Source organism: Neolamprologus multifasciatus, chromosome 20, assembly GCF_963576455.1.
Source record: "Neolamprologus multifasciatus chromosome 20, fNeoMul1.2, whole genome shotgun sequence".
NCBI lineage: Eukaryota > Metazoa > Chordata > Actinopteri > Cichliformes > Cichlidae > Neolamprologus > Neolamprologus multifasciatus.
In genome coordinates, this window is record NC_140458.1 from 23,897,863 (window position 1) to 24,026,769 (window position 128,907).

Below are 128,907 nucleotides of genomic sequence, written 5' to 3' on the forward strand. Positions count from 1 at the left end.
TCGAGGGGGCGGTGTCGCAGCAATTTTTCACACCAGTCTATTAATTAATGAAAGACCAAGACAGACTTTTAATTCATTTGAAAGCCTGATGCTTAACATTGTCCACCCCAGCTGTGAAACTCAGAAACCAGTCTTACTTGTTATCATCTATCGTCCACCTGGGCCTTACACAGAGTTTCTGTCTGATTTCTCAGACTTTATATCTGATTTAGTTCTGAGCTCAGATAAAATACTTATTGTGGGTGATTTTAACATCCATGTAGATGCTAAAAATGACAGCCTCAACATGGCATTTAATCTGTTGTTAGACTCAATTGGTTTCTCTCAAAATGTAAAAGATCCCACCCACCACTTTAATCACACTCTAGATCTTGTTTTAACATATGGCATAGAAACTGAACATTTAACAGTGTTTCCTGAAAACCCTCTCCTGTCTGATCATTTCTTGATAACATTTACATTTACAATAATTGATTACGCAGCAGTGGAGAGTGGACTTTATCAAAGTAGATGTCTTTCTGAAAGCGCTGTAACTAAGTTTAAGAATATAATCCAGCCACTGTTATCATCGTCAATGCCCTGTACCAACATAGAGCAGAGCAGCTATCTGAACGTTACCCCAACAGAGGTCGATTATCTTGTTAATAATTTCACCTCCTCACTACGTACGACTCTGGATACTGTAGCTCCAGTGAAAACTAAGGTCTCTAATCAGAAGTACCTGACCCCGTGATATAATTCTCAAACACGTACCCTAAAGCAGATGACTCGTAATCTGGAGAGGAAATGGCGTGTCACAAATTTAGAGGATCATCACTTAGCCTGGAGAAATAGTTTGTTGCTTTATAAGAAGGCCCTCCGCAAAGCCAGAACAGCTTACTACTCATCACTGATTGAAGAAAATAAGAACAACCCCAGGTTTCTCTTCAGCACTGTAGCCAGGCTGACAAAAAGTCAGAGCTCTTTTGAGCCAACCATCCCTTTAACGTTAACTAGTGATGACTTTATGAACTTCTTCACAAATAAAATTTTTATCATTAGAGAAAAAATTACCAATAATCATCCCACAGATGTAACATTATCTACAGCTACTCTTAGTACCATTGATGTTAAGTTAGACTCTTTTTCTCCAATCGATCTTTCTGAGTTAACTTCAATAATTACTTCCTCCAAACCATCAACGTGTCTTTTAGACCCCATTCCTACAAAACTCCTCAAAGAAGTCCTGCCATTGATTAATTCTTCGATCTTATATATGATCAACCTATCTCTAATAATCGGCTATGTTCCACAGGCCTTCAAGGTGGCTGCAGTTAAACCTTTACTCAAAAAGCCATCTCTAGACCCAGCAGTCTTAGCTAATTATAGGCTGATCTCCAACCTTCCTTTCATATCAAAAATCCTTGAAAGAGTAGTTGTCAAACAGCTAACAGATCATCTGCAGAGGAATGGTTTATTTGAAGAGTTTCAGTCAGGTTTCAGAGCTCATCACAGCACAGAAACAGCTTTAGTGAAGGTTACAAATGATCTTCTTATGGCCTCTGACAGTGGACTCATCTCTGTGCTTGTCCTTCTTGACCTTAGTGCAGCATTCGATACTGTTGACCATAATATCCTATTAGAGCGATTAGAACATGCTGTAAGTATTACAGGTATTGCACTGCAGTGGTTTGTATCATATCTATCTAATAGACTCCAATTTGTGCATGTAAATGGAGAGTCCTCTTCACACACTGAGGTTAATTATGGAGTTCCACAGGGTTCAGTGCTAGGACCAATTCTGTTTACATTATACATGCTTCCCCTAGGCAGCATCATTAGAAGACATAGCATACATTTTCACTGCTATGCAGATGACACCCAGCTCTATCTGTCCATGAAGCCAGATAACACACACCAATTAGTTAAACTGCAGGAATGTCTTAAAGACATAAAGACCTGGATGGCCACTAACTTTCTGCTTCTTAACTCAGATAAAACTGAGGTCATTGTACTCGGTGCTGAAAAGCTTAGAAATATGGTATCTAAGCAGATTCTTACTCTGGATGGCATTACCTTGGCCTCCAGTAACACTGTGAGGAACCTTGGAGTCATTTTTGACCAGGATATGTCCTTCAACGCACATATTAAACAAATATGTAAGACTGCGTTCTTCCATTTGCGCAACAGCTCTAAAATTAGAAATATCCTGTCTCAGAGTGACGCTGAAAAACTAGTTCATGCATTTATTACTTCCAGGCTGGACTACTGCAATTCATTATTATCAGGATGTCCAAAAAACTCACTGAAAAGCCTTCAGCTAATCCAAAATGCTGCAGCAAGAGTACTGACAGGGACTAGAAAGAGAGAGCATATTTCTCCTGTTTTGGCTTCCCTTCATTGGCTTCCTGTTAAATCCAGAATTGAATTCAAAATCCTGCTCCTCACATACAAGGTCTTAAATAATCAGGCCCCATCTTATCTTAATGACCTTGTGGTACCATATCACCCTATTAGAGCACTTCGCTCTCGCTCTGCAGGCCTACTTGTTGTTCCTAGAGTATTTAAAAGTAGAATGGGAGGGAGAGCCTTCAGTTTTCAGGCCCCTCTTCTGTGGAACCAGCTTCCAGTTTGGATTCGGGAGACAGACACTATCTTTACTTTTAAGATTAGGCTTAAAACTTTCCTTTTTGCTAAAGCATATAGTTAGGGCTGGACCAGGTGACCCTGAATCCTCCCTTAGTTATGCTGCAATAGATGTAGGCTGCCGGGGGATTCCCATGATGCATTGAGTTTTTCCTTTCCAGTCACCTTTCTCTCTATGTATTAACAGACCTCTCTGTGTTGAATCATATCTGTTATTAACCTCTGTCTCTCTTCCACAGCATGTCTTTTATCCTGTCTTCCTTCTCTCACCCCAACCGGTCGCAGCAGATGGCCGCCCCTCCCTGAGCCTGGTTCTGCCGGAGGTTTCTTCCTGTTAAAAGGGAGTTTTTCCTTCCCACTGTCGCCAAAGTGCTTGCTCATAGGGGGTCATATGATTGTTGGGTTTTTCTCTGTATCTATGAAGCGCCTTGAGGCGACTTTTGTTGTGATTTGGCGCTATATAAATAAAATTGAATGAATTAAAGAATGGTATTTGCATAGCGTTTTTCTAGTCCCTAAGGACCCCAAAGCGCTTTACACATTCAGTCATCCACACACACATTCACACACTGGTGATGGCAAGCTACATTGTAGCCACAGCTGCCCTGGGGTGCACTGACAGAGGCGAGGCTGCCTGACACTGGCGCCACCGGACCCTCTGACCACCACTAGTACGGGTGAAGTGTCTTGCCCAAGGACACAACGACCGAGACTGTCCGAGCCGGGGCTCGAACCGGCAACCTTCCTATTACAAGACGAACTGCCAACTCTTGAGCCACAATCGCCCCGTCCAAATTTGTGTCCAAATTACACATGTGTGCTGTCACTGTGGCAACAAATCTGCCATGCACTTGTTCATACACTTCTAATTAGCTGTATCCAGCATTTAATTTCCTGATGACATCATGTTGAAAGATTTGTCTCTCAGGAAACTTTGTTAGTATTCACAAATCCAGATTGAAATGTGCCACATAAAACGGCCAGCACAAGGACAGAGTGTATTCAGCCCAAGATTCAGATTCAGAGCTCTCCATGAACATCTGCTAAGAAGAGACTAATAAATGCCTATATGCTTTTATATGTTGGGGTACTAAAAATCTAAGGAACCCAGAATAAGCTATTGATGAAGTGCTTTAGTGGAGTGCTATACTGCAGTTCCCACTCAGGGTCAGGGACGAGTTCCTGCCCCAAGTTGAAGAATTGTTCATGAGTGATGGGAGAAGGGAGCGGGAGATCGACAGACGGATTGGTGCTGCAGTGATGCGGACGCTGTGCCGGTCTGTTGTGGTGAAGAGAGAGCTGAGTGTAAAAGCGAAGCTCTCAATTTACTGGTCAATCTACGTCCCTACGCTCACCTATAGTCATGAGCTGTGGGTAGTGACAGAACGAACAAGATACAAGCAAATACAAGTGCAATGGTGGCTGGCCTCTCCCTTAGAGATAGGGTGAGAAGTTCGGCCAGCTGGGAGGGGCTCAGAGTAGAACTGCTCATCCTCCACATCAAAAGGAGAGAGTTAAGGTGGTTCGGGCATCTGACAAGGATGCCTCCTGGGTGAGGTGATCTAGGCATGTTCCACCGGGAGGAGGCCCCGGGGCAGACCTAGGACACGCTGGAGAGATTATATCTCTCGGCTGCCCTGGGAACGCCTGGGTGTTTCCCCGGACAAGCTGGAGGAGGTGGCTGGGGAGAGGGAGATCTGCTTGGGCTGCTGCCCCTGCGATCCGGCCCCGGATAAGCGGAAGAACATGGCTGGATGGAGTGCTTTACCAAAAAAATAAGCTTTTTAGACAATGAAAAGTGAGCAGTGACAACAAGTGAAAAGAATAAAACGAGAGGTATTAGGCTACTACTTCTCAAAAAAAAAAAAAAAACACTTTGAAAGCACATCATATGTCAGTGAGTAAAGAAATCATGCTGGATATCTATACTGATATGGACTAGGCAATGTGTTATGAACAAAAGTATGCTACATGGTTTAATGAAAATGAAAGGGCTGAAGTGAAAAAATGATGCAGCAGGCTAGTCCATTTCACTGCAGCAACTAAAAATGGTACTCATTAGCTTGCATAGCCCCCACGTGTTTGCGTGCATGCCTGACAACATCAGGGTATGCTCCTAATCATAATGTTCAGGGCGATCTTCTCCCAGATGAGCTCCTGGACAGTTTGAGTGCAACCTGACGATGTCAGGTGGACTGAAACATGATGTCCCAGAGGTGTTCTGCTGGATGTACATCAGGTGAGCGTGGAGGTCAGTCAATGGTATCAATCCTTTATCTTTCAGGAACTGCGAGCATACTCTTGCCAAATGAGGCCAGTAGTCACACTGAACACGGCAAAATGCAAAGCTGGTGAAAAAGCAGTGAGAAAAGATAAGGAGGGATAAAATGTCAGTGTCTTCCAACTGTAACATCATTTCTGTTTTGATGACAGGGTCTTTGTTGCCCCTCCAGTGCACCTGTTGTTAATTTTATTAAGGTGTTAATGTATGCTAAAGCATTTTGATACAGTGTTTTATGACGGAATTAGAATAATTCAGACTTATGAGTAGTTTTTGGGACGTACCTAGCTAAGTAGAGTAAACTGAAAGTGAAGTATAGCTACCATTAGCTTTGTAAAAGCTAACTAGATACGGGGTGCTTGTATAGTTCTTTGGCAACATCAGATCTAACGTTTTTAGGAAGTTCATAGAATTTTGTTAGCAGTTAAGCTCTCAGTTGCATGTGATAGGCTAACCTTTTAAAACAGTGCAGTCCATTCTTTGCAGTCTTCCAAATGTGTGCCTAGAATGAAGAAATTGTGATCAGCTGATTAAAGAACAGAATGAACCTCATCGTTAAGAGTCCACAGTCTGCGTCAACAGCTATATTTCAGTGTATTTAACAGCTTGTTGTTATGGCCTAAAGTGAATATAAATAAACCCTAGTTTTATCCAAACATCAGTGTGTACATGATGCTGCCAGAGATGTATACAAGCTTCACAGAGGCTGTGTAGATAGTTCATTCTGTCCACCTCATTAAAACAGTTTATAACAGACACTGACAGATGAAGCATACTCAAAATTACTGAATCAACATTAAAATTGATACCTTGAAAATCCTCATTAACAATGGCTGTGGAAGCCTTTCTAAAATAACAGGAAGCTCTTTTTTTGCAAAATCACAAGTATAAATAAAATAGCACATGGTCACCATAATGTCAACAATTACCAATTTAGGACAACTAACAGCTGTGTTACCCCGAGTATTCATAAACCACAGTTGCAAGCAGCTGCACATGGACAGGCTGATGTGCGTTTGTGTATTTTTAGACGCAACGCAAGATCATGTGTGCAATGGACATCTGGGTATGACGTGAACATTTGATTAAGCCCATTAAAGTGACACATGGCTATAATTTGTGTTTACACTGGCAACACCTGTGTGGGTGTGGGTGATTTTAACTGAGACCCCAAATTATGAAGTGATATTTTGAGGCTCACAACCTTCTTTTTTTTAAAAAAATAGTTTTTGCCACCACGGAACAGTTTAGGATGGTAGTTAAAAAATTTTCCCAGATGGATTTTTAATTAGATTTTGATGTTGATTGTGGTTTCAGAGTGTGTAACACTCAAAAGCTGAGGAAGGATTTATTTATTTCCAGATGAGTGGCCCATGAACATCTGTTCATTAGCATTATAACCTCCGTAAGGTTCAAATACTTAAAGTGACAGATGCAAAACCGCCTGTCATAACTTTATAAAAGTGCATTTACAGATTATATCATGTAATCTGTACATCTATTATTTGAATATTATCCATCAGATATTTGTTCACATGCTCAGCACCTGTCCACACTGTGACTGGATTTAAATTTGCTGGATAAATTGCCAAGAGAGTGCACAAAAGGAGTTGCAGACCTGCATTCATTGCTAAATGTCAAAAGAGTGGCAACATATGTGACTGTTTGCAGATTTGCTGTCCAAGACCCTCTATTGGACGGCTATGTTTCTGCCAAAAAGGAAGTAGGTAGAGGTAGGATAAGGAGTAAGAAAGCCCACCTTTGAAAGATGAGCAGTATTGGGTGTAATGCATTTCAAACTAAAGTACAAACTGCATTCACCTCAGAAACAGCTGCATTGTACAGCTAACATAAGTTAAGCTCTTTGCTAGCATCTGCGCAGACAGCATGCTAACACAAAGCTAGCCAAGAACTCAAAATGATAATGAAGTTCAGTGAATGCAGACCGAGATCATTTTGAAGCCTCTTTGCGCTGGTTTTCATCTTCATCTTCGTGTTGTCGATTTTGTGTTGTAACTTAAAAGCTTAAAGAAAGATCACATGTGTGTCCTCATTAGGATATGTATTTGTGTTGATGTGTAAAATGGTAGCCTACGGTTTATGTGTAATGCATTACTTTTTTTGAGTAATGAACACGTGAAGATCACACTGAAGATTAGTCATAGAGGAATGGGTCACATTTGCTCTTTTCTTATTTGCATACATTTTTATTTTTACTCAGTAGCAAAAAAAAACACGTCTTTCAAAGTTTGAACGATCTTTGGTTTTTGGTAAGAATCCACCCTCTAACAAAAATAACTGCAACATCGAAGATCTTCTTGGTTACTACAGTGAAAGTTCTTACTCATCACACTGCCACAAAAGTATTGGCATTATGCAACAGCTGATGTTGTATTTTGTTGTTTCCTTGCTTATCAATGTAATTGCAAGGGAGGCATCAGAGAGAACAGAGTCGCTCGTTCAGCCATATAACACCTGTGAGACACACTGTAGTGGTTCCTATGCTCAGATGCATTTACATTTATACTTGGCATGGGGTTTCCTTTGTCTAGATAAGTTATTCAAACACAAAAAGTTTGTGACAAAATGTGTAAATGAGATCTGAGTGACCATTGAGGGGACAATTGCAGTTGATAGACTTATAATAATATATAGTAATAAAACCATATATGTACTTTCACATTTCAGAACACTGTGTAGTGAGTTTGAATAATATTAGAAATAATTCTAACACATTAGAGTTACAGTCAATCCCACTCCCACTGCCCACAATCCTGTCTCTTTTCTAAACACTTCTCTCGAGCTTGATGGAAAAGTCAAGACAAATGAAATGTGACTGTGAAGTCAAAGGAAAAAAAGAAAACAAAAATCTGCTCAGAAAATTTGACTGCTCATGCACTAGGCTACATAATTATGCCGCGGCAGGTGTTCTTGATGTGGCTCGAGAGCGGTGAACCTAAAAGCACCGCTCAGATACTTCACCCGGTGCACACTGCGGTGTTTTATGCAGGTCATAAAGACGGTAACCTGGTGAGAAATGTGACTTCATTACCAACATCGGAATTACCGGTCACAAACCAACTCTCATGCTCATTGCTCATCCTGCCATTTAATATGATTTTATGAAAGCAATTGTTACATGTATGAAAAATAAATAAGCAAGTGTTAGGTTTAGAAATCTTCCACCATATGCTTACAAGTCATCCAAGTTTCAGTAAAACCTAGACACTGTACGCTATTCAAACACTACAATGCTGTGTTATGTTGAATGCAAACACTCTGATCTGTTTATAAGTGTATGCTTATAATAACTTAGAAATCTCTACAGAACTTGCTGAACAAATGCTGGCGTGGTTGTGCTTGGGTCTTGTTTACTCGATACAGGCTGTGAATGTTAAATGCTGCTCATGTGAGGAGTTTTGGGACGGCACGATCTCCTGTTGTTCATAGAACGATGCTCCTGTGTATGTCCAGACTAAAGGAGGAAGAAGGAAGCCCCAACGAGTATTTAAAGCATTCAGAGAATTTGATGGACTCCCACACTTAAAAAAATTTGTTGTTGGATGAACACAATTTAATCATGGCACCTTTTCCACGTGATTTAACCAAGTACAATAACCCATTTTTGACCATGTCAAACCAACACATTTGGCATTTGGTGGTTTAATGTAATCAGATTATGTTGGATCAACATATTATACTTGCATTGACTTGAAGTGATTTATTTAAGTATGTAGAGTGAAATTTGTTTTAATTCATTCTACACAAGTTAAAAACTTTAGGAAAATGCAATGAAATCTTGTTGTTTGAACAACTACTTAGTTAATCATGGCAATTACTGCTAGTCATGCTTAATGAACCAATATGGGGGTTGATGATTTTGGTTGAGACAAACAACCATTTGCACTTACATTCATGGGTAATTTAGAAACACCAATTAATCCAACTCTAATTACACACTGCAAACCAGCCAGATTGTGGATTTGAACCCAGGCCCTTCTTGCTGTGAGGTAACAGCACTAACCATCACACCGCCAAGCTGTCAATCCAGGCTTACCAAAAGTAGGAAAGCTATGATTACAAGGCTTGATGCAGAATTTTCTGTACATTTTTGTCCTTGACAGGTTAAACCACAATAAATAGCGATAGCATTAGGGATGGGTACCGGTATCCGGTGCCATGATGGCACCGGTTCTGACATAAACGGTAGTAACCAGACCGAAAAGCAGCGCACATTTCGGTGCTTTATTTCGGTGCTTTTTTTTCCTGAGATGTGATACACTTTGAATTCTAGCCAATCATTTTACGTTTCCGGGGATAGTAGGCGGGTCCAGGTACGTACGTTCTTTTAGAGCAGAGCTACAGATTAAAAATGCCCAAGGCGAAGCGGTCAAAAGTCTTGCTGTACTTCACAGCAAAAGATGCAAACTCAGCAGCCTGCAACAAGTGCTTTAAGGTGATACTGTGGAAAGGAGGTAACACCTGAAATCCGATGAAACACCTGGCGACGCATGGCGTTTTTTTTAAAAGCCGAAAAATGCGCCGTATTTGATAGCTTGCTGCGAGACCTCACACCGAGCGCATCTACTGCAGGTGTGGTGCCTGTTATCGGACGAAGAGTTAGCAACATCCCCCAAAAAGCTGAAGAGTAGAGTCCTGGCCCCTAGCCCTGCCAGTGTAGCAGAAATGATGAGGATGATGATGGCAGCAGCAGCCGTTCTTCTCTGCGTGAGTAGCTTAAATTTGTTCGTGTATAATTTACGTTGAGTAGGCTAACCACGTTATTACATTAATGTATGTAAGGTGAACTAGCAAACACCATCATAGCTACATGCGGCTGTCTTCTTGTTTGATGGCAGATACTCCCTTCACCCTGGCCAAAAAGGCAAAAATGACCAAATAAAAAGTGGGAAACAGTTAAACATGAGAGGTTTTTGGATAAAGTTTTTGTTTTTTCCATTGTTAAAGCACTGCTTCCAGCCAAGAGTGATACCATATATGCCCTATAGCTGCAGAAAAGGCTAACATTGTTATCTTTTTACTAAAAAAACAGCTGAACATGAGAGGTTTTTGGACCAATTTTGTGTTCTCCATTCTTTAAGCACCGGTTCGAGCACCGTTTAAGCACCGGCACCGTTTCAAAAGTACCGGTTTGGCACCGGTATCAGATAAAACCTAAACGATACCCATCCCTAGATAGCATACACGTGGTGTGGGTGTAGTTGTCTGCCTCTTAAAACTCCAGTGATTTTCCTGCAGTTTGACATCTAATGTGATCTTGCGAATTTCGTGAGTCCAGGCAACTAACCACTCTTACAAGATTGTATCATGTCATCTCAACAAGAACAAATTACGTTTCTGAATTTCATACAGATGCTACATGATTTAATTAGGTTCACCATAGAAACATGAAATTATTTAGTTCAAATAACAAGTTTGAATCTTATACATGTAATAACCACCCAATTTCATTTTTTTGAGTGCATCGTGGATGCCACTCAGACACTTCTGGGTCATTACACTGTTAATCCTGCATGTTTCCAACCCTCATGCTGCAAGTTTGTAACCCAAGCTTTCTGTTACACATTTGTCGTATCAAGTACTCAAATCAGGAGAACTTTGATGTTATCGTCAGGGGTTATTTTCTCAAATGTGGCAAAACTCCTGCAGAACCGTTAAACTGTAGATGCTTAACTGTTTTCACAGACTGAGCGGCACTTCTCATGACTCGACTGTTAGCGTGACATGTGAAAATTGGTTGACTGTCCCTCTAATGGTGACTATCTACTATATCCCTTGCAACCACAGTGGCTATGGTCAGACGGATGTGCTTCTAAAAGTATAATGTGGCCAGAATGATAGAAATAGGGTTACTTTCTAGTATATTTCTCAGCCAGAAGACAAATAGAGCAGAATAAAAATATTTTTCTTGTGTCACTGTAACTTCAGTGCGGAAACAAATCTCCTTCATCAGACTGTTCACTTCTGACACAGCTGAAATGAACCCTGTCCAAACCACAGCCGTCTTTCTGAGATGTAATATCCCTGGTATATATTTAGCTACTATTTGCACACTGCCAACTCTCTACTTGACATTCATGATGGAGCCAGATGCGGCTGATAGATTTGTGATATCCGAAAGCAGAACCCCGAGGATGTGGAGATGGATGGACGGAGGAAGGAGGTGAAGGGGGAACACAATGGGTTTGGGAGAAGGGGAAGACGGAGGCTCTCTCGAGACTGTGAGGGAAGGGGGGGATTTGTGTGTGTGTGTGTGTGTGTGTGTGTTGGTGGGGAGGGGGATTTTCCTTCACCTCTCCATCTCCCATCCTCTCATTCTCATTGCAGCCTTGCTCTTTCTGTCCCTCCTCCTTGATTTAACACGTAGCTTTCCTTATCTCTAAGACACACACAAACACACACACATAAATACACATACACATCTGCACACACACACACAGATGAGGTTTTGTCTGGAGGAGGCAGCAATGTGAGTAAGAGCAACAGCTGCAGGGATTAGAGACAAGGGAGGGAAAAGGAAGAAGGAGTGGGAGTGGGACTGTGTGCGTGTGTGTGTGTAGAGTCTGGACAAGAGAAAATGTTGCAAAGTAAGGTGTGTGTGAATTTATAAGTGTGTGTGTGCAAGGGAAAATACAAAAAAGTGGTTGTGGGCGAGAAAGACAACAGAAAAGAGAACGAACAAAATTGTGAGTTAATTCAAATATGTGTGTGTGTGTGTATGTGTGTGTGAGTGTGTGTTAGCAGCTCCACCACAGACCCTGTACATCTCACAGATCTATAGCAAGCACCTATATAATGGTTTGTTTTAGCTGGGGGGGTTGTGGTTTAGTGAGCGGGAGATGTGTATGTATGTGTGAAAGCATGTACTTTGTTGCTGGAAACACCTGTAATTTCACTCAGCCAAACATCAACAATGTCGCAGCACAGAGATGTAATCAGCTCTCGTCTGCGGCAGCTCACTTCTCTCTGCAGAAGTTTGTGTTTGTCAGGAGAACGTCAGAAAAAAAAAGAAAGAAAAACCTGGGTGTGATGAGAATACAGAACAGCTGGTATTTTGCCAAAAATCACAAATAAACATCTGGAGTGTGGATTTCTGCCATTAGACGATTATCTGTTTTTAATCATAACTGCGAGGGGAGTGGGTATAACGGCTACAAATGTTACTCAGCGGACGTTTGCATGTTTAATGAGTCTGATACAGAGTGCGACGATTTCTTGAATTTAGTGAAACTGGAGCTTTTGTTTGGTTATGTTCACCTAAAGTCACCAAAAGGTCCACTGAGTAAGTAGTTCATATGATTAGATAGGATTCCTTACTGAGAGGTGAAACTGGTTCTTGTAGTCTTGAAGTTATCGGAGAAAAATGCGATTCCATGAAAACTGGACAAACACAAGTCGGACGAATAAATGAAATTGCTCAAAATCTGTTAAAAGTGTCTAATTTTCCACAACCTAAGATGTTTGTTTTATTTGGCCTTCTTTTATTCAACTCTAAAGCTATTTTGTTTAATACCACAAAGACAAGCATCACTTTGAAACTCCCCTAATGAGTGAGCTAATTATTAGCTCTAAGTGAAATTTTTACATGTTTGCAATCTGCTTATGTCTTGCTTTTCATTATTTTAAGCTTTCTGTTGGATTACTTCTTCTTCAGCTCAGTGTGGTGGGGTCTTTCTGTGTGGAGTGAGCGTATTCTCTCTGTTCCTGTGTGGGTTTCCCTTCAGGCTCTCGGGTTTCCTCCCACAGTCCAGAAACATGCATGTCAGACTAATAGATTATTCTAAAACGAGCATAGGTAAATGTGAGAAAACAACCACAAAGGCCATTTTCACAAGCTATGATAAGGTCCTATCTGTGTAGAAGTTAAGTGGCTTCTCTCGGTGCATGGAAAACATGACGTCGTGTCGCCACCAAAGATAACGCCAGCACAAAATATTGACTCTTGTTTTGAGCTTCTAGTGCTGACAATCAGGTGCCTGATTAGCAGCACCTCGGAGCATGGAGCCTGCTACAGCAATCAACTGGTGTTTGCTACAAGTATGGCATGTTCACTGATCTGGATAGGGCCAGTGCCATAGGGTGACTTCAAGCTGGTGTTCTGCAAAACCCAGCTGCAGCATATCCTGGTCTGAGCCTTCATACCATCTCCAAATTGAAGACCAACTTTTAACATAACAGGGGATGTCAGAGACAGGCCATGAAGTGGGAGTCCCAAGAAGTTGAGATCCACAAGATGACCGTTTCATCACTCTGTCAGCACCTAGGAACCATAGACTGCAGTCAATGTTTGCAGAATGATAAGGCCAACGGCTCTTTGCCCAGACAATCCACAACAGACTAGATGCAGCCAATGACTGGTCGGTCCCAAAGGGTTGCCAGGAGGCCTGCCATAGCTGCCTCTCATTGTCAGGCCCGTTTGCGCTGGAACCTGAACATGTAGAGAAACATTGTGTTCAGTGATGCGTCCAGATTCCGTCTATGGTAGTTGGATCGTAGGGTCAAAGTGTGGAGAAAACACTGAGCATGCTATGCTGATTGCTGCACCAATAGGGTAGCAGCTCTCGGTGGAGACAGTTTTAATGGTACGGGGCAGCAGTGGAAAAGACTTGTCATCACTGGAAGCATTACTGGAAGAGATTCTGCAACCATTGGCAATTTCATATCTCCACAGCCTGGGAACAAACTCGGTCTTCAAACATGAAAATGCTCACCCCCACAGAGTGAGAGGGATTATCAGAGACTACCTCCAGACTTTGGGATGGCCTGCCTGCAGTTTTGACCTCAACCCCATTGAACACTTGTAGGATCAGCTTGGGTGTGCTGTTTGTGCCAGAGCGACAACCACACTCATTGTGATGAATTCTGATCCACATATTACAACAGATGCCCCTGATTGTCAAATAAATAAACTGTTAAATCTTCAAACTTCAATCATCCAAACCAACAAATGTTGAACAAGAATCAACAGCAGAATAAGCTGTTAAGCATTAGCAGAGAAGATCTGGGAAGTTTTTCATGGGCACAACTCACATACTCAACTCTGCTGCTCAACCCACAAATGCATTTTCCTTACAAATGTGAAAAATCTGATAGATCACATAGAAATATGATATGTGCCTCTCACCTCATTCACACTAGAGTAAAAATAGGACAGCAGCCTTCTTGTGATTAGGAAAAAATTGTGGTTGCTTGGTGATTGCATATTATTTGGGGACAGATGACACACAGCTGGTCACCCAGAGGTTGAGCATGCAACACTTGACCATTGTTGATCCAGGCTATTGCACAGGTTGCCTGTCTCCAAGCAATCATGGTCCCGCCTGGATTCACTGCAGTCACTCTTAGACAAAGTGGTTAAGGTTTGCAAATGAATTCTGTGCAATTTATGCATGCAGACAACAATCAATCAATCTGAGTCAGTCTGCGTCAGTGAGTGTAACTCTGCAATCTAGTTGCTGTAAGGAACTCGACTCACCTGGTTGCCAGCTGGTTGTATTCTGGTTATACTGCTATATAAAAGCAGAGTTCCATTGAACCTATGCCATTTCGCAGTTAAATGGTCATATTGTAGCAACACGTTGCAGACGGCAACAGATTTGCAATTTTCACCAGTTTATTAGAGTTAATAGCTGAATTATCACAAACAAATTGCATGTATTTGTCATCTGGGACCTAATTTAATCACAAACTGATTAGACTGAGTCCATTTTATTGTTGTTTTATTCCTGTCTTGATGCACCAAAGTAGTTTTGAAGATGGCAACTGACTAATGGTTGAAGCCCCGTCTCCATATTTAAAGCAACCATTTCAAAGGCAACAAAATGGCAAGTTCATTGCACAAGGTTGCAATATTTTTGGTTGTACTGCAGTCTATTTTTTTCTCTAGTTTGACTGCAGCATTGCTGACTAAAGAGAAACACTTGGGATTTTAGCAAGAGTCTAACTGTATCCCACCTGTTCTAAAAATACTAATGAAACTACAATCATGAATTTAGCTCTTCTAACTTTAAATATGGTGACAGCTAGAAGGGCAGTTATACTTTACCACATCTTACCAGTTACCCCAACTTTTGCCTTGTACCACTGTATTAGGTCAGTTTTCAAACCTGCCCATTCCTAAAATGTGGGCCCAGTCCCAAAAGACACTACACCAGAACCTTCACAGCAGTATCATAATGGGAGTTAGTGGAAAAGATATATCAGAGAAAATGTCCTCGTCCAAGGACATTATGCATTATTTGAAATATTTAAACACAGCGTATAAAGTACTGTGTTTAGGCCTGGTAGGGTTTCATTTGCAAACAGACAAACTGTGATGATAACATACCCCCTGTGTCATCCCTGTGCAGTACCATAAAAGTATCTGTCCTGAGGTAGATTTCAAATAAAACACAGAGCTTACTTCCTGTTCTTGTGATAACACACTCAAAGTGCAGACAGACAAGACCCCGTGCAACACAAACAAGAACAAGACCTCCATCACCGCAAACAAGCAGACCAGTGGGGAGAAGGTGCTTTGACACACTGATGGAAGCGAAAAACCATGAGTGAAAGTCTAGTTTATTTAGATGAAAATATGCACAATTTTTCCTGCGACCATCATTACGTGTTGCTCTGGGACTGTTTAGCTTGGGGGAACAGCTCAGTGAGGGAGTCATCAAAACAGGAAGTGCTTTATGTAGCTGAAACATTCCATTTTTAACTCTCACACAGGCTAGCTAAAACAAATAACACAGTCAGACCCAACAGACCCAGGAGATGACAGGCTGGGGTTAGTGTATTTAAAGTACATAAATGTGTGGCTTCTACAGTGTGTGTGTATGTGTGTTCTGTCCAGCAAGTACGTTTTAGTATGTGTGAAGCTGTTGTGCACATTCTTGCATGGGCTTGCAGGTGTGCATGTGAGTTCATGTGTGTTTGTGTGTGCATACCAGCCTCCCTCCTGGCCCTGCAGAGGCCCTCGGGTCTTCTGAAGTCATTTCCTCTTTGATGGGGGACCTTGACTCGTTGCCTGTACACACATATAATAACAGTGCCCTAGACAAAGGTGGAGTCTAGGACTTCAGTCTTCTAAAATGATCCATACGATGCAGTTAGATCAACAATAAAATTAATGTAGAGTAGAAACAACTATAATAACTATCCTAAACAAAAACCGCCACATCTGTCCAGTACTTCCAGTAGTCTAACAGCAGTAGCACACTTATTAAAAATAATGCAAGTTCTTAAAAAGGTTAGTTAAAGAATTGACTCTACTCTGCTTTAAAACCTCCTAAGACCTGAACTCTTTCATGGCATGCATTTTTAATTTCTCTTTGCTATTTGGGCTGATTGGGACCTGATGAATGTAAAAACAAAGAATTAACAGATTTTTTTTTCCTGTTTTTTTTTTTCTGAGACAAATGAGAGACACATATGAGGACATTCGTTTCAAATTTCGATAGAACATGGAACATATCCACATATTTGGACACCAGGTCCTAGGAGGTTAAGAATGCTAATAATAGTTAAAGTAGTACTGTTAAATTTAGGTAAGTTAACTTTGGGTTCTAGCTTGATTGCCAGGAAAAACCCAGCAAGTCATGACAAGGTGACAGAATTTACCTTTTTATAGCTCCCAGCAACAATGCTCACCGAAATGGTATTAACCAGCTGAAAAAGCCCTTTGTGCAACACACACACACACAAACACACACACTGTCCAGTTAAAAGGGTTAGCTTAGTTAGCCTAGCATAAACACTGTAAAAAGTAGAAAAAGCTAACCTGGCTACACTCAAAATTTAGCACGCTAAATTCTTAGTTAGTTAGTTCTTTACTTCATTCATTTACTTCATTACTTCATTCTTACAGTTTTATTTATTTATTTACACAGTATTATATTCACTCTGTCACTACAGAGTTAGTTTTTTATTTTAACCAAGCTAGCTTTTAGCCACTGTTTGCAGTGTTAATATTATAATTAGCTTGCCTTCTTCTTCACACAGCTACATGTTTAACAACGTGACTCTTCCTTCACTGTGAAAATAAAGGGATACACATTAATTACATAACTGTAATACATACAGTGTTCACGTCTACATTTCAGTTGTATGTTCCCCAAATATCCGATGCACAAGCTGATTTTTCTTCTTCTCTTCTCTGGCCAATAAAGAAATGATCGTGCTATAAATATAATAAAGTTACAAATAAATGGTAAATGGCCTGTATTTTTATAGCGCTTTACTAGTCCCCAAGGACCCCAAAGCGCTTTACACATTCAGTCATCCACCCATTCACACACACATTCACACACTGGTGATGCAAGCTACATTGCAGCCACAGCCACCCTGGGGCGCACTGACAGAGGCGAGGCTTTCGGACACTGGCGCCACCGGGCCCTCTGACTATTCAAGCTTCTCATGGATTGCTCTAACTCTCAATTCAATCCAGCTTATGTGATTCACTATTCTCCTGGTTTCTGGGTCCAATAACTACTGGAGTCTTCACACAAATCTCAGCTGCATTCTGGATATGATTTTTTCCTGCACACATATGTGGATGTACTGTGTAACCCCTACTATTAGGAGGTTTTATGTGAACCATTCACTCTGTGTGCAGTATAAAATAGTCTGTGTGTCTGTTTATATTTATGGATGTGCAGATGCTTCTTATTAGTCGCAGTGACAGCAGACTACTGAGACCCAGCCACTCCCAAGTGACCAGCTGAGTGATGGTGATGACTGAGCTGTGGTCAGCGGTGACGTAGACATAAAGCCGCGTGCTTCTGTGGCTTAAACTTTCTTTTTCTTATTTTTTTAACCTATGGGCATAGTCAGATTAGTTACTTTTGCATCCTTCTCTGGTGTTTTCACATATGAACTACAGTTTGAACGTCTTCGTTAGTTGACCATATCTCCACTTTGCATCATACTGCCATTTGCTGATGCAACAAAAACTGATAACCATATCCCCTTTCTGTTTCCACTTAAATTTCTGGTCACAATTTTTACTGACTACACTTAATTATTATCACTAACCCGTCATCCATAACCATATCCCTAACACTAACTAATGTACTCCAAAATAATATACAGTCATGTGAGAGAAGAGCTTTCACAGCACTTTATGCAGTCCTGGGAAAAATTAAACATATCCGTACTGCTTCCACACAAATTCTGAGGATGCTGATTAATTGATGATCAGCAAAAGCAAAAGTAGACATTATTGCACTTTTCTGATCTGGAGCCCTTTGGTTTGTGTGTTAACTCAGTGCTAAAATCTCCCTAGAAGTGGATGCACCAGCAAATTTGTTCGTTCTCAGAAAGCATGTTAGATCAGAAAAAGACAAGTATGACTAGTCTCAAAAGGGTTTGAAAGGGCTGCCAGGAGAACATGAGAGTTCAGACACAATGTCATTTTACAAATGGGAGAAAATTGGAGATGTTTGGCTATAATGCACTGCACAAACACCTCATACTGAGTCCAGCACGGTGGTGGAGGGGTGATGATTTTGGCTTGTTTTCTAGCCACAAGCTCTTGGTACCTTGCAGTCACTTTAGTCGACCATGTAGTTCTAGAGTCAGATGTGAGACCATCTGCCAACAGCTAAAGTTGGGGCCAAACTGGACCATGATCATGCAACAAGACAAAAATCAGGATTACAGCAGCAAAACTACAACAGCATGACTGAAAAAGGAAATAATCCAGGTGCTGCATGGGCCCAGTCACAGTCCAGACCTCAATCTGATTGAAATACTGATGTGGGACCTGAAGAGGACTGCACATAAATGATTCCCACACAGCTCAATGACCCAAAGCAACCTTGCAAATAATAGTGGGCCAAAAAGTCACTGATAAAGTTACTTCAAGTTACTACTGCTAAAGGTGATTCTGAGCTACTTAATCATGTGGTGTACTTAGTTTGACTGCACAGAATCCTTATAAAGCCTTTGACTGTATCCAGAAGTTAAACCAACACCCTTGATGATATTTAGACTCAACAACTGCAAAAAAAAAAAAAAAAAAAGAACCAACAGTAATAGAAATGTGGGGGGGGGGAAAAACTCCCAACTTTATCATCTGAGTAAGAATATGAGTCAGATATAATCATTGCTGGAGCATTGCTTTGTCATCATGCACACGTTTAACAGCTTTTAAAAAGAGCCCCATCCTTAGTAGTGAAACCCTGTTCAGTTTTAGGTTGGAAGACACAGACATTATATGGATAGCAGTTGTTAAATGAACACCAGTAAGAGCAACCCAGAGATTGTAAAGGTTTCCTGCAGAGTAGCTATAGCCAAAAACAAACAAAAAAACCATGGGTGAACAAAACAATTTGCTCGCCCACTATCCCCCTTGGTGCAATCCGAGCGGGTCGCCCACCCTGCAGAAAAACGATTTCCATGAATGTAGCAGTAGTAGCAGAAGTAGTAGTAGATCACCATAGCAGACAGCATGTTGAACACAGGTCAAACCAAGAAGTCAGAGCGGAGGAGGGTTTTTTTTCCTATCCCAGAATTCCTTACAACCCACACGCACATCCTACAATGACAGCCATCGAGTTCAGCTGCGAGAAAATAAAAAGCATGAAGGAAAGAGTTTTTGAAAGTGATGACAGAGATTAATGGCCTCTTTGGGGTAGCTTTACATAGGAGAGGTGGCGGGACAGCAAAGGAGTCAGAATGATTTGCTCCACCGGCGTTTATATAATTGTGATGTTTTGGTGCTAATTGCTCCAGGAAATTACAGTCAGATTAAAAATGGACAGCAGCGGATAGCAGTGGTGCTTTTCTATTGTGTCTAAAACAAGACCCAGTTTGTCATTTTCAACATTCGCTGCAGAATGGGAAAAAAGATATTTAAAAAAGAAAAAAACAAAGAAAGAAAGAAAGAAAAAAAGAATTATGATCTTTGCCATCTTCTTGTGAGGGGAGGTGGGGGACCCTCGGGAGGCTCTCACTAATCTTTAATTCCATTTCCCCAAAAAAGACGTTCCTATTTTTACACGCGCCTCGATGATCCCCAGAGGGAAAGCACCCGCTCTGGGCTGTTTGGTTTTCCCGCAGATATGTCGTCCCTCAAGAAAACCCAAAATAAACATGCGGAAAACCACGAGGATAAATTTGGCTGCTTGTGCGGAAAAGCTTGGAGTCTCCGTGATTGCGCTCTCACATGCTTCTTTAAGGAAAGAACAAGGAGACAGATAGCTGAGAGGCAGAGGCGGAGATGAGAGGAACAAACATAAAAATGGAGAAAAGCTGGGAACACATGGAAATGGGTGACATATAAAGGGTGGGGGCTGATGGGGGAATGTGGGGGATAAAAGTTTGTCTCGGAAGACTTTACTGTGGACTGAGCACTGGAAAAGTATACACCTTTCAAACTAATCCCACGGATGAGATGCGTCCTGAACAGGATAACCCTGAGGTTTATTATTATTGAAATATATGACCAAGCAGAACACATAAAAATAAAATCAATCTTTCACTAAAATTAACAAGAAAGAAGAGAAAAAGAAAGGTTACCTCATGTCACTGGAAGATTTCCATCCCCCATTTCTGGAAAACAAGAAGAAAAACATGTAAGTCATCAGATTCAACTAAAAATAGGCATTCCTGTTGTGTACTTTGGAATTCCTGTTTATATGACCTCTGATCTGCACCATATCTGCCTTTGATAGGAAATAAGCCTCGTGCTCTACCAAAGGGACACGAATACCACACTGTTGGGATGGTCGACAGGAAAGAGTCTCTGGAGGGGCGAGTTTCGATGGTGTGAGAGTTTAAAGATGAAAAAATGCTCAGCTGGAGGAAAATAATGAGGTCTGCATTTGGTAAGTAAAAAAAGATGTTTACTGTATGCACTGAATCCATCCATCTGTCTGCTCCACCCAAGGCTTGAACTTTTCTTTCTGAACAAACAGAGCTTCTCGTAGCACGTTTCAAACAGCGAAGAGGAGAGTTAAATACCTTTAAATGGATCTTTACGCCAGCTTTGAACGCGGTCTGTCTGTAGTCTTGATGGGGAACATTTTTTGTGTGCAGATGATTTATTTTTTAAACAGGAAAAATTAGTCTTGACATTTTCAGTACAAAAAAAATGCATCCAGTCTAGTTTGACATCGAGGTTGGAAAGATCAAATTTGCATAGATGGGAGGATCTGATAATCACTCACACTGTTTACTCTTCTTATTGGTATAAAAGCTGCTCTGCTCTCCTGTTTCCAGACCAACACGTCAACACCGTCTGACTTTTCAGTCAACTTTGACTCCAACAACTCCAAATTCAAACAACTGAAGCAAGTCCAAGTTCACGTCACGGAACATTCACCACAAAATTTTAAGAAGCAAGAAGAAGAAGAGGAAGAAGAACATTTGTCTGGTCTTATCAGCTTAGACCCCGAGACCCATAATTCAATCAAAATGTGAAGCAAAACAGCCATAAAGAGATAGAAAACAATCATAATGACAAATGAATTGACCTAAATAAATAAATAAATCATCAAAAGTAGGTACTAAACTACAAAATTGTGAACTTCATAGACGCACCCTAAACATGCTACATGCAGGGCATTGTTTCACAAAGTACCCTTGTGAGAACTCAGTGGAGTTTTACACCATCAGAGTGATAAGGTTCTATAAAAGGTCAATTTGAGAGTTTAGATTTAAGATTTAGGTTCGATTTTGTAAAATTTCATGTTGTTGTCATTGCTTTAAAAAAAATGATGCAAACTCTCTTCCTTAGAAAAAGTACAGTTCACTAACTTTTGTTTCCTTAGTTCGTAGGGGTCGTGTTCATTATGAGTGGAGAGCACTTGGAGTAACTTGATTTTTCTGAGTGAGCAATATTAAATGAATGAGTTCAGCTGTCCAGGTTTCTGGACTCCACATTAACGTCTGCGTTTTGATCACTGCCAGGTGGGATTTTTGGAGTTTAATTTAGGTTGGGGATTTTAACCTCAGTGCCTCTTTTTGGAGACACACTCAAGGAGCCATTCCAAGACCTGCAGGTCAGCTGCCCCCAGCCCTGGACAGCAATACATTTGAAAAATTGATCAAGTTATCAAGGTATACAAAGATGTTGTATTTTTCTTTCTTTCTTTTTTAATTAGGTAAGGGTATGTTAGGTTAACTGGGTCCATTAACTTGGAACTTACTGTTATTTGTGATGTGAGGAGAATGGAAACACAGCCAACATCACTGCTTAAAATCTGGGAATTCAGAAAAAAGACATGGTTTATGACCAGAGATGGGCAGTAACGCGTTACTTGTAACGCGTTACTGTAATCCGATTACTTTTTTCAAGTAACGAGTAAAGTAAGGGATTACTATTGCAAAAACGGTAATTAGATTACCGTTACTTTCCCGTAGGAACGCTGCGTTACTGCGTTACTAAAACCGTGATTTTCTTGCTAGAATGTCTCATGACAGTGACGTAAGCGAGTGCGACGTTTGTGACAACAGCTGTGTGCAAATCAACAATGGATCATATATCGAGTGCGGGAGAGAGTATGAGCGTGCAGCGTTTAAAGCGTGGAAGTACTGACCTTATTTTGAGTTTGATTCCGTAAAAAGTGACAAAAACATTAGTGTCCGCTGTGCGTGGGAAGAAAACTTCTTTTTACAGCGAAAAAAACCCTAAACTTCCAAGCAAGCACCGAGTAGCTACGACGTAATGAGAAACTCACAGAGAAACTGCGGTATCCTTCCACTGACCGCTGCGGCACACCTGCACCAGGATAAACCTCCGCCTACCCCACTCCTGCTTTACAGGTGAAAATAGAGCAAAAGGACCGCTAGTCTTTGACTTTATTTATTTTCTGCTGTGTTTTACTTGCATCTGAAAGAGTGAGTGTAAACACAATATATATATATATATATATATATATATATATATATATATATATATATATATATATATTTTATGTGCTGGAATGTGCAGAAAATAGGTTTAAATGTTAAACTAATTTCTTCCAGTCAGAGAATGGTGCATATAATTAAAATTTTGCTTCATGCATAAAATTAAAAGATTAAAACTAACAAAACAAGTTTTAAAAAGAGACTTTTCCATTTGATTACATTTTGTATGATGGATTATGTAGGAAAAGTAGAATTGGGCTGAAAGATCTATCGCTTTATCACCTATTCAGGTTGTAAATCATGTTTTTAAAAAGTAACTAAGTAACTAAGTAACTAAGTAATTAATTACTTTTGAAAATAAGTAATCAGTAAAGTAACGGGATTACTTTTTTGGGGAAGTAATCAGTAATTAATTACTGATTACTTTTTTCAAGTAACTTGACCAACACTGTTTATGACTGAGCTGACCTGTTGTTCCCCATATCCCATAATAACATCTCCACCTGCTGCTGGGTGTCACTTTGTTTTTCTTTTTTTTAATAGTTTTGCTTTACTTCTAAGTAGTTTTGCCTTCTTGTGTTACCATGGTTATTTTGACTTTTTACCCCTTCCAGAGTCTGGTCAGGATTTTGTTTCCATACGTGTCAGATTTATTTAAACCAAGTGGTGAGTCGCTTTGGTTTCATTGTTATTCGGAGGAGGAGGAGGAGGCGTAGAGGGAGAGAAGGACGAGGAAGAGAAGAAGAGGAGTGTCTGGGGTTTGGTCCTAGTCCCTTGTGGTAATATTTAATAACAAACATTAAAAATACCACAGAAATCCTTCACCACATTCCCACGCTCTGGCTGGCCAGAACATACACGCACATAAGCGTGCAACCACACGCGCACACATGTACCCCGCATACATACCAACAGTGACTTTTCTGCCTCTGGATGTACTTATTAACATACCCGTGCAATATAAAATGAATTCATATTCATATACGTGCACGCACGCATCTGCAGACACACAAACTACAGCGCGCACATGATTATCACGACCTGCAGTTGACATTAAACTGCATGTGTGAGTGTTAAACACAGCTATACAAAAAGCCAACACATAAACTAAGCGTGCAACACACTGGTTAATGTCAGAGTCGGTAAACACACAGAGGACAGGGACAGAGGACTGTCCCAGAAGTGGGAAATAACAACAGCGATACAACAAAATGTTTTAAAAATGATATCTCCAACCCACCCACACACACTGTTAAATATCCCACACATTATAAAGTGTGCGCAGAAGAGGTTTCACCCCCGTTTTCCTGTGCTCCACGCTCCACAACCTCATCACTGATTATCACCCATTAAACTACTATTAGATCTGTTATTATTAGTGCTGCTCTGATGCTAGTGTGTGTGTATGTGTGTGTGTGTTCATCATGTCGCCAGTGGCTTTCTGACCTCGTCTCGAGGTTTTGGTGATCCCAGCCAGAGATTCCTTTCCATCCCTCCCTCCCCTCCGTGTTTCACATGTGCGTCAGCAGCGTTACCGCAGCCTCTTTCTGTAACCCCGAGATCCTTCTCGTTTTAAACACCCCACCCTCTTGTTTTCACCCAACACATCTCTTTCTCTCCCTGCTTCCTCTTTCTTATATTTAGTTAAATTATTTTTTCATTCCCCCTCTCCAAAAAAAAAAGAAAGAAAGAAAGAAAGAAAAAGGGGGGGGGGGAGCCAGCCCTCAAAACTTTGTTTCACATTTGCAACACTTGGCTAAAACTCTTCCTCAGACCAACATGCAGTGGATGACAGATCCAGTCTGCAGCTTTATCATGAAATCGAAACATGCAGCCACGGTGAGCGTGAGGAAGAACACCCCCCCACACACGTGCTAACACCTGCTGCTCTCTGGCAGCAGCACCATGCTCTCCCGTGTTTTTAATGCACCTTAGAACAACACGCAGCAACACTACACATGAGCGAGAGGAGGGAGGTTTGGGGTCTTCACACACCCCTGTTCTCTGCTGGCCATCGGGGCAGGGGGGCTGGAAGGAGGTGTTGGCCGTCTGATTGGGATCTGGGATGCGGGGCCTCCATGCTGCTGCGGAGCCTGGGGCGGTCTGCTTGCCTCTACCCCGGGGGAAAGGGTAACATCTCCTGGGTCTAGGTGCCGTTTCCCCCTCCAGGGGCGAGGGTACCTGGACCTGGGATATAGAGTTTGTTTGGGGAGTGTGATTGTGTGTACAGTGTCCATGTATGTCTATCACTATGTTGGGTGAGTGCTGAGTATTTGTATATGTGTGCATGAGGGTGGGAATGCATGTTTGTGTCTGTGTGTGCCTGTTTGTCTGTGTCTATATGTCAGGTCGGGTCTTACACTCCACCTCTCTGGGAACTCCCAGGCCCTCCAAAGGCCTATCTCCCCTCACCACACTCCCTGTCGGTAACTGGTGCCCTCAGGGGTCGGTGCATTGGTGGTTCTTGGTGCCTGTTGCTCGGTCAGGCCTCTTCCGGGGCAAAAGGGGCCCTCGGGCCTCGGGCCTCTGGGCCTGCAGCTCGGTTCACTCTGGCACAGATCCGGCGGGCACGCCACTACAGCCCCCTCTGGCTTCTGCTCCGTGGCTACTGGGTGACCCCTCATCTGGGGCTCTCCTTAGCTCTTCCCAGGAGGGTGGCACGGATGCCCCTCCGGTGGTCCTCCTTGGGCTCTCGCACTCTGGGGCCTCTGGATGTCTGGAGCCTGGATCTCCTCCATGCCTGCTTCATGCCCTGGGGGACAGGGCTATGGCTCTCTACATCTTCTAGCATACCATTACATGGGGAAACCTTTTGAATACAAGCGCGCTGATCCACACAGGTGTGCACACGGGTGTTCACTGTTCATAGACATAAACTACACCTTTATTGGCTACTATTTCCAAGCACATTGTGCGCTGTCAGTCCTGCTTGCTACACAACAACATTCAATATTTAGTATTTACTGCTGTTTACACTTAGCTAGATTAATGTGATGGTGTTGTGTTTAGTATGTTGCTCTGTTTTGTTGTTTTTTTTGCTTGTTTTCTCTCCTTTTTCTCTCAACAGGTGATCCAGGAGATTTTTTTTTCTTCTTTCTCTTTTTAAGTGCCCTGTCTCACTGTCCCTCTTCCCTTCTGTTTTTCTTTTCCTTCATCTTTCTTTCTCCCTTTCCTATCCCTCAGTCATGTCTGTCCCGTCTGTAACAACTGAAAATAAAATAAAATAAATAATAACAATAAAGGTCGATCAAATGGACCAATAATAGGCCGTGATGATCCATTTGGCAAAGTAAATCCATTGGGTATCCTTGTTGGTCTTCAGACAACAATTCTGATGGCTAAAGAACCAAATGGGACAGGCAAAAAAAAAGAACACCCCCCACACAAAAACCGCCAGTGCTTTCAACTCAAAGTGGGATTTTTCCCTGTTCACTGTATACTATGCGAAGTCAAGTGATCAAAATGGGAAATAGGTGCAGTGATTTATTGAATTGTGCAAACATACAGGGAAATACAGTTCAGTATAGATGTTAAAAACAGAATTTACACAAATCAAATGAGGTTGAACGTCAGTATTTGGTATGACCCCCTTTATTCTTCCTGTAATACAGGGATGGAGGAACTCCAGGCCTCAAGGGCCGGTGTCCTGCAGGTTTTAGATCTCACTCTGGGTCAACACACCTGAATCAAATGATTAGTTCATTACCAGGCCTCTGGAGAACTTCAAGGCATGTTGAGGAGGTCATATAGCCATTTGAATCAGCTGTGTTGGATCAAGGACACATCTAAAACCTGCAGGACATGAGCACTGGAGGCCTGGAGTTGGACACCCCTGCTGTAATGTCTTTAAGTAGTCTGCAGGAATAGTTCTCCAGGCTTCTTGAAGGCCAATCAAAGTTCAAAGGCCAATCCATGACTGATATTGTTCTGTTGTGTGTTTCTCTATCCTGGTAAGCTTTTACTGCAATATCAGCATGTGGGCTGCTTCCCCAAAGCATGACAAGACCAGTGTAATAACTTTATTGATAAGCTGTCATGGAGCTCAGCCTTGCTCGAGATGGAGGAAAGTTGAAGACATCTAATGAGAAATGTCAGTGAAAGATTCACCAGGATAGGAGAGGCTGCTGAGGCTGTTTGGCCGAACAGAAAAGTACCGCAGTGCAATGGCAGGAGATGTCTTTGAAGCTGTTTAGTAGACGGCCAGGAGTAGCATATATAAAGGAATTACACCAAGGATTGAGTGTAACCCCAGAAAGGAGGAGCACAGATCATTGTAAATATGAATCCTGAAGTATCTGTCACATAGGTATGATGAAAATCATTTGAGAAGTGCCAGTTGATATAAAGGAACCTGCATAATCTGTTGAGAGGAATGACCCAATCAGTGGTGTAGTTTCATCTAGAGAAACCCATGATATGTTTTTGCATCAGGCAGCTATTAACAAAGAGTCTGTTTAAAATGGACTCTTTGGTAAGTTGTATCTTCAGTGTAGACGGAACACTATTTCATCACTTAAAATCAGCGTGAAGTGGCTTAACGAATGAAAAGCGTCCCTTGGAAAATGATCAGGTACAAGGACGGAACTGAAAGTGAATGAAAAAGAAGCCAATGTCCGAATGAAAACATTCAGAAAGCCTCAAGAACTATCACTCAAGACCACTTTAAAAATGACAAGCAAGTCCAAGCAAGTCCTTGGAAGGAAGACATAAAGAAATCTTATGTTTGCAAGAATAAAGGTTTTCGCTGCTCAGTTGCTTCTGCTGCCCTCAAGTAGCTACAAATCAAATCAGATGACAGGAGCAAATCCAGCTTTGCTATACTTTTCACAGAACCTTAAAGACGCACAAAGTCTTTCATTTTAACTCGTCTTCCTCTCAAGCCACAACTTCGCTCAGGTAAAGGGATAGTACAGGGAAAATAAAGGACTTGCTAACTATAAACTAATTAAACTCTTCTTATTTTGCTCACTTACTGAAATGAACCAGCTGGTTAAAACTGTAAAAGCAGCATGAGGAACGAAATCTTTAGAGCTCACACACCTGGGCGGTGGTGGTGTGTTAAATTTAAAATTTAAAAGTGCAAGGTCATGCAAATTAGGGGCCTGAGAAACTGTGAGAAACATGAGGCGTAAATATAAAAGTCATAATAAGGCTCGACCTCTTGTGCATTTGTCTGCTGCGACAGCTGTGAATGTCGGAGATTTGGCCAGAGAAACAAGAATCTTATTCACTAAAACACTCCTCCTCCTCTGGGAAAAGCTGCACAGCACGGCACAATGGGGATGTGAAAATGAGACATGTAAGAAATACTGGAGGTGACTCCCTTCTGGGGCTGGACAGATAAATGGAGCCAATATTTTCTTTTTTTTTTTTTTTGCTTTGTGGGTTTTTTTAAAAGTTTTTTTCATATAAATATATCTATATATATATAGATATATATATATGATCCATGATTTGCAGCCAGTGATTTCTAATATATATCCTTTCTTATTGTCAACACGAAAACACACTGAATTTCCATTTTGTGTGTATGGACAGTCTGACTTAGTGCTTTTACTGCTTTTGAACTCTACTTCAAATGATTAAAACCATCTGTGGAGGACTCCCTGTGTGCTCAGTGACAAGCTGCTTTATTATGATGAATGTAATTTATTTTAAGTTAGTTCTACACACACCAACTCAGAGCCACAAATAACAATCCGTATAATCTGCTTTGCAAAAGACCCCCCGACAAAAAAAAACAAAAAACAAAAGACTCGCCAGTTTTAAACAAGTTCTACTTTTTTTTTTTTTTGAGTACTGATTCATTGCAGTATTACAACATTCTCTGACATTCCAGTAAAGAGCATCTGGACACGTCACCATGTGCAGGATGTGACTAACGAAGCTCAGCAGGGATACCAATAACACAGTGTGTGTGTATGTTCATGTCATGGCATGTCTCTCTGTGTATCATGACTCTTTCCCAACACGGCTATGTGCAGCAATTATGCAGGAATGTGACTGTAGAAACACTTGAGACGCCTGGCTTCTCAGACTCATCCATAAACTGCAGCTCTCTTCACATGAGCCATGAAAGCCGGCGAGATAATAGTCAATCAACACACTACAGAGTGAGCTATTAGCATCTGGTTAGCGGTCCAGCAGAGAACTTAATATGGGAGAAGCCATTATTATGAAAACCGCAACGAGCGCAAACATGGTGGAAGCATTCGTGGCGGCTTCGCTGTGAGTTTATTTCAAGGCTGAGAACACAATCATTCAGCCACTTGGAGCTGTGTCATTAACATAAACAAAGACAAATACCAGATTAAGCAGACAGCTGTCATAAAAAAAGCCTTTCCTAATTTTTGTCACGAGAGTGATTCAGTTTAAAGAGCTTAGCTTTTAGGATCTCAACTGCTCAGCCAGCAGTTGTTCTCATTAGAGGTGGGTGGATCGAGCCAAAAATAATATCAGTGCCAATACTGGTACTGGTATTGGATCAATACTAGCGTGATAGGATCAGTGTTGTGTTTCTAGCCTCTATGCTCAGTTTTCAGTGGGAGAAACATTTTGTCACTCATCCAAGTGACTTCTTCAGTCTCAGCTGACTCCAGGTTTCCCCAACGTTATAAAGAGTAGGGCTGTGAGGTCAGTTTTTGGATCATTAATATGCCAGTTGACAAGACCATTGATCATCAACTACTGATTGACCAAAGCCCAGTGATCGGTGGCCTTGAGTACCATTCACAGAGAGTTGGGGAATGGCTGCAAAGATGGTGAAAGAGCTCCTCAATTCAGACCAGTGTTCCTCCCTGTCCAGCATGTGTACATCCTCATCAGTGAAGAAGTGTCCACTGGTTTGGTGTGATTGCAGAGTCCTGGCCTGACCGGTTAGCTCTTCTCCATCGTCCATCTACTTCGCCAGAGGTTGTTTGGTTTTCCCGATGTAGAAATCATGGCAATCCTCCTGGCACTTAACAGCGTACACTATATTACTCTGCCAAAAACTGGTCCACTCAATCCTTGGGGTGGACCAGTTTTTGACGCAGCGTGTTTTGGGGTTTAAAAGCCAGAGAAATGCGGTGTTTAGAAAAAATGTGTCTCAGCTGTTCAGATACTCCTGAAAGGCACTATTAAAAATGTCTGAACCTTTTTTGTGTTGACTGTTACGTCTATTTCATCTATAGTCCATAGCACATAAACAACAGAAGTTGACCCAAAGTGCTTTAGAGATAGCGGCACATTTACATTCCAGTTTCAAGATAAATAAAAAGCTCAAAAGGTGTGTTTTGATGTATTCATTTTTCTGGAAAATCTAAGTGATGAAGATTTAATTTTCAATAAAATGTGTTCAGATTTTGCAAATTCATGATGATTAATCTAATAAATCATGACACACTGCTCTCCCCTACATAAGCTGCCTTTATAGGTTAAAAGTATCGGTACTGGTATCGGTAATATTGGCCCAGCATTTACTTGGAATCAGACTGCTATCAAAATGTGCGGTATCGCACAGCACTGCTCGTCGTTCCCGGAGGGTCACATGGAATGAGACTGTCCTAATGAGGTCTGGATGACTGTCATCACAGGCAGGCCAAAGCATCCTGCCATCCTTTGCCTCCTGCTCACGCTCACCTTGGTCGTGCAGAGGCTGGCAATAAACTAAAGCATTTGTTTCATCGTGGTTGGGTGGAGTTTGTCACAAGAGGGGCGAATACGTTTGTGATCAAAGAGAAACTTAAAATGAGCCTCCCGGCTCTCGCTGAGTGGGAAGCCCTATCTATCTTGTTCCTTACATCTACTGCCCTTCTTCCTTTCATCGTGTCACAGCTGCTGTCTTATCATTAGATAAGGCAATCCGTCAGGGAGAGAAGTGAACGTAACACAGATCAGTCACGAGGAATGGCGCTGTGCAGATGAAAGTCTAGCACGGAAAAAATGAAAGTGGTCATTTTTGGGGACAGCAGCAATTAGGTCACCACTCTGAGGTGACAGAGACATGTAACTGTACTTGATTAAAAAAAAAATCATGCGCATCTTTAATGCACGTTAAGAAAATGGGAGGCAGCTTCTCACTGCGGCTGTCACTAATCAAGATGTAGGTGAAGATTTGAAAGTGTCCAAAAGCTGAAAGGAAAATGGAAGAAAAAGTAGCTGAAACACATTAAATTTAATGATCCTTTGACTTTATCGGAGACGTGAAATCGGAATATTGTTTTATATTCGGTATGATTATTTCCACATACCGAATGACCCACTTCGATGAGTCTATCAGCCGCTCAGGACTACAGCAGCATCTTTGCGCCCTCTACCGGCCAAAGAAGTGTACAGCCATGTCGTAACAAATGTCCCACACTGTTCTTTGTTTAGTAGCTGAATTTTCTGGCTTTATTAAGTAAATTAAATACAATTATTTTAATTAATTCACTTATTTCTCCCAACATCAAGCGGAGGATAAAATGACAGAATATCAACAAACTTCACTCATGGAAAAAAATATTGCTCATTAAATAGTTCCATATTTCTCAATGAGCAGTGGACACAGAAGAGTTTTGCAAGCTTGTTTGTCGGTTTATTTCACTTTGAGTACAAGTGACTGTAATTAACTGGGTTATTAAAAATAAATGGAAAGTCTGGGGGCCTCTGGTGATTATAGTAAAATCAGTTAACTTAAAAGAAACTTGCATATGTACCTTAAAGTATCACCCCATACATGTTCTCTGATGACATGCAGGGACTAATTTGTGCCTTTAAAAAAACAAAAAACAAATAGCATTTTAACTTTGCAGGTTTTTTTTCACAATGATGGAAAAATCTAATTGAGTTAAAATGAATTTGAATTATGCTGTTCCAAATTTTTAAAAATGTGAAAACTGATATATTTCTAGGAAAAAAATATTTTTCATTTATCAGCATTAAGTTAGAAATAAGCGTTTTCTTCTACAGCACGACACAAAGAAGCAAGGACACGAGGGCTGTTTTGCGTCACTATGTACAGCTGTTTTATTTGTGTGATTTCCCCAAAACATCATCAGTATTTTACTAAATACAATGCATTTAATCAAAGTACAATGGATCAACTTCAAAGAGAAGAGCAAATAGAAAAGAGCAAAAAACAAAATAAAAGGTGGTGATTCGTACCACACAGAGACATTAGTTCATGTATGTATAACACTATCTGTCTTTACGTAAGGCTATTGATGGTGCCATCAACAGCAGCGCCCTGGCAACTGTGTATTCTGAAAAAGACAAATTTCTGCTCAAAGCACTGAGATCTGCTGAGTTTTACTGCATGGTGGTGTGCATGTGTGAAAGCAAAAGTACTTATTTTGGGACTCTGGTGAGATCAATTATTATTTAAACTTTTATTTTTATTCTACACAAAATACACAGACCTACATAATTCAAGTTCAAATTTTATTCGCCACATGCAGTGGCAGGTTGCCCGGCAGTGGAATGATCATTATCTACTGGAAACCCTTTAAAAAGAGTTTTAATCGAGCCAAATTAGATTTTAAAAAATTAAATCAGACTCCAAAATGTTTTTTTTCTTGCTTGTTTTTCTGTTTGCTTTAACTCTAAAGTGTCGTCTGAAAGGGGAATAAATAAAGTATCACAACTAGCTGAAACACTGACATAGCACACCCTGTGGAGGATGCGCACCTTCCACATGCACATCGTAAAACCGATTGTGGAAATAAAGGGAGGGTTGGGGAGGGCTACTCGATAAAACTCAACTGTCCTCTACAGAACATGGTGTATTCTGGTTAAAACCCCTGATATTGTCCCAAAATAAGGCTGTGGGTTCTAGGCACACCAAGGTACAACTGAGCTGAGAAATATGTGCATTTATGTTTCTTTTCTCTCTTATTTTTAAAGACATGAAACTTTCTATACGGATGAATGAAAAACCTACTCACTTCTAAGCACCTGGCTAGCCCAGGTCTTACTATGGAGATTACAGGTTTTAAAAAAAATAAAACTTGATGACTAATTTAAAAAAAAAATGTTTTTAAACATATGTTTTGCAGAGCATTTGGAGACAAAAACACAAGTGCATCATTGGCAAAAAACTGCTGGTGAGGGAAAAGAAGTGGGCACAAGTGTGCGTGTGTTTGAATGTGTGTCATGTGTTCACTGTCTTTTTACAGTCAGTTACAAATGGGTGCATGTTGACCTTTGAGTGCAGCTTTTTCAGTGTGTGTGTGTCTGTGTGTGTCTGTGTAAGCGCATATTGAAAGAGGTAGCAAAGAAATGCAACAGATGACAATCTGTTTAGAGTGAAATCCATCTGTTAGACAACAGAAAAGCTGGCTTTCTATCTGTCCGCTCTCCTTAGGTTCAAACACAGGCAACATATGAATCCGAGTCACAGCCTGTTGTTCAGAATACAGCTCGTTTAAGTGTAAACTAAGACTAATCCTCCTAATAATGGTTTTAAGGACACTATATGACGTCAATCAGGAGGCAAATTGAATGAAGCATCTGCCAAAGGGTTTCCATCAGCAACAGATGAGGGTACTAAATGAACCTTAGAAAACCAAAAGCACATGCTGTGAGCTGAAACATGACCCATTAATTTCTAGAATGCCACAGTGAAGTCTCGCTAAGTCATTCATATCATATATTTCTAAAGGCCTGCTTTAATTTGAAAGCTAAGTGAGAGCAGCACATAGGTGAAGCATTCAGAGTTAGAAGAAGGCAGAAGTGCTGGGCTGGTGCAGGTGCGTGATACTTTGATGCAAAAGAACCCAAAACTGTTACTGTATCTAAAATAGGATCCCAATGTTGTAAACCCTTATCAGACAACTGAAGGGCACTAGAGAAAAAGAAAACACACGCGCACACAAACACACACAGACAGTAACGGGAAAACAAAGCTGTCCGAGGGTCACTGTCGTGGGTTTCATTTTTTTACATTTCGAATGTTAGGGGGAAAACAAAGTTGTCAAAGTCGAACTACATTTGTCATTATCTGAGCTGAAGCTGACAACATTTACGTAAGTTTGACTGAGAGGTTTCTGATTGTGTGGGATGAATTCATCAACAACAGTGGGTCAGTAGAGACAAACATCTGTTAGCGTATTATTTTGATTAACTGATGAGCAGACTCAAGTGGGACCAGCTTCCTCTTGTTTCGCAGAGCTCAGATTCTTTTGGTTTGTTTGCAAAGTTTGCACTTAGGTTCTCTGGCTTTATGTTACTTTCATACAACAAGCCATGAGACTCGATTCCTGACTGCTCATAATGAACCATCTCTATTTTGACATGCAATCAATTAGCCTCATGAAACTCAAGCTTGTCAAGTATATTTTGATTTAAAATCACTCATTTGTATTTTGTCCCTGCTTTGTCTTTGATTAACTGCTCTCAACTTTACCTTTTATGCCTTCTGTGACTGTTGTTTAAATGAATTGTTGGGGCAGCGTGATGCTTGCTTTCTTGCAATGGTATAAATGAGATTCATACCACTCTCATGTCTGTATGCCTAATATAAAGCTACATCCTGGAGACAGTTACCTTAAAGTGGACCTGTGATGCTTATTTCTAGCCCCATATTTTTATTGTTGGACTGTACTGAGTAGTTGGCATGATTCAAGGATAAAAAAGAACATCCCTTATTTTAGCTTATACTTGTCCTTGGTGAAGCGCCACAGTTCATCCTGTTCAAAACATTCCTTTCCTCTAAGGGAACCCTCCCCCTAAGTTAACTTTCTTCTGATTGGTTGCCCCTCATACACACACATAGTGTGTACAGCAACTAGGTGAAGCTTACACCAAGACCAAAGGCATCATACAGATCTAGGAGTAAATAAAAACAGAGTTGAGGTTTTGGCTCACAGTGATTACTTGTACATAAGCCATTCATTATTTGAAGCTTCGGCCATATTTAATATGAGTAGCTTCCATCATAAGTGTATATATATAAATGATACCAAGCCCCACCCCCCAAACAAATAGGGAAAACATAATAGGTCCACTTTAACAGCAACGTTTGTATAGGTAGAGGTAAAATATGGAGCTTATATAACATCTTGTTACAGAAACAAAGTCACCGTTTAATATTTGCACTCAGCCAAAGTGGTATCAATCAAAAGTCTAACTTGCTTCATGAAAGCAAGAAAATGAACTTCCATAAATGTTAAACTTGTCACTATTATTTTGCTGAGTTTATGACACATCTCTCTTCAGAATTTTTATAAACTGTTTTTAGGTCCCGCACACCTCGCAGTAGAACCTGACTGATAGGGGATATTCAAGGTCGATTCTAAAATCGAGTGGTATGAAAATCCAATAATCCAAAATATCGGCTGATTATCTTTTTTTTGTATGCACGATACATACAACTTTCCTGAACATTTGTTATGTGTAGTTATTTATTTACTAGGGGTGCAACAATACTCGTATCGATATTGAACCATTCGATATAGTGCTTTCGGTTCGGTACACATGTGTATCGAACAATACAAAATTTATTTGACAGACTTTTCTTCTGACGATGCTGTCTGTGTTGAGCGCTCAGTGGATCTGCACTTGACAGTGCAGCCTAGGCGGAGTAGTCGAACGCAGATTCACTGAGCGCAGGGCAAGCTAGCGAGACAGAAGTTAAGCTCTCCTTGCAACATGGCAAATTGAACCTCCCCCACCCTCATTCAGATCTGGCGTTTGGAACTATCTTGGTTTTCATGTGAAGCATGACCCTGATGGTAAGCGTGTCATGGACTAAAGTAAAACAGTATGTTGGATGTGCCACGCAATGCTCAATTGGTGGGAACTAGTGCGTTAGCGCAGTTAGCTTGTTAACGTGTTGACCCCGTCCAGCCCCACGCACGGGGCGATCCGCGGTAACTCGTTAACGGAGATTTGCTGCGTTATGGCGTTAATGTCATTTTAACGAGATTAACGCTGACAGCACTAGTGGGAACACAACGAATATCACCGCACATTTAGTGGAAGCAGACAAAAACAACAAGCATGCATGCTACACACTTTACCCGAGTCATTTAGACAGCCGTTAGCACATGATTCTCCTTATGGGGACCTGATATGTTTAATATGCTGCTGAGAGTATTACCCCAGAAGAAGCGTATAGTATAGCTTTTATTTTGGAAAAATGTATTTCTCTGTAATAAACTCTTTTCCAAAGATGAGTGATTTCTCGATCAGATAGATTTATTTATTTTTTATTTTGTTGTTTCAGCAACATTTAAAAACTGTACTTTTGAGTTAAAATATATATTTATAATTTTAATGAATGACAAATTAAAAAGGCATGAACATTTTTTTGTATCGAAGAAATATTGAACCGTGACACCAAAGTATCGAACCGAACCTCGAATTTTGTGTATCGTTGCACCCCTATTATTTACTTGTTCACCTTCTATCCAGCTCACCTCAGATCATCTGCTTGTTGTTTGTGCCAAGTGCCCTCTGGTGGAAAAACTATGTAATATCACTGTTCGCAACATGGCTGAAGGGTGTTTCTTCTGTCTCTTCTTTTCATTTCTATTTTCAATTAAAAATCAGATAACAAAAAATAGCAAATATAGTCCAATAATATCGCCTTGCCAATAAATCAGTCAGGCTCTACCTCTCAGTCATTTTTATACGATGCTTCTTCCACTTCAGTCTACAAAACTTCACCTATCGAGTCAGCTGTTCTGCTTGGTAAAGGGGACTTTGTAAAGTTACTGTTTCATCAAAATTATGTCTGTTCCACCAATAGGTTGCTCATTTAGATATTTACCTAAACAAATGGGGTTTTTTTTCTCTCTGGGTAAAACAATAATAATAATTATAATACTTTAAAAAACATAAATCTGCTCTTTGAGACACATAAAAAGAATCCAAAAGAATTCTGGCACTTTCTGCTGCTCTGAATGTAGCCTCACTTTCATGCATCATTTTTAACATGCATCTACACACTTAGGTGAGAAAGTGGAGCTAAAGAGGCCTCGGATTTGAGTGAGTTTAAAATTTTATATAGAAATTTGAAGTAAAAAAAAAAAAAAAAATAGATATCATCCAGCATTTTTTTTTAAAAAGAGATAAAAAGGAATATACTGTACATATACACCAAAAAACTTCTAAATTAGTGTTAACGTAAAAATGGATGTTTTATATTAAGCACAATCATGCTGCGACAAAAATATATATATTTATAAATTTATGTGCAGAAGAGAGAGGTAGTATGTTTGGCTAAACGCACTGCTAAAGTTTAGCGGTGCGTCGTCCGTTTACAGAGACAGAGAGATGACAAAGTCCGAAGAAAAAAGAGAGCAAAGCAGAGATGACAGCAAGTGAGTAAAGAGAAAAAAAACAAGAGAGTGTGAAAGTTAACATTGAGAAACATTGGGATCCACTGGCCTACTCACAACAGGATTCTATCTAACAACCTTTTTACAACAATTGGCAACTAGTTTCCTGTATATCTTATGAACACTGCAAAGGTTGCTGAGGAGAGAGTTGTAGTGTGTGTGTTTGTATTGGTGTGTGCTGAGTACATCTGTGGTATGAGTTTATGTTTGGTTCCCTTGAAGGCTATTGTGAAAAGTTGTCCTGTACATTACTGAGGTATCTGTTAAATGTTTCCAGCTGAGTGAGGTTGCTGTAAGTAAGGCTACTGAGGTGGAGCTGCTGACCTGGGTTGAAGGGAGGAGGGGTAATGGTGCGAGAGACTTGTGCATTGTTTGGATTCTTTTGAACGCTAACAGCCTCTAGCATCAGCTACAACTATTAGGTTAAAATGTATAAGCCAGATGTTTCATGTTTAACCCTAAATATATACATTAATAATGGCAAGTAAGGCTTCTCCAGAGAGGAGTCAGCATCCAGCAGCAGCATAGCAAAGTTAAATAGGGAATCCTTACAAGTGAGCAGACTCTCGCACCATCACCCTCTCCTTCATTTCTTTTGAAACAGATGATGTAGATGTAAATGTAAAAAGTCTGTCAACAACTGTTCTTTAGCAAATGACAATTAATTTAAAACAAAACAAAACAAATCTGAATTTAAACAGCTGCGATGCGAGACGCAGAGCAGTGACAAAGGTAACATCCCGCTTTGGATTTTAACAGGCGACGTATCAGTCAGTCAGTGTCACAGTGTGTCACTAAGTCTGCACATCTGTGGCAATTATCTTTTTAAAAAATCTTTTTATCTCCTTTAATCCTCTATACAGATTCTACACAGTCTTCTAGAGGTCCACTCCAAAGGTTTCCTGGGTCGAGCCGGACAGAGGAGCCATTCTCGGTTGTCATCTCCACATTTCAGCGACCTGTACAATTCCACAGCAGTTGTGGCACCTAAAACTTACACTCCCATCAGCCCTTGGTGCACCACAGTTTTCCAAAGTAGAGCTTGACTCGCTGCTGAGTTAAAGCTATGAAGAGTAATCCTGCTGTAACTGGTTATTGCAGAACAAGAGGTGGTTAGATGGTTGATGAAAAAAGAGGCACGCCCATGCTGTAGCTGCAACAGTTTGCGTTGGCTAAGTCCTGTGAAAGTCAGTTGAGGCAGTGTTAGTTTATCACATGAGGGTTTGAAGAAGGAGATGTTTTTGTTTTTCTATACAGAGTTGGGGACTGCCTCTCCGTTCACAAAGAAATGATCCAGCTCCAGGAGGAAAACAGCGACACTGACTTCTTTCCTTCCATTAACAAAAATCAGTGTCAGTGTTCCTTCCCTTCCCCGTATGTGAGGATGAAGCCACTATGTGAGTTAAGAAAAAGCTTTTCCATCTTCACTCACTTGATATCAGGGGGGAAAAAAGGGAAGAAGAAGCTTGTTCTTGGAAAACGGCTCCAGGAGTCCGCTTTGCTCATCTTTGCTTCACTAAAACGACACTGCAGCGCAGCAAGCCAAGCGCCAGCAAGACGGCAAACTCTGACACGCAATACAAGTGACAGTCTTGAAAGGAACAAAATTAAATCAGTAAATAAAATCAGATGTTCACCAAAATGAAAAGATTATGAATATACTGTATAATTGTCAAAAGCTTATCGATCGACTTTAGAAGGAGAGAGAAAAAGACATACATCCATAAGCCTGAAATGGACAGAGAAGACATTTACTAGTGAGAAGTTACTGAGCTGTTGGGCACGTTTCAAAGGCCGCCAGTGTGTTAGGATGCTTACACCAACTGTGTGTATACTGTGTAGATGGAATGCTCAAAAACAAATGCCACTGGGAATGTTTAATCATATGAAGTGTTTGTAATTATAAGACATATTTTTTCCAAGTCTCATTGATGTTTGTCCACTATTTGGGACTATATTGGCCAATTCAGTATGAATTTATTTAGCTGTGGTGGTGTTTTACTCATATAAAACAGGTACATTTCTTTCCACTTAATGTCAAAAAGAAAAAAAGCCAGCAGTCTTCTCCGGTTCTCCCTGAAACAGCTCAGCAACCTGTCCAGAACTGCCACTTCTGTCCATTCTAGCAGAATAAAAAATAAGAGTTCAACTCCTAATTGCATATAGCAGAGCATCTCGCCATTAACAAGTGAATTCTCTTCCTATATTATCCTACGTTAAATTCTAAATATGTACAGAATTAGCAAGTGGTATTTACAAAGTTTGTCCACAAGGGGGTGGTCCAGGTCTGCATGAGGGTGAGCAAACACTGTGTCAACAGAAATGTGATGTATGATATGTAGTGATGTTGAAAATTAACATTCTAAACCTCGCTTATGTGGCTGGTGTTGAAATGATACAAATGTGATAAAAAGATATGAGGCTTGAGTTTATCTTTCGTACAAAAAAAGAAAATCTTTCTCGTGCGTTGTATCGCGACTCTGCTACTAAGAGCATCTTCAGGATTTCATTCACAACATTAAACTACTGTATATTGCTACTGTTCTGACTTTGGGGGAAAAAAACAACCAGACAAACTAAAGCTAAGGCAGATATTTTCACACCAATGAGTCTGCATTTGAAATGTATTAATTATGACCTCTAATGTAATTTCTTTGATCAGATAAGCTTAGAAAACAAAGTCTCGCATTAACTATTATTTCAAAAAGTTCATCTTTTAGCTTCCTCCTGCTGTTATTTAGTATGATTAGAAATCACAGTGATACCTAGAGCTTCAAAAACAATCTCGGTCTCATGATTGTACGCTTACGCCGCACACATCGTAAACACCAAGTACACAATATCATCAGACAAACTTTTCCCTGAGGCAACAGCTGGTAGCTGGTTTCTCTCCAACTACGCAGCTCTGTCTTAGCAGCAATCTAACCAGCTGAACAAATACTTTTGGATAGTCACTATCCACGCAACATGAAGTTGTGTTTGCGTATGTCACTCTACAAACTTCACAGGTCCAAAATGCTTCCCTACACTAGACCCTCAGTCAGAGCCTGTACACCCCCCCCCCCCCCCCCCCCCCAGTGGTCCATCAATATTCTCCCTCTCTGTACACGTATCTCGCAAATAAAAGGACTCCTCACACGCTTCTCAGTGCGTGTGTGTGTAATTGCCTTTTGAAATGTGGCATACACACACACATGCACGCACACGCGCGCGCACACACACACACACACACAACAGAGGAGAGGCCTTCAAATCCTCTACATAGTACAATAGTCAGAACTATTTGCTTCCATGGAAGCAACCATGTTTTCCTATATATGTCAGCTTATACGTATGATTTATATTTATATAGATTTATACATACATTCTTTTTTACTGTATTCCTTTTTGTCTAGTGAAAAAGGAATTCCATCATCCATAGCACCTCCCTCCATTTATCCAACCTCGTTTCCTCCTTCCTTCCCACCATTCCCATCCTGACGCTTTCCTACTTAAATGTCCTTCTTCAGTCTATTACACTATCTGAGACTACATGCACAGATTCACAGGGAAACACGCCTGCTCCACTCTCACTTTGTATTTCTATGAGATTACTGTAAGCTTGCCGATGGCTTCTGTTATTTAATATATTTGGATGTCTTTGCTTTTGAAAACTGTAAACCAACAAGAGTTAATAGCTATCTAAACCAAGTTTATCACCCAGCATGGGTAATGAAAGTAAATCTGTGCATTTGCTCCTGTGTATTGTGGCAATGGTGTGAACATGGAGCAATGTTACAAAGAGGATGAGACATTTGTGTCCATCCAACTGTCTCCACTGCAGGAAAAGTGGAAGGAATCTAGTAGTTTTTGAGGAAAGGCCATCATGATAAAGGGGTGATTTTTGGAGTTTGGGGATGGAGAGAGGACCAGGATGTCAATGAGTCTGGATATCTCTGTGATGTAATGAAATCTGATTCTGTACAGTGTTTGCAAATCCAGAAGCAAAAATAAAATCTGATTATCCAAGTGCAACAGAAAGCAAGAACCTGTTTAGTGTGTTTCATTTTTGTAAATCCAGAGGTCCAGTTGTCTGAGTCTTGTAGCTTGAGGTTAGGAGGATGAAGAGATGATGAAGAGGTGAAGATTACTGTCTACCTGTCAGAATATCCATCTTTCTCCCACATGCCCAGGTTTTTATGAGGGCAGTGGCGTTCTTGGGGAAAAGGCAGCAGGGGTTGGTTACTCATCCTCTGTGTTACGAGCGTGTAAATGCATCCACGCAGGCCTCCTCCACCGCTATGACACCTCGCTGCCAAACACTTCCAGCACCAGCGGGGTCAGCTGCATGCTGTGCTCGGGCTGGAAGGAGAGCGAGCGGTACTGCTTGGAGTGCTCCTCGTTCAGGCTGCGCAGGTCAGCCAGCTTCTGGATCATCTTGGCGTAGAGCAGACGTCCACCTGGGTGGTTGACTCGGATGTAGGCCTGCAGCACTTCGGACAGGTCGTCCTGGAGCTGCTCGATGCGGGCATGGTCTTGGACACCGGGACGATCTGACATGGGAGAACAAAGAGGGTGGAGGGAGTGGAGAGTATAGCCCATCGTGAGCAAGGTCACACAACAAACGAGGTGGGGACGTGGACGGAAAGGCAGAATCAGATAGAAGCACAGAGAAAATTAAAGAGGGAGCAGCAGGGTGAGATTGGAGACGGGAGGTGTAGGTGGATGGAACGAGAAAGAAAACATATTTCAAAACATTTAATTGTTTTGTTTTTGAAAATACGGAATTCAAATGTTAAGTAGTAATGCTACCAGCCTACAGACATGTAGGCTGTTAATAAAAAGTTTGTTATCTGTTATCTTCACTCTGCAATATCCTCCCTGCACTCAGCAGAGACAGCTGACGCACAGACGCTCTTACTGTCTCTTCAAGAAAAATGCATCAGCTGTCTAGTGTGCATTTCAAATTGAACCATAAACAGTTTTTTCATAGATTGTACAACAATGTTGCTGCTCTAACAGAAAACATTTACCTGCTTTGTATAAAATGTTGTGCAAAAGTTTTGAGCCATTCCTCACATTTTCTTGTAAGTTTGATAGTTAACCCAATCATAATGACCTATCAAGCATTCAAGCATAAAAAAGGCCTACATAATTCTAGCACCAACAAAGTGATTCATCAGAAGATATTATCCATCAACCCAGTATCACGGCAAAACATGTAACAGACACGCCGGTACATCGAGTCCATTTCACACTTTGCCTCTTAAAAACATGAAATGGACAGACATGCAGAAGCTGCATCACCAGCAGGGGGACTCAATATATTTAAAGCAAAGAAGTAAGTAAAGAACAAAAAATGTTCACTTGAATGAAGTGCACTTCAAGGTCCTTAATCATCAGAAACGATTATATAGGAAATTAAAAAAAAAAAATAGGAAAGAAAGCTTGCCTTGAGACTTCAGGCTGTGTTTAAGAATAAAAGTTTTCATACCAAATACTGACCTTCAAGTTTTCTGTGTGTGTTTGCAGATGTTTTAAAAGAATTACTCCACCTAGTTCCTAACGAGGGTTGTCTTAAAACTTTTGCACAGTATTGTATATGAGCAGGTTTATAAAAAGAACACTGTCTGCTATCAGTTAGTGTCTGAGACGTGTAAGGGCCATGGTGATGGGATGTTTTGGGTCTTGATCACGTCTGCCACTGTTAGTCTTTCTTATTACTGGATAAATATATTTTGAACCTTTTTCTTTTCTGTGCTTAGAAATCTGCACCACAGAGTTTGTACTGTAACTAAAGATGTTTTTATTGGATTACTTTCAACATAATAGCAACAGAGAGCAAGGACAGAACTAATGATTTTTTTTCCCTCCCTCAAAGAATTTAATTTCTAACTGCGGCTACTTTCTAAGTGCTGTTGCTTTGATACAAACAGTGTGTCCCTGAGGCTCCCGGGTCTCAAGGAAAACAAAACAAACTGTTTTTGAAATGGTGTACATTCTGTTCAAAAGACCCTGCTGCTTGACAGATTCTTTCTGTGATTCAGGGATTTGATACTCCTAATGTTCATTCACTGGTTCAAACTTGTCATTTACAGCGTGCAAACTTCTGCTTCCCACGCTGTGTTGTAACCTCATGCTTTAATGTACTGAACAGCACATTTGGTCTTCCAGGAAAAGCTTTTTCTTGTGTTACTGGCAGCACACGACTATAGGAGGAATCTAGGTCGGAAAGAGAATGCGACACACACCCTGCGCCATGCTCTTCACACTTTGATGATACGGTGTTGTTAGTAGTGAAACGAACCACTAACCATCTCTAATCTCTATTCTCAATCTTTAAAGCATGGCTCAGCTGGAAATACTCCAAGACAATGAAGGCACGGACGAACACACAAACAGCAGCGGCAGTACCTGGGGAGAGCAGGCAGATGGCCATCAGCAGCACGTGCTCCTCCTCGTGCAGGTTGAGTTTCTTCAGACCGACTTGGAATTTCACCAGCGGCTCCAACAGCTCCAGAGTGTGACCCGCTGTGAAGGATGACACACACTCACTGTTAGTACATTGTGCTTATGAATGAAAACACACCCGGTCTCCATGTGTATTTCTACTTTGCGGACAGAGAACATCGCTACCTGCCCTTCATGTACGAGTGAATAAGCACAGAGTGTGCTCTTGTGGCTGAAAATACCTGAAATCGAAACCTCACAGTAATGTGCAAGTGTGCGTAAAAAGCCGAGTGTGGGGATCCTTGTAAGACTGTTATATAAACTGGGAGAAAAATAATCGCAGCTGTGTCACCAGCTTCAACAATTAACACTCTATACCTGGGAGTGTGTAAAGCTATTATTCACCAATGCCTCCAGAGCAGTGACTCAAGAAGAGGAGTCCATGTTTTGAGAGTATATATAACAGATAAGCATGGTCTCTTACACGCTCTGTACATGCTTCTTTATACAAAGTAAATACATAAACATGAAATGCAGTCACCGATGCTTTAGTTCTACTGTGCAGCTTCTACATGAATGAGAGGAAACCAACCCTTTGTCACATCGGTGATGCAATACTTAAAGTCAGGTCCTCCACAGCTCCAGGACATGTCTTCCAGACTGAATGACTGGTTTGAACGCAGCATGATGATCTCAATGGCACTTGACTTTAAAAGAGCGATCTGGTCCTCTGCTGTCAGGTCTCTGTACAACACACACAATTACAGATAAAAGCATGAGTCACACTACACTGTTTCAGTCAGGCACAAACACTGTCAAATCAGTGAATCTGGACCTGGGACAGAAGAAGAAGGTTTTCTTTGGTTTACTTTACTTTTTGAAGCTCTGGGAGAAATAGTGCCTTCATAATGCATTAACCATATAAAGTTATACATGTATAACTTCATGAATAACCCATACAAGACCAAATAAAATAATAATAGATTATCATAAATTGTGAATTAATCATGGGTAAATATATTTAAAATACAGTTTTAACTGTAAAGTGTTTTGTTAAAAACCAAAAAGCCAAAGAAACAAATAGTGCATGTAGTAAGTTTGTAAATGGGTCAGATTGTGTCAGATTGTGTACTGTTATATAGCGGTACACGTGCACGGTAACAAACACTGGCTGCAAACAAACCTTACATTTTAATTGATGCAAATTAAGCGTGACAATAAAAAACCCAAAACCTTCTCGTTCCCAGAATACACATGACCCTGTTCCATCTGACGACTTCCACTTAACCACCTATATACACAAATGACTGTACGTCTGTGAGGTAGAGAGATAGTAGAACAAGAAATAAAACAATGTATTTAACAGGTACTTTAGCAACAGAGATCTTTGCAAACAGAAGTAAAAGTATGTGCATCTGCATTCACTGATGCAAGCAGATGCAAATGTAAGAGAACCACAGTTCACAAAAGTGAAGAAAGTTTGCTTGAAATTCTTGCAAATTTAATTTTAAAAATAAAAATATAACATGGATATACTGTAACGAGTCCATAAAAAACATATCAGAAACTTAGTTAATGGCATTGAGAATAAGATTGCTAGAATATTAGTGGCTTTATGGTATGAGATGTCTAGCAATCAGAGCCCTTCTGAGCCCAGCAATTTTCCTGCTTATCTCTAATTGGATCAGATTAAGCAGTCTGCTTTGTCTCTAAGACATTTCAATTACATTCACAACAAAGTATTCAAATTATATGTTCAGTCAGATTACTGAATAATCTGCCAATCACTTTATTGCTCTCATGTCTATGGAAATGTGTGGAAAATTGAAATCTATGTGGGAAAAAAGAAACTGAAAATGTTCTTTAGAATCTTCCAGAGCCAAATAAGCAGATTCAGTTAATCCGTACATATTGGAAGTTAGAATGGCCCAATGTTTAGCATTTATGTTTATGTTTTGTTAGTGAATCAAATGATTAATCTACCAAAATAGCTGATCAGCTATTTCATCAGTGCATTGGGAACCACGTAAACCCAAATAAAGCTCACATTATATAGTGTTTAGCAACTGTTGGTAAATTATTGCAAATTAGATGAATCCATCTTTTTAAAAATATTAGTTACAAAAATAACAAAATGCTTTGATGTACTTTCTTGGCAAATCTCATTAGAGGCTTTAATTGGTACCTGAAGCCTGGGATCATCTTGGCAAAGCCTATAACCTTCTGAATGCTGTAGGACACCAGGTCAGCCAGGTGGGGCAGCATGGAAAGTTTTGTGTCCTCTTCACTGGAGTCTGGACTACTTGCGCCATCTTGGTACATCATTAACAGGTTGCTGAAGTTCATTTTGGTGTCCACTGACTCTGCTCAAGGAGGGGATTAGGAGACAAGTTGATAAAGGAGGAAGGGGGGAAAAGGGAACAGGGCGGGGAAGGAAGGGAGGGATTACAAGAAAACATTTAGAACAGACAGAAATAGCAAAGAGCAAATTACCGGTTACACAGTGGAGATGGCAAGTGAGTTTACCTTGAACCGATGAGTTTAAATAATAAATGCGCCAAAGACTTTTAAGTAATTTAATGAAAGGTATTAAGTGTATTCTGTTTGGCCGATATGGCAAAGGAGCAACAAATTCTAAAAAAGATTGACACACAGCAGCTCAAGATCAGTACAATCACTACAGCTTCACTGTGGAGCATCAGTGATTCAGTATATGACTAACAGTGGGCACAAGCACCCCTCATATTTCTTGTAACTGCAAATATGAGTATTCCTTTATTGGGTCTGTTTGTTTTCCACAGTGGGTATGATCCAGGAGCTCACTGACAATGCAGCTGGTGTGATACAATCGCAAAATGGAGCTTAGTTATTATTATTTTTAATCAACAGATCTCTTCACAGCTGGGTCCTTGTGTCCTAACCCTGATTGATAAAACACACAAGAGAAGAGGGACCCTTTATTGTCTCACCAGGTGAGTGGTTGAATGAGTCAGACGAGGCATCAGAGAGTGAGTGAAGAGAGGCAGCTCTGCTGGCACTGCGTGTAACCGGGCCTTCGCGTACCGGGGGCTGCAAACACACACGTAAACACAAGCATTAACATCACCCAGTGCTGCTGGGCTTGTTTTCATGGGCTCCAAAAGTCCAAGTAATCACAACACACCACAGGTCTGTGCCACAAGAGCAGGAACTGCTGGAATTGTTCTTTTTCTATTTGAGGTTTTACTCAGAATAGCAGTCGCAATAATAAAGTAATAAAGCTTCACATAATAGAATTAGAAATGTCAGGTTTGCTGCACAGTGTGAAAGAACACCGTGTTCTGAAAATGTCCTGTATGTACTGGGGTTACCAAAAAAACAAAGAACAAGCAAAAACAGCCCCTGCCTCACCAGCAGCTGATGTAATTGCATCACTGAAGAACACTGATGAATTTCAATAAAGCCCGCGTTTCAACAACAGTGAACTATTAAACAGCTAACCTGGTCGGCACACATGGCACAACACTGTTAGTGACTTTTTAACGGTGATGAGTAGCTCTATTTTTGTATATAAAACAATGACATTACCAAAAAGTAGCAAAATCATGTTCTCAAATTCTCATTACTCATTCAAAAATGTTTGCTTCATTGTTACTTATAATTATTTTCTGTGAAAAATATGCATAAGTGGAAACTGTGATTAAAGTATGTCACCTCACATATACATGTCCAGCTCAAGTCAGTGTAATTGTGTAAGAGTTAACGCTCAGTAATAATGAATGGGGCTCTTGCTGTGGTGTTAACACATTGTGCAAAAGCACTGCAGCACCCTCACACCAGTTCCTGATGTTTTACTGCAGACAAATTTAATCTAATCATATTCATTAGGCACAAAGTAAAAGACAGATCTGATTCCATGCTTTCATCCTGTGTGTACCAGGTCATGACACACGACACCTGGTACACCCATAGTCATTTGGAAAACAAAATGAATTTGCTCCACTAATCATAAAGTGAGCTGTCACTGTCCCAGTAGGGCCTGCTGTGGTTTTACCCTGTATGGCCGTGGGTAAGGTGCTAGCCTTTTTGTACAGCTGACTCTACTCAGCAATTAAGACCAGAGAATAGAGAGCGCTAGTGCAGGGGTGTTAAACATAAGGCCTCCGGACCAGAGTCAGCCCAGCAAAGACTCCAGTCAGACCCACTGGAAGGCTGGAAAACGTGAAAGAGGGGCATACATTTTTGGACTTTTAACTGTACTTTTATAAGTTTTACAGTTTCTCCTCCCCCATGGCCGTGCATGCTAAATCAATGGAACTAAGTAGTACATAAACAATTACATGACAGAAATGTTTCTGTCTTTAACCATCTATAGAAATATAGAAACTTTATGTTCTAGAAATACAGGAGACTCTGGGCAGTGAGCTATTTTTTTCTGTAATTTTGCACATTTTTCATGTCGAAACCTGAGACATGCAGTTAAAATTGCACATCTCAGTGATTTCATGTGTAGTTAAACATCTTTGCACTGAAAGAGAGGAGATTTTCCCTTATCCCATCTTAAGGTCAAACTGGGCTTTATGTGGCCCATGACGCCAGAGTGCCAGAGAGGCTTTTGTTATGTTTTTTTCTTTTGAAGGCGATAGCAGCTTGTCCATCTCTTTAAGTTTAATTATTCATTTTTTTAAAACTTTAACAATTTTCCTTCCATGTCTCTTTTTTACACTTTTTACTTTCCCACACCCCTTGGACTTTTTCAGGAGAACTTAACAAGTGGGGGCTTGTCTCAGATTTTAACCCAGGACCTCTGGCAAGTGTGAAGAAAGAAAGTAACTTTTCACAGGACTAACCCTAAAGCGTGTGAAGTCAGAATAGGAGGCATCGTAGGTCTTGTGGTGAGCTTCCACCAGGCAGGAGATGATCCGAGCCTGGTCCTCATTCAGCCGGGGCCTCATGGCCTCTCGGGCTGCCTCCTCCTCTTTTCTCTTCATTATCATGTCCCTTTTCCGTTGAACCTCTTCATCTGTCAGTATGACTACAACGGAAGATAGAATAAAAGACACATTAAACATTTTACAAAGAAATTATGAAAAAGAAGCAAAATCAAGTTAGGAGTTAAAGGAAAGCGATTCCTGTGTGGTACCTTAGATAATAGTTAAGGCATCCTTACCAACTTTCATAGATGAAATCTGAGAAAGTCAGCAATAAAAGTAGCTAAGGGCGATGTAATGTAAGCCCCAAATATTTCCATCCCAGGTTACATTACCATTGCATCGCTTCAAGTTGGCAAGCAGAAAAGCCTGTCATGTCTCCTGTCTTTTCATTCAAATGATGCGGTTAATGTTAGATATTTAAGTGCCTTTTTCCTTATTCATGCTGCCCGACAGAAGCTGCAGGCAGTGCGGCGCAGTGGTGCAGAACAGAATAGACTTACTGCTTATAATGACTCTTGACTCGATGAGACGGTTGCTTGGGAATTCCTGGGTTTGCACGCACACGTTTTAGAGCCTTACATTGCTTTCTAATCATAGACTATCAAAACATATTATTTACTACAGATTGCCACTTCCTGCATCTGTCTGCTTTGGATTTTAAACAATGACAGATGGCCGTGAATCCTCTGACAAAATCTGACCCCTTTGACTAGGCAAACCATGATAGATGGCGCTGATAAAATTGTATTAGAAAATAAGATCACTGTCAACATTTCCTGAAGTGGCTAATCTCTGGTTTTACATTACAATAAAATGGTCCTGCCACAAGGGATTCATAAATACCATATTTGATACCTGGGTTTTGTAAGTTTATGTACATCTTGTCAGAAGTTTTTTTCACCCCTAAAAAAAACATAAATAAATCGCAAAATAACACATTGCAGTAAATTACACAAAAATGCCAGCAATAGTAGCAAAAATGATACAAATTAAACTGATCACTAATTTCTTTTCTTTTTTTTTTTTATTAAAAATAAGGTTCAATAAACACTCCAGTTTCAGTTTCTCTTTTAAATGAGCATCTGGATATTTGTCAAATTGAAGGGGCACCTGATTGTAATTTAAATTATTGAAGATAACGTTTTCAGGAATGACAAAAATACTGGCAAATATTTTTACAGTTAGTTATCTGAAGTTGGAGCCCATGGGTCACTGTAGTCACTGCTGAAGCATTCCACTGACCTATGAATGCCTTGGCCCATATTATACCTTTGACTCTGCGCCATAGTAAACGATTACCCATGAAGAGCTCAACTGGGCAGATAGACAGTGTGATTGCCAGACAGACTGCGACTGCCAAGAAGAGACAGACTGTCATGGCTGAAGCCCAAAAAGATGAGGTTGCAATCTGACAGCTACAGAAAAACTTTTGTTTACGTTTTATGCACAATTAGTCTAATCACATTATGCTGTTTTTTTTTAATTGTTTAGTATTTATAGCATGTGCAATTTTTAAAAGACAGGGAACTTTTGTAATTCAGCTTTAGCCTTTCTAATTTTAAATACATCTTTGGATCAAAGGTACATGGATAGCAAATATTTATGTACTTTACAGCTTAAGAGACCAATTATATGTTATGGCTGACTGTAAATTAAATAGAACTCAGAAAACACACACTTCATCTTGAATACTGGTTGTTTCCCTGGAAGTTGTAAACAACTAATTTTAAAGTGAACTTTCTGTAATTGCACCCTGGACTGCAACCACAGAAGCAGCATTACATAATCAAATGATTGGGTGATGCAGAGACCAATGACAACAACAAATACTACTACTCGAGGCTTAAAAAGGCAATTCAATAAACTTGACTGCTTAGTTAACTAGGTTTTACTAGGCTTTCATCTCTTTTAACTGACTGTAATTAATTAGGCTTTGGCTACACTCCGGTGTCCATCCAGTCACAAGCCAGGACTGTCTTGAACCACTCCTTGTGGTGAAGACATCCAAATAACTCAATCATGAATGGGCACAATTTGGTCAAAGTTTGGCACCAGCCGTCAAAGAAGCTATTCTAAAGCCCAGAACATGATTGAACCGGTTTCCAGCCAAGTTTGAGCACTGGATGGAATCATTAAGGCTTTCCACAAAAACAACCGACCATCAAAGGAACATCTTGACCACCCCACAGCACTTGGCAGGCAGCAGCAGTTTACCAAAAGAAAGTTTGCTGTTTGTAAAGCCAGTGATTGGATGTGGTGAAGTGCCCAGAGTGGCAGAGGAGAGCAAAGAGAGAAAGGCCAAAAGAAAGAAAGGCAAACTGTGATGGGGGCAATTAATTAAAATCCAACAAGTTTTGGTCAACACCGGTCCTGTTCCCTGGCAATGAGCAAGCAACAGAGTGCCCCTGTGGTGGAGGCCCAGAGGTTCCCAGCAGGCTTATTCATAAACCAGCCAACCAACCACTTAAACACAATTGAGACTTCTAATACTCCAATTTGGTGATATATGTCAAGGTGGTTCTGGTGACCAATACTATTGCAGCACTTACGCCCTGGGTGTGATGGATGAAGGGAAATTCAGGTCAGATAGATATCAGAGCATTGGAACATGCTGACTGCGAAGCCAAATACATGGTGGCAGGAAGCTGTGCGGTATAAACACTGTTGTGTCTACGCAGCAAATTAAAAAAAAAAAGCAACTGATGTGGGCACTAACCCTTCTGCTCATGCACCTGGGCCTCTTATCAAAGAAAACATCAGGATTTGTTTTACTTTTGCAATAAAGCTGTTGGTCAAGTTACAGCACAACCAAATATACCAGTTTCAACAGAAAACAAATTATTTATTTGCATATCCAACTTGCGAGCATAAAGACAAAACTGAAAACTCAGTCATATTTAGAGAGGAAATAGCCCATTAGATTCATTCTATAATTCTATGCCGATGAAGCTGGGAGATCAAGCTTTTAGTTTTGGATCCACACCATTTCCCTCTGTTTAACATGTTTGGTCCACAAAGTGAGCATCTGGCAATTCTGGTTACATCGAACAAGAGTAAAGGTTGTCAAAAGGACAGAATACAAAAACATTAGAGAAAGGGTGAAGAATTTAAATTAGGGAACTGATGGGCTTGGCAGCAGCAGGCGAGAATCCAGCCACCTAAACGGTAAAATGTTTCAGAAATTCTCCTTAACTTCTAATCCTGTTACACATAAGCACCCACCCAAGGATAAGCACACAAACATACACAAACACTGCAAGTATTATGACACACACACACACAGGCGTGGGGGAGGGGTGTCCTGGCATCCACCTAACCTCTGTCAAATAAGGACAGCGTAGGGGTGTTTACTATGAACTCAGCTGGCACAGCTACCAGAGGGCAAACACACACACAGAGTTCTAATCTGAATGGCAGTGAAGCTTAGACAAAGCCATCAGTATAAAGAGGATAGAATACAGAGACAGAAACACATCCTGAAACCTAATCCTTATGTTATTTTATTTCCATGGAAATAAAAGCTGACAAAGACATATTATTTTTTTATGAAAATACTTTTGAGTCAGAAGTTTTAACGCAACCGCAGCGAGGCCGCCTGATGAAATAAATCACAAACAGCTGGGATTGGCGCATAAGAACCCCATGGAGATATATGCGCAGAACGAGTTATCAGAGTTATCTTCTTTGTCATACAAGCAAAATTACCCTAAAAACAATGCTTTGAAAACAACTACGAGCACTTGTTTGTTCTCCTTTATCAACTCGACATATCACTTTAAATAAATAAAAAATAAATCAATGTTTGAGTAGATAGAATGCTGTATCTGGCTCTGTGTTGGGATCAGTTTGAATTTTCAGTAATCTGCGGGTATGTTATCACAACAAAGACACATCAGTAAAGATAACTGTACTCTTTTATAACTGGAGGTACACACAGCAGTCCATATACACTTTGATCTTATCTTCTACAGGGTGGGCCATTTATATGGATAAACAGTAATAACATGGGAATGGTTGATGATATTAAAGTCCTGTCCTGTGGCACATTAGTATATGTGAGGGGGCAAACTTCTCAAGATGGGTGGTGACCATGGTGGCCATTTAGAAGTCGGCCATCTTGGATACAACTTTTGTTTTTTCAATAGGAAGAGGGCCATGTGACACATCATACTTATTGGTAATGTCACAAGAAAAACAATGGTGTGGTTGGTTTCAACGTAACTTTATTCTCTGATGTCAATGGCTGTGAACAAAGAGAAACTTGTAAATAACTCATGAAAGAATAAAGTTTCATGAGTTATGCAATTTAGGATTTTATATTGTAGAATACTGCATGCATTTTTGCATGCACTCTTGTACATGTTATCTATTGATAATATATTAATACTTTTAACAGTTACTCTATTCACAGAATGCTAATAATCTGACTCGATTCAGTCGTGTGAACTGGGCTTTAGTTTCAAGCTTGCTAGCATACAGTCCTGCTACATTTCTTTTCAGTGTCAATGACACAATTGCCGTTGGTATTAATACGTATCTTCTAGGGGTGCAACAATACTCGTATCGATATTGAACCGTTCGATACAGTGCTTTCGGTTCGGTACGCATATGTATCGAACAATACAAAATTTTTAATTTACTTTATCAACTTTTCTTCTGACGATGCTGTCTGTGCTGAGAGCTCAGTTGATCTGCGTTAGACTACTCCGCCTAGGCTGCACTGTCGGCGCAGATCCACTGAGCACAGCGCAAGCTAGCAAGACAGAAGTTAAGCTCTCCTTGCAACATGGCAAATTGAACCTCCCCCCCACCCTCATTCAGATCTGGCGTTTGGAACTATTTTTGTCTTCATGTGAAGTATGACCCTGAAGGTAAGCGTGTCATGGACAAAAGTAAAACAGTATGTCGGATGTACCACGCAATGCTCAATTACATGGGTGGGAGCTAGTGCGTTAGCGCAGTTTGCTCGTTAATGTGTTGACGCGGTCCAGCCCCACACACGGGGCAATCCGTGATAGCTCGTTAACAGATATTTGCTGTGTTGTGGCGTTAAAGTCATTTCAGATTAACGCTGACAGCACTAGTGGGAACACAATTAATATGACTGCACATTTACGCCGACATCATCCTAGTGCAAAGACAAGTGGAAGCAGACAAAAACAACAAGCACGCATGCTACAAACTTTACCCGAGTCATTTAGACAGCCGTTAGCACATGATTCTCCTTATGGGGATCTGATATGTTTAATATGCTGTTGAGAGTATACCCCAGAAGAAGAGTATAGTATAGCTTTTATTTTGAAAAGAGCCATTTCTCTGTAATAAACTCTTTTCCAAAGATGAGTGATTTCTCAATCAGATAGATTTATTAATTTATACCTTTGTTGTTTCAGCAACATTAAATTTAAAAACTGTACTTTTGAGTTAAAATATATATTTATAATTTTAATAAATGACAAATTAAAAAAGCATGAACATTTTTTTGTATTGAAAAAATATCGAACCGTGACACCAAAGTATCGAACCGAACCGAACCATGAATTTTGTGCATCGTTGCACCCCTAGTATCTTCTATAACAGATTTATCATTACCAAAGATCTGAGGCTTTAACATAGCATACAACGGATATTTATTTGGAAATATTGCTTCGCAGGCACAATAGAGACAAGCAGAGCAGCTGTAATTCCCAGGAGTGAATACAGTGGGCTTCGTTTTCCCCACAAACCTGTGTATAAGCTCTGACAAAGAGACCATTTTATCCACATAAGAGTCCCTGTCACTCTCTAACTTCTCGCTCTCTCTTCGCTCTTCTTTCATCAGACACAAACAGACACTGCAGTGTAGTATGTCTATTTATGGTGAACACGGTGGCAATCACCAGTCTGAATTGTGCCCTGCATCATCTCTCTTACACACACACACACACACACACACACACACGCACACACAGCCTTTTTGTGAATGAAATGGAAGCTCAACAATTCTGTCTCTTTGAAGAAAGCGAGTCATTGTTGAAAAGTACTTTAACCCCTCCTTGCTTCCTTCCTTCCTTCCTTCCTTCCTTCCCACTTGCTCTCTTATTTACCTCTTGTCATCTACTTGTTACAATTATGCTCATGCAGTGATGCTGGCGGTACTTTCTATTACTATATAGTTAGTTTTATTGTGACTGAAATGCACACTGGCTTGTAACATTAAAGTCCCTATTTTACATTTAAATAAGTTGGATGCAGGACCGTTGATGTAAGCACTGTATAATGTGATCGTTTGTAAACATGCAAAATAACTATGGTAGCCACTGCGCATCAAATGCTATTTTGTGTTAACAAAAGGTGAGGTGATGGCTCATTTTCCCTTGACAGCACCTTCTTCTTGTGTTACACCCAGGCCTGCTGCTGCATGCATAACCAATACAGTTAAATGCAGAACACTATCAAACTGAAAATATAAGAGAATATTACTTCAGTAACCGATTACAATGCTTTAATACTACCAACTAAACTTCACTAACTACAGAAGCCCTAATCTGGAAGGCTATAAGGAGAATTAACAACATTATTAAGTTCAGCAACAATCTGACCCACGACTGAGTTTGCCATATGGCGCAAACCTTATGATATCTACTTCCTATAAATCTGATCAATTTACACCAAAACCATTTATGCTATTGGCTGATTTTCCATCCCAGCTACAGAAATAAAATAATTATTAGATCAATTGTCTTTTGTGCAGCGGTGGCCTTGGTTTCTAATTTAAGCAGTGACACAGAAGCAGCATCAGACCAGCTGCTCAGTATCTCAGATACGAACATGAATATTACATCAAAGGTAAGTCAAGCAGGAGCAAAGCTGTTAATGCTTGCTTTAATATCAGCCTCAGTATCACTCTCTGCAAAGGCATATATCAAAGTCCAGCACAAACATCAAATAATAGCATGACTTTTAATCATAATCTTGATCTTGAAGCTATCGTAATTTTTCCATCTATAGTCATATAATTTATAATAATATAATTTATAAAAATAATATTATTTCAGTGTATCTTACTAAAATGGATTGGATTGGATTTATATAGCGCTTTTCAAGGCACCCAAAGCGCTTTACAATGCCACTATTCATTCACTCTCACATTCACACACTGGTGGAGGGAAGCTACGGTTGTAGCCACCGCTGCCCTGGGGCAGACTGACAGAAGCGAGGCTGCCATATCGCGCCATCGGCCCCTCTGGCCAACACCAGTAGGGTAAAGTGTCTTGCCCAAGGACACAACGACCAGGACAGAGAGCCCGGGGAATGAACCGGCGACCTTCCAGGTTACAGATACGCTTCCCAACCCCCTGAGCCACGGTCACCCCTGTGAAAAGTGAAGAACATGGTCCTATTGGTCTTATTGGTTGTAGTGTCCATCTCTAGAGCATATATTCAACCCCACAGTTGAATATATAAACCAGCAGGTTTCACTCTTTCACTCTGATATCCAGCCCAGTAACTTACAACTAATCATTAAAAAAAGGATCACTTACATACAAGATACTTTAGTCATGTTTTACATGTCAAGCAATGGCACCAACAACATAAGTACTGTTAGACTATTAGAGGTCATAAATATCAACTTACACTCTTTCATCATGCCGATGTCAATGCAGCGTTTAAGACGACAGGCCTGGCAGTGACGCCGGTTGTCCTTAGTGATGGTGCAGCTCCCGTTAAATGGACAGGTGAAGGAAGCTTTACGTTTCATGCTGCGCCTATGAAGAGCCGCAAAGAATCAGTTACTCATTTGGGATCATTTATTATTTATAACATAAGCGATATACTACTAAAAACAGGCATCTCTGGTGATAACCGAGCTACAGATAAACTGTACATGAAATGTAGACATCCAAAATTTAACATTTAAAAAGAGAAGGCCTGAGCCAAAAGATTAAATCCATTTTATACTGTACAGATATACTCTGTGGTGCCAAAAACATGATTTGCTGGGACATGAATAAAAAACAAATCCTTTTAGTTTCACAACATTTCTGAAACTGGGACATTTGGTCTCTTAAGTCGTCTGGGTTACACTGTGAAACTTCTGTGATGAGATTAAGATCTGAGTTTGAAGACAAAGATAAGAAACACAATACAGATGAATTGAGTTGTTTCCGAGCAGTTTTTGTGGTTTGGTGTGGCACCTTGTGGGGAAGCCACTGCTTGTGTAACAACGGATGTTGGTTAGCAACAGTGTTTGGGTGGTGCGCAACAAAGTAACATCCACATAAATACCAACAGGCAACGTTTTCCATTGTAACAAGACGGTCATTTACTTCAGCTGTCAGTGATTTTCACACTGTGGCTGAATAGTATACATACATTAAAATATCACAGTTTGAGTAATGGGTAAGAAAAAAGAGAAGAGAGATGAGGAAGAAAATAAAAACTAACAGGACTGTGGTGAACACTGAATAATTTATAATCTTCTGAAAGCACTGCAATCGCTGTCATGCAGCCAGGCAGAAACAGACAAACTGTACCTCAGCGTCAACAATGCACTCCTCATTAACATGCAGGCAGTAATATCTACAGTTATGATGTAAACTCAGATTGGCATATTTCAATAAACAGAATGATCATTTTCTTTTCCCATAAGCTATTGAATATACAACTTCATTTATTTTAAACTAGCAAGAGTATACAACAGAAGGTCCCTTTGCTGTTTGAAAGTAAAAACATAACAGCTTTTATTTCTTATCTCAAACTTCTTATTTCTAAGTTTCACTATTTTAACTTGATTAATGGTCCTTTTGGCAGAAATGTGCAAACAACATTATCAAGGGGGCAAACAACCCCCCAAACCAGAGACTGAAATACCCAGCAGGATGTATTCACATTGCCTGGACCCAGAAACACCCTACACTCAGCAGAAACATACACCAAAACGCAAAACAGACAAGACGCAAAAACATCAACTGAAGTATGAAACTCACCTGAAGAACCCTTTGCAGCCCTCACAGGTCATGGCATTGAAGTGGAAGCCAGTGGCCTTGTCCCCACAGACGCCACAGATCCTGGGGGCATTGCGATCGAACTCCTCCGGCCCGACCACTGACGTCGTCACCGTCATGGGCTCCATCACTAAGGAGAAAAGGGAAAAGACAGTAGAGGTTACCACTGCGGCTCCATGCAGTCTTGGTCACAAAAACTCAAAAAGACATTAAAGTCAGCATAAATACTCTAAGCACAGATCCATAAAAAAGCCAACCTCAAACAAGCTTAAAAATCTCTTTGCCTGTGTCTTGTGTGGAAGTCTTTGACTGTGTGCTCGACAGAGAGGTGAAGTGTGTATTTTTCTCTCTTATACAAACAGGTGTTGGGTCATTAGCATATTTAGCAAAAGGCATTGACAGCCACACTCTGCATTGTGCAGCTATTGGCTGAATGAGTCTGCAGAGACAGCCACAGCCACACACACACACACACACACACACACACACACACACACACACACACACACACACACACACACTTCTCAAGAATTTTCAAATTACTGTGTTAATGGCAAAAATAATTAATGACAGAACAGCGTACATTTGAAGAGGCTGTGAAAAGACTGATGCCAAGAAGAAACATTCTCTGCCATCGAAATTTTTCCAGCACATACACCATCTGGCTTTCCTCTGAGAGATATGCAGGAGTAGTGTAACAAAAAGTTACTGGCAACTGTGACCAAAATAATACCAGCAACAGTCTTTTTTTCCTCCAAATGCAACTTTGTCTAAAGTCTGACTAAGACCAAGACTTTCTGGACGACAGTGCCTCTATTTATAGATTTTGTGGGGTTGATGATTTTAAAATGATAGATACAAAATCTCCCCCCTTATGAAGCAGCATGTAAACTAGCACAATCGCCCACAATCATCACGAAAACACCATTTAAAGGAAAAATGTTTGGAGGAATGGTGCTCCACCCATCACCGTATGGGTTTCCAGAGATTTGAAGAATCAATGACAAGAATCACTAAAGCTGTTTTTGTGGCACACTAACTTAATAAAATCACTTGATGTTTTTCATTTAATTTAATTCCCCATTCGTCTGTGCATTGATTAAAGTATTGTATTTTCATCAAGTCAACTCATTTGGCTTAATGGTTAATATTTCTTTTTCTCTTTGTGTTAAAAAGATGTCAATTTTATTTATTCACTGTTTTCGCAGTGCACATATGACAAACACCCCGCTACTTATGCAAGTCTTAAAACAGAACATAAACTTTTTACCGCCTTTCATGTTAATTCTATGACATTTTTATTGCGCCTTTAGATTCAAATTTAATTTCTCTTTAAACTTTTTATGATTCCGTCTTCACTGTCTTTGTACCCTTGTGTTGCCTATGTAATAATCGTATAGATAGTGGTGTTGACTTCCAAGAGTAAAATTTGAAACATGTTGAAATTAATTTGATTTTTAAGAATAAAGTTCTTGAAAAAAGTGAAACAAAACTGTAGAAAGTAAAAGGAAAAAAACAAAGATGGAGATTTCAATGTGACATATAAATGAGTAGTGTGTTGGAGCCTGCTGATAAACAGCACTACAGAGGGGGAGGTCAAGTTAGGGGAAGACAACAATATGAGGACAAAGAGAGGAGGGGGCTGCATGCACTGAAGTAAGGAGCAGCAGGAGTCACGTGGCTGCAGAATATAGCCGGGGTGGGGGGGTGGGGGGGAGAGAGCTGACGTTCATAGAAGTAGAAGCTGTAACACCAGTTCCCAGAAAAACATAAACCCACAGACACGTGAGCTGGGAGCTTCTGGCTGTGAAGGCATCACTCCACTTACCCACTTACACTGCAGTGGGAGTGCAGGTCACACACCGGCAAACATACACACATACTTAATACTGAAGGAATATTACTTTAGCACGCGTTCACCATCTAAACCTGGCTCGTATGTATCAGTGTTTACATATCAGTGATTTCCTCTAACAGTGCGTGTGCGTGTGTGTGTGTTGGGGTGGTTGGATAGGACAGATCTGCACACACGCATACACACAAACACAGACACAAGACCTCCACCATTAGTCATCCTGTCACAAAAACAGCTTTGTTTACTGATGTAGCAGCAGGTGAATAATGAAATAATTAGAGAAGGTAAAGCAGGGAGACAATGTGTCAAACCTCTCAACAGATCTGCAAAAACACCATAACAACCCGCACTTTCATTAATAGTGCTGATTAACAACAATGCGATTCAGCCGCAGGTATGTAATTAACAACTCAAACGGTACTACTCCTTTAAACACTTTTTCCCTTTTGTGTTTTCTCTCGTTTGTCATTTGTAACACTGCTTAATAACTGTCATTTTATTTATTCACAGCGAGCATGATTAACTGATAGAGATGACAGCCCTTTTTTCTTCTTTTTTGTTCTCTTGTCCCTCTCCTTTTTTCTTTCTTTTTTTTACCTGGCAGGTTATTCAGTCTCTCCTCTTCTCTAATCCTGAAACCACCTTAATCTCATCATCATCTCATCATTCCTTTAAAACAGCAGTTAGATCTGCAAATCACTTTTTCCACAAATCTGGAATCATACTTGAAATGTGTGATAACTAAGATCAGCATAATTGATGGAATAGTGCTACCGCAGTCTGCCAGAAGTCTTTGTGCTTGGATTTTGTGTTTGGATTCATTTTAGCAATTTTCAGGGTTTTGCACGTTTACTGGTATAACATTTACACCCCTAAAACAAACTGAACTGGATTAAGGGAGCTAACACAGGCAATATTTCTGGACAAGACAGTTCAGCTGTGAATAATGGATTCCTCTTGGATTCATAATGTCTGGACACTGGAGGACTCATTTATTAAAGTTTTTACATGACTAAAGGTCCCATTATCTCTCTATGTAAGCTGATTCAGTCACATAAGAACTAACTATGAATACAATTTTGACATGTTGTCTTAACACCCCCCCCCACACACACACACACACAAAGACATTTTACAATAGCACTGAATATAATATAGCATTTTTGTAAAGAAATATATGAATGTGAATATTTGACTCAGTCACCTCATATTATTTTTATACCTCAGTTACTTTATATTTCTTACTATTTATATTCAAACTATCAAGACGTAGAATGAATAATGTCTTCCATGTATAAGTGAATCTATGCTGTTTTTGAATCGAAATCCCACCCCTGCTCACCACACTATTAGAGCCGTGTGACTCCCATCTCACTGTAAATACTCAGTAACAGAATTCAATGATAAATCAACAGTGTACCAAACAATCATTTTACTAAATGTTATCCAGAAGATTCATTAAAATTTCATGTCCCGGGTGTGTACATACGTAGACTGAGGCATGAAAATAAACCAAAAAAGGTCTGATCTTATTCATGCATCACATCATCTTGAATTTAATGACTTAAATAAAACAGAAAGACACAAACAGGACACCAGTTCTAGAATCTCACTGTTCTTTTAAGGACTTCTCAAGTATATAAATATATAGGAATATAAGCCAATTTACATTGTTTGTGGCTTCTTTTTTCCCCTTCTTTTTTGTAATTAACACTCCAGCATCAGCTGTAAACACCAAGGTTATTATCGTTAACGAAAACTAACGAAATAACGAAAACTAGAAGTGAAAAAACATTTTCGTTAACGGAAATAAAAATAAAAACAAAAAAAGGAAAACTAACTAAAACTAGAATGAGTGTTCACAAAACTAACTAAAATTAACTGAATTTATAGCAAAAATGTGTTTAGTTTTCATTGATGTGTGCGTGTCATACAATAGTCAAGAGTGAAAATGAAGTTTAGTTTCCAGATTTTTTTTCTTGCTGTCTCATTATGCCAGCAGGTGGCAAGTACGTTAGTGTGTCGTCTGTGTTGCTGCTCCATCCACGCGCAGAATCATGTCAGGAAAAGTCGGAAGAAAGTGCCAGAGTCCAATTTGGGATTACTTTGAATATGACTGTTTTTTGGAAAAACCAAGTGTCTTGTAGTGGAAACAGACAAATTATGAGGGACATTTCTAAAGGGAAAAAAATCCCACAAACCTTAAAGTGCACTTGAAAAGCTCACACAAGAAGGCTAACCTAGCTTACCTTGAGAAGGTAAGGGAGCACACTCAACCCTCATCACCAGAAAACAGAAGCTAACCCCAGGCAAGGCAGCGTGATGCATCCCCAGACAACAGGACGGGGATATCTACACAACTGTGTGAGTCAATTACCTTCAAAAAGTTTATCAATACACTTGAACCAAAATTACGAACACCCGGTGCTGCAAGAGTTAATAGTTTCATTGGGGCCAAGATATACATTTTATAGTTGCCTGGTATCAATGGTTGTTCATCTGCCTTTATTTATTTATTTAAAGAACCCATAGGTGGGAATGTGAGTTGTCTGTCTCTGCGTGTTAGCCCTGCGACAGACAGGCGACCTGTCCAGGGTGCAGTATGGTAGCTGGAATAGCAACATACCCAAGGATAAGCAGAAGAGAATGACTGATATGATGAAACTGGGATTTTGTTACACTTAATTATTGCAAACACAACTAAAACTATAACTGAAACTAATCAAAACTAAACTGAAACTAAGGATTTTCAAAAAAATAAAAACTAAACTAAACTAGCAAACAATTGGTAAAAACTAATTAAAACTGATATAAAATTGAAAATCTGAAGTCAAAACTAAATAAAAATAAAAACTAATGAAAATTGCAAAACTATTAAAACCCTGGTAAACACACATCCACAATGCCTCTGAGGGCCAAACAAATGACATCTAATGTCAACAGATGAACTATGTAGTGAGGGGGGATAAACAGGCTAGATTACAGTAGCTGTTTATGCTGATGCTGATGCAATTTTCCTCTGTGAAGCAGTGGGCAGTGCAGCTGAGAGCCATCTAGTCTTGTTAAAAATTCAGCAATCCCCTCATCGTATGCAAAAACTAGTTCCACAAAGCAGGCATTAAAAGCCCATAGCAGTGCATCATACAGAACAAACACTCACCAAAAGGACATTTAAAATTCTTTACCGAATCACTACTTTGTGTTTGCTCATAATATAAAATACACTAAAGCTTTTTCAAAAGCGGCAGTGCCACACAGCTTTTAAAAACAACATCTATTAAAGACGCAGGCAGTAAAGGTCAGCGCTGCAGTACACCTGCGGTGATTACATGAGGGTGTTTGCTTCCAGTTGCAAAACCACACTTTAGTCATTTTTGATTACTTTATTAATTATGCACCTCAATGCACTTACGCTGATTTATAACTGTTTCTAAAAATTGTTTTTACAGCCTATGATGTTAACACATATGAGAAGAAAAGAAATCTTTTACCTGTGAAATGGATGAAAGAAACAAAACAACTAAAAGAACTATGAGTGATGATAAAATTGAATACCAATAATTACAACCTCGTGCGTAGGAAAACACTCTACTGGAATAAAGCCCGCCCACAACAGTTCACCACAGGGTGGGTACGGTTTTTCTTTTACGGCAGCTTCCCTTCTATCATAAATCACATTTTCTACTTAGAAAGACCTTTATATCCTACATGCTGCTAAAACAGCAAGACCACATGGTTGTGGAGGAAGAAACAGAAATGTGCCACATCCTGAATAATAATGAGAATCAGTGTGTATTGTATATACTGTTTAATACACTTCAGAGGAGCATGGATTGTCAGCTTGTATTGTGTGTGTGTGGCTCTCAGTTCAATGTAACATGGACGTGCGTTGACTTTGATGGATTTCCCAATACAGTCTGTTCTGGGGTCTCTTGAGAGTTTACCACAGGCTTATCAGATGCAGAATTTATGTGTAAGTTTTTCCCTGAAAAAATGTGATTAAAATTTTTGGTCTTAATAGGGAAATAGAGTTGCTGGGATGGCCAGCGTATCTCCCAGGCTTCCTTCCAGCATTGTTAGACCATAAATTCAGGGAGTAGTCCAGGCATGGAATCACTGCAATCTGTAAGATAGTTAAGCATGGGGAGCTGATAAATTTTGAGGACATGTGTCAGATTTACAAGATCGGCAGGGAAGATTTTTATCGTTACCTACAGATTCGGAGCTTCTTCTGGAAGGAAATTAGAATGCTTGACGCAGATGCTAGTGGGGTGATCCAAATATTTATGGATGCTTATGGTGAGAACATTATAAGACGTACTATAGGCAAAATGTACAGAAGTTTTATAGCTATGAAAAAGACCTCAACAAGATATGTCAGTCATCGAAGGGAAAAAGAAGCAGGTATAACTATCTCAGAGGAAGATTGGTTGCGGATGTGGAAGAATGTGTTATCTACAAATGGTGATGGATGTGCTGGAAGTAACACTGGATTTCTCCTCTAGTACCATGTACCTTGGGAATATCCCTGAGGATATAAATTATGAGACTCATACTTACTGAAAATAATTATGGTTGCATGCAAAAAGGCAATTACTAAATGTTGGTTACAGACAAGCCCCCCCCCCGGAAGCTGGTCATAGACATTATTAACACAATTCATCATATGGAACTGATTACCCTCTCACTGCGGCTACAGAAGGAGAAAGGAGAGAGACTTTGGGAACGATGGGATCGTTATACGTCACGAGACTAGAAACTGATACCTCTGTGATGCAGAGGGACAGCTGCGAATTTGTTTGAATGGAACATGCACCTGTGTAATATGTAATATATGTAAGTAAAACAAGGCGTTGTGTATTTTGGAATATGTGAACATGTGTGAATGTGTTGGTTTCCCTTGCCCTGTTTAGTTCTGTATGTAAAATAAGATGAAAATTAATAAAGAGAACGTATTAAAAAAAAAAAGATTTTGCCCAAACATGCCATCTAAGCTCCAAAGGGGAGTTCTTCTTGTAACAGTGACTGAAATACATGCACAGATTAACAAAGACTTAGGTGGAACAGTGAGGCAGACTGGCTTTCTTAAAAAATCTTAAAGTCAATAAAAATGTTTGACTTGTTTGATCAGAATCATAACACATCACATGCTGCTGTAGTGTTTTACAGATACTGAAACTTAAAGCTGGCACTAACTGAGCACCCGAGTTCACTACGACCAACAAGCAAGTGCAGCACAGCAGATAAACTTAATTCCTACCACCTACACTGCTGCTGCTGACCTTTGATTTGGTGTAAACATCAAGAAAAAAGAACAATAAAGTGATCAATAAAGTATTACAGTATTACACTCTTTGAGTGACTAGTTGAAAAATAACTTTTACCACACAAACACTAACTCCTGAACTTCAGAATATTTGAAGCTCCTGAGAAGATCCATAAAATTAGAGATGTGCAATCCAACACCAGTGTAACTCCTACCAGACTCAATGTGGACACAGCATGTTAATGAACCATAGTAACAATAAAGTCTAAACCAGTGTTAATTTCAATTGAAAGCAAGCAATTTTCAATGGTTAAAAACATGACGAACCTTTACACTTTATATTTTACTTAACTGAGCCTTAGATTTGCTCTACTATAATCTTATAATATTCAGTCAACTAGAACTAGAGTAAAATATTGTCAAAATATTCGGTCAAAATTAACCAGAATCTATTTGACAATATTTTACTCTGAAACACAACTATGCACTGCACACTGTAATCCCATTTTAAAAATACAAAGCAGTATATCAACATACGGGTTCAACTGTCCTGTATTTGTTGCATGTACGCTGAGGTTCCTCGCCCTCTCTGCTGTCTAAGGTGGGGCATTCTTAATAACAACATTGGGCTAAATAGTTCAACAAAATACTTTCCATCAGCATTTTCTTCTGGTTAACAAAATCTTGCAAGGCTTAAGAGGGGCCTAACATTTTCCCTCCGAATAGTTTCACTTCAAAGCTGAGCAGAAAAAAGTTTTCTCTTGTTCTTTATATGATATAGCGTGAACTCCTCTATACGCGGCACTACAGGGAACATGGCCTACTTTTACTACCAGCTGCCTCACAGTGGGCCTCACTAGAAGCTAACTGCCATAAACTCTAGTCCACTACATCACAACAGAGCAGCAGCTGAGCCGGAGCTTTAACTCGTACACATACTCAAAAATCCCACAACTCGAAAAATAAATGACTACTTCTAATGTTTCCTCACTCTGGTGATACACAGAGACTTCTGGCTGTGTCACCTCGGGGCTTGAATGGTTTTGTTTACTGAGCTGGAAAGTTAGAAACTACAAGTCAAATTTTGTTTGACAAGGTGGGTTTTCTCTTTAAAAATTTCAGTCCAAAGACATTTGATTCCCATTTGGCTCCATGAATCCTGGACATCAAAACATACAGAGGGAGGTGGGTGATTTTATGATCTTATATCAAAGACAATCTTGACATATGATCTATGTTTTAGACACATTATGAAATTGCAGTGCTGTCAAAACATTCTCCTTCAAAAGGAACAAGAAGAAAGACTGTTTGTTACAGAAGCAGGCTGACCTTCAATGCAAACACTAGGTAAATAGTGGATAGAAAGACAACTATAGGTAGAGGTATGATGATGCTATCTGGTAAGCAGAATCCGACTTTCAGTGATCTCAGAAATCAAGTACAGTGGAGGATGAAGTGCCAAAGGACTCATCACACAGGCTTAGAGAACGATTGGCAACTGCCTGGCAACCACCGGTCTCTATGGAAAAATGAGTGTCTATTGCCGACCGGTCTCTGGGTCTATGTGACTGGAGCCTAAAGGGCCAATATTATGGGGGAAATAAACAAACTCAAAGCAGCAGGTACGTTTAATAAATGTAGGCACTTTAGAATGTAGAAACTAGTCAATAAATTCTTGAGTTATGCCCAAACATTGTTTGATAACAGAAAACTGAAAGTTTCAGACAAATTGAGAAAACTAATTCTGTTCAAGGCTACTCTAGATGGCTTCAAACTGACAAGAATAAAAGGTCTGGTCATGCTAAAACACAATACCTCTGACTTTTGAAGAATGGAGGCTGTAAGGATTTAAAATAAACATGTGAACTGAATTCGATTTTTTTGTTCAACAAGCAAAATATTCCACTGACAACTAAAACAACAAGAAAATAATTTAACATGTAGAAATAACATGCACAGACCCATAACAATAACATGAGTAAATTATCATCCAAGGCATGGATGTCAGCATTAATAAACTACAATGTGCTTGATTAAAGTATGGTAAAAAATCGGCGTCACGAGATGTCAAACATTATGATTTTACACAAACAGATGCCTGAACGTTTTACGCAATGAAAGCAAAGGAAGTTCTCATCCTTCAGTGTGTCCAGGTCAGTTTGAAGATACTAACTAGGGCTGCATGATTATGGCCAAAATGACTATCATGCTTATTATGATCAGTATTGAAACCACAATTATTGGTCATGTTTATTCATTGATTTTAGTGGCAAAATGTTATTGTTGCACCCAACTGTGACACTGCTGTCACAATTATTGGACTACAGTTTACTAATGTACAAATCTTTGCATCAAAATAAAATTTCTCTCCCTTATTAAACTAAATTTTGCACATATCTTAGGAGAAAACTATAAATATTTTTTTTAAATTGCACCAAAATCTTAAACAAAACTAAATCAACAGTGTACTTGCTTCCACTTTTTAAATGTATTACATTCCAGCTAATAAAACATCTTTGCAGACACATCATTAATTGTACCTGCTTGCAAATGAAACTCGTAGCAAAGTACTCCCCAGTTGTGAGATCCCTCTCCACTTCCCCTGCATGCTCTTGCGCACAGTACAGGTACTGCTACTTTGAAAAAAATAATTGCTTTTGTCCAGCATGCTGACCATTTTCCAGAAGCCTGGAGACAAAATATTTGTCCAAATGGAATATGGCTGTGTTGGTGATTTCTCTCCGTCTTTGTGAGCTGGACTGCTATGCAGAGTCTTCTTTCTTAGAGACAACTTTAGTTGATTTTTGAATGTGTTAGCCATTGCATTGCTTTTCTTGGCCTTCAGGCATAAATTATCCAGCAGTCTGTGGTGTGTTTTCAGTCAGTTGAATAAGTTGTGTTGCTTTACAGTTGAGACACAACTCTTCAAAACTCTCTGGAGGATTTTTTGGTTAGCACCATTTGCACTAATTCCAAGTATTTCCAACAATAAATGATGGTTCTTTTCCAGAGACAAGCTCTTCACTTTCTACTGTTGTAGACATTTGGATTTTTTTGCATATCTGTCTTTTAATGGAGAGTTACTCATCAAGACTATGTCCAAGAAACTTTGTGCAGGAACAGCTATAATTGGCACATACAACCCTGTGGTCAGGTACTCGGACACAATGTAATTGTGGAAAGTTAAAATTGAGATCAGGACTAAAATTCAATTAATTGTGCAGCCCTAGTACTAATGGAGGCCATCAGAAAATTTAATTGACGCAACAACAAAGTCTTGATCTTCCTGCTGTAAGAGCAAACTCAGACTTAAAAGTCCTCTACTAATTCAGGCTTATTAACATTATTTGAACTGCTAAGAAAGTCGTAATGTTTCAGCTTTGTCAAGGTCTTTAACCATTATGTGCTTTAAGTAAATATAGATTTCAAGCCAGCAACAAATCATCTATAAATGATACTCCTCAATAAAACACAAAATGCAGATGCACTATAAATTCCTGTTGTTCATTAGCCCTACTCAAATTATTACATACAACTCAGTGAACACATTGCAAAACCAGAGCATGTTCTTACCTCTTTTATATGTGCCTACTTGCCAGCATGGTACATGCTGAGCGTGTGCACAAGTTAGTAGGTCAGTTTGTTTTATTTATTTTTTTATTACAGGTACCACAAAGATGGAGGCTGAAAGAAGATGTGCTGGGAAAATACAAGTGAGCACTTAGCTTACTCAGGTGGAGGCCCACGAACAACAGAGTACACACGTCTTTGTGGCAAACACACTCACATTCTAACATTGGAACAACCCAGAACAACCCAGCCGTACAAATGAATAGATTAGTCACGTAGAAAATATGCTGGTATACACTAAGCATAGGCAGGATGTGGAAACATGAAAAATGACAAACCAATCAAAATATAATTCCTCAGAAAGTGGCTTTGAACATCACGTGTTTGTTGGTGCCACACTGTTTTGGTCTGAGTAATTTAGAAACCGCTGATCTGCTGCAATTTTCCAACCATCACTAGTGTTTACAGAGAATGAACTAGAAAAAAGTGAATATCCAGCAGCAGTTCTACATGTAAAAAATGCCTTATTGATGTCAGAGGTCAGCGGAGAATGGGGAGACTGATCCGAGCTGATAGAAAAGCAACAGTTACTCAAATAATCACTCAGTACAACCAAGCTATGCACCAGTACATCTCACGTTGAAGCAACTGGGCTACAGGAGCCACTGCTGTCATAACAGCAAACTGAGGTTACAATTCACACACGTTTATCAAAACTGGACAAAAGAAATTGAAAAATGTTGCCCGGTCTAATGAGTCTCAGTTTCTGCTGCTGGTGATGAGTCATAAACAACAATGACAGCATGGATCCATTCTGCCTTGTATTAACATTTCATATTGTTGTTGCTGGTGCAGAGGGCATTTCCCTTATTCTGAATGCATTTAAGGCACAAGACTTAAGGCAAAAACATTTTATTCTTTCACTATCGCATTTGAATAAAATGTGTTGAGATGCTGGTCAAGACCAGAGTAAACAATTCCTGTTTTATTCACCCAATTCAAAGTGATTACGTGTGCTGAAATTAAAATGTTTTTTAGATGGAAGTAGATGGAAATTCAAATTCCATCTACTTAAGACGATATTCAAATCTGTTTTGACCCAGGTCTGGCCTCCTTCTGTGTTCCCTCTCCTGCCGCCAATCCACAACAGCAGCTTTGAACTTTAGACCTTATTTTCTAGACGGAGGACGAAAACGAACAGGCTGGGCTGTTGGGCTGTTGGCAGACTGACAGGGAGACGAAGAGGGAGGAGCGAGAGAAAGAGAGGGTGAGACAGAGAGGAGCTTGTAAAGAAAGGAATGAAGTCATGAAAAAAAATGAAAGCAGGGAATTAAGTAATGAAAGGAGAAAGTGAAAAAGGGAGAGACAGATGGAAACTGAAGGAGTAAAAGAGGAAAGGAAAAGTAGTATTTGAGAACACAGCGAAGGCCCACTGCTGAAAATATAACAAAAAATAATGAGGCAGTCGAGTGTGGATAAAGAGAAGGAAACAATGAAGATGATTTCTTTCCATTACTCACTGCATGAGCTTTCTTGCGGTAGCACCCTCGGGGCCAAATTTTGCAAATGTTTTCCACACAACTTATAGTTCTTCAGATATGTTAGTCAGGAAATTGTCCTCATAGTTTACAGCTGTCTTTTTTGGAGCCACAGGGTGTCACGTGGTGTGTCCAGCACTGGATGTGGAAGCTTGATTTTGCTGGCTTAGTGAGAAATGTAGCTGTGATGTACACACTGGCAAGGAGACCATTTATTTTGCACAAATCTTATCCACTTTTGTTTAGAGGGCATACGGGGCTACTTACACTTATGTCTGGGTAAAATGCAAAATGCCCAAAAGAGATCTGAGATAAAACAGAAGCTCTTTGCACAACTCCTTCAACTCTTTCAACTGACAAGACACTTGCACACATGATGAGCTAAGGCTTTGTTATTAGTGATCAATATATTCTTATCATCTGCTGACCTGGAACATGTGAATAATGGCAAACAGCAGCTGATTGAGCTGTCATGCAGAGTCAAAGAGTACAGCTACAGTGTGGAAAACAGAGCCACAGATAACGACGCAAGCAACAAATCTGTTTCAACTGTAAGATAGTTCTGCTGTTTTCAATAATGTCAGCATACAAGGCGGTCCCTACTTCTGGATTATTTCCAAAATTGATTAAGTAGTGGGTCTTGTCAAAATACTACATCAAAAGAAATAACATGCGATTCTATTCAGAATTTTAGGACTGACTAAAGCATCTCTTATACTTTTAAACACAGCTGATTGCTAGCTTGCAAAGCTAAAACAACATATACATAAAACTGTACAAACTACACTTTACAAAAGGGTCTTTGTCAAGCAGGTGAGTGGATATCAACATAGACATTAGGGCTGGGCCATATCATATCGTTAACAGTAATACCGGTATAATGTTGGGCAACGACAAGAAAATGAAATATCGCGATAGAATATGGGTAAAACGCGCATGCGCAGTGCCTTTGTTTTCATACGCACATGGCAAAAAAGGCGACGGGGAATGACAAGGACGAAAGCGGATCGTTGAATGAAACGGATGAACCAGAATTGGTTTGTAAAAATGCTGCAACTTCAGTGGTGTGGAACTGGTTTAGCTTTCGTCCGTCAGATACACCAAAGCACTATTTTTGGTAGAGCATGCTAGCGGGCTGTCGTTATTACCGTGTTTTTTGGAAAATACGGCACACTTAAAATCAATCCTTTGATTTTTCTGAAAATCGACAGTGCCCCTTATAATCCCGCGGGCCTTATGTATGAATTCTGGTTGTGTTTACTGACCTCGAAATGATTTTATGTGGTACAGGGCGCTCGAAAATCTGTCAAATGTTTGCTAAGCTACAAACCCGGACTGCTTGATGGATTGTCGGAGTATTACGGCTATCGTAGGCAGGAGCCTCGCGGAGTGATACGTACTGTGCTTCAACATAATATTACCGTATTGTGTGTGTATAACCTCTTTTTTAAGTTTTGTGGATATTATACACGATTATGCTGAGGATATGTTGGCCAATTTCCACTGGAAATGCCTTTTGGTTAAACTGTCAGCAAGGAATTTACATTCGCACTGTTACATTTTTATATAACTTTAATGCAGATAAAAAAACAGCTGCTTGTTTAAGTGAAAATACATAGATTTTTTTTTTAACTAATAAAGTTATGGAGTTGAAAAGTATTTTGTCTAGTGTCAATTATATCGTCAGTTATATCGTTATCGCAAATTTTCAAATCTATATCGTGATAAATATTTTTGATCATATCCCCCTGCTCTAATAGACATTATGCTATTTAAATTACCCATTGTTTCTGTTACAGACAAAATGGCTGTACCATATTAATAATGCCCCTGCCTTCCCTTAAAGCTGGGCCAAGTAAAACAAATAGCACATTAATAAAGGCTGCAATTCAGGCCAGATCTCTGCTGACGTAAACTGTGATCTAGTGGAGAGATCTGATGGCGGGGCAAAAATGGTAGCAAGCACTGGACATACACCAGTGTTTGCTACATAGATATGTTTGCACAATAGAAAATGATGTGTGGGAAATAACAACAAAAAAAAAAAGACAAGCATTTAAAAATTAGACAGTAAATTAAAATGTTCTTCTGCATTGGATGTGTACTATTTTTGTGTTTTAAAAGCACATGGAGTATGATTAAATAAGAACAAAACCTGTTTTCTACCACAGCATCTTCTAAGGATAAACACAGCAAAGTGCAAAGGAAATGCATTACATTTTGACTTAAGCATTATGACACATCCGCGTAATGCATTACATCCATAACAAAAGACCACAGAACAATGGAAAGTAGCTTATGCCTTCTTTCACAATGTCATTATCAGATTTGGCACACATTTGCTCAACTTCTTATTCCCAATCACTTCTAGATATGGGTTCCATTACGTAAAGCCAAATCTACTGCCGCTCATCTGAAATTGAAGTGGATTTTATAGACATCTGTACTGCTTTCCAGTGTTTGTCTAAAGTGAATGGTAACTTCTAATGAGGCATTTCATTGCTTTGCAATGTCTATTCATGTTATCAGTGTCAACAGTTAGTGGAAAATGACTTAGCACTTACATTTTTATTACTGTAACCAGAAAGATAAAACACAGTGATTTAGGAGGGATTCTAAACATTAGACCTGCAGACAATTTTACATTTTTCATAAACTCCCCTCAAAGCATGTTAGGTTCGACAGGACCCAGTCTTAGTTTATATCCGTTTCATCTGGAAAGGACTTTACTGATTACCTTCGAATCACTATGTAGTGACTCTATATCTCAGAAGTGCGAACATCTTACACCGCCCAGATGACTCAGACTACATAATCAATTACAGTTAAAAGGTTACAGGCTTAAAATAAAGGATCGTGCTTTATCTGTTTTTATCCCCAATTCTTAATAAAGAAATTAAGAAATTAATTGCTTCTTTTATTATTAGTTATATTGTTAAAGGATGCTCCAGTGATAAGGCAGCCAATGAAGAGCTTTGACTGGAGGACTTTGTCTGTGTTGGTCTAATTAATATAGTTTCTGAATACAAAGTTACACTATACAGTGCATTTTTGAAAGCTGAATGTTGAAAGTGTATTCAGTAAAATTTATACATATAAGGGTGTACAAAAAAGACAGAAAATAATAGTATGGAAACCTATCAATTTACTGAACATTGACTCAACTAAACCCCTGAAAAATACCACATAGCACAATCTGCCTAAAGAACAAAAAAATGAAACCTCAATCAATGGACCTTTTGAACTGCCAGTATAATAAATAATATAATTATTAAAGTCCTATTTGCCTATGTATCTCTGTTTTTGTTTTTTTGTTTTTGAATTTTGGATAAGTTTTGCCTGGACTCATTAAGGCTAATTGTTTGTTTCATGGGTGCCGATTTCCCCGCAATATAAAGGATGAATAATAGCCAAACATGCCTCATAAACTTGTTCTGTGTGAGTCAGACATTACTCATGTAGCATGGGTTCATGGCTGTTTTATGAAGAACAAAACAACAATAAATTCAGAAAGAAATACTTTCTATTTAGCATCTCATATCTGTGGGGGGGAAAGACAGATAAAAGTGTAACTTTGATGCAAATCCCACAGATACCGCAGTGTTGCTTGACTTAAATCAGAAAGACAAAAACATTTTGATAGAAAGCAAACAATATGACACTTAACCTAACCTAAGGGCACTGTCAATAAGAAAGGCTTGTTCTTTTCCCTTCAAACAGATGAACACAAGAGCTTACCGTCAAAAAAAAAAAAAAAAAACCACCCCAGGGACAAAAATATTAATTCAACTCTTCCTATGCCTTCCTTCCTCTACAAGAACCTTGCAGCTACTTCAATAACATTTATTGATACTCCCTTACTCCCACGGCAAGCCTCTTTCTTTGCATCCTGACTATTTCCTCCCAGCACTCCTATTACATCAGTAACTTCCCTTTATTTCTCTTCCTCTCTTATTAACAAGAGGTTAACATACTGGAATCAGAACAGAGTAATGAAGCCTGTGGCCACGTCAATGATGTCACAAAGTTAAGGACGAGCAAGGTGAAGGTTAATGCTTAACCTGATAATAAGGCTCAGCAGGGAGAGTGGGAAACCTCATAAATATAGCCAAAGCCATGACCGCAAGGGAATTAGGCAGGAGAAAATAGCAACGTAATGACAACAGAAATATACAAGTAAAAGCAAGAGATGTGATGATAAAATGGGAATGCAATGAAAAGGAAATAAGCATGAATACTTAACTGTAAGGGAGATTCCTACTAACAGATAAAAGGAAGCCGGAAAAAGGAAACAAATGATGAAAAAAAAGAAAAAAGTGAATGAGACAAATAACAGGTGCAAATGTGGGGAAAGAGTGAAAGGAGGGGAAAAAAAGCTAATGAAAACCAAAATAAACATGAGGATTCCCTGAACTCAGCAGGAACCTGACAAGAAACAACCGCTGCACAAACAATCCCAACACTTTGACTTGAGCAATAATTTCAGTGACATCATTAGATCAAAGGAGTGTGTAAATGCTCCTAAAAGTTCAATGAAGCTGCTGGAAACTGTTTTATAGTCCACAATTTGGTTAATTTTTCAAGAAAGTGAAATTAGAAAAATGTGTTAGCCATCACAACAAAGGCTTCATTCAAATGCATGGATGCAGATGGAGACCTTTGATGTACCTTTTACTACAGCAATTGTTGAACTCTTGAGATAAATAAGCTAGCAACTGCTTGTGTTTTGGCGGCACCATAACCTTTTTATATAATGCCTATTTATAGTACGATGGAGAGTAAATAAGCAGGAACATCTATATATTGACGATAAACATACCAACTTTGTCATGTTGGAGTGTGATGTAGTGAGCATGTAAATGCAAAGACTGAGAAGCAGAATACAAACAAAAAGTGAGCCATTTATTCAGGCTTGAAAGCCCATTGGTAACAAACAAAAGTGAAAAAACATGAGGATAAGTAGCTCAACTGACGCGAGAAAAACAAAAAGCAGGGAGCACGAAAGCTTAAAAAAAAATCACAAAAAAAAGTTCAGGGGGCTGGCCTTGAAGGACACCCTCTGGTGGCTTGGCTGGAGGCTGGTGTTGAAAGAGCTGATGGAACGCGAGAGCCCCACTTCCACCTGCAAAAGAGAGAAAAGTGGGAACAAAGGCTGGAGGCTCCTCATCCACTTAATGTGACTGCCAAAGAAGTAGCAGCATCGGAGCTGAAATGGTGGGAAGCACAGAGTCCGTGAGCTGCAGAGCCAAGTCCAGCAAGGCAGATGCCAGATAAAGTGAGCTGACAGAGGTCACTGGCTTCTGATTCCAATTTCACCTGAAGCACCCGAAGCTCGTTAGTTTGAGGAGCAATGTGGAGTTGGCTTGCTGCAATAGAGGGAAGGGAGCTGGCTGGCATGAAGCTAAACTAACCAACCCTCATCAACAGTGATTCAGGTGGTGGGGTAGGAACTGGGAAGGCAGTCTTTTGCAGCAATAACTGAGAGTAGCTGGGGTAGCTGGGGTGCTGCAGTGATGGCTTTCTGCCATCACTGCAGCAAAGGGTTGTCCACCTTCTGCGAGGTCATGGACGCAAAAAAATCTTTAAAAAATTTCATGAGTATAATTAACATAATCTGGATTAGTGGAAACTGCCCAGTTAATCTGGATCCTAACTGACTTCTTCTCTGTTAACAAATCAGATGACCATCCACAAAGCCCAATAATCCAGAATAAAAGCTCCTGAAAGTTACTGAGCATTTGAGTTCATCATCTAGTCACAGTGTGATGTAGTCGGGACTAGGGATGGGTACCGGTATGCGGTGCCAATATGGCACCGGTTCTGACATAAACAGTAGTAACCAGACCGAAAAGCAGCGCACATTTTGGTGCTTTATTTTGGTGCTTTTTTTTCCTGAGATGTCATACACTTTGGATTCTAGCCATTTTACCTTTCCAAGGATAGTAGGCGGGCCCAGGTACGTACCTTCTTTTAGAGCAGAGCTACAGATTAAAAATGCCCAAGGCGAAGCGGTCAAAGTCTGGCTGTACTTCACAGCAAAAGATGCAAACTCAGCAGCCTGCAACAAGTGCTTTAAGGTGATACTGTGCAAAGGAGGTAACACCTCGAATCTGATGAAACACCTGGCGACGCATAGCGTTTTTTTAAAAGCCAAGAAATGCGCCGTATTTGATAGCTTGCTGCGAGACCTCACACCGAGCACATCTACTGTCTCTAGTTATCGGACCCGGAGTTAGCAACATCCCCCAAGAACTCGAAGAGGACAGTCCTGGCCCCTAGCCCTGCCAGTGTAGCAGAAATGATGATGGATGATGATGGCAGCAGCAGCCGTTCGTCTCTGCGTGAGTAGCTTAATGTTGTTCGTGTGTAATTTACGTTGAGTAGGCTAACCACGCATGTAAGGTGAACTAGCAAACACCGTTGTAGTTACATGCGGCTGTCTTCTTGTTTGATGGCAGATATTCCCTTCACCCTGGCCACAAAGGCTAAAATGACCAAAGAAAAGGTGGAAAACAGCTAAACATGAGAGGTTTTTGGGCAAAGTTTGTGTTTTTTCCATTGTTTAAGCACTGCTTCCAGCCAAGAGTGATGCCATATATGCCCTATAGCTGCAGAAAAGGCTAACATTGTTATCTTTTTACAAAAAAACAGCTAAACATGAGGTTTTTGGACAAAGTTTGTGTTCTCCATTCTTTAAGCACCAGTTCTGTCAGGGTTCCTGGGTCATCGACCCAGTGCTTTCAGTTTTGTCATGTTCAGTTTATTTTGCCACTGTTTCACTTCCTGTTTGTTCCTGTGTTAGCTCGTCTCGTGCCATTAGCCAGATTATGTTCAGCTGTGTACTCACCGGTCTCTCATTATCATCTTCATCAGTCTGTGTATTTAAGTCTTCCGTTTCTACTCGTTCTTTGTCGTGTCATTGAGGTTATGTTGTTGTTTCCGCCTGTGTTCGGTCAGCCAGTCAGTCAGTCAGTCCGTCCTTCATTCATTCAGTCAGTCGTCCAGCCAGCCAGCCATGTCCTTCCTCTGTTCTGTGTGTTCACTCCATCGACAATAAATCACCCAGCTTCACCTACCTGCGAGTCCTGCGTTTGGGTTCCTTCTTCCTCGCCTCCACTCCGCGACCCCTGACAGAATGACACGACCCGTGCCACGAAGACACGATTGGAACCCAGCGGACTCGGACCTCTACGAGCGGCAGGAGGCAGCGCTTTCCCGTTGGGCAGAGGTGGTCAGGGGAAAACAGCGGCTCTTCTCGGAGAGAGAGCACGTCTTCGAGGGGACTCGCCTGGCTCTGGGCGGGCCTCGGAGACGCCGCGTTCCCCCACCTGCTGCCTCACCTGCCCCAGAGCATTTGCCGCGGAGAGCGGACGTTTCATGCCGCGTTTCGGCCGCTCCCTCTCTCGCCGCTCCGCTCCTCGTTCACACACCCGCCGCCTCATTCGCCGGACCTCCACCTTCGCCAAGGCACCGCGGCTACGCCTCCCACCTCGGCTCCATGTAGGCTACCGCGCCAGAGGCTCAGCTGTTTACCCCGGCCGCTTCCTCTTCCCGGAGAAAGCGGCGCACACGGCGCCATAACACGGACTATTTTCAACAACTCCCGGTGGTGAGTTCCGGTAACTGTTTTCCACCCTCCTCATTTGACACTTCACCCAGATTAACTAAGGGACTCATCTCCGATTCATGGGGAGTTTCCCTCCTGGATGATGTAGACTGGGAAGATTTTTTCTGCTGTGCTCCCGCAAAGACTGTAAATCGTGGTGGCAGAAGAAACAGACTAATCCCGGATAAACCTGCCTGTATCACACACCCGGTCACTATTTCCACACCCGTCACTCAGCCATTTCCCACCAGCACGGCAGCCCAGATTCGGCCTTCCTCCTCAGCCATTTCATCACCTCGGATGACTAGGGCCCGGCCTACACCCACACCAGTACCAGCTCCCAGGAAGAGGGCAGCTGCGACGCAGCCTACCTCCACATCCGCTCTTGTTTCCCGGGTGGGGGTGACTGGTGTCCAGCCACCTCCCGTGCCTGTCCCAGCACTCCAGGGCAGCCTCAATCCAGCCTGGCCACCCTAGAGGCTTGGAAGAGCTAACTGGTTCACCTACTACTTCACCTCTTCATCCACCTCCTGATCCAGTCTTTCACGCCCTCGCACTGTCCCTGGTTAGGCTAGCTGAGGTGTCCCCTGCTCAGGCACCAGCTTTACTAGCCCAGGCTGTAGCTCTATCTCCTTCGCTAGCTCAGTCTGTAGCTCATCCATTAGCCTCCTCAGTCCAGTCAGTTCCCTCACCTGCTGTTCAGCTCCCACTCCAGTCAGTTCCCTCACCTGCTGTTCAGCTTCCACTCCAGTCAGTTCACTCGCCTGCTCTCCAGTCTGCTCCTGTTCAGTCCCCTGTAGTCCAGTCTCCTCCTGCCCTCCAGTCGTCCCCTGTAGCTCAGTGTCCTGTTCTCCAGTCGCCTCCCGTCCAGTCGCCTCCCGTCCAGTCGCCTCCCGTCCAGTCAGTCCAGTCGCCTCCCGTCCGCCTCCCGTCCAGTCAGTCCAGTCTCTCATCCACCACCCTGTTCAGTTCCCAGACCTGCAGCCACAGCACCCAGAGCCAGCTGTGAGCCCTCCTGCTCTTCAGCCAGGGGCCTCCGCGCCCGCTGTGAGCCCTCCTGCTCTTCAGCCAGGGGCCTCCCGCTGTGAGCCCTCCTGCTCTTCAGCCAGGGGCCTCCGCGCCCGCTGTGAGCCCTCCTGCTCTCCAGCCAGGGGCCTCCGCGCCCGCTGGCCCGGCCGCTCTCCAGCCAGGGGCCTCCGCGCCCGCTGGCCCGGCCGCTCTCCAGCCAGGGGCCTCCGCGCCCGCTGGCCCGGCCGCTCTCCAGCCAGGGGCTTCCGCGCCCGCTGGCCCTGCCTGTCTCCAGCCAGGGGCTTCCGCGCCCGCTGGCCCTGCCTGTCTCCAGCCAGGGGCTTCCGCGCCCGCTGGCCCTGCCTGTCTCCAGCCAGGGGCTTCTGCGCCCGCTGGCCCTGCCTGTCTCCAGCCAGGGGCTTCCGCGCCCGCTGGCCCCAAAGCTGTGGCTCCGTCACCCCCGGCTCCCGTGCCGTTGCCTGGTCCAGCCTCAGCTTCTGCTTCACCTGGGTCAGGCTCAGCCTCAGACTCAGCTTCGGCTTCTGCTTCGCCTGGGCCAGGCTCAGCCTCAGACTCAGCTTCGGCTTCTGCTTCGCCTGGGCCAGCCTCAGACTCAGCTTCGGCTTCTGCTTCGCCTGGGCCAGCCTCAGACTCAGCTTCGGCTTCTGCTTCGCCTGGGCCAGACTCAGCTTCAGCGTCTGCTTCGCCTGGCCCAGACTCAGCCTCAGCTTCGGCTTCGGCTTCGCCTGGTCCAGCCTCAGCTTCGGCTTCGGCTTCGCCTGGTCCAGCCTCAGCTTCGGCTTCGGCTTCGCCTGGTCCAGTCTCGGCTTCGGCTTCGCCTGGTCCAGCTTCGGCTTCGGCTTCGCCTGGTCCAGCTTCAGCTTCAGCTTCGGCTTCGCCTGGTCCAGCTTCAGCTTCAGCTTCGGCTTCGCCTGGTCTGGCCTCAGCTTCAGCTTCGCCTGGTCCGGCCTCAGCTTCAGCTTCAGCTTCGCCTGGTCCTGCGGCTGCCGCACCGTCGCCCCAGCCACGTTCTGGACGTCATCGCCGGCGCGGCCGCCCACCGGACCTGCTCAGCGGCCGCCACCGCCTTCCTCGCGGCCGCCCACCGGACCTGCTCAGCGGCCGCCGCCGTCTTCCTCGCGGCCGCCCACCGGACCAGCTCAGCGGCCGCCGCCGTCTTCCTCGCGGCCGCCCACCTGAACTGTCTCGTCTCGGCCGCCGCCGTCTTCCTCGCGGCCGCCCACCTGAACTGTCTCGTCTCGGCCGCCGGCCACGCGGCCGCCCACCTGAACTGTTTCTGTTTTGGACTCCGTCCCTCCGTCCTGGGCCCCCTCCGCCCGCCCTGTTCTGGTTTTTCTTTCTTTTGGCCGTCGGGTGCCGGCCTTTGGAGGGGGGGGTACTGTCAGGGTTCCTGGGTCATCGACCCAGTGCTTTCAGTTTTGTCATGTTCAGCCCTCCTGTGAGCAGCTTCACCTACCTGCGAGTCCTGCGTTTGGGTTCCTTCTTCCTCGCCTCCACTCCGCGACCCCTGACAGGTTCGAGAACCGGCACCATTTCAAAAGTACCATTTGGCACCGGTATCAGATAAAACTTAAACAATACTCATCCCTAGTGGGGACTCAATTGCAAAGATGGAGAGAGGTGGAGTACAAACAAAAAGTGAGCCATTTATTTAGGCCAGAAAGTCTATTGATAACAAAGAAAACTGAAAATACCAAGAGGACAACTACAGCATTAGGATTCTCAAAGAATGAGTTGGAAACAAACAACAAACTGAGGGTTTAAATCAGGGAGAAGTGGAAACAAAATAGTAACACAGCTGAAAGTAATCACAGATTAAACAAGGGAAGTAAAAGTAAATGAGGCACAAGAGACAAACGAATACCAAAATAAAATAGGAGCACTAAGTGCACCTAACACAGACAAACACTTAACAAAAACATGAAGGGGGCAGGATAACCTGAAGCTCAAGGAATAAAAGATAAACTATAACCATGAACTGAACACAGACAGCTCAAATGAAGCTTATGCTTCATTTCTGATCTGTAATCACTTATCTGCCTGCTTTCCTGGGTGTTCAGATGCTTTTCTTTTCTTTACATGACTACAGCTTACCCACACTGTCAATCTCAATACTGTAATCATTACTCCAATCATTTTCTCGCCCGCTTTATTTGAATAAATTAGAAGAATAGAGTAGAAGAATAGAATAGAATAGCCCTTTATTGTAATTTTACGTGTACAACAAAATTGTGGGTGCTCCACACCAACTGTGCTGGGAAAAAAAATATAAATAGTAGACAGCAGGAATAAATAACAAACAGGAGAATATATACAAAAATATGAGAAAGGAACACAATAGAGATCAGCCTCCACTTCACATGTTTAAATCTGTGCTCTCCGTCATTGTCCCTTTCAGACTCTTTTGTGCAACCCACCTCCTCCTCCTCATCTCCACCTCAGACATCTCAGCCAGAGCTCTATTTAAGCCTCAGTCTTCATCTTCGTCACCACTAGCGTCTAGACTCCGGGGGGTCCTGTCCTAAATCCTATCACTGCTGGGATTGTGTTCTGCCATGATGGGTCATTGGAGTCTAACTGCCAAATACATGAATTTCTCTATCTTGATAAATTATATTCAATTCTTCCTAGTGAGCTCTTCTTATTGAACTACAACCAGAGAGTATAACATAAAGAAGCCAACAAGTAAGGACCTATAAATACCAAACCTCGGGAATGAAACCCTGCATCCATGACAACTTCTGATTCATAATGTGGTCCAAGTTAATATATTAAATTATGTTAAAATGTAGATAAATCCATATAACTATAGTTACAGGAGGTTCATTTTAATAGGGTAAATAAAATCAGCATTATACGAGAGAATATCAGGGATTTCTTATTAGTAGACAACTTGAATTAAAGCAGTAATAATAGATTGTTTGGGCCTTGGGGCCGCAGGACAACCTGTAAACATAACATTCACATATTATCACCTCATAAAGTTGATAATGCACATGCATTATTAGTTGCCTACAGCTTTCCTACACATCCAGAAGGAAAGGAATTACATTATCATAATTCTTTCAGGCCACCTGGTAATTATAAAGTGTAGTAATCACTTGCTTTTAAGTCCTGAACCATGAAAAACTCAATACTATGTTCGGAAGCTAATTACTAACTTTGTTTGCATGCTATTTGTGTCTTGCCAGTTTGTGACAGTTGAGTTTTTGCTGAAAACAGTTATGTATCTGGAAACGGACTGAGTGCAGTGCACTGAGAATAAATCACAATTTTAAAAAACATCATCTATGCTTTACGAAATAAAAACAGTATTCTGATCCATCATTTCTATAAAAAAAAATAGTTATTGCAGCTTTATCTGTAGCATGTAAATATGACAGATGACATTCAACGACAGGTAAGTATACTAAAGTCACCTGGAGTCGTGTAAGCCGAATAACAAGGTACTTGAGCTGCTGACTACTCTACTCAGGTAAAATTCCCCTCATAAACTAAGGGTGCAAGTCACATGATAATGGAAAGCCATGGGGCAGCAAACATTAGATGTGAAGAATTTCCTAAGCCCCAAACAGCCTGAGGAGACCACGGTTAGTCTTTTTAAATGAAGACAAACTGAAGTTCAGATGTGCATTTTTGTATCAACATGTTTGCAAGGTAAAAATTCTACCAAATTGCTCTGACACATCTGTGTTAACTTAAGGAAATAAAATAGGAGTTGACTCATCAAGACTCCCTTATTAATTCTCTATTCATTAACTGCACTATATAGTTTTTGTGGCCTTACAACAATTCCACTTCACAGAGAGTTAAGCAGCATAATAGAAGTGTTTCCCACATATTGTTACTATTTGGACAGATTACTTAAGAAAGACTGCGGCTTAAATTCATGTCAGATGTAGTGATGCACAATATAATGGCAAGCCCTGCATGCATCAGCAACTTATGATTCCTGGTATATAACTGTACAGAAATGTCAGTGAAAATGTCAGAAGAGAAAATGTCAGTTATGAAGGGTTAAATCTTGTTTGTATGCCAAAGTTGGGAACTCCAAAAACCAGTCCCAAAGAAAGTTTGAAAAAATAAACAAAATAGTTTTTGAAATAAAAAAAAACAAAACAAATACAATAACGTAAGGTTCCTTTGGCCACTGCCAAACTCTCAGTGTCAAAATTAAAACGCAACAGGCCAAAACTAACATATGAGCTTACTGACGTGCAGGTTGCTCAATGTTGACAATGACTAAATGAACTTTGTCTCACTGAACTGACAGAACCGTTTTTAGGATTCAAAACAAACTCATAAGGACAGCGTCCTCTGCAGCCATATTAAAGGGTGGATGAAATTTGTGGCTGGTGTTTGTTTACCGCACCGTTTCTGCAAAGATGAAGGCATAACACATGCATTAAACACGGAGCGAGACTTTGTAAGGGTTACTTACTGTTAATTTCCTTTCGAAACAAAAGTGTATTTAATTACAGTGTTTCTTGTAAAGAACTGCTACATTTAACAAAAACATGTTGTTCTTTTTTTTTATTAAAAAAAAAAAAAAGCAAACCGTTTAGGAGGATGGATGATAGACTATGACATCAATGGCCATTGACAGTCCCTACTCACCTCCCATTATAATTTAACTGGAAATTAACTGGAAATTTTCCGAACAGGAAGCTTCTGCATACATTCAGTAAGTCCCTACACACACAGGCCTAGAAAAAAAGTTTACAACTGCCTGGCAACCACTGCTTGCAAAAGAAAAATTAAAATTCCCCAGCCAGTGAGTTGGTGCTGGAAGTAGTCAAGTCAATTGTGGAGTCCCAATTTCCATTGCACTTGTTCGACATCATGGTAGTTAGTCAGCAAATTAAAATGCAAAGAAGTCAGCATCTTCCATGCAAACTATAGGCAACCGTGCCAATCTGCCTCCAATCAGCCCCCTCTTTGTGACTAATGTTAACCTGCTGTTGCTGGTTGAAATCAGTTGTTGATTAAATGATTAATTGATTTATTAAAATAGTTGCTGGAGGCAGCAACGTCCAGCAATTACTTGCCAACTGGTTTGGGAGTATATATTTTTAATAATGGTGACCAGGACGGTTGGGAGTTTGAACTGCTCTCTAGGCGTCTGAGATGCAAAGCAAATGAATATGTATTCCCTCAAGTTCTGCCTCTTTTCCTGTTGTTCATTTGGGGTAGCCCTGCTGCTCCATCCTCCTTTCCATTTTCCCATGCTGTTAAAAATCACTATATTTACAAAATTAACATTACTGATCTCGTCCAATGAGCTTGATGCCCACGTCGTCTCCATCAGCTCTCCACCAGTCATGAGACGATGGGGAGGGGTTCCTGTCCCTAATGTCTACTTTTATATGTAACTGGTCTATGGCGTCCCTTTTCATCAGTCTAACCTCCAAAATTAGTTTTCAAAAGGCTATATTTGTCATACACTAACAAACAGAAATGTTTCCTCTATTGGAAGGATCAGAAATGCAGTGGAATGAGAAGAAAGAGGCCCACAGAAACAGTCAAAATCCCAACATTCATTATGATAAACACAGGTATTATCTGGACAACTAACAGTCAAAAATGTAGTGTCTCACCTAGGGCTGGGCGATATATCGAGTTTTTAAAAAATATTGATATATTTTCATACGAGATATAAGATGTGACAATATCCTTTATATCGATATAGTCTATGTTACGTATACTTGTGGAGCCACAAGTTTGCCTCTTTCGTCCACTTTTGTCTCTACGCAACGTTACTCGGCCTCCCCTCTCCTTCACTGAACACAACTCCCCCTCCTCCCCCATAGCTTCACCTGCAGGCAGCGACAAGATGGACACGGCAAAACTCCGTTAGCGAGTTGTGGGGCTGGACGGCGTCAACGTGTTAGCGAGCTAACCGCGCTAACGAGCTAACCATGCTAACGACATGCAGCCCACAGGGGCTGCACGGCCTAAAATCCCTTCATTTTCTCAAAAGTTGACAGCGCGCCTTATGTATGAATTCTGGTTGTGCTTACTGACCGCGAACCGATTTTAGGTGGTACATGGCGCTCAGCAATCTGTCAAAAAATGTTTTAGTACGACTTTGGTAAGCTACAGAGATGCAGCGCTTGATGGATTGTCGGAGCATTACGGCTACCGTAGTCTGGAGCCTCGCGGAGTGATACGTACTGTGCTTCAACATAATATTACCGTATTGTGTGTGTATAAGGGCCATAAATGGCACCTGTTAAGAGACATGGTTACAAAGAGGATTTCAAACTCAAGGCTGTCAGTCACGCAGTAGAAGTTGGGAACAGAGCAGCTGTGAAATCTGTCTTTGTTATTATGCTCAGCGTCTGTTAGTTTACATTTTGACTGCACAATTATGAGCTTTTTGTTATGCACAAAAACAACATTGTTTTCTTTTATTTATGGAGCATGATTATTTAATAAATGCTGATAATTTATTTTTGAGTAATTTCTTCATGTAAATCTATGCTGTATGTAAATAAAAATGCCTGTGTGACATCTGGGACACAGTGTGACTAAGAACTCTCTTTTTGTTCTTAACTTATGGCTTTAAAAAAATATCGAGATATATATCTTATATCACCACCCAGCTAAAAAATATCGAGATATGAATTTTGGGTCATATCACCCAGCCCTAGTCTCACCTATGTGTTAATTATGTACTGTAAATGAAAAACACATTCACTTATACACACTCAAACTAGACCAAAAACACGCCTCCTACATGCCTTCTTGTCATCCTCAGACTTGACACCCCAGGCACATGAGGTGGTCCTGTGTACAGCTGCCAGATCCTTTGTTGAGTAGGTAATAGTTATAATGGCAGCATTAAGCCAAGTATCAGTTTATATTCCACCACAGCATTGTTTGAGGACTCCTCCCAACTTGTCTAGACTGCCAAGTATGCAGATGTAAATCAATACCCCCAGCACTACCACAAACACCATCAAACGAACTCAAAAGTTCACATTTAAACTTCTCATAAATGAGAAGTGCAGATAACAGGGTGCGAGCATTACAACACAAGAACAAGTGCTCAGGACAAAAAAATAAATAAATAAATAAACAAACAGATAACACAGGAAGGACAGACAGATGTAAGAGCACAACCCCATAAAAAACTGGTGACTGTAACAGAAGACAGGGTTCAGGGTCAGGAAAGGGGTTAGGAAAATAAAAACTGAAGTGAAGGATCTTGAGTCTGTCCTTGAAAACAGACTCTTTCACATTCCCTGATGTGGTTGGCAAGCTGTTAAAAGAAGATTCCCTCCGAAGGAGCCTTGTATGGCACTCAGCTAAGCAGATGTGCCTCTCACTAAAGGAGAAGAGCCTGACTTTTCCAAGATCATAGTAGTGAAAAGGCAGTTTCTCCTTTTCTAAACCTCATTTCAGAATGCCTCTGTGAATTTTTTATTTTTTTTTGGTATCAACAATCTATGGTTGATATTGCAAAATGTTATATGGTTTCTAATAAACAAAGCAACTTTTTGTTTTGTGAAGCAAGAGGCAAGTGTCACTTTCACATGTGACACAACAACCTTGAAGTGTAAACACATAGGCTTAAATTTTTAATGCGTCTAATTCAAGCAAGGTATTACAGATAAGCGCATGGATACCTGATCATTTACTCGCTCTCTCTGTCTCACACACAGACACACACACACACACACACACACACCTGTGGGGACTAAGGATCAAGCAGCCTCTGGGAGTCCATTAGTCCAAAGTAGGTTGACGGAAAAAGAAACGAAAGTGCATGTTTCACTTTCTGAACAACAGCAAAATTTTAAAGGTGGCTATTTTACATATATACATTTACATATATTTTACAAAAGCCATTTGGTTACTTGTGGATTTTCCATTCATTATTTATTAAACAATGAAATTCAGTTTCAGTCAGTTAAAGCACATTTTTCCGTGTGCCTGTATCTTCTCTATTTTGAGATAGAGTCTCTTTGTATATACTATATGGCCATATCTTGTCCTAACACGTCTTCCTCTATTGCAGTGGTTCCCAAACCTTTTTTGCTGGGCCCCCCTTGTTTTACAGGAAAAATGTTCGCGCCCCCCTCGCGCGCACGCACGCACGCACGCACACACGAACACATCCTCCAACCACACACACCCATATTTTGCTCCATTGCGGTTTATTTCACACCTCAAACATTTAGTAAACAATTAAGCAAATACAAGTAATCTGCAATAAATTACAGGCAGTAATAAAATAAACTACTAACTCTTTTACTCTACGTCCACACCTACACGGGTATTTTTGAAAACGCAGCTGTTTCGTCCACGTAAACGGCGTTTTGAATCACCGAGAACGGAGATTTTTTAAAACTCCTTTTTTGCATTTACATGTGGACAGGAATACAGAGTTCAAAGGTGCCTTTTTTCACGTCACGTTGTGTGCACGTTATTGTTTACATGAGATGAATTGCAGAATGGCAGATAGAGACGAAATACTGTTAATCTGACTATCTGCAGGTTTTACACGCAGTTACTGTCCCTCCATTTAGAAAGGCAGAGGCTCATGGTGTGATTATTTTACATGTAGTTGTTTTTTTCCCCCTGTGTAATAATATTCAACATTGCTATCAATACATTTTTCAAAAAATTCCTCTGCAAAATGGGTTCAAAAACATAAACAACTGTTGGCTACGTGATTTGAACCGGGGAATAAGTCGTGGCAGGATCAGCCTGATGTTATTTGTATCCCGCTGTAACTTTACTGTATAAAGAACAAACATCTCCAAAATGTCAGGAGTAGTTAGTCATTACAACAAGTGTTTGTGAACTAAAAATCAAGAATGTGGGATACTGTTTGTCCGTGATTTAAACAGCCCAGCGCTGCTCCCGACAAAGGGAAAACCAATTCTGCAGGGAGACCTACCTCGGCACTTGTGCAGGTGAAGCCAAAGGGAAGATTTGCTTCACCATATTTTCTAGTCTTTGGCTTAGAATGAAGTTGGTTTGGAAACATATTCAGCTATGCTTCATCTCCTGCTTTGCGTTTGTGTGGGCGCCCGTGCTAGCAGTGTCCAAGCGTTGGTTTTTTTTTGTTTTTTTCCTTTTCATGCCGCGCCCCCCCCCCCCCCCCCCCCTGCAATGGCTCTTCGCCCCCCCTAGGGGGCGGGCCCCACACTTTGGGAAGGTCTGCTCTGTTGGAAGGATCTATTTCTGTAAATAAATATATTTTTCAAGATTTTATTAAATTAAATTGACTGTGTTTGATGTGCCAACAGGCAGTTAAAAGGTGCAAAAAATGAAGCTTTGCTATATAGAAATACGGCTGTAAAACAAATAAAGCACAAAGAAGAAAATTAGGGTAGCAACATTGTGATGAATGACTAAAACGAACAAAAAATAAAAACAATGTTTCTTATAGGAAAAAAACAATGTATAGAGTTTACAGCTATAGGGAGCTAATGACCACTCTGCGCTTTTCATTGAACTCTTTATAAACCTGCCTATCACAGGTTAACAGGTAAGATTATAATTATTCAACAAAATATAGCCTGCTTGTGACAGGTGCAGTAACAGTGGTTTACTTCTGTGTATAAACCTGGCAGGTTTTCTAAAGAGTAAATGCCACTCTCTACAATGGCTTATGCTGTGAAAGCTTCAATCATGGAGAGAAAGAAGCACTTACAGTGGAGCGATCAAACCAGAGATTAGTCACTATAATGAAAGGAGAGGCTCTCGCAGGTGGCATAACGGGGTGCAAATGGTTTCTTAAAAGAGTTCCTTCAAATCCAAATGCAGATACAAGTATCTACTCAAACCCTGTTATCCAATTCAATTCCAGTTCATGTGTCATTTGAATTAGCTCAAGCTGTTGGTGATCTAATAATACTCCATTCCTTTCTACTTAGTTCGAAAGATTTTAATGCCATCTTCCATATCAGTCTATCCAGCGTCTGCCCAAGAAGGACCAAATAAATATTAATTTCTTTATTTTTCTTCCTCTCAGTAGTTTGCTTTACACAAGTTGTGATCAAGAACTGTCTCTCTAACAACCATGCCTGGTTTTAATGTAGCTTTTATCCCCTTTAAAGTCATCTTGTGCACTTGGCTCACAACTCCTGCAAAATTATTTTTATTAATGTCTGGCTCTCTTCAACAGTGTGTCTTTTGTCCCATCTCCCTTCCCTAATACCCAACTGGCCACGGCAGACCACTACCCTTCCCTGAGCTCGGTGACAGTGGGAAGGAAAAACTCCTGATGAGCAGGAGGAACCCTCAGACACAACCACGTTGCTTGCTCAAAGCTAAACAACAGATCGACCCTAAATTTCATCAATCTTTCAAGCTAACAAGTATCAATACTAGGTAGAGATTTGCGAATTACTGATTTTTTAAGAACTCCCCGCATTAAGTATTGTAAGAACTATGAGCGTTTCACATGTTTTGGTTCATGCAAAGTGAAAGGAACATTGGGATAAGTTCAGAAAAAAATATTTCAAGTAAAAACCACAGTCTGCCCCATCATAAAATTACACCAAATGTGAAAACAAAAAAAGATACTCTTTTTCCACCCACTACCTGGCATCCATTTATGAGCGAAAATAACAGGGTTTAGTGGAAAACAACAGCGTCTGACAGAGAAAATGACTCATCTCTCACTCCATCCCTCCATCTCTCACTCTCCATGTTCTTCTTTTTTCTCATTACCAGCTTGAGCACATCCTGTACATAAAAACAAAGCTCAACTTGAATGAGAACATAGACCCTAATACTCTACCCAGCATACTACCTCTGTTCCCAGAAGCAATTGAGCAGTCGGAGGGAAAAAAAAGGTTAAATAACACAGTGTCTTAATTATATATTATATAGCAGACATACACGCATTTAAACAAAACAAAAAAGAACTAAAAACATTCTTTATATAACCATATTTCCAGATATAATATATAAAGTGGTGGCATGAAGTCTGGATTGCTTGCCAAAGTTTTTCATGTAGTTGTGGCAGTTTGCCTCCACCATCAGCTGATTTATTCTGACATTAGTAACAGCTAGTGGGAGAATCTACTGGGAGAGTTTGACTAGATAAGATTCATTTTCCTCCCTCACATAAGTCTTGTGTGAAGGTCAGGTTCCTGCTAAAATACAATTATTGCTGAGAAAGTGCAAAAAATATATAATAAATAAATAAAAAATAAGAAAGTGGCTCAGGTAACTGGCAAGCCTAGCAGATGTTAGAGCTTGATTAAAGCTTAAGCTCTTCAATTATTCCAAGGGTAGAGGGAAATGAGACCCCTCAGACTCCAGCCTGTTGGTATCATCTGACAAGACTGGAAATATCTCCAGGACCCAAAATTTTCTATAGTGCTATATATTTGGATTTTTGAACTCTAAAATTGCACAAATAGATGCAGATCTAAAGACTGTCAGCTTCAATGTCTATACATATTAATAAATTGAAAATTGTCCCTGATGCTACAGTCACATTCAGAAAGATTCTTTTAAGAATTCAATAAGATCCAGGTTTTGTTTCCAACATGTGTCATGAATATATAAAATATGCCGAAGAAATGGGAACAAACTGTGTGATTTTGACAAATTGTCTAAAGTTGGTTCTTTGCTAAACTCTCTGCTTCAACCCTTAAGTTTGGTGCCTTTCTGAGGTCTGAATGATTCATATTTAAGGGGGGGAAAAACCCTGAAAGTCTTTAGGTTTCTAAAAGAAAATTTTGAAAGACCTTCAGAAAACCTTGAAAACTACTGCTCAGAAAACACTTTAGAAATATTACAAGAAAATCTGGTTCCTTGGGAAAAAAATTAAGTATCTGTAGCATGGCTTTTGTACAGTACTGTACTTTTTTTTATTTTAGCTTTTTATTTAAACTTTATTTAACCAGGAAGATGCCATTGAGATTAAAAAGCTCTTTTTCAAGGGAGACCTGGCCAAGATAGGCAGCAGCGTCTCACAGTTACAGAAATTACTCAATTAAACACAGGCAGCAGCAACACACATGCAAAAATAAATGGAAAAAATTAAATTCAATAAAATTCAATAAAATTAAGTAAAATTCAATAAAATTCAAATAAAAATAAAAAATCAGTTAAAATGACAATCAATCTAATTGAAACAGTTACATGTTATGGACTTGGCCTCAAGGATTCGTAGTTTAGACTTAAAAGGACTTAATGAAAATGTTCCCAGCCAAGGTTGCTAAATGGACAAAAGCTCCAAATTCAGTTCGGACAAATGGAACAGAAAGCAACAAGTAACCATACGGACTAAGAGAATACCGATCAGCATGTTTCATTGCAAGCAGGGAACATATATAAGAAGGCAGCAACCCAAGTATTGCCTTATATATAAAACTGTATAAACGAGAGTTCCTCTGACTTGCCAAAGCAGGCCATCCTACCTGAAAGCATAACTCACAGTGGTGAGTCTGAAATCTACAGTTAGTGATGAACCTCAGAGAAGCATGATACACGGTATCAACCATTCAAAGACATTGAGCAGAAGCATTCGTATATAGAATATCTCCATAATCCAGCACAAACAAAAATGTTGCAGCAACAAGCCGCTTCTTTGTATTAAAAGAGAAACACAACTTATTTTGAAAATAAAATCTCAGTTTTAACTTCAGATTTTTCACAAGATTCTCTACATGTGGTTTGAAGGTGAGCGAGTCATCCTTGTATTCAGCAAAAAAACACTTAAATGTTACAGCATTTGCTTTTTGTTAATTATATCTTGTGGACAGAATAAAAACAGTGGGGGGAAAAAGTAGGATTTTAGTAATATGATAGGCTGGCACATCAAATATAGCACATTTTGCAAATATTTTGTACTCCGTCATTTACAGACTCCAGCTCTAACAGAGGCGGGCTCAACACACACACTGCAGCACTTTGACATTACAAAACCTCAACCAGCTCTGGTGGGGCAAGGAATATAACTTCAAAATACCCAAGTCTGTCCAGTTTTCGGTAACTGAGGCTTTCCCCTGTTTTCCAGTCCCTGAGACATAAACATTAACATCAGCAGCAGCACTGCTGCATAAATGCTTTCAGATTAACGCACTGAATTGAAAACAAGAAAAAAATCTCTTGGAAAAAAAAAGGTTCACCCTCATCAATCTTACTTCAAATGTCAGCTCAAATGGCAAAGGGCAGGAATCAGCAGTTGGGCACACTACATCAAGAAAGTCCAAATCTATTTTCATTTTACTGGATAAAGAAAACAACAGTTTTGACGACAACAAATAAGAAACTATAGAACCACATCTGATGTAATATAATGTAATGGTATTAGATTCACAGAGACTAAGGACAATGAATAATCTGTGTGTGCATAGGTGTGTCTGTGTGTGTTTTGGGGGGGGGTTTAAACAGCATGTGAAGGACACTTGTAAGATGCTCGTTTAATGTGAAACCCCACTTAAAATAAAGGAGATCCAGATTGCAAACAGCAGGACGTCTTTCAACAAGCATGTATGTGCATGTATTTGCAAGCGCATGCTCTAAGGCACAACTTCAGTTTTGGCTTTTTCTGGCAACTAACTAGATAATTTAGTCTGTGTCAACACCCTGGTTACTGGCCCTGTCATGCCCAATTTCATGGTTTGAAAAATGAAGTAAGACTTACATGAAGATTTATTTAAAAAGGCTTTGGGCATGAAAGGAAATAAAAGAGAATGTGAGAGAGGCAAGATAAGTAGCACCAAAACAAATTTGTGCTTGATTAAAAAAATATATAAAATATAAAATATATTCTGCCCTCCATCTGTTTTAGTGGAAGCCTTCTGACACTCAGAGGTGCCTTTTGCTCATATTGCTTACCCATTTAATCAAATGTCACAGGGCAGTTCCATAAAGAGCCAGATACTCATGTGACATTTGCCACCTGGACAGGCGGGCAGCGGGGGGAGAGTGAAAAACAATGTTTTCACTTCACTCACAGGCTCCAACGTTGACTTTAAAAGCCACCGAAAGAGCCCAGGGGACTCTCACTGACATCTTGTGATGCTGCATAACAAGGGGAATTTTGGTTTTAAAAACTAATTGTGCCAAGCTTTGCCTGAGCAAGTTAAAATCATTTAATTAGAATGTCGTGTTTCTCTCCTGCAAGTTGTGTAATGTATGTATGGTCCGAGGGTAAGATGGCGCCGCCATTGCGTGCAAAAGGTCGGGAGCCTTATGAAATTTCCCCTTGTGGGACTAATAAAGGTATATCAAATCAAATCAAATCAAGTTTCACTTTGTGCTGCTGCAGCTTTTAGATTACACTGACAGCATTCAGTTAAAAAACTGAAACTGATCTACTAAGGCTGTGGTTAGTGCCATAATGCGGATAGATTTTCTGTTTGGCAAGTAAATCAGAGAAAGCTTTCTGCCACACTGGTGGGTAAATGTTTATACTGAACCTGATATGTGATAAAAGGCTCAGAGAATCACATACAGATACGCCGCTTCTGTTTTTGTGTGTGTGTTTGTGTCATGATTTGAAACAAAAGCACACAGCTTTTTGTAACCTTTATGTGTAATGCCACGCCCTCTTGGCTTTGATTAACCAGAACTGTAACGCTAGCAACGAGTGTTGAGTAGGGCAGAGTCATTACCGAACACTGCACCGTCAGGTGCAGGTGGCCAAAACTCATTCACCATGCAAATTTATTTTAACATTGAGTGGCACATTCAACAGAACTTGGAGATTAAAACTTTTTGAGTTGTATTCTAAAATTGTCCTCTGGCAGTGTGATTGGTTGTTTGTGTCAGACGACACCTGTCCATCACATGGCTATCTTTAAGTTTTTCTTTTGCCTAATTGCTTTTAAAGAGGATAAAAGGTTTCAAAAACAATGCTTGTCCATGTAAACAAACAGTCAAACAATCCTTTTAATGCTGTATGACCGCATTTGTTGTTATTCTGTTTTGTTTTGGGTTTTTTTTTTAACTTTTAAACTGTTTTTATGATTGTTAAAAGATGTTTATCGATTGTGCCCTATATTTAGCTTGAATTTCTTTTGGTCTTTAAATGGCATTTCCTTCTACTGAGAAAAGCCACTCCTTTTCTTTTTCTTTTTTTGAAGGCATCTTTCTCTAACAGTGATTTCATTGAAGTTGTGCCATCTGCCACTGCTTTTATGGATTACTTTCTTGACATTGGTTCAGTAAGTGAGAGCTCACAGAGAAGGGGGGGGGGGGGGGATTTGTGGCGTAACAGACAAAGACGCACCCTTAAACTTACACATGGAGCCTCATCAACAAAAGATTTTACCATTTGAACATAAACAACTACGGGCGGCTGTCAAAATAGGATACGTAAATCTAAATTTGTGAAGGAACTCTGAAAGTGCAGGTCTGTCAAACAGGACGACTATTTTCTAAACAGGAGGTTGACATCACCACATGTGAGAGTAGAATCTGATTTTGATTGGCAGCTTTGAGTCTGCGGTAACCAGTATAACTGTAAACAAGTGGGATATGGGAGGGAACAGGCTGGGCTAAATGGTGAGCGTGCAGACGTTTAGTCCTGCTTTCTTGACGCCTGCAAATGTGCTTGAATTAATGGATTTTTATCTGTTTGTGCATGCAGATGCATGTATAAGTTCATATACCAAAAACAGCAGCCACAAGGTCTACAACAAATCATTACATACACAAAGAATTGCAGAATACAAAAACCACAACCACAGAACAACATGGGGAGAACACGGAGAAACTGTGGGGAGAAGAGAAGCTGGAGGGAAACGATTAACTCTGTTTAGACTCGTGTGTGTTGTTTGTTGCTTGGTTTTTCTTCTCTGGGTTACTGACCGCATATCCAAGAAAAAACAAAACCGCTTTCTCCCGGTTTCAATGTCTCTCTGAACACACACACACGCAGTAATGCACATGCAGACATACAAAAGTATGTACACTGGAATTCAGCTTTGTGTTGTTTTTGCAAACACAACACAAGCCCAATTCACAGTGTCCTGCTAAAATACTCAGCTGATTGAGAAGTGAAGCCCAAATATGAATAGCTGTTGAATATTTACAAATTTTACTGAAACAGTGCCAACAGCATTGGAGCCTTTTGGATCTTTGCACATAACAGACAACTGTCTGCTATATGCAAAATGAGGCAGATTACTTTTAATAGCAATTTAATAATAATGATTAGATTTATTTATTGCATTCATGGGAAATAAGCTAGAAAAAGGAGCACTGATTAGGAAGTTCTTGGCAGAGTAATTCTTGTCCATCAGCACACAATGCATAACCGATTAGGTTTATCAGTGTCGCTGCCCGCTCATTAGGGCAGATCTGATCTACAACCCTGGTGGTCTTAAACAGTCTTGGAAGCAAGAAAAATGTTTGTTTTGTTTTTTTGTTGATCAACAGGGCATATTGTTTCATGTTATCGAACAATGGCGGTCCTTTAACATAGCTGGCAGACAGCAGGAAAAAAAAGGGACAGAGGAAAAAGCATCTCTCGTTGATGATCATCAGGAAAAACTAATCTGTACACCAAGGTCTGTGGGGTCTTGTAGGAACAAAATTAAATCAGGTCATCAGCAGTCTGGGGTTGCTTGCTAGGTGTTTAGCAAAGGTTACCATGGCAACAAAGGAAGGAAAAAAACACATTTGTTAAACTGAAAGACCAGAGATAGACCTGGAGATACTTCGTTAAGCTCCAAATCCTACAGGTCTTCTTAACATCAAAGAAACATTTTTTCATCTATATTCATTATGAAGAGATTTTCTCTTGCTAGACTACATCACTGTTCCCCAGTGATATTTATCATATTATGGCCTGTAATTAGTGTGAACAATTTCTCTTGGTATTTTTTACAATTAATCAAAGACCAAAATCAAAAGTATTCCATAGTTAACAGAACCTAACACTCAAGCAGCCAAACAGCAAAATCCAAAATTGTATAACTATACACACATCATCAGCATTACACTTTTTCAGCCAAAAAACCAACATACAGTGATATGCATAACACTAAACACACCTGTATACATTTGTCAGTGATATATCACGATGTCACTTCCTTGTAGAGGTTGATGATAAAATAATAAATTGCGCAAAAATGTTCCTCAATAGCAATATGAAACATGCTCAGTGCTCAAGTTCATCTAATCTATAAATGGCAGGCAACAAAAAAGGCCAATGACAACGAGAATAGCACCGTGCTGAACAAATCAAGTAGAGTCACGTCATGTCAGGTTAACAGCATAGGAGTGGGCGGCAACAGCATACGTGCTATTGTTTGGGCTGCTGCACACTAGTACATTAGGATTGAGAGTTCAGGAGGATAGAGATAGTTTGGCCATTTAAAGTCCGAAAAAGAGAACTTAAAGCATTTGCCTAGTCAGAATTAACAGTTTAGTTTACTATATGTACTCATGTTTTCTATTTTAAAAACAGTTGTACAACATTGCAGTACATATATCATGTTCAACCTTTGACAGAATATAAATATTTTAAATAAATATTTTCATATGAATACACTTATGAACCACTTGTTCAAACACAACAAAAAGTGACTGACACACGGCGACTTAACTGTACACACACCAATCAGGTTTAAGAGCTATAAAACAGCAACACGCGCATTAATTGGGTGAAGTGATTAAACAAAATAAGCACAATTTTGAAAACGACCTAAATTAAGTAATCTCAGGACAGGACAACCATCTTTATGCATTCAACTAAGAGTAACAATTAACTCCTTTACATCAGTAAAGACAGTAAGCATCAAAATGAAGAGCTAAACATCTGATTCATAGGCCAATATGTAGAAATAATATCAGCTAAGTTACAAGGTATTTGTGGAATGACAACGTTATGTAACTGCTGCTGAATCCAGTCAAAGCTGCCATCAGGGAGTCTGGATGGAAAAGAAATATGAGCCCGAGTTCAATTTGGGTTCTTCAGATGTTTTCCTTTTTAAAATTGAGTTGACTTCACTTCTGACCATGGGCCAGGATCACCATATACATACGTATACTTTATTACATATACGCTGCATCTGAAACACACAAAAAAGTAATTTAAAAAAGAGACCTTCTCATTTAAAAACAAAAACAAAACGTGACCACACTCTCTTTTAAAGTAAAGCATCACTTAGATGCTATGCAGATAATGCTATTTTCATCCATAACCCATAATAACTAGAACTGAGGAGCCAAACCTTCAAACAAGTACAGCACTTAATATAAATCTACAGCGGAGATAGACACTGATGACTAACGTTTATGGCCTTCCTGCTTGCTTCAACAGCCTCTCTACTTAAGTAAAACATACGACATTCTCATTTTCCAATCTCGTAATATATAAACGTACCTGCATGCTGGGTTTTGGCAGTGACTCTAATGTGAAAACCATATGAGACCCAAGGCTTAACATAACAGCTGCTGCAAACCACCACCACAAGGGAAAACTTAACTAATTTACCTACACACATTCTAACATTAATCATGACATTACCAACTACACAATGACTCACAACTGTGTGCTTTTCAACCTGTCAAATTGCAGTTTGTATCCACACATCATTTCACCCATTTAATGAGAGCTGTCATCTGAGAAGAGGTTGTAAGGACAGCGGTACAAATTGATTTTTCTCTAAACCACATTTTTGATTTGTACAGATACAGATGAGTGGTATAAGTGAAAGAGATTTCATACACCTTAATTAAGATTTTTTCTTTTCTGCTGCATGTCTACTGTATTCCTTGTATGTTATGGCCCACATGCTTTGTTCTGTACTCAGTGGACGAGTTATAATAACATGTCTGGAATTTCATATGCTTCTGTTTTGAACCCTTCCATCATAACACTATAATTTGCCCACTAAATAAATAAAGTATTTGTTACCTTGAATCTGTTTTCTGAAACTTCTCTGGCCTAACTACTGCCTGGTGGCATACTCACTATCACAAATCTTGCCTCCATTGTCTGCCTCACTGTGGTGCAAATAATTTCCTTTCCAATTTCCTTTCTAAGGTGAATTAAAATACCTCACCTCCCTGCTGCCCCTGGCTCCCAGCCAGCCCAGAGGCCTCTGAGGCTGGAGGATGGGGGCGAAAGCCTCTACCTAACCCTGACTCTGCATCATTCATTTTCTCTCTCAGGATCTTTGTGAAATTTATGATCCATTAGGAAAAAGCAATAAAAATGAGTTAACACTGTCCAAACCTCTGTAACAGCATTTTATGTTTGCTGCTAAAGTACACTTTTTTCAAATAAAAAGAACATTTGTGACATAAGTAATGATATAAATTTACTCTGTATGACACATCCCATCAGAAGTGTGCTAACCCGTCCTTGTGATGCTCTACCAGAACTCTACTCTGTGTCTGCTTTAGGACTTGGTTTCATTCTGGTTTCCAGCAAGTGGGACTTAGGACCGGCGACCTAACATTCCACTGTTTGGCCACAATAGTTAAAAAACACACTGGTTGTTTTTGCTCCATGCTGAATAACACTGGAATCTCATAAAACTCAGAACTGTGCATAATTAAAGGGCTACTATAATTAAAGGTTGCTACTCTGTTCACCTAATATGGATGGAGAAAACTACAGCAAAATGCTAAAATAACACAATGTGTCACTGTTAAATACTACTGAACATACATTTTTTCCTTCTTCATTGTGACACCAACACGTCTTTACAATGCCCAGCCTCTATCATGCATGCCAATTAACCCACTGCTGCATCTGTTTGAAGAGAGACCGGGCCAGGGATAACAATTCATGGCTTTCGTTTTGCTCTGTTTTTCACTGCTTCAATGTTGAGGTCTAGGCTCTGAGGAGGCCAGTCCATGACTGATAGTGTTTGGTTGTATGTTTTTCTATTCAGGCATGCTTTTCCTCCTGCATTGGCAGTGTGATTGGGATCACTGTCATGCTGAACACCACTTTTGTCAACCAAATTCCAGTTATTATTGCATGGTGGAGGAAAATCTGGCACGTTCCTGCGTTCATAACTCCATCAATTTTGAAATGCACCATGACACAGCCTCCACCATGTTTTACAGACGGCTGTGCAAACTCACTGCTGTACTCCAGTCCAGTTGTCTGTAATTTGGCATCTTTTTTTTTTTTTTATTCAACTGAACTAATGTGATGGAAACAATTGTTGTGTTTTTGTTACAGGCTACTAAGAAGAATTACTAACGATAAGACTGCATCTTTGCCAGGTTGTCCATTATGTGTAGACACAACACTGGTTTAATGTTCAGTGGCCAAGTGACTAAACACACACACACAAAACATTTCTCTGGAAGTGGTCAGATGCAATTATTGTACAGCACTTTATTTGCACAGCACTATAATTCCCTAATGTGATTTCTGCTGTTTAAATGTATTTTCTTCGTTGGTTCGTAATTTGTTTTTCCTCAACCAACAAAAAACAGTTTTTTGTCATTTGTTGAAAAATCTCTGAATCGTTTGATCACTTTTTACACAATGACTAAAAATATCCTTCCTTCCAGGCAATGTTTTTTCCGTTTTATTGATCTTCCTGAAACTAGGCCTCACACAGCTAATTTGTATAAATGACTTCCTGGTAGACGTGTGCACAAAGAGTGACCAAAATGGCCATCTGAAATAGCTAGGTGCGCCTGGCCACTGAGCAAAGTTAAAAAAAAAAAGGAACCATCTAGTGCAGTAAATAAATTACATAACCGCAAATGGTGTAAGCTGACCAAAAGGACACAATAATGGCAATGTGAGAACACATTAAAATGCACACACACACACTCAGGAAGTGAATCTGCAAAACAGAGAGAAGGGAAAATCTGAGACTGAGAAAAACAGTGATGGGGAAGTAGCAGGAGGTGACAAAAAACTGGGAGAATTGTACATGGTGTGGAGAAAGTGTGGGGTTACTACACAAAATCAAAATCAAACAGGAGCATTTTCTTTGCGAAACACGAGCTCGGAATACACACAAACACACACACACAGACTTCGGCATAGCCGCCAGATCCAGGAATGTCGGATCTTGCAGACGCCCACAGCCGCCGACACTGAAATAAATGTCATCCACATAGACTCAGACTAAAGTATGTCACAAATAGGGATGGGGACCGGTATCGTTCTGACATAAACGGTAGTAACCAGACCGAAAAGCAGCGCACATTTCGGTGCTTTATTTCGGTGCTTTTTTTTTCCTGAGATGTCATACACTTTGGATTCTAGCCAATCATTTTACCTTTCCAAGGATAGTAGGCGGGCCCAGGTACATACGCTCTTTTAGAGCAGAGCTACAGATTAAAAATGCCCAAGGTGAAGCGGTCAAATTCTGGCTGTACTTCATAGCAAAAGATGCAAACTCAGCACCCTGCAACAAGTGCTTTAAGGTGATACTCTGCAAAGGAGGTAACTCCTCGAATCTGATGAAACACCTGGCGACGCATAGCATTTTGTTAGAAGCCGAGAAATGCGCTGTATTTGATAGCTTGCTGCAAGACCTCACACCGAGCACATCTACTGCAGGTGTGGTGCCTGTTATCGGACCTGGAGTTAGCAACATCCCCCCCAAAAAACCCGAAGAGTAGAGTCCTGGCCCCTAGCCCTGCCAGCCCGGCCAGCAGCCGTTCTTCTCTGCGTGAGTAGCTTAATGTTGTTCGTGTGTAAGCTAACCACGTTATTACATTAATGCACGTAAGGTGAACTAGCAAACACCGTCGTAGTTACATGCAGCTGTCTTCTTGTTTGATGGCAGATACTCCCTTCACCCTGGCCAAAAAGGCTAAAATGACCAAAAAAAAAGTGGAAAACAGCTAAACATGAGAGGTTTTTGGACAAAGTTTGTGTTTTTCCCAGTGTTTAAGCACTGCTTTCAGCCAAGAGTGATACCATATATGTCCTATAGCTGCAGAAAAGGCTAACAAAAAAACAGCTGAACACGAGGTTTTTGGACAAAGTTGGTGTTCTCCATTCTTTAAGCACCGGTTCGAGCACCGGTTCGAGCACCGTTTCAGCACCGGCACCGTTTCAAAAGCACCGGTTTGGTACTGGTATCGGATAAAACCTAAACGATACCCATCCCTAGTCACAAACACACACAAGCACAGGAAACATCATGAACGGGCAGACACCAAAATATAGTCATCCATCAACCCAAATCTTGCTAAATGCTCAGAATGTGCAAAAGATAAAAATAAAATAAATAAATAAATGTATGGACACAAACCATATGCACTAACTAATTTTGAAAAGGCAGGAAAATGGTGGTAGTTTTGACACCAGTAGCTGACAAACTTTAGTTATCTGTCAGCATGCGTAGCAAAGAGACAAATAAGTAGACAGAATCAGCAGACTGCTCGATTTAGAGTTTTCTACTAAAAAATATTACTGTTAGCATAGTGCAAATATGAACATAATCGTAGCCTTCCCTCAGATTTCTATTTCCTAGAATAGAAATTTTCTCTCTTTGGCTTTAAATGTAAACCCTTACCACTCCTGATCTTGCCAAACATCATAACAGTGCCATCATTTCAGACATGTGTGGGATAATTCAGTAATACCACGGCATGAGGTACAAAGCAGAAAATAAAACAACAGTGAAAGAAACTGATATATAAGATATGTGCATTATTAAATTCTTTGTGGTGCTTTTTGCATTTTGTTTTTTTACCATTTTAAAATGCGCAGTTATGCCGATGCTCAATCACAACTGCAAGAAATAAGTAATGACACTTTATTTCCTTCCAAATTGACTTGAGTCACAAAACTGCCACCAAACAACACACACCAGTAAGCCTGTCTACAAAGACAGCATTTTAGGCAGTTTTATAATAACTGGCGCTATTGGCTTTGCTTCATGAGAACAGCCTTGGTGGCCTGAGCCATCTTTTACTTCTTCACACACCTCCTGCTGTTTGCTGCCGACTAACCCCGTCTACACTTCTATGGCTGTGTTTTCTATCCAACTTTGTTACCCAGCTCAAAGAGCATAATGGGTAAACAAAAACAACAAAATATTCCAGTAACTCCATAAAAATTATAATACCACAAAACTAGGGACAAAAAAGGGATTTTGAGATTCATTTATATGTTTGAAACAGTAAGACCTTTGTCAACTGAAAATGTACTGTTTCACATAATATTGCAAATATTCAGAAAATACTAATACTACAGATAATACACACACACACACCTCAGTTTCTTTTATAGAGTTCAAGTTGCATCATTTTCTAAAATAAATCATTTGGTGATGGCAGAATACAGTATACATATGTTAGAGAAAGAGGCTGCCAAGCATGTCTGCGCAGCAGTCTACTGTACTCTCTGGAGAGCATACTACAAGCCTCTATCAGTGTAGCACTAAAACAAATGTGACCCAAGCAAACTCCAGCTACTGGCAGAAGCAAACAGAGCTTTAAATGGTACAAAATGCAGCGCAATGAGCGATGGAAAATAGAAACAGGACAGAGAGAAACCGGGGCAGAGAAAAACAAAAATTGTAAAACGCTGGCAGAAGAAAAAGAAAAGAAGAAACAACAAAAAAACAATGACAGAATAAAAGGCAGAGACTGCATGATATAGTGTGACAGAGCACATATAAAGACATATTAAGACTTTACTGCTAACAGGAATCTGACTTAAGGACAACTTTGTAACCAAACCGAAACGCGCGCACACACACTCACACACAAAGAAAAGAAAAAAAAAAACAGGGAAAGCTGCTTTGAATTAAACCCATCCTGTATGCATTTGCTAGTGGAGAAGTATGCAAATAAAAATCTCTTACCACCTGTGGAACTAATTAACATAACACCACCATAGGAAAAACTCCTTTTTGAGATCCATTCTTAATCTGTTTGTTTCTCCCATTTAATTCAAAATAAATATTATTATATTATATTATATTATATTATATTATATTATATTATATTATATTATATTATATTATATTATATTATATGTATTAATGCAAGCCACAATTTATATTGTCTGATTATTCAAGACAAAGTTCTAACTATAAAGTTTATTCTTTGAAGGAAAAAAACTGTTTTCCTGACACCTTAAAAAAATATCAATTTTATTAATGATTTTGACAACACTTTAGAAGGACAGTTTCAGAGCTGGAGCTCAGTGGAGAGTTAACCCTCTCAAGGCAGGCGTTGCCGATTTGCAACAGTTAAAAACTAACAACCTGATTACCCCACATACATATTTTATGAGTTTTTTTTACTCAGAAGTACCACTGCAGGACTTGGTTGTGCATCAGCAACAAAAAGTTTAATTTGAGTCTGAGAGGGTTAAGAGGCTCCAGCCATCACCATAACAATGTGAGCTCTTTGAGCAATAATGTGGATGAGCTTAGCGATGTGATTGAGACCCAGAGGGCTTACAGAGTGTACTCCAATGTGTTTCATGGAGGAGTTGCTATACTAACACTTCCTAAACGACAGTGTGATCGTACCTGGCCTTCAGGATTTTTCGGGTGGACAGAAACATTAATCTGAGCAGTAAGAAGAAAAATGTGGGAAGAAACGCTATTTGTCTAAATCAATACAACATTTGGATTCCTCTATCATCTGATGCAGAGGTCATCCTGTGGTGAATAATTATGGACATTAAATGGATACATCTGTAACAACATTCTCAATTCCGCTGCCATAAAAACAGATCCAAGAAAACATATTTTACTGTTTTATATTGTATTGATCTCATAGCTTTTACTTTTTTAGCTTTAAAAAAAAAAAAAGAACGTATTGTAAACATTGACATCAATCATCACAGAATTTCACAAGCTACTATTTCAAACTATTTTAGAAACTCTTGAACAATTTGGAATGGCAGAGAAACAAACGGAAAATACGAGTAAAAACAAAATCCAACTATAAAGAGTTGGAACTGACTATTGCAGGCCATAATATAATATTATGAATAAGAGAAAATAATAGTGAGAGAGTGTGTGTTTCCCTGTGACTGTGTGTAAATACACAATAAAAGTGCTCTGCCTCTGAGCCAAGATATGCTTTGTCTTTGCTTTTTCTGCTGGTATCTGCCTGTTGTTTTAAATTTACACTGGATCCAAAGTGATTATGGTAAATGATAAATGGCCTGTATTTGTATAGCGCTTATGTACACGTGTCAAAAAATCTGCACGAAAGCAGAAGTAGTGAGAAGAAGGACATAATCACACCAGTAGTAATGACCATAGAACCTGTGTGCACATATACAGTGGATTGCTTGGTCATCCACTGCCCTTCTGGATGACTAATTATCGGACAAAGAGGATGAGATGGGCGGAGTCTTCTGTAAGGGGCCCGTTAAGCAACAGCCAATCGTCTTCAGTGGGGGCTTGTCTCTCTGTCTCTGTGCTAAGGTAGCATAAGGAAAGTGGAAATAAGAATGGGGGGAAAAAAGGGCTCAGAAGAAGGGTTAGCAGCTCAGTGAAAGCCCCTTACAGTGGGCCTCCGTAGACAGACACAGTAGGAGAGAACCATAAGACAGACAGAAGCCTGAATCTCATTTCAGAATTTCAGAGTTTCATCCTCCAACATTTCTCTGCAACAGTCAGAAATTCTACGATCCTTTTGAAATGAAATATTGACATGATGAAAATGCTATGATGTTACCCATTTGAGGGACAGCTGAAGCCAAAATAACATTACACTAATCAATGACCAGTCCTTACACCAATTTACTGCCAACTACACATAGCTGCTTTCATTTTAATTCAAATTACAAAAAAATTACAAACATGTTTTTTGTCCAACTCAAAACACTCTGCACTGAAGGCTTGGTGTTGAGAGCTGTCCGTCACTCTCCCTGTGTCTTCTGTTAAATAACAGTCCAGTTAGCCATATTCTCATGCACTCTCTGAGACACATGTGCTCCTGGGTTTAATGAGTGACTACAGTAATGAGCCAGTCGTGCTTTTAGTGTGGCTGTAAAACACATCCAAGTGAAGTCTCACATCAGTCTAATTAAAAAGCCCAAAGTTTAAATCAATGGAAAGTGTGTCTAATCTTCCACAGAGGTGGCAGCGATGGTAACAAAAAGCTTTTCTGCTGCTTTAAGAAATATCTTTTGCATTTTAAGTTTGGCTGCCTTACTTTAATTAAAATGAATCAAAGACACTTAATGATTTGTGCATTTCAGGATAAACAGTCACAATTTGATTCCTTCTTTTAAAGAGTGTGTATCTTGTCCTCCAGCATGAGCTGTAGAAATAAACTGTGACTGGCTTATTTTTGCCAGCCTGTGGACAAGGTTTTCATTGCATAGACTGAATCTATGGCTGATAGACTGCTTTTCTGCCAGCTTCAATACCATCTGTACATATATCACTCTCATCAACATTCAAAAAGCACAAAATGTGACGCAGAACCTCTAAAAGTCTGTTCCATGTCTATGCTTCTTGTATTGGGAGTTTGCTACTTATTATTTTAGACCTTGGCACGTTTTTAATCACCTGAACACCAATCTACCTCTGCAAAGACAGAATAGTGATTTTCGTTGCCTGTTGTCCTCTAGGCACATTAAACTGTGCAGGCCATGCTAAAACAAATGCAAGCCCGTGTTTTATTTTAAATCAGTCTAACGGGTAAGTGGATGATGCTGTACGTTAAATTGACTGATCTTAGATCTTTACCTGAAGACGTCATTTCACCACCGCAGCAAATTTTCCAACTATTCAACAAAGGTACGGCCACTTTCAATTTAATTTAAATTGATCTGGTTGAAGGAAAATGTCCAAGACCAAGAATCAGTAATAAATGTTTTGTTTAAAGCCAGAGTGCACAAACACTAACACGATCATATATTACACAGAGATTGTGTTAGACTTGCCATTATCAAAAACGAAACAGCTTCAGCAAACAAAGTCAACACCACCAATCTGTTTCAATACTTGAAGCACAATCATATTGCATAATATCTTATGGGCAGGGATAGCTCAGTAGGTAGCGTGGTCACCCCATGATCTGAAGGTCGGGGTGTTCAAATCCACTGAACAGCTACTCTGAGGTACCCCTGAGCAAGGTACCGTCCCTACACACTGCTCCCCAGGAGCTAGATTGGTGGCTGCCCACTGCTTCACTGAGTGAATGGGTTAAATGCAGAGAGGAATTTCCCCACGGGGATCAATAAAGTATGCATTATTATTATTATAAAAACCCCACCTTGATAGATAGATAATACAAAGTAGCAACACATTTATAGTACAAATGTGCAAATGTTGTCAGTGAACAATCATTCAGTCAATTCAAGGCAAAATGTAATTGGGATTTTAATTTACTGCCCGGCCCTGGCAAGCTCTAACTTCAACTCATTCTGTTCTGTTATTATTATTATCATTAGTAGTAGTATTTCATTTAACAGTAGCTCCACCACCAGAATTTTAATCTGTCGCTATAGCAGCGTGCAGTCTGATTTTTCTGTTAAATGGATAACAATATCCGGTTACTGTGACCTCTGACGAAAAACCCTCACCCAATATTCAACCATCCCTGCAATCTTGAAAACTACATCAAATTAAAATGGCTCCTGACAAAACATTTTATAATCCCTGAGAAAAGAATTTCCAGCAAGAGCACAGATGAACTGCTTGTCTCTTGATTGGAGATCTATTATCCAAAAAGCTTTTTATTTCCAGTGGTGCAAGCATTTTTGCCTTGTGGGAATTGAACCTCTAACCCCAATAGTGTTATGCAAAGTTGCACTTGACCACAACATAGCGCACAATCCCTGTGATCTACGCCACTGTTTACCAACATTCCGTGTGGGACCCAGAGAAGTTGCAGCTCTGTGAGCGCTACTTGCATGGTAACCTGTGACCTTAGGCTGTGAGGTCAGCTGCTATTGACGTTTATCTCGCCAAATCCCTTAGGGCTTCAAACAAGACCTAATCAGACTAACCACAACACCAGAACCTCTCCTGCATTTATGTTGTAGCTACACAATTACCTCTCATAAGGAATCTATTAGCCCCTGTTGAGCATGTTCGCATTAAAAAGGGAGGTGGAGAGGAGATGTGGCTATGGGAATAAAGGAAAATCTATTACATGTGAACACCACGAAGCAGAAAAATATCAGTTTTCCTCAACTGAATTTCCGATTTATCATTCATAGCAGAAATCCAACAGCTGGCAGGCTTAAAATTTTGCAACTACAAAACACCTGGTGTCTTTTAGTCCTTTCCCTTGGGGAAAAAACTTTGCCACACAGGGAGTGATGTGTTTGTTTTTTAAAAAACAAACAACAAAAAAAACGGAGGAGATAGTGGTTGGTGTGATCACCAGAGCAGCAGAAGAAAAAAGAGAAAAGACATTGTATTGAGTTTTTTAACTGAACAGAAAAAGGTCAGAGAGAAAACACTGAAAGCATTAACAACAATATATGGACAAATTAAAACACAAGAATAAGAACACTGCTACTGTCAGTATACTTTAAATTTGTGTCCACATATCTTTGACGGTATTATAAATACTACCTAATAATAGCCTGATTCATTCATGTGTGGTAAAGGCCAGCAAGTGCTTATCTCTCTAAGCCCAAAGACAACACACCATCCTGATCTGATGATGGTGGTTGAGCTAAGCGGTACTGCTATTGGCTAAAATGAAGGACATGATATTTCGATCTGCTCTGCATTGTCCCCTTTTTTCTGATGATGTTGCACTGTTGCTCTCCTGTATGGTAGCAAGCTCTTCAGCATGAATTTTGCTGCACATGTAAGTGCGTACCCAAGGAAAACTATTTTTTTGCAACCATGACTGACTCAAGCTGTAACGCTCTGAGAAGCAAAAAGATTAAAAAGAAGAACCTCGTCTCTGTATCTCTACTAGGATTGTGCCGATGGATGATGACGATATCCATCAGCACCAGGGATCAGCAACTGTCAAACCAGTAGTGATAGTTTGCTATAGTTTTAAGCATTTCCACTTACAAAATACTTGAATCACAGTAATGTTTTTCACACCAGTTGATATTGATATATATCATCATATAAATCAAATCACTATTTCTGTCAAGCTTAAAGATTCCTTTTTACTCCTAAGATATGAGATTAATTTAATTTATTTTTGTCAGAATTTGAACATGATAAATATACTGCAAGACATTTACAACTGTAGGTGTATATATAATAAACTAAACTCTTAATTCCGACCAATCAAAGGCTTCAAATGTTACAGAAGCATACAAACCAAAATGGAAAACTAACTCCTTTGGTCAATTCCAAACAAATAACAAGAACATGATATAAATGCAAAATAAATCTCAAGAGACTACTCTGTATTATTTCCCTTATGGTCCAGGGTAAGCAAGCAATCAGCAAATTTAATGGATACTTTAAAAAATGTACAGGAAGTGCATCATTGTCTCAGTGAAATAGACAGTGAGGCTCATATATGGATGTACAACTTAACCACAAATCCAATCTGGCAGCAAACTAGAAGAAGACACAGCTATTCAACTGTCTCTCTATGCCTCAGCTGTGAAAATGCCCTCTGAAAGAAGTGACTTTGGCCAGGGAGTGGGCAAAGAGTGTCAATTACTTTAATCAGCCACTTAAATTCAACATGTGCTTACTGGCACCATGTCTTTTCAGTATAGTAGTCTGCTGCATTTGCAAAATCACTGTCTCTTTGTGTTATCATTTATTGTTTTGCTTTATTATTTTATCACCACGCCCTACTTGCAACACAGATGCAACATGTCTGCTGGTTGTGCAGAGCCTATTGTCCAACCCTAATCGCTAATTTTAAAAGCTGTCCAGGTTAAATGTAAGATTAATTAGTACAATTAAGGACATAGTCATTTTATTCAACAAGCTAGTTCACTATTTGGATCGAGCAGCTTTAGAAAAATAACACTATTGCTTCTGCAGGTGTTTTAATCAATAAGGAGATGAACAGAAGTATTCAGTTGAACTCACACCAGCAAATGGCCAATTCTCCAAATCAGACCCAAAGGTTTTTGTGTGCAGCATGCTGAATAAAAAAAAATAAATTAAAAAAAAGCCCTTAAACAATCAACAAGTGTTGTTGAAAAATGCTGACAACCAGGGTATGGGGTTACCATCTAATACATACCCTGATATTAAAAACTGATATTTATAGGACTGATTTCAACCAGGGGGTTTGGTTTTATTTTGATTATATAATGAGTCTTCCCCCTAAAATTTTACATTTTTAAAGTGATGATTTTCTATCCCCATCAGACCAATGACTCTGCTTATCTTATCTTCAATGTTTTTACCCAAGATCACTTTCAACATGTAAGAAAAGTGGTTGTGCCCGCATTGCCACGAGACTTTAGTACACAAATCACAGATGACTTGACTGGCATAAAGTTAGACAAAAAAAATGTAACACGCACTAACAAGTATGTGTGCATGTGCACATGTATGTACATGTGCATTTCATATTCCTGGGAATTTCAAAACAGCACTCTCCACCTTGAAGACTCTATGCATCTGTTATCATTTTACAAGTTGCCTGTAACTCTGCGAGTACAAACCTCTCAAGCACAATGTGCCCCACTAAGCACCTCATTACAGAAGAAAGGTTCTGTGTATCCCGCTAAGGTAATAGGTGGGAGGTAGGATCCTTTAAATGATGGAAATAACACTGCAAAGTGGCAGAAATTACGGTTTCTGCTTCTATTCAAATTCATCTCAACTTCTAGCTTCTCCCATACTCATAGAAGTGTAATAAAGTGAACACTGATCAAGTGCATGATGAATCTTTGCTAAACCCTGTGATAAGTGTACCATCTCACTCTATGTGAGTCGATGGAGGTATATGGTCTAGGTTGCACCCTGCAACCTTAAATTTGATAAGGTGTTAAGAAAATAGATCGATGAATCGTTCCTGGCAATATGAACGTAAGCAGCCACGAAATCATGTCATTGCACAGGCTAGCATTGTGTTTTTCCTCGGGACAAAGGAGACCAACAAGCAGATCAGAAGAGCTATAGGCAAAAAAAACCCAAAAAACAGATGTACAAATAATGCAACAAAACCATAATATGACAAATTACCAGCTCATTTTCTTCATTTTAGCATTAACTTTCTGATGCCCTGGTTGCCTTGGCATGAAAATGGTAAATGGACTGGTTCTTATATAGCGCTTTTCTACTCTGTCCGAGCACTCAAAGCGCTTTATACAGCTAATTCATTCACCCAATCACACCCATTCACACAAGCACTTCTAAGTTTAAGTGCTGAGTATCTAACATTCGTACACATTCACACTCCGATGGATGCATCGGAGAGCAACATGGGGTTAGTATCTTGCCCAAGGATATTTGGCATGCAGACTGGAGCAGCCGAGGATCGAACCACCGACCTTCTGGTTAGTGGCTGATCCGCTCTGCCACCTGAGCTACAGCCACCCACGTACAGAGACTTTAGCACTAAAAATAAAGCAAACAGCTATATAAACAAATAATAATTAAGTCAAGGAAACCACTCTCTGCGTGAGTGGAAACATCCCAAGAAATATGTCCTGCTCTTCCAGCGAGTAAAACATTTACCTCTTCTTATTTAAAGCAAGCCTAACAGTTTGTTGTTAAATTGAAACACATAAGAAACACAAATGAAATGATGGACTGTCCTCATGATGGACTGAGGATGAAAGACGCACAGGTTTCAGGATAGTTAAAGGATAGTTAAAGGATAGTTAAAGTTTACTTTGTGAAAAACAAACACTGAAATTAATCACTGGATGGTGTAGCTTTGACCTTTTAGTGGATCTTATCTGCTAATGCATATTTAAGACATAAAATAGAATGGGACAGCAGACTCTGACAACATGTCACCTTACTGAAGTCTATGCATGTCAACTCTGCTCCCCTTGGCTCCATGCTAATCTGTCCATTTGTCTTTTCCCTGCAGTCTCCTCAGCACCAGAGGCTGACAACCTCTGAGAAAGAAAGTGTGCAATTATTTGCAATTATTGATGTGTCTAAAGCCACATCAATAATCCGCCTGCTGTTTTGCACACCAGGCTAACACATGTTCATTTTAATGCAGTATAACAAAGGATAGGGATTTGCGCATTGGCCCTGCTGCTGGGCTGCAGGGGAGGCGAACATACACATGTGGAATGTGGGGTAACAATAACACAACACACAAAACGACACCGGGATGAGGCGAGTGGAGAAGCGGCAGAGCTTCACAAATATCACAACACGGCACAGCGAGCAAACAAAGCGAAAAGCTTTTTTTTTTAATATACAGATTTCATTTTGTTTGCTCGTGTTTAACTGATAAGAATCGCCACGCATGCTAAGCGAAGCTGTGATGCACCACAAAACCAAGCCAGTGAGCTCAGTCTTACCTGATGTTGCATATCAACCTTCACTTTTGTACAGTAGCAGAGAGGTGCCCAGATGTTGCAGCCAGGTCACTAACTAGTGGAGCTAAAGGTGAACAATTTTCCCCCGCGTTGAAAAACTTTGCCCTCTGTATAAAACAAAAACTGTAAACAGAAAAAGAAAGAAAAAAAGACAAGTGAATCAAGCAGGACTGTCTAACGGTCAGTCGGAGAGGTGGGAGTTGGGTAACGTTACCGCTGACGTGCAGTTATTTCGTGCATGGAAACACTGTAGCGCCAAACGTCATTCTATAAATCTGGCGATTTTAACGACCTGACGTGCACGAGGTAAACACGTCCTGAGGAAGGGGCTTTGGACTTTTTTCCACAGTCATTTCACGGGCTCGTGTGTGAGGAGCAGTAGTTACACATGATGCAACACTTCATTCAAACTAAACTTTGCAACACGTCCACGCCGCTTTGCCATTAAACGCTGTTTTGTTTGCCCGAATAGGACTTGGAGCGTACAACCAAGTGCTTACGTGTAGCCAGAAAATCTAGCAAACTGAGCATTTGCGATACCACCGGAGGTTACATGGCGTGTAAATGTGTCGGTACATATTCAACTGACACATAATAAAAAATACTCTTTTTTGCCCCTTTCCTTTTCCCTCACACACAAGCGGGCTGAACCTGATCGAGGACCGGACTCGGGGTAGTAAAAGAAAAAGAAGAAAAAACAGCGGTACCAGCGGTCACACACCGCCAAAGTGTCCTTTAATTTTCACACGCCACGCTTATTACTGAATTGTTGTGTTACAGTAGCGGGACGGCTGTGAAAATGGCCTCTCTACAATGGCATTACACCTAGCCTCACTGGACGCATTGTTTGTGTCAACTGCATGTCAAAATAATGCAGACCGCTAGAGAGCAATGACAACAGCTAACGTTAACGGCAGCACCACTTTGCTGGCCTGAGAAGCGCGTGTACCACTCGGCTTGAAAAGCAGTTTTAAGCTAAACGAAACGAGAGGGGGGAAATGGCCTAAGTATAATGCTACAAAAGTGTTATAACACATCAGACAGTGCGAGGCACGCCCAAAGGTACGGGAAAGTCTAAAATAACTTACATTAGTCCATGCGAAAAGCAACGTAGGCAGACGCTCCGTTAGTCCAGTTTTTTTCAGATCTGTATCAACATAGATGGACAGCACTTCTCCGTAGTCCCGCCCCACATGGTTTAGCAGTCTGGCATATCTGTACATATATATAATCCCCCTCCCCAGATGTCCAATCACAACTCTCGACTCTGGAATAGTATCTTTTCCCATTGGTCGAGAAGCTTATCAGTCTCGTGCTGAGTTTCCAGCTGTCTCCGTACCATATAGGGGTGTGTCGTGACGTAGCGGTAGATAGTAAACAATTGCGGCAGAAATAAACCTTAAGAATATAAACTGAAATAAGGGGTAAAGTCGAAAAAAGTAAGGGCAGCTTTTAAAGTTCAGGGCGTTTAGCTGTATGAATCTATAAAGATGTATACTAAATATACTACACATGTTTTGACCAATTCACGGGTGTGTGTATGTGTGGGTGGGTGGAGGGATCTGTTTTAATACCGTTGCATTTGAAGCTTACATGTGCCTTTTAAGTCCGCATTTCTCATCATGAATCATATATGGTTCACCTATACATAATATATGAAAGTTCCAGCTTCTTCTAACCTTTGTGCTCCCTCTGGAAACTGGTGGTAGCTGATAGTATACCCATGATGACGGGATAACGGCTTAGCTTAGAAAACATCGCCTATTGGTATGTGTCCATAATATACCGTATATTGGGACACACGCCAAAGCTAATTTGTTTACTGGGTGAAAGAATTCTGTGGGAATGATAGGGCCCTGTGGTGCTATTCTGTGTCACCCCTGGGAGGTTACTGTAGCACATCAATCACCACATCGCCCACTCTGTAATTAGAACTGATTCTCTTCTTTTAGCCATCTCTTGTCATTTCCCTGGATGGCTCAGGGTATCACTCTGTATGACTTGGTTTATGTTACTTATTTTTATTTTTTATTTTTTATTTTTGCTTGATCTAATTGCTTTATGAAAACCCCATGAGCTGGATTTCAATCCTTCCAACCTATGCCAAGCTGGCACTGACAACAAGCCAGTTACATAAATCCATAAGTTTCTGTACATGTGGGACTGAAAGCACTGATACCATGTGAGCATATTGATGGCTTGAACTTTTCTGTAGAAGTAGAAATTTTTTAGCATTTGGCATAAGGAAACTTGTGCTGTGTTTTTGCAGCAGACCATGCTAACTTTCTCTGCTCTGTGCCCCTGCAATTGCTGATAGACCTCCTCTGAATACACCTACATGTTTTACGTGTTCTTAGATGCACTGTAACATTGAGATATTTCTCTGCAGAAGTAGCCACTGTGGTATCTCGATGCATTTACATTTCTTTGCGTCACAGTGTGATATGCATGCGAGCCTAAGCCACTTCTGCATCCTGTACACTATAGACCCATGCTGCAACTTACTGAAACATTTTCCACAAGTGTCATTTATCAGTATGTTGTCACCATTAATGCTTGATGATACACAGGTTGAGGCTGTGCAGGTCAGTCTAGCTGCCGGAGGTCAAAGGTATTCACGCTTTCCTGTTTAACTTTTCAATTCAAGTAAACACTAACACATTGCTCTTCTCCTTCTTATAGGTGTGACTGAGCATGTCAATACACTATCTCGCTGAGTCATTCGGTCATACAGTTATGTGGCATTATTCTGTCAAAGCCTAATGTCGGCTTGATTACTGCATTGAAAATCTTTACTTTTAAGCTCTGCGCCATGAGGATAGTCAGCAGTGAATGGCACTAGTTTCCAGCTTTTTCATTTAAATATTAACTGGGTTAGACAATCTCCATTTACTAACCAAATATGGATGTCAAAAAAACTAATGTTTACTGAAAAATACAATGGAATCCTTCAAAACTGGATATGTGGTTCCTATCGCCAAATAGCCTTTGTAACTGCAATAAATGCATTATTCAAATTTACAGCAGCATGGCTGCTCCCATTTGGCTGATAACAGTAATGTTTCTTCTTCCCCCCTCTGACTTTCTTATCTCAATCAAGCGGTGCATGAATCAGTGCAGTCTGCCAGCTTTAACAGGGCAAATATATATGCATGTACATTCATAAACCAATATACGTGACAGTCACGTGTACGGGATATTTCCTCTGTACAGCGTTGCCTGTGTGTGCATGTGCTGGAATCTAGGCCATCCCTTGTTGCTTTGTGTCTGAGAGGCGGATCAGTCTATACGATGGGCAGCAAGGCATATGGGCGTGTTTAAGTCAGGGGCATGCGCACAAGGGACTTAGTCTTCCTCTGGGTTTGTGTGTGCATGAGAAGGAGAACAAAAAAGAGAGCGAGAGAGAGAGAAAGTGAGCGAGTATCACATGAGATGCCCGGATTTTCTCGGGGTGTTTTCACTGTGCACACACACTACAGCAATAGGAGCAGAAGAAACACGAGGACTCCTCATAGCTCTCTCTTCCTCAATAGTTTCCTTCCTAGAACTTGGAATGTCTCCATCTCACTTTAATGCCCCCACCTACTAACCAACGCACACACACATACACACACAGCACTCTCTCCCACTCACAGGGTGAGTCTAGAAAACAGCTGGAAAAGCAAATAGTTGCAGGCAGCCCTGGCCCACTGGCTCTTATATATGACTGGACCTTTACTTGAATGAATGCAGTCCTCACACTGGTTTTTCAGCTGCAGTCAGAAGGCACAAAGACCAGTGCAATTGCACAAACCTAAAGGAATGCTTCAGTACTTGGCAAACACACTCTTTGATCAGCTTCACAGTGTGCAGCCAGAAGATTGGTTGCTGTGTCCCCTGAGTGAGCCACAAGATTCTCAGGGATGTTTTGGCACCTACACGGCCGCACACAGGAACACACTGTCCGGGGGAAGGAGCAGTCTCAGTAACAATCAGGCCCTTTCCTCTGTCCCCATTTTGAGATTTTTTTATGCTCCTTGGCTTTGCCTCATCCTTCAGCTCTTCGACAATGTCATCACAAGCCTCCAACATCAATAAACTGGACCCAATATTCACAACAAATTTGCTGCATTCTTTCCATTCAGACACGAGGAAATTTGAGAGCTGAGCAAAAGTGGAACATGGGGTCAGTAAGTCAGCCAATTGTTTTTGCCACTCCTGCATAGACCACGCTTTGTTAGCATAGTCCGCTCTGATTAGAATTTACAAACCTGAACTGTAATGTTATTGGGACTAGATTACAGTCATGTCAATGGAAATCTATTTTACAGTATTATTCAACCAGAAAACAGTTAAAAATAAGGCAACAGCGACTTGAAATGTGCTACATTTCATGGTAATCCATCTTAATGTTGAGACATTTCAGTCCCAATCACAAATGTTATTCTTGGGGTAAGATTAAAGCCCATGAATCACCAGAGTAAGCAGGACTGACTTATTTATTTCCTCTGTTTATAAATATCAGTATAACATATTACTCATGTCCGTATTATAACAAGCCATAATTCTTGTGGACAGTCTTCTTAGCTAAGTTCTTCTGCCCTGTATTGAACGCGGTCCAGCAAGAGTGCAGTGTAGAAATGCAGCAAATGTGTTATCAGTGTAGCTTTGTCAGAAATCAGGGAGAACCTTACAGAAATCAGAGCCGCCATGCAATCTGTCCATCCATCTGCCATACTCAAGTCTGGCACTGCGTTTCAACATAATTATGAAACTCGAGGAGTATTTCTCTCATACACAGTAGATAGTGCCTATTCAGCACCTTGCCCATTGTGCCCAGAACACACTGTTAAAATTCTTACAAACCACATAAAGGAAGTTTTGAATCCTGAGATTAGTGGTACCGAGTAAAAGCTCTGACCGCCAAAATCCCACTGACGCTGCAGTCCACTTTACGGAACATAAACAAGAACCAATCGAGCCGCAGAAAATGTGAAACTTGACCTGTTGTTTCTTTTCAGAGTTTTAAGTTTCCTTTTGATGACAAGTTTTCTACAGTTTTACTTACTCATCTGGTTACATGTTATGTAAATGGTTGGCTTTTTTTTTAACAAAGAGCAACTGATTCTGTTTATTTGACTCTGTTTTTAAAAAAGTGTTTTTTGTTCTGTTTACAAAATACAAAAAGCATTTACAAATGTGAGATTTTTCTTGTCTCACATGTCTGACACATCAGGTATTCGTTTTACCATTTCAAACAATTTGCTTCTTCCTTTTTAGATACTGTTTTTTTCACCTTCAGGTTCCAACAGGGACATAGAATGTGCTCTATACAATTCATTAATATCATCAACAATTTTCCCTGTTTGTGGATATGAAAAGGAAAGAACCAGCAGAACACATGCAACTGGTTTCCCCCCAAAATAATGATTATGCTGAAGACATAAATGTCTCGAAACTATTGTTTAAATGTGATGCAAATATCTTTACAGAGTTACTGTAACAGTCATTATTGCACTTTCCTTTTTCTCAGAATACATCCGTGTCTCACGTTTCCTCATGAAGTGATGCGCTACAAAATATGTCGCCTGTGTAAACTGCACATTTAGACACACTCAAGCACTCCTTTCTGTGCCCCTGGAGCTCATTTTATTTGTTCACAATCTGAGAAATCCAATATGTTACGTTACTGTATTGCCACTTGGCTGACGAGCGTGGAGGGGTGGAGTTATTTGATGGATTATTTCCAGTCTTTTCAGCTCCTCAGGAAGCCTTTAATGTGAAGTGGCTGGGTGGGAGAGAGAGCGCAAGCACTTCCAGCCAGAGTGGAGCAGTCCACCGCGAACACCTACACAGTCATAAATCACCATAACACACCACCTGTGTACAGACAGAGTCTGCAAAATAGTTTCCATCCGTGCTTAAAAGAGATTTTTATTTTTTATTTTGGTCAAATGATGGAATAATTGTAGAATTCTTCAATGTGGAAAAAACACAGGCTGCTGTAGGAGTTTAGAGCTTAAGTAAAACCATACAACAGCAATATCAGAGAGCACTTAAAGCTGTATTTATAAATAAAAAGAATTTATACATTTGCATCAATGCCTAATACACATAAATGTTGAAGTAGTTGGGATATAGGTTGACTGAATAGAAGCAGGAGGATGAAAACACAGAAGACTTTTCTTTAAAAAACAGATTTCTTACTTTTTGCTACTAACAGTTATTTTAATTGAATGCTCAGAAAAGAATTATTCTTTGGTGTAATTACTAACAAGCTGTGGGTTTGTAATACTTGTCATAAAGAGTTCAAAGTGAAATGTTTTAAATAGTTTAAATGTTTAAAACCAAAACAGATTGAAGTACCTGGCTGAAAAAATGCACAAGATCGCTATGAATACAAATATTTTGCAAAAACCCTGAGCTACAAAAACGTTACAAAGTAAAGTAAAACCACATAAATGTCTCGGAGTAAAATAGCTTTCCAGAAAAGTAGTGCAGTTTAAGTATAGCTTAAGATAGTGCTTAATTGTAGTATTTGAATGTGTTTAACTACATGTCACCACTGCTTCAGTCAGATTTCAATTATTTGGCAAATTCATCAACATTTATGTTGATTTATGCAAATCAATTAGGAACAAATGATCAGAACTGTCAGATATTTAATGTGATAATTCTGATAAACACCAAATAACGACTTTTTTATCAGTAATTTCTTTTATTCATTATTTTCAGTAATGTAAGTATTAATAATGATGCTGTGTTTGTAATTTAAAAAAAACCCCTCTCCTTGCCTTGTGTACCCAAATATGTATTTGAAGGTAAATAAAATAAGTCATAAAACAATAAATACAAAAGGAAACATCTATGTTGAAGTTAAACAACACTAAACACAGTAAATATTGTACTACATTTGTTCTATATAGATTGTTTTTCTTTAGATTTAAAAATATAGTCTGCCAAGATTCAATGAAACTTAAAAATTTGTTTTATAATACATCTTCTTGTTCACATATTATATTGATTTAAAAAATATATAAGCAAATAATAACAGAAAACTAAAAGATATAATCATCTGAAAACAGAAAAAAAGAAGATATACATTATACTTATAAGGGCAGCATCTTACCACATTATAACATATTAATCATAACCTGACTGAAAGCACAGAGGAAGCAAAAATGGAAGAAAAGCAGCTCCCACATTTCACACATAGCTCTTAGACATTCTGTGTAGAAATGAGAAAGATTTCTACAGATTTTAGATTGAGTGAAAGTATACGTTTTCCAGCTGTGGCAGAGGTGGTAGAGAGTCGTGATCATTTACACGGAGGAAAGTGTTGAGGACAGATGAATGACAGTTTGACATTCTTGAGTGAAAAGAAATAGGAGGGAATGTGATAGTTTGGGATACTTTGGTGCTAACATTGAAGATTTATGTGGGAAGCAAGGAACATTATCACCCTGTTTTACGAGGTTATGCCATGCCCTGTGGATACCGCTTGAACAGAGCAACTTCCTCTGATGGCAGGACACTAAGCCGAAGAAAAGGCTCACAGTGATGCAAAGACTATTTACAGAAGAAGCCTTCAGTTAGTATTCTCTTTATATTGGAGCTATCTATTGAGCTGTCGTACACTGAAAAAAAGGGATTGGCCAGCTCTTGGATTTACATAAGCATCTTGCGTGTATTTAACACAATTGCCTCATGCTTTAAAGTTAAGTGTAACTATATAGTGTAGAAACTACATGATATGCAGAGAGGGTAGATTAAATTGTTCATATCATGTTCAAGTGAAGTAAGTCAATAATATAGCAATGTTAAATCCCGCGACACTGCACGGGATTTCAGTCTCGCACTCTTTGGATCGTGGTTTCAGGAAGGCATCCATCTCAGTCAAGTCGAGCAGCCACCTCTACTTTTTTTGGTATACCAAAAAAAGTAAATTGGGTGGTTGTTACATTAAAAAAGTCTACCTTGTAATTTGAACACAATAATTTCATGTTTCTATGAACGTAATTAAATCATGTAGGATTTGCATAGAATTCAAAAACTTAATATGTTCCTGTTGAGATGAAATGATACAATCTAGTAAGAGTGGTTAGTTGCTGAACTCATGAAATTCACAAGATCGCACAAGATTTCAAACTGCAGGAAAATCAGTGGAGTTATAAGAGGCAGAGAACTACACACACACCACGTGCATGCTATTGCTATTTATTGTGGATTAACCTTTCAAGGACAAAAACAAAAAAATTCTGCATCAAATACAGGAAATCATAGCTTTCCTGTGTTTCCTAGATTGTTGGCATGGTGGTTAGTGCTGTTGCTTCACAGTAAGAAGGTCCTGGGTTCAAATCCACATTCTGGCTAGTTTGCAGTGGCTTCTCTCTGGGTATTCTGGTTTCCTCCCACAGTTAAAAGTCATGCCGTTATTAGAGTTAGGGTTAACTGGTGATTCTAAATTACCTGTGAATGTAAGTGCACGTGGTTGTTTGCTTCTATGTGAAAGACTGGTGAGCTGTCCAGGGTGTACCCTGCCTCGTAACCTATCACTTCAGGGTTATTTCCCAGCTCTCCTGCAACCCGGAGGATGGTAGTCATTGTAAATCCATTCAATTTTTATGGTAACCAGGATCTAGACTTTGTTGAACATTATGTAATATGAAGACAACATGTAGTATTTAAGTGACCAAGTAGTATTGGGGTAAAAGTTATTGAATTGTGTTGAAATAAAATGACAAAATTGTGAAGGATTAAAATATTCCAAGAGCTCAACTTACTTCATCTGAACATGTTTCAATCGCATTTTAGGAACACAAAATGCACAGGTTTATTGAATATGAAAAAGTTGTGTTGATTTAACTCAGTTGTTTAAGTTTCTGCCAAAGCAAAACATTTGTGTGCAACAAATGTCCACTATTGAATCAAGTAAATCCAACATGGCCTTTTTTTCAGTGTAGCTTTGCCTGTTGTACAGAAGAACTAACCAAGCCAATTCACCTGCTGGGAGGTGCTTTAAGAAGAGCGGAGTGAAATATCACCACATAATCTCAAAACATATGCAGCTAGATTACCAAAAATCAGTAAAGCCTTGTGTTTGAAACATAAACTAATTTTTCTCAGTCAATACATGTTTTATTGCCTCTCTAATTTACTCGATACATTAAAGTGTCAGTTAAATTTTTGGCTTATCTTAAGACTAGGTAAGATCAATTCACAAAACACAAGACCATTACATGTGGTTAAGTCCACACATTTAAAACAACATCTTAGGTTTCTTTTAGAGCTGTGGTAATGTGGACTTCAACTGATTCTCTATCTAAAGTATGTGCACAAACATAAAGGAGAAGTTTCTGGGTGGGGAGGGAGAAGTCACAAAAAGAGAGACTGCACACAGTGCAGATGGATGAGACAATGGACTGCCGCGTCATCATTCGACAACCCTGATCAATGTCAAGCGGTTGCACAACACCAAACCCCCTCTCTTTTGTCCTCCTTTCTTGCTTCATCTCCTGTAAGTAATTACAGAAAGTTATTCTTTCTGAAGCCAAAATAAGAAAGATCGCAAACCGCTACGATGTGGTGACAATAAGAAATGAGAACAAAACACAGAAAATCTTTAAATGGATCATTTTGTCAACATTCGCAAAGTTCAAAGAGCCCTCCAAAGTTTGGTGCCTCATCTCTCATCCTACAGCATTATATACTACATTGCTACATTAGGTAAAGACTTTTAGTGTTTTTGTTGTTTTTTTCAATGCAGGGTTTCTCAGCTGTTTTCATTCCTGTCACTCCTCCCTCTCCCACCGGCCCATCATGACCTCCACTGTACTGCTAAATGGAAGGGAGGAAGCCCTTCCAGCCTAACTGAAGCACTCTTCCGTGTCCAATTTGCTCACGTTCCCTTTCTTTAATTCCTGCACATCTTCCAAAAAGTCCACGTGCTGCGTAACAGTGTAATGGAATACCCGCCGTGTCAGAGGCCAAAATGGAGTGCCAGTGTTGGCTAGAAGCCCGCAGATGACATACTTTCTCATGAGCCCGAATAAGCCTGATAACTCCAGCTATCGTCTAAACTTCATATATAAAAAAAATGGGGGTTGTCTTTTTAGAACTGAAGCTAACAGAGCAGCAGGGCGAGACCCCTTCTTTTCCAGCTGTATTATTCGCCCTTACTCGTGTTATTTTTCTCATGGCATTTTTGTCCCTTTTTTTGATGTGATTTCACTGAACTATGAAATCATACACTTTGACTACTGGCAATTTCCTACCACTAAAATTCCTGTTTTTATGTAGTATCCCACACATCCCACACTGGTTTCCCCACAGCTGGAAACTGGCAGCAGGTTTCAAAAATGAGATGGTGCCATTTTCCTTACAAGTTCTTCTTCGCCCTATTGTTGGACATGTTGTTTGTTTGTTCTTTATGTCATTGGCGCAGAGGCTCCTGCTGGTCTGCTTTTCCCTCCACTGAAGGTTAGGCAGTGTCTATTTGTCTTTGCCCCTCGTTTTTCCTTCTACAGTCCATGGAAATGATCACGACTCTCTACCACCTCTGCCACAGCTGGAAAACGTATGCTTTCACTCATTCTAAGTGCACAAAAGTTAATGAAACAACTGGAAATCTTTGTCATTTCTACACAGAATGTCAAGTTCTTTTTTCTAGCATGAGCTGTAGAATATTCGTGAGCAGATCCAGGTAACGCACATCACAATACTCTAAAGCACGTACTTAGCTCCAGGGGTTAAACTGAGCACAGAACATGTGACTCTAGGAACATACACATCCGAAAACAAACATGTGAGAGGAATTGTTACTCTCTTTGGCCATTAGGGTTTAAATTAAATTGCAGTGATCTGATTAAACTAAGTCCAAACTGAAAGCAATAATAATAATAATAATATGAAATAAATGCTTTGAATTACACTTAAATTTCCACAATTATTTACTTACTATTTATTTATTATTTAAATTTACCACAATTAGTCTAATGAGAGAAAAAAATCCATGTCTTATTTATAATTGAAATAATCCCTAGATGAAGACATAACTTTATTTTTGACAGTACTGTTTTAGACCTTTGCATGTGTGCAAACAAATGCCTGATGCATATTACAGCAGTACATATGGTTGGGCGCCTCAGGATATGTTTCCACATGTTTGGCGGCATACACCAGGATGTCTGTGTGTGGCCAGGCATACTCCACCGAAGTACAGAGTGTCTTGTGCTGCTGATGTTTTGCTCTCCTTCTAAGACAACAGGTGTAAATCCGGATAAGCCCGAATGCTTTCTCCATTATCCTGTATAATTTCCACAGAGGGGAAAAAAGAGAGAAAGGAAGATCTGAGGAGGCATGAAAGGCTTGAAAAATCTCTGGCTTTCCCCAGCTGTGCAGCCAAATGAAGAGACAAGACGTGCATGAGCACACACGCTCATATGCGTATTTACAGTGTGTGTAAGTACATAAATTTATACTTTGTGCACGAGTGGTGTGTGTTTATCCCATTAAAATAAAAGAACATCAGAAGAAAATCATAAACTGGAAACGCTGAAAAGCGTAAAGCCTCAGAGCCAGGGTTATACATAGAAAATTACACACTGGCGTACCAACACCGCCTTTCTTGAGCTCGGACATGCAAACACTGAAATTCGCCACAAACACGATTCCTACTGAGACAGCCAGTGCACGCAGCATTATTCCTTAACATCGAGGCTTCGTATTTACTCAACCGATGAAGGTCTGCCTGCCTCTGCTGCTATCTGACCACCAAACTGTTACGTAATTGCAAGGCGGCTCTATTTTAATTTTTTAAACCTCTACTTTTAAAAGGCTTTGAGGTAAAACCAGGAGAAGCATGATTCTTGAAAGTCTCCAGGCAAAGCAATAAGCTCCTTGACAAGCTCAGGTTAAATGTTTAATGTGAGGGGGGGAAAGGGAACTCTGTGTGTGTGTGTGTGTGTGTGTGTGTGTGTGTGTGTGTGTGTGTGTGTGTGTCTGTGTGGGCATGAGTGACAGGTAGGACATAATAAAGCAAGCTCAGTCAGTCGGTAAGTGACTGTTTGAGGCAGTGTTTCCATTGTCAGATTTTGACAAAAGCATTTTAAAGCTGAGAGGAAATAAAGCTCTTGCGTGTAAACATTCGAAGGTCGGTGTGGGACGGAGCGTCCGCTGTAGCGACCCCTGTTTGGTTCAGACTCATTTGGCTTACATTTTAAATGTTCAGCTTAAGAACTCGACTTGAGAGGGAGAAAAGGAACAGGACTGTTAGGCCCCTAGACACTGCTGCTGTCTCCCTGAGTTGTCATGGGTAAATGTTTGACTAAGAGTGTCCCTGCTTGTCATATTTGCTGCATGCTAGCGTGCAGTGGAGGCCTGTGAGAGGGGAGCAGACAGTAAAGAGTGTAAGCAGGTGTAAGCATGCAAGCTAAGCTAATTTTTTTTAATTATCATTTATGTTCGCACCAGGGTATGTACGCATACACTCCTGTTTCCGAATGTGTGCACTTTAGACACACTTTTTATTTCGCACTATTTATCACACACTTGTATACTCTGTATTTGCTTATTCATGCTCTTATTTACTGTATTTACCTAACCATAGTGACTGTGTACATGTTTGTAAGTTCTCATTTGCTTTTCAAAGTAGAATATAAAGCCACAACTGTTTGACTGTTTGACTCAATGGTCAAAGAATAGCTGATATTGTCTAAACAAAGTGCTCACATTCTATTATTTGCACAGAATAAAATGTCTAATTTTTTCACAGCATTTGCAAATGCTTTTACAGAAATGTGTAAAATGTGAATGATTGTCCAAATAAAACTTTTAAAATCTGCCAAGCCCAACAATGTATGAATATTCTAAAACATCCTTACATGTTTCTTTTCCATAAAACCTTTTTTTTCCAACAGCTTATAGACCCTAAAACCTACAAAAGACCATTTTGAGAGAATGGCAGGACTACATACATCTTCTAATTTCCTAAATGTCTTATATGACACCAATTCCCTAATGTAGAAGAGTATAATTGAAGGATTAGTGTATAATCTATCACAGTGAATAAATCCAACTATTCATTTTATTCCATCCATGGGTTTCCTGCATTGTCCAATTTAGGGAGGCCCTCGAGTCGGGTGCATAGGGTGAAAGGAAGGATACACCCTGTACAAATTGCTAGCGTATTGTAAGGCAGTTAATAATATTAAAGGGGAAATAATGAAACAAGATTTTTCCTTTAGTGAACAGCACTTATAGTGGCACAGTCATAGTAATGATTTACTCGGTATTACACAGGGGAAAGAAATTTACACTATCATGTCATCCAAAACAAAAGAAAGAAATCTTGTTCCACAGCAATATTTGTTTTTATTTCTTATGCCTTAAAGAAAAAAAAAGAAGAAGAAAAACATATATTCTTTTATAACTTTGCTTTTGGATTTTGTGTAATTAATTTTGTCCTGGACAGAAAAGCAAAGCTTAAAAAGACTAATAATGTCTCTACCTTTAATCTAAGCAATCATCCTATAACACTCTAAAAACACACACATTTACATATACACTGGAACACACATTATGCCATTAGTGACTTTGTAAACAGAATACAACATCTAAACCATGTCAGCATCGACTACTGCATGCTACTGCAACTGCAATAATTTGTAACAGTCACAAAACAGTGCAGGGAATCACTGAATATCCTGTCATTCTTCTACCTTTGGCTACAAATTCTCATAAACTTCACACTTAATGCTGTCCTTCTGTAGTATTACCTAAAAACAGGACAAATAAACAATTTGTTATCTTAAATGCTGTTGTCTCACTTCCCCATCCTTATTCCTCTTCCTTCCCCATGGGCAGAATGTGCTTATCTGACCAGGATCCACCATTAATGCGAATTGTTGCATGTTTTACAGTCTTCAATTTCATGACTTACGCCTGCAGAGTACTTTGACCACAAAATACAAATACTACCAATAATTGCTCTTGGAGTCTTTCGTCGCATTCTGCGATCATTTTGAGATTTGAGCCAAAGCAACTGGGAAAAACTCTAAGCTTAAATGAGTTCCGAATGAATAATGTGGGAGCTAATCAGATAAATATTTTACACGGGACACGAAGGAGCGATGACATGTGGTGGTGTGGCGAGGGGAAGACGACAAATTATACAAAGATGCAGACGGTGCAGAGGATGGTTGCGGGATGCACATCACATTACAAGAGCAGTAGGTGTGAAGTTGATGACAGTCTGCAGCCAGAGTGAAAGCAATATTTTGTGACTTAAGTATACCTCTGCACATAGAAGGCTTATGCTTTATTTCATTTTGATAGTGTATGTATTTTTATGTGGTGTAGTGCAGCATAATTTTCAGCTTGGTTATTTTTTTTTATGTTTTTTTTTTATACTATACTATACACGTATAATTTTATTTGTATAGCACCTTTCAAGACAGAAATCACAAAGTGCTTCACAGAAAAGCTAAAACATAAAAACATAAATCAACCAAAAGCAAGTTTAAAAAGATGAGTTTTGGCTGTTTTTTAAATGAAACCACTGAGTCCACAAATCTCAGGCTTAAAGGGAGTTCCAGAGTCTGGGGGCCACAGTTACAAACGCTCTATCGCCTTTCGTTTTCAGCCTCGTATGTTCGACGACCAGCAAGCCCTGATCACATGACCCCAGGGACCTGCTGAGAATGTACGGATGTACGGTACCAATTTTTTGGGAGCACAAACAAGGAATTCAGTTTTCTCCTCATTTAGCTGAAGAAAGTTATCAGCCATCCATCCCCTAATGAAATCTAAGCACCTATGCAAAATCAGTAGTTTGGAAACATCTTGGGGCTTAAAGGAGATATACAGTGGGGCAAAAAAGTATTTAGTCAGCCACCGATTGTGCAAGTTCCCCCACTTAAAATGATGACAGAGGTCAGTAATTTGCACCAGAGGTACACTTCAACTGTGAGAGACAGAATGTGAAAAAAAAAATCCATGAATTCACATGGTAGGATTTGTAAAGAATTTATTCGTAAATCAGGGTGGAAAATAAGTATTTGGTCACCTCAAACAAGGAAAATCCCTGGCTCTCACAGACCTGTAACGTCTTCTGTAAGAAGCTTTTCTGTCCCCCACTCGTTACCTGTATGAATGGCACCTGTTTGACCTCATCATCTGTATAAAAGACACCTGTCCACAGCCTCAACCAGTCAGACTCCAAACTCCGCCATGGCCGAGACCAAAGAGCTTTCGAAGGACACCAGGAAAAGAATTGTAGACCTGCACCAGACTGGGAAGAGTGAATCTACAATAGGCAAGCAGCTTGGTGTGAAAAAATCAACTGTGGGAGCAATCATCAGAAAATGGAAGACATACAAGACCACTGATAATCTCCCTCGATCTGGGGCTCCACGCAAGATCTCATCCCGTGAGGTCAAAATGATCATGAGAACGGTGAGCAAAGATCCCAGAACCACACGGGGGGACCTGGTGAATGACCTGCAGAGAGCTGGGACCAAAGTAACAAAGGTCACCATCAGTAACACACTACAACGGCAGGGAATCAAATCCCGCAGTGCCAGACGTGTTCCGCTGCTGAAGCCAGTGCATGTCCAGGCCCGTCTGAAGTTTGCCAGAGAGCACATGGATGATACAGCAGAGGATTGGGAGAATGTCATGTGGTCAGATGAAACCAAAGTAGAACTTTTTGGTATAAACTCAACTCGTCGTGTTTGGAGGAAGAAGAATACTGAGTTGCATCCCAAGAACACCATACCTACTGTGAAGCATGGGGGTGGAAACATCATGCTATGGGGCTGTTTTTCTGCCAAGGGGACAGGACGACTGATCCGTGTTAAGGACAGAATGAATGGGGCCAAGTATCGTGAGATTTTGAGCCAAAACCTCCTTCCATCAGTGAGAACTTTGAAGATGAAACGAGGCTGGGTCTTCCAACATGACAATGATCCAAAACACACCGCCCGGGCAACAAAGGAGTGGCTCCGTAAGAAGCATTTGAAAGTCCTGGAGTGGCCTAGCCAGTCTCCAGACCTCAACCCCATAGAAAATCTGTGGCGGGAGTTGAAAGTCCGTGTTGCTCGGCGACAGCCCCAAAACATCACTGCTCTTGAGAAGATCTGCATGGAGGAATGGGCCAAAATACCAGCTACTGTGTGTGCAAACCTGGTAAAGACCTATAGTAAACGTTTGACCTCTGTTATTGCCAACAAAGGTTATGTTACAAAGTATTGAGTTGTATTTTTGTTATTGACCAAATACTTATTTTCCACCCTGATTTACGAATAAATTCTTTACAAATCCTACCATGTGAATTCATGGATTTTTTTTTTTTTCACATTCCGTCTCTCACAGTTGAAGTGTACCTCTGGTGCAAATTACTGACCTCTGTCATCATTTTAAGTGGGGGAACTTGCACAATCGGTGGCTGACTAAATACTTTTTTGCCCCACTGTATATTAAGATAGCAGCCAGTTTTTATCTTAGCTTAAAAAATATTAATTTGTTCTTGGTATGCAGAATTGGCCAGTTTGTCTACGTCCAAAGGTTAAATAAAACTGCTCCTTGCACATCAGAAGCTCAATTATCAACAGGGAATATGTTACTTACCTAATCCAAACTGCAAGTTTAAAAACACGTGTCTGGTCATTCTGTATTTAGCATAGTGATGATTGGATAGGCTCATTGCCAGCGTGAATCAGGTCACATTGTGTTTTTCCTTTGCCTTTTTGCTTCTTTGATGAAGGGGACCCCTTCATTAATAAAATTAAGCACTATGCCAGGGGGCACCTCATGCCATCCTCACAACACCTGTAAATTGCTTAAAAAAGGATGAATAATTCTTCATAGACCTGGCACTCTGTACACAGTGTGCTGTTGCCAAGTTCAGTTTAATCTCCACACCTTAATTATAAAAAATGACTGTGTCTGACTTTGGTTACTGGGGAAACTGCATGCTGGCAACTGGAACATTAAAAAAGATAGTTCCTTTCCTGCTAACTCAAAACGTTTTCAGTTTTCAGTGAAAAATGTGTTTGTCTGAAGATAACTTTAAACATGTAAAAGTAATTCCCCTTATTTTTACTGACAGACGTCAGTGTGTCTATTTCATTGTAGAATGTAGAACTACCAAGGGAAGGGAATCAAGCACCAGTTTTTGTAGACAGGATCATATGTGTCTCCTCATTAGGAAAGGGATTTGTGTCGGTGTGGGACTGCAGCCTATAGCTTTATATTTTTAAATGGTAATTATGAGGCTGTGTTTCAGGTCATTATACAGAAAAATGTGATTAGTGCATTACTTTTAAGAATAAGTGATATCAACAATGGAATCAAAATGACTAAATTCTTAGCAATTCCCATGCCTTGAACTACCGCAGTGGAGGAGCAATTTTAACACTATCCTGGCCACTTATGGTATATACTGTGTGTGTTATATTGCAGGGGGCAGTATTACAGATCTTGTGAAGCAGTGTAGCATACCAGGTTCAAAAACAAGCAAAGGATAAGATTCACTGGAAAATTAGCTCGTTTGGCAAAAATATATTTTTGCTTGTTTTGATCCAAATGGCCTTTTTTGCGTGATAGTAACTAATATTCAAATGCTGATTTGCAAAACGATTGTCAGAATAATACTCTGATGTGTCTTCTTGCCTTAGATGCCTTCCCTCATGACTCCATTTCATTTGTAAGGCAGCCTCACTATTTTACACACACACGCACACACACTACTGAATCCTTGCTTACAGTGTGAGCCTGTCTGTGGGAGTTCTTCTCAGTACAGTATGCAGTCTGTGGGTTTTATCAGAGGCGTCCCACCTGGAGCGAGTCTGGAGGCAAAAACACAGCTTCAGACAGATTTAGAGCTCTTTCTGCTCCACAGGAATGAACGAGCGGTGTTTGTCTTGCACCGTGTTTGAATAGTTCTCTTTTTGGGAGCGAGCCTCCCATTGGAAAGTGGCTCCTGGGGTGTGAGGATGCATAATGATGCCGTTGGATAAAAGTCTCGCATCTGTAAAATGGTGACAGAACACACTGAAGCAACAAAAAGATTAGAATTAAAGGAAAGCAAAGTATTTCATTATTATTATTCAGTGAAAAGTTAGCCTTGACTACTCTTTGACATGTCAAAGAGGTTTTTTTCATCCTATGAATAACAATGTTAAAATGTGTTTTGCAGAATTCCAGCCTGAGTAAGAGAAATGACAAAGGCCTCAATGAACAAAACATTTTTTAAAAAGAAAGTTGGAGTCAAGCATGTTCCTGGTTTGTTAGCTATTAATCTCCCCATGCAAGGCTTTTCCCATAACTTTTTAGCACCTTGTTTAATGATGGGTAAAGAGGACACTTAA

At 40.2% G+C, this 128,907-nt stretch overlaps 1 protein-coding gene across 1 annotated transcript; it reads right to left on the reverse strand.

Annotated features, from left to right (window-relative positions):
* Positions 1-32,752: 32,752 nt before the first annotated feature.
* Positions 32,753-111,781, reverse strand: LOC146494961 (vitamin D3 receptor A). Its single transcript, XM_085145294.1, has 10 exons — positions 111,649-111,781; positions 110,543-110,683; positions 57,380-57,527; positions 56,028-56,158; positions 48,327-48,511; positions 46,467-46,566; positions 45,683-45,860; positions 44,090-44,241; positions 43,462-43,578; positions 32,753-41,600 (listed from the first exon to the last, which is right to left on the reverse strand). The coding sequence occupies exons 3-10, from the start codon at positions 57,523-57,525 to the stop codon at positions 41,347-41,349; spliced, it is 1,263 nt and encodes a 420-aa protein (XP_085001420.1). The 5' UTR covers positions 57,526-57,527; positions 110,543-110,683; positions 111,649-111,781; the 3' UTR covers positions 32,753-41,346.
* Positions 111,782-128,907: the final 17,126 nt, after the last annotated feature.

Coding starts and splice junctions, on each gene's coding strand:
- LOC146494961 (XM_085145294.1), bottom strand. CDS start 57,525: ATGGAGCCCATGACGGTGACGACGTCAGTGGTCGGGCCGGAGGAGTTC. Junction 45,861..46,466: donor CTCATTCAACCACTCACCTG/GTGAGACAATAA, acceptor CTCCTTGAGCAG/AGTCAGTGGACACCAAAATG. Junction 43,579..44,089: donor CATCACCGATGTGACAAAGG/GTTGGTTTCCTC, acceptor CATCCTTCACAG/CGGGTCACACTCTGGAGCTG.